The sequence below is a fragment of the Apodemus sylvaticus genome, unplaced genomic scaffold (assembly GCF_947179515.1).
Source record: "Apodemus sylvaticus unplaced genomic scaffold, mApoSyl1.1 scaffold_227, whole genome shotgun sequence".
NCBI classification, from domain to species: Eukaryota; Metazoa; Chordata; class Mammalia; order Rodentia; family Muridae; genus Apodemus; species Apodemus sylvaticus.
This window is the reverse complement of record NW_026263341.1, coordinates 124,258-267,617: the sequence shown is the minus strand read 5'-3', so window position 1 is coordinate 267,617 and position 143,360 is coordinate 124,258. Positions and strand designations below refer to the sequence as shown.

General features: G+C 47.5%; 3 protein-coding genes and 2 pseudogenes across 11 annotated transcripts; 3 read left to right on the top strand and 2 right to left on the bottom strand.

Moving 5' to 3' along the window:
* The first annotated feature begins 24,115 nt into the window (after window positions 1–24,115).
* Window positions 24,116–25,012, top strand: LOC127676175 (vomeronasal type-1 receptor 4-like). Its single transcript, XM_052172129.1, has one exon. It carries the CDS (start codon window positions 24,116–24,118, stop codon window positions 25,010–25,012), a length of 897 nt encoding a protein of 298 aa, XP_052028089.1.
* Window positions 25,013–60,850: 35,838 nt separating this feature from the next.
* Window positions 60,851–86,104, bottom strand: LOC127676173 (zinc finger protein 787). 3 transcript variants are annotated; one of them, XM_052172119.1, is made up of 3 exons: window positions 85,685–86,104; window positions 73,823–73,911; window positions 60,851–62,532 (listed from the first exon to the last, which is right to left on the bottom strand). In XM_052172119.1, the coding sequence occupies exons 2-3, from the start codon at window positions 73,899–73,901 to the stop codon at window positions 61,466–61,468; spliced, it is 1,146 nt and encodes a 381-aa protein (XP_052028079.1). In that variant the 5' UTR covers window positions 73,902–73,911; window positions 85,685–86,104; the 3' UTR covers window positions 60,851–61,465. The 3 variants fall into 3 exon arrangements, with proteins under 3 accessions (XP_052028079.1, XP_052028080.1, XP_052028081.1); XM_052172120.1 differs by lacking the exon at window positions 85,685–86,104 and adding an exon at window positions 85,157–85,234; XM_052172121.1 differs by lacking the exon at window positions 85,685–86,104 and adding an exon at window positions 85,068–85,150.
* Window positions 86,105–99,159: 13,055 nt separating this feature from the next.
* On the top strand, window positions 99,160–116,218 carry LOC127676174 (zinc finger protein 444-like). Of its 7 annotated transcripts, none has more exons than XM_052172126.1 (5): window positions 99,160–99,399; window positions 99,524–99,722; window positions 110,240–110,580; window positions 113,795–113,903; window positions 115,213–116,218. In XM_052172126.1, exons 3-5 carry the CDS (start codon window positions 110,269–110,271, stop codon window positions 115,791–115,793), a joined length of 1,002 nt encoding a protein of 333 aa, XP_052028086.1. In that variant the 5' UTR covers window positions 99,160–99,399; window positions 99,524–99,722; window positions 110,240–110,268; the 3' UTR covers window positions 115,794–116,218. The 7 variants fall into 7 exon arrangements, with proteins under 7 accessions (XP_052028086.1, XP_052028085.1, XP_052028083.1 ...); XM_052172124.1 differs by lacking the exons at window positions 99,160–99,399; window positions 99,524–99,722 and adding exons at window positions 100,083–100,153; window positions 103,427–103,525; XM_052172125.1 differs by lacking the exon at window positions 99,524–99,722.
* Window positions 116,219–117,847: 1,629 nt separating this feature from the next.
* On the top strand, window positions 117,848–125,935 carry LOC127676172 (zinc finger and SCAN domain-containing protein 5B-like; annotated as a pseudogene).
* A 7,655-nt stretch (window positions 125,936–133,590) lies between these two features.
* Window positions 133,591–135,789, bottom strand: LOC127676171 (sentrin-specific protease 5-like; annotated as a pseudogene).
* Between the last annotated feature and the right edge of the window lie 7,571 nt (window positions 135,790–143,360).

Genomic DNA, 143,360 nt, shown 5'->3' with positions numbered 1-143,360 from the left:
ACTTCAATAATAACAAAAACAATAGAAAACACACATCCCCATGGTAACTGAACAACTCTCTACTCCGTGATAACTTGGTCAGGGAAGAAATAAAGAAAAAATTAAAGACTTTCTAAAATTCAGAGAACACAAAGATACCACATGCTCAAAACTATGGGACACACACAAAGCAGTGCTAAGAGGAAATTTCATAGCACTAAAGTGCCCTTGTAAGGAAACTAGACAGATCCTACACTAGCAACTTAACAGCACACCTAAAAACCCTAGAACAAAGAGAAGCCAACACACCCAAGAGGAGTACACTTTTGAAAGTAATCAAACTCAGGGCAGAAATCAACAAGTTAGAAGCAAAGAGAATGATACAAGTAGTCAACAAAAGTAAAAGCTGGTTTGATAAGAAAATCAACAAAGTAGATAAACTCTTAGCCAAACTAAACTTCGCAGAGATAGTATCCAAATTAACACAACCAGAAATGAAAACTGAGAAATAACAACAGAAACTAAGGAAATTCAAAAAATCACCAGAATTTACTTCAAAAGCCCTTGCTCAACCAAAGTGAAAAAATCTAGATGAAATGGATGACTTTTTAGGCACTCAGTAAATAAAATAGTAAGATTTGAGAAGTGTGTAATGAGACAGTCTAAAGAACATCTGTTTAGGTGAAGAGAGTGGTTGATGCTAATTATGGTAAAAATTAATTTATAGGATAAAATCACCAGAGAGTCTAAGATGGTAAATGTCAGGCTGTTTGACTCCTAGCATCTCCAGTGAATGTGTGAGGATCCTTGACCAACCAGACCCCCTAGGGCTCCCAGGGACCCAATGTTTGTTAGATCTTAATGAGTGGCTGAGCAGAAGTTGAAATAAGTCTTCCACTTTGAGAGATGATCGGTTCTGAATTGGTGTTGTCATCCGGCATGGAGAGGTGTACTCCAGGAGAGATCAAGTGATATATTAGATGTATTTCAAGGGGGTGCATTATACCATATGGGTTAACTCTTACAAAATCATGATGACATGAAGTTCTTCCAGAGACCATAATCTTTTAATGTGGAGTCTTGTATTTTCCTATGTGTGGATGAAAACATCTTAGTCTGACAAATCAAACAGCTAAAGCCTGCATTTCCCACACACCCCCATGAGTCCTTTGGTTATTTCTGTTCTTTTCTTTTAACATTAATTCTTTTTTGTTTTTTTGTATGTTTTGTTTCATTTTCTTTTTTTAATTTTTAAAGTTATATCAAGAACAGCTATATAAACATAGGCCCATATCCTCTAAGGAAATAGAAGATACAATTAAAAGTCTGCCAACCAAGAAAAGCCCAGATGGCTTTAGTGAAGATTTCTACCAGACCTTCAAAGAACTAGTATCAGCACTCCTCAACTATTGCATATAATAGACATAGAAGGAAGACTACTGAATCCATTATATGAAACCATAATTACTCTGATACTTGAACCAACAAGGATCCAACAAATAAAACTTTAGACCAATTTCACTTATGAATATGGATGTAAAAATACTCAATAAACTTCTAGCAAACCAAATCCAAGAACACATTTGAATCATTCATTCACCATGATCAAGTAGACTTCATTCCAGGAATGCAGGGATGGTTCGATATGCTTTAAATTTAATCAGGAATCTCTGTCAAAGTGCTGAAAGTCCTTGTCCCCACTTGGTTTTTGATCGATCAATAAAGATATCAGAGGCAACGGCTGGGTAAAAGGGTCAAGGTGCAATCTTTAGATTTGCAAAAACTAAGAACTGTGGAAAAGAAGGCAGAGAATCTCCATGAGGAGAAAGATGGACCACAGAAGCTGCAGGAGATAAAGCCATCCAGCCATATAAGAATGTGGGTGCTTGGCCACTGGCCACTTCCCTGATAGGGCCTGGAATAGCAGGGGGATCGGTTTAGGAGTGCCCAGCCTTTGAGTTAGCCAAGGCATTTTAACATTAATGTGTGTGTGTGTGTGTGTGTGCGTGTGCGTGTGCGTGTGCGTGTGCATGTGCGTGTGTGTGTGTGTGTGTGTGTGTGTGTGTGTGTGTGTGTCTTCCATTAGAAAAATCCAGATAGCTCCTGGGCAAGTGAGAGCCTGGGACCTGCTGGGACCACAAAGTCAGGTAGTTAACAACTACACACTATAGATGGTACACAACATGATGGGCAAGAACTCACTGTTAAAAATAATTTAGAGATTCCCAAACAAAAGAGACAGTACACTAGCACTATGAGATAAGTTTAGGAGGAGGGGAGATTTGGTTTCTCAGTTCTCAGAGCTGAGTCATGAGTCACATGGTTCCCATGAGTGCTGCAAAACTAGAACAAATGAACATAGCCAATTGTGGGGATTTACCTTTGAAAAAGGATCCTAGATGCCTCAAAGAGCCTTGGCTGAGATGCTGAGAGTTCCTGCTTTGCAGAGGTTGGTGGGGTCCCTGACTGGGTACCAGGAGGAAGACAGTGAGTAGCAGGCAATAAAAGCTGTCTCCAGCCACCAGATAAGTAGAGGATAAAGGTTTACAAATGTGACTTAATTGTTTTTAAGGAGAGAAGGGAATATGCAGATTTTTCCTGAGCCGTGAGGACATTGCTTCCTGCAGTTGGAAACTGATACAAAGAGCTTAAGCTGAGAAGCTGGGAGCCCTGCTGTGCAGTCAGCCAGCTGCTCAGAGGAAGAAGATGAGAGGCAGAAAATGATTGTAGAAGGAGCCTGATTCCTACAATCAAACAGTCAAGGGATAGGGACAAATAAACTTGATTTGTTCTTAAAGACAGAAGGGAGATTGCCAGGTATGACACAAATCCAGTAAGTAGACATAGATAATAAATATTGAGGTATTTGATTGTAAAAGGATTAGGTTGAAAAGCAGGGGAAAGGTTATCTAAACTATCTCAGAGAGTAGAAACTTAGGCCTTGAGAATGTACTGCCTTAGTCAGGGTTTCTATTCCTGCACAAACATCACGACCAAGAAGCAAGTTGGGGAGGAAAGGGTTTATTGAGCTTACACTTCCACGATGCAGTTCATCACTAAAGGAAGTCACGACTGGAACTCAAGCAGGTCAGGAAGCAGGGGCTGATGCAGAGGCCAGGGAAGGATGTTTCTTACTGGCTTGCTTCCCCTGGCTTGCTCAGCCTGCTCTCTTGTAGAACCCAGGAGCACCAGCCCAAAGGTGGTACCACCCACAAGGGGCCCTCCCCCCTTGATCACTAATTGAGAAAATGCCCCACAGCTGGATCTCATGGAGGCACTTCCCCAACTGAAGCTCCATTCTCTGTGATGACTCCAGCCTGTGTCAAGTTGACACACAAAACTAGCCAGTACATGTACCTACAGAGATATTTATCTCCATAGAAGGGGGGATTTAAGGATATAAAATATTGAGGCTTTTGATCTTAATTTATAGGTTGAAAGCAGGACATGGTGAAGAAGCACTGTCTCAATGGCTAATACTTGTTTAATTGCTTTAATTGCTCATAATTGTTTTAATTATCAAAATACATGTGTCTATGAGTTATTAAAATTCTTCTGGGAGAGAGGTCAAGCTATACCTTTAATGATTTCCAGTTGCTGAACCAAGCACATGTTATTTTGGGAGACACTCTGTATTGGGCTTGACAGGAAAGGAGAAAAGACTCTGGACCCCTTCCAGTGATATGGATCAGATATAACAGGGGACGCCCCCTTGAAGATCTGGAAAAATTCGAGAAGATCAAACAAGACAGGTAACTTTATCTGCTAATTCCTCAGCATGGGAACAGCCCAGTAACACTCTTAGGCATAAAAATGTCTCTGGCTAAAACTTTAGCTAAAATAAGACAATATTTTTTTTTTAGATTTAGAGCTTTAGATTCAGAGATTTAGATTTATTAACAATAATTATGCCCCTATGTAACCTCAGAACCTTTCTAGTACCTATCTAAAAGCAACAGTGCTTCCTGATAAATATTTCCATATACTCTGTCCTTCCTAATCTCTTGTCCCCAGTATTCTATTCTCGGGCTTCTTTGAGAACAAGCTGAGAGCAGTGCTTTCACTTCTGGGCAAGGAGGTGAGATCTCCACTTTCTCTCCTGAGTGAGACCTTTCAGCACTTGTGTTTAACTTAATGACTATTGATGATAGTCTCCAGCGCTGTTATAGCATCTTAAATGGCAGGTCTTCATTGTACTTTAGGATTGAAAATGGTTCCAAAGTATGTAAGCATCACAATTTCTTTGTGTGGTCAACAGCCGATAAACACAAAACCGGTTCTTTCTTGGGTTCTGTAACAAGGACTGTTGCAGAAAACATAAGAAAACTTATATCTCTTTTACATATTGACTTTTCCCTTGAAATATAACAGTAGAAGGATAGTTGGATCATATGGAAGTTCTATTTTTAACATGTTAAGTAGCCTCCACTCTCAAGACAATAAATCTTGTTGATTATGGAATCCTTAAGAGGCATTGTGCCCTCCTTCATATGACATGAATGAAGGTTTATATATATATTCTTCAAAACCTCAGAAGAGCATAGAATCTGACATTTAATCATTTCTTTTTTTTCTTTTTTTTATTCGATATATTTTTATTTACATTTCAAATAATCTCCCCTTTTCTAGACCCCCATTCCCGAAAGTCCCATCAGCCCCCTTCCCTCCCTCTGTTTTTCCACCCAACCCTTCCCACTTCCCTGTTCTGGTTTTGTCTTATACTGCTTCACTGAGTCTTTCCAGAACAAGGGGCCACTCCTCCATTCTTCTTGTACCTCATTTGATGTGTGGATTATGTTTTGGGTATTCCAGTTTTCTAGGTTAGTATCCACTTATTAGTGAGTGCATACCAAGATTCATCTTTTGAGTCTGGGTTACCTCACTTAGTATGATGTTCTCCAGCTCCATCCATTTGCCTAAGAATTTCACGAATTCATTGTTTCTAATGACTGAATAGTACTCCATTGTGTATATATACCACATTTTTTGCATCCACTATTCTGTTGGGGGATACCTGGGTTCTTTCCAGCTTCTGACAATTATAAATAGGGCTGCTATGAACATAGTAGAGCATGTATCCTTATTACATGCTGGGGAATCCTCTGGGTATATATCCAGGAGTGGAATAGCAGGATCTTCTGGAAGTGAGGTTCCCAGTTTTCTGAGGAACCGCCAGACTGATTTCCTGAGTGGTTGTACCAATTTGCAACCCCACCAGCAGTGGAGGAGTGTTCCTCTTTCTCCATATCCTTGCCAACACCTGCTGTCTCCTGAGTTTGTAATCTTAGCCATTCTGACTGGTGTAAGGGGAAATCTCAGGGTTGTTTTGATTTGCATTTCCCGAATGACTAATGAAGTTGAGCATTTCAAGATGCTTCTCCACCATCCGAAGTTCTTCAGGTGAAAATTCTTTGTTTAACTCGGTACTCCATTTTTTAATAGGGTTATTTGGTTTTCTGGAGTCTAACTTCTTGAGTTCTTTATATATCTTGGATATTAGCCCTCTATCTGATGTAGGGTTGGTGAAGATCTTTTCCCAATTTGTTGGTTGCCGATTTGCCCTTTTGATGGTGTCCTTTGCCTTACAGAAACTTTGTAATTTTATGAGGTCCCATTTGTCAATTCTTGATCTTAGAGCATAAGTTATTAGTGTTCTATTCAGGAACTTTCTCCCTGTACCGATGTCCTCAAGGGTCTTCCCCAGTTTCTTTTCTATTAGCTTCAGAGTGTCTGGCTTTATGTGGAGGTCCTTGATCCATTTGGAGTTGATCTTAGTACAAGGAGACAAGGATGGATCAATTCACAGTCTTCTGCATGCTGACCTCCAGTTGACCCAGCACCATTTGTTGAAAAGGCTATCTTTTTTCCATTGGATGTTTTCTGCCCCTTTGTCGAGGATCAAGTGGCCATAGTTGTGTGGGTTCATTTCTGGATCTTCAATCCTGTTCCATTGATCCACCTGCTTGTCACTGTACCAATACCATGCAGTTTTTAAACTATTGCTCTGTAGTATTGCTTGAGGTCAGGGATACTGATACCCCCAGAATTTCTTTTATTGTTGAGAATAGTTTTAGCTATCCTGGGTGTTTTGTTATTCCAGATGAATTTGAGGATTGCTCTTCCTAACTCTGTGAAGAATTGAGTTGGGATTTTGATGGGTATTGTGTTGAATCTGTATATTGCTTTTGGCAAAATGGCCATTTTAACTATATTAATCCTGCTGATCCTTGAGCATGGGAGGTTTTTCCATTTTTTGAGGTCTTCTTCCACTTCCTTCTTCATAATCTTGAAGTTCTTGTCATACAGATCTTTCACATGTTTGGTAAGAGTCACCCCAAGGTACTTTATACTGTTTGTGGCTATTGTGAAGGGTGTCATTTCTCTAATTTCTTTCTCAGCCTGCTTATCCTTTGAGTATAGGAAGGCTACTGATTTGCTTGAGTTGATTTTATAACCTGCCACTTTGCTGAAGTTGTTTATCAGCTGTAGGAGTTCTCTAGTGGAGTTTTTTGGGTCACTTAGGTAGACTATCAGATCATCTGCAAATAATGATAGTTTGACTTCTTCCTTTCCAATTTGTATCCCTTTGACCTCCTTATGCTGTCTAATTGCCCGAGCTAGTACCGCAAGTACAATATTGAAAAGATAAGGAGAAAGGGGGCAGCCCTGTCTAGTCCCTGATTTTAGTGGGATTGCTTCAAGTTTCTCTCCATTTAGTTTGATGCTGGCTACCGGTTTGCTGTATATTGCTTTTACTATGTTTAGGTATGGGCCTTGAATTCCTGTTCTTTCCAAGACTTTTAGAATGAAAGGATGTTGAATTTGTGTGGACAATAAAAAATTAGGATTATTTTCAGTAGTATAAGAAAGCAAACACATGATAAGTATCTATTCACATATCTCTATTGCTATCTATCGATATCATTTGTGTTAAGTGAGATAATTAGTATATAAATCCAGAACTGTTTCCTCAGGAAACATTATATCATTATTTCCTCAGGATTGAAACACTCTAGGATTCTCTCCTAGAGGGAGGTAAATATGGTCCTAGGAGGGTAATAAAATTTACAATGCTCAGGCCATACCTGAAATTTACAACAGTCACAAGCCTCACTCTTCATGGATATATCAGAAATAATAATTCTAGGAAGAGAACTCTAATATACCTAGCTGCCTAAAATTGTACAGGATAATTTGAGGCTTTCATTTGTTACTTGTCATTCTATTGTGTGTTTTCTGGTGACACAATTGTCTTTCACTCACCTGTTCTCCGTATTCACTAAATTAGATTTACTACACAAGGAAGGCAACATCATGACCAACACTTCCCAAAAGGTTTCATGAAATAATGCCAAGTAAAATACAAAATAAATAAATAATCTTAGTTTTGCAAGTTTTAGGTAAACATTAACATCCAGTGACTTAGTATCAATCTGCAAAGTTTATGAGATTCTCATTATTATAGAAGGATTAATCATTATGACCATATATACAGCTTTAGTCTTTCTAATGAAGATGCTGATAAAAAATTTATATTGAATTATATTGCTTTGGCCTTTTCTGCCATTTGTTACTTTATAATTCTTCATATATATATTCTATGTCTTGATAACTTTCTGATCACAGAATCCACATGCAAAACCAGTACACTTTCAAAACTGAATCTTTGCCACATCATTCTTTTTATTGTTTTTTTTATTCGATATATTTTTTATTTACATTTCAAATGATTTCCCTTTTCTGGTCCTCCACTCTCCGAAAGTCACATAAACCCTTACCTCCCCCTGTTCTCCCACCCACCCCTTCCCACTTGCCTGTTCTGGTTTTGCCCTATACTGCTACACTGAGTCTTTCCAGAACCAGGGGCCACTCCTCCGTTCTTCTTGTACCTCATTTGACGTGTGGATTATGTTTTGGGTATTCCAGTTTTCCAGGCTAATATCCACTTATTAGTGAGTGCATACCATGATTGATCTTTTGAGTCTGGGTTACCTCACTTAGTATGATGTTCTCCAGCTCCATCCATTTGCCTAAGAATTTCATGAATTCATTGTTTCTAATGGCTGAATAGTACTCCATTGTGTATATATACCACATTTTTTGCATCCATTCTTCTTTTGAGGGATACCTGGGTTTTTTCCAGCTTCTGGCTATTAATAAATAGGGCTGCTATGAACATAGTGGAGCATATATCCTTATTACATGGTGGGGAATCCTCTGGGCATATGCCCAGGAGTGGTATAGCAGGATCTTTCAGAAGTGAGGTGCCCAGTTTTCTGAGGAACCACCAGACTGATTTCCAGAGTGGTTGTACCAGTCAGAATGGCTAAGATTAAAAACTCAGGAGACAGCAGGTGTTGGCGAGGATGTGGAGAAAGAGGAACACTCACTGCTGGTGGGGTTGCAAATTCTAATAGGACATTTAAACAACGTAAGGATCTTTTTTCAAGATCCTTAGGTTGTATTCAAATTGGAATGTGACTTTAGAGGAAGGTTTTAGTCTACCAAATATGAGATCTAATCTAAGTTAATATAAGGATTGAACACATTGTCTCTCTGTATATTTGGGGATGGAAAAATATAAAGCAAGGTGACTACTGAGTCAGTCCTGTGATCATTTCTGTATACAGGGAAATCAGGATTTATCGATAATCAGTTTTAGATGAAGAAAGGAATTGATGGAGTTCTATGTTTTTGGTTCATGAAATGAGGTACAATATATCCTTACTTTGAGAGAAACAAATTTAGCACATAAAATAAAAAACACTTTCCAAGGAAAGATGAAGAATAAGAAGCTGAATATATATGTGAAACTCTGGGTAGAAGCAATTAGTAGTTATTTGCATATAAATGATATTTAAATCCAATGAACCGAGGAAAAGAGAAAGTTCCAATAAATGACAAGAAACAATAATGAAATGTGAATAAGGAACTTAGTTCACAGCCTTTCCAAGCCTTAGAAATGAGGAAGAAGAAGAATTTTTAAGGGAAAATATTGACAGATTAATACACAAATATGTAAATTAATTAACTACAAATGAAAGAATCTAAGATAAAACAAGTCTTTTGTAAATATTTATACAAAATATACTTATAAGTATTTGTCTCATAATTATTCAAAGTTATTTATTGGAATATTACTCTTCATTTCAAATGAAGCAAAGAATATGAACAATGTTTTCCATAAGCAGCAGTCATAAAACCCAGGAAAATGTACATTTTGTAAGTTATAAGGGAAATATAAAAACAATAGTGATATTTTTCATTAGTGAGTAAAATGATTTTGCTTAAATAAGAACATTCAAAGCTTGTAAGTTTTTGGTGAAACGAATATAATTGAACACAGCTGTTTGTTCTGAAGCGAACAATGCATAGTGGAAGACAATATGTTCATCGTATTGAACTCAGTAACTCTACCTTTGGGAATATTTAAACTGAAACCATAATTACTCAGAAGAAGGCTATTTATGTAAAGAAACAGATTTTTCATCACGCTATCTTGCTACTTTAAGAAACTGGAGAAAATCAATATAATTACATATAGAAATGTGGTCAAATTAAGTATTGTGTTTGCAAGTGGGTAAATGCTTTTAAATCACACACACACACAAATATTATACATAATCCATGGAAACCCATGGAAATAAGCAAAGTGTAATAGGCTTTTAGGAGATTAAATGAATGGTATCATGCTCTTCTGAATGTCGGGTGGATTTTGGGTTTTGTTTCAGTTATGCTTTGCTTTGTTTTTGGTCTTTTGTCAATGTTAAAAATTCTATAGGATTGATTTTCTACTTCTTTCTGTATGTAGCTCTGCCATTTTAACCAATTACCACTTGAGGCAAATGGCTATGAGTTAAAGTGACATCACCATTGAAAGGTTTTCATTTGTGCCACATCACACTCAAAATCATGACTTGTAATATCCAACAAATCAGGGATAAAGGGGTAGCTACGTGAGACCTGGAGGTGACAAAATAAATGACTAAGCTAACTGATTCCCAAAGTACTGTTTTTATTATTATTAGAGGTTATTCATTAGAATGTTACTCTTCATTTTAAGTACAGCAGGAAAATGTGTGAAGTAGGTAGGTTTGAGACAAAGACATAGGAAATTTGAAAAAGCCTGAGCATATAAGAAAAGACACTTTAACCTTTGTCCCTATGTTTCATAATAAGCTATATATAAGCCTTACTTAGTATAGAAAACCTGGAAAGCTCACTGACCTAGTTTTTTCTTTTGGGGGTGGGCGGTGGGATGATAATGGTTTCAGAAACAGAACTAAGAAATCTCTTTTTGTCCCCACTTAAAATACATTTGAATATTTAAATAAAATCACTCAAATATCTGACACCTCTCTTTTTATTCTCCTTTACATATGTCTCTAACCTATCATTTCAAGGTACTGATATCCATTAATATATGAACAAACTTGTAACACCATGTTACTGGCCGTGAAATTGGACTAATAGACTAGTGTGGTTAGAGTGACATGACTCCTACAGGCTCAGAGATTTGAAAGTTTGGTACGAGTTGGTGGAAGTGCTTGAGAAGGTGTTGGAGGTGTGGCCTTGTCCTAGAGGGTATGTCACTAGGGATAAGCTTATCATGGTCGAAAGACTTGTGTCACTCCCACTGTGCTTTCTACCTCCTTTACTATTTGAATGTGATTTTTCAGCTATTCTTGTTGGCATGCCTTTGCTCTGCTATCATGTATTATATATAACCTTTTGGTAAGCCCTATTAAGCACATTCTTTAAAAAGTAGCCTTGGTCACAGTAAGTTACCACAACAATAGAAAAATCACCAAGACAACTCGTTTTCTGTGAGTCATACATTTATGCTAAAGAAAATGATCATTAATGAAAGGTTTAATACCCACAGTGAACATAGAAAGGAATACTCTATTTTGTAAGATTTCTTTTCAGAACATCACCCCTTAAATCACAGCACAAAAGATAGTACAGCCTCAAAAGTGGCATTATGCTCAGGACTAGAGATATTTCTATGTGGGACATTTCAGCACAAACAAAAGAAGAGTCATATTGAACATTACTTTCCCACTGCAGGTGGAGTTAACTCTTTCTATATGCGCATTTGACAAAGTCGGAGTTAAGTTTCTACAAGGATCTAATGATTGCTGAGATGGCAAGATAAGTATTGTTTTCCACTGTATTGTTTACAAACTAAATAATGGGTAACCAAGGTCATTTAAGACAGCAGCAACAAGTCAGTCACTACCAAATAGGTAAACCAAGTGCCAAAATAAAATAAAATAAAATAAATCCCTTATTCTCAAATACTACACAGAAGCTGTGACTCGGAAGAATCTCAAGATGGTATGTAATGGGTGCCCAGTTTCCTACTGCACTCTAGTTGAACCCTTTCGATTGAAACAGCAGCTGTATAGCTGCATGTTGAATTAGAGGACTATTGGAAAGCGCTAGTATGCACAAGTAGAGAGTGGTCAAATAAATCCTGGATCTAAAAACAGAAGTAGAAACAACTAAGAAATCACAAAGGGAGACAACTTTGGAGATAGAAAATATTGAGAAGAAATCAGGGGCCATAGATGCAAATATAAACAACAGAATACAAGAGATGGAAGAAAGAATCTCAGATGCCGAAGATACCATAGAAACCATTGACTCAACAGTCAAAGAAAATGCAAAATGCAAAAAGCTTGTATCGCAGAACATCCAGGAAATCCAGGATACAATGAGAAGACAAAACCTAAGGATTATAGGTATAGATGAGAGTGAAGATTTACAACTGAAAGGGCCAGCAAATATCTTCAACAAAAGTGTGGAAGAAAACTTTCCCAACTTAAAGAGAGAGTTGCCCATGAATATACAAGGAGCCTACAGGACTCCAAACAGACTGGACCTGAGCAGAAATACCTCTCGCCACATAATAATTAAAACCCCAAATGCACTAAACAAAGAAAGAATATTAAAGGCAGTAAGAGAAAAAGGCCAAGTAACATATAAAGGAAGACCTATCAGAATCACACCAGACTTCTCACCAGAGACCATGAAAGCTATAAGATCCTGGGAAGATCTCATGCAGACTCTAAGAGAACACAAATGTCAGCCCAGACTACTATACCCAGCAAAACTCTCAATCACAATAGATGGAGAAACCAAGACATTCCATGACAAAGCCAAATTTACACAATATCTTTCCACAAACCCAGCTCTGCAAAGAATAATAGGAGGAAAACTCCAATACAAGGAGGGAAACTACACCCTGGAAAAAAGCAAGATAGTAACCTTCCTTCATCAAACCCAAAAGAAGATAACCACTCAAATATAAAAATAACATCAAAAATGACAGGAAGTAATAATCACTATTCCTTAATATCTCTTACCATCAATGGACTCAATTCCCCAATAAAAACACACAGACTAACTGACGGGATAAGGAAACAGGACCCTACATTTTGCTGCATACAGGAAACACACCTAAATGTCAAAGACAAAAACTACCTTAGAGTAAAAGGCTGGAAGACAATTTTACAAACCAATGGTCTCGGGAAACGAGCCAGAGTAGCCATTCTAATATCAGATAAAATTGAATTTCAACCTAAAGTCATCAAAAGAGACACTGAGGGACACTTCTTGCTGGTCAAAGGAAAATCCACCAAGAAGAACTTTCAATTCTGAACATCTATGCGCCAAATGCAAGGGCACCCTCATTCATAAAAGAAACTTTACTAAAGCTCAAAGCACACATTTCACCTAACACAATAATTGTGGGGGGCTTCAACACTCAACTCTCCTCAATGGACCGATCAGGAAAACAGAAACTAAACAGGGACACAGTGAAACTAATTGAAGCTTTGGGCCAATTAGATTTAACAGATATATAGAGAACATTTTATCCTAAAGCAAAAGAATATACCTTTTTCTCAGCACCTCATGGCACCTTCTCCAAAATCGACCATATAATTGGTCACAAGACAGACCTCAACAAATATAAGAAGATCGAACTAATCCCATGCCCCTATTGGATCACTATGGAGTAAAAGTGGTCTTCAATAGCAACAAAAACAACAGAAAACTCACATACACATGGAAACTGAACAATATTCTACTCAATGATACCTTGGTCAAGGAAGAAATAAAGAAAGAAATTAAAGACTTTTTAGAACTTAATGAAAATGAAGGCACAACATACCCAAATCTATGGGACACAATGAAAGCAGTGCTAAGAGGAAAACTCATAGCCCTGAGTGCCTCCAAAAAGAAAATGGAGAGAGCATACACTAGCAGCTTAACAACACACCTGAAAGCCCTGGAACAAAAAGAAGCTAATCATTTCATTATTAGAAATTTTGACTAGAGATATGTCTTCTCCTGACAATACCCCCTTTACTGTTCAACAAAGTCAAAGAAAATCGCATTATCATTTCATTAGATGCTGAAAAAAGGTTTTGACAAAATACAACATCCTTTAATGTTAAAAATATTGGAGCCAGGCAGTGGTGGTGCACACCTTTAACCCTTGCTCATGGGAGGCAGAGGCAGGCAGATTTCTGAGTTCAAGGTCAACCTGGTCTACAAAGTGAGTTCCAGGGCTACACAGAGAAACCCTGTCTCGAAAAACAAAAACAAAAATAACAACAACAAAAAAATATTGGAGAGATGAGCAATTCAAGGCCCTTATCTTAACATAGTAAAAGCAACAAAGAAAACCATCAGCCAATATCAAATTAAATGGAGAGAAACTAGAAGCAATCCCACTAAAATTAGGGACAAGACAAGGCTGCCTGCTGAAGACAGCATCCCATGACATAGATGGTGCTGCTACCCTGTGAAGCAGGAGACCTGACATCAGAAATAAGAAGCTACCCACAGCTCCTTAGATGGAGACATCGCAGAAGCCTGTGGTCAGCTTGTTTGTAAAAATTGTTGTTCTCATTTCTCCTAACCTTAGCTCTGGACAAAGGCTGTGTAGATTTCATTTGTGTGTGACTGGTTCTCAGTTGGTCTTGGTGTACTTAATTATTCTATTGTATCTGACTTTCCTATTTCATTCTCCTTCTCTGGTGAATTCAGTGAAACTAGATATTCATTGATGTAATGATTCTTAATCAAAAATTGAGGCACAGGGGCACAGCACAACACTGTCCTAATGGCCCAGGTGCATGCTGTGAGCTCCATGTTGGAAACAATGTACAATGCACTATGTTGTAAACTGCACAGTGATAGTTTTGAATTATTGTTTGACTTGCAAAATAGTTTGAATAAATTAAGATAATGAAGCAGAGACAATATTGGGACCCCAAGAAAGGAAAAAGCTATTGAAGTTATGAAATGAGTTTTGTATAACATTTGGGAGTGGTTCCTTGGTCTCCTTTGGATATGTATGGTTAAGAAAATATAGAATACATAAAATCATAACTAGTAAAACTAAGTCAAAACTCTGGGACTCTTAAAAGAGTAATTGTGTATAACATGAAAAAGCAGAAAGCTAGTGGAATTGCTGAGTTGAGAAGTCTTTCTGGCCACTGCCTGATTTTCCCATGCTATTTATCATTAGAGCTTCACAGGAAAACGCATGTAGCTGACCTTGGAGCTTGAGCACTGAAGTACAGTGAGTCAAAGGTTAAAGTTTAAACAATGATACATTTGCCCTTATTATTATTTTGGCCATGGCCCTGGGAATAAGGGAAGCTTAAAGTGAGGAACAATTTCCGTTCTTGATTCTTTTTGTGGTGTGGTAATTCTTTTGAATTTGATTTGGCAATGATTACACAATGTCTTTTTTTCTACCTGCTTTTGGAGTAACAGTAAAAGACTAAGGCAAGTTAAAGACAAAGAGAATATGGAGTGTGGAGAGTGTCATGAGAGTGTGTGTGAGTGAAAAGAGAGTGGGTGGTGTATGTGTGTGTGTGTGAGTGTGTGAGTGTGTGAGTGTGTGAGTGTGTGTGTGTGAGTGTATGTGTGTGTGAGTGTGTGAGTGTGTGTGTGTGTGTGTGTGTGTGTTTGTGTGGTGTGTATAAGGTGTGTGTGAGGTGTGTCTGAGTAAGAGCAGAGCTCACAGAGGCGTAGGAATATGGGAGTTCAAGAAGAGAAAAGCAACAGAGAAAAGCAGAGTGCACAGGAATGCACTCAGACTGCGAAAGCGAGAGAGAGAGAGAGAGAGAGAGAGAGAGAGAAAACGCAACTTCAAGCCTTGAAATTTGCCAGTCAGCTTGTACCTGAAAAAGCTCAGTGTGTGTTTATTACGCACCTTCCAGATATATCTACTTCCAGTTAAGAACCCAGATCCTGTGTCCAGGCTGTACCCCAGCATTACGTGGTGTCCAGGTCATGGAAGTCAAAGGGAAGATTGGGTAATTCCCCCCTCTTATTTTCAATCCCCTACATGGGGAGCTGTGGTCCCTTTGGCCAAGGAAGTGTGGAGAAAGAATAGGTAGGAAGTGACAGTGTGACAGTTTCATAGTTTAATCATGGGTCAAGACATTTCTAGTGAAAGATCTACATATAAACAGGTTTTTCATGGGCTATTGCTTAAAACGGGACTCCACTTTGAAAAGCAGCAGTTCTCTGACTTTCTCTGCTTCATCTGTTCCGTGAGCCCTTGGCTTCCTGATGAAGGGAGCGTGGATGAGGCAGCATGGAAAGGGTGAGGAAGGACATGGAGACCGGGATTCTGGAACCGAGGATGAGGAGGATGAAGGACAAGATCCATAATGCAGTTGTTATGTTGTAGTTTGTGGTCAAACACACATTATCCCGTGCTGAAACAATGGACCGCACAGTTCCTCAGTTAGTTATGTTGTGGTTTGTGGTCAAACACGCATTATCCCGTGCTGAAACAATGGACCACGCAGTTCATCAGCAGGTTCTGTTTGCAGTACAGAAAATGTCACCGGAGAAGGTATTCTTCTATTGCGCAAACTGCTAAGAAAGAAACTGCTCAGAAATCAAAAACACCTCCTCCCCTGTGTAATGTAGAGTTGGTGGAGACTTCCGCTACTTTGGATGGTGACAAGGAGGTAGAGCCTTTAGATCCTGGAGATACATCTGAATTAGAAAAGGAGGCAGCTAAATATCATAATCCCTACTGTTCCCCCTTCAACAACCTCCATCTAAGCCTAAGAAAAGGGACAAGAAAAGCAGAAACCCCTCAGTCCTGTATTCTGCTAGTAGTGCAGAAGGCTAGAGAACAAAGTGAAAAGTTGATGCTTTTCCATAGTAAGTGTGAATGACAGAGCTCTAGAATGGAAACCCGTCTCCTTTAAACTTGTTAAGGAATTAAAAGAAAGTACTTCTAAATATGGCCCTACTTCACCTGATGACCTTTGCCTTGTGGAAAGTCTGGCAGGCACTTGGCTCACTCCTGCAGACTGGTTCAGCCTTGCCAGGTCCTGATTCACAGGGGGACAATTTCTCTTGTATAAATCTAATCAGGGAAGTCTTTTGAAGAGGAAATCTAGAGCGTGCAGGAGCCAGAGGGGGGTGGAGAACACTAAGGAAAGAAGACCCTTTAAACATAGCATGACCAACGCAGTCAAACTCTGAGAATGTGAGCCACTGTGCACAAGGTCTGCATTGCTCTACACCCAATGAAGTCAGAGAATTGAAAGAAAAGGACACATACACCGATTCTTAACTCAGAAGCAAATACTAAACCTCACAAAATAGTAGTAGGAGACTTTACACCCCACTCTCACAAATGGACAGGTCATGAAAGCAGAAACTAAACAGGGAGACAGTAAAACTAGCAAAAGTTATGAACTTAATAGATTTAACAGATATATACAGAACATTTCACCCTAAAACAAAAGAATATACCTTCCTCACAGCACCTCATGGTACCTTCTCCAAAACTGACAATATAATTTGGCACCCAAAAGATCTCAACAAATACAAGATCATTGAATTAATCCAACATATTGTATTGGAGCATGATGGATTAAGTCTGGTCTTCAACAATAGTGAAAACATCAGAAAGCCCCAACAGAGGTGGAAGCTGAACAACTCTCTACTCAATGACAAACTGGTAAGGGAAGAAATAAAGAAATATAAAAAAAATTCAAGACTTTTAGAATTTAACTAAAGTGAAGGCACAACATACCCGAACTTATGGGATGCAGTAAAAGCATGCTAAGAGGGAAACTCATTGCTTGCAGTGCCTCCATAAAGAAATTGGAGAGATCATACATTAGCAGTTTTAAAGCACATCTGAAAGATCTAGAAAAAAAAAGAAGCAAATAGACCCAAGAGGAGTGGATGGCAGACATAATGAAACCCAGGGCTGAAATCAACCAAGTAGTCACAAAGAGCGCTAGAAAAAGGATCAACAAAACCAGGAGCTGGTTCTCTGAGAAAATCAAAAAGATAGAGAGAACTATAGACAGACTAACCAGAGGCCAGAGACAGTGTTCACTTTAACAAAATCAGAAATGAGAAGGAGACATAACAGCAGAAACTGAGGAAATCCAAAAGATGATCATATTCTACTACAAAAGCCTATACTGAAAATAAACCTGGAAAACTTAGATAAAATGGTGAATTTTCTAGAAAGATACCAGGTACCAAAGTTAAATCAGGATCAGATAAACCATCTAAGCAATTCCATAACTCCTAAGGAAATAGAAGCAATCATTAACAGTATTGCAACTTAAAAAAAAAAAAAACCTGCTCAGAGTCAGATGGTATTAGTGTAGAATTCTATCAGACCTTCAAAGAAGACCTAATATCAATTATTCTCAAACTCTTCCACAAACTAGAAACAGAGGGAACATTACTCAATTCTTTTATGGTTCCACAGTTATGCTGATACCCAAACCACACAAAAACTTAAGGAGAACTTCAGACCAATTTCCCTTATGAAAATAAATGCAAAAATCTTCATAAAATTCTCAGAAACCGAACCCAAGAAAACATCAAAATAATCATTCACCATCATCAAGTAGGCTTCATCCCAGAGACACAGGGATGGTTCAGTATATGGAAACCCATCAATGTAATCCACTATATAAACAAACTAAAAGAAAATCACATTAGATACTGAAAAAATGCCTTTAACAAAATAGAACTCCGTTCATGTTAAAACTATCGAAGACCCTGTGTACTTCTCCCCTTTCTCCTCCCACACCTGATCCTGCCTGCTCTTTTATCTTCCTCTAACCCTCCCACATCGCTCCCTACCATAATTATTTTGTTCCCCCTTCTGATTAGGACTGAATCATTCACACTTTGGTCTTTATTCTTCTTGAGCTTCACATGGTCTGTAAGTTATATCATGGATATTCTAAGCTTTGGGGCTAATGTACACTTATCAGTGAGCACATAACATGTGTGTTCTTTCCTGACTAGGTTACCTCACTTAGAATGATATTTTCTAGTTGCATACATTTACCCGGGAATTTCATGAAATCGTCAATGTTTTTTCAACGCAAATCTTATTTTTATTAGATAACATCTTTATTTCCATTTCAAAAGTTATCCCCTATCCTGGTTTCTCCTCCGCAAACACCCTATCCCATGCCTCCTCCCCCTGCTCACCAACCCACCCACTCCCAGTTCCCTGTCCTGGAATTCCCCAATAATGGAGCATGAACCTTCTCAGGACCAAGGGCCTCTCCTCCCTCTGATGTCCCACATGATCATCGACTGCTACATATGCAGCTGAATTTATGGGTCCTTTCATGTTGGTGGTGGTTTAGTCCCTGGGAGCTCTGAGGGTACTGGTTGGTATATATTGTTGTTCCTCCAATGGGGCTGCAAGCTCCTTCAGCACCTTGGGTTCTTTCTCTAGCTCCTCCATTTGGGATCTTGTGCCCAGTCCAATGGTTGGTTGAGAGCATCCACCCCTGTATTTGTCAAGTACTGGCAGAGCCTCTCAGGAGACAGCTATATCAGGCTCCTATCAGCACGTGCTTGTTGGCATCCACTATAGTATCTGGTTTTGTGATTGTATATGGGATGGATCCCCAGGTGGGCAGTCCCTAGGTGATCATTCCGTCAGTCTCTGCTCCACATTTTGCCTCTGTATGTCCTCCCATGGGTATTTTGTTCCCCTTTCTAAGGATGAAAGTATCCACACTTTGGTCTTCCTTCCTCCTGAGCTTTATTTTGTCTGTGAATTGTATCTTGGGTATTCCGAGTTTCTGAGCTAATATCCACTTATCAGTGAGCACATACCATGTGTGTTCTTTTATGATTGGGTTACCTCACTCAGGATGATATTTTCTAGTTCCATTCCTTTGCTTAAAATTTTCATGAATTTGTTGTTTTTAATAGCCAAGTAGTACTCCATTGTGTAAATGTACCATATTTTTCTGTATTCATTTCTGTTGAGGGACATCTGGGTTCTCTCCAGCTTCTGGCTATTATGAATGAGGCTACTATGAACATAGTGAAACATGTGTCCTTGTTACATGTTGGAGCATCTTCTGGGTTTATGCCCAGGAGTAGTATAGCTGGGTCCTCAGGAAGTACTATATCCAGTTTTCTGAGGAACTGCCAAACTGATTTCCAGAGTGGTTTTACCAGCTAGCAAGCCCACCAATAATGGAGGAGTTTTCCCATTTCTCCACATCCTTGCTAGCATCTGCTGTCACCTGAGCTTATGATCTTAGCCATTGTATTCTGGCTGGTGTGAGGTAGAATCTCAGGGTTGTTTTGATATGCATTTCCCTGATTACTTAAGGATGTTGAACATTTCTTAAGGTGCTTCTCAGTAATTTGGTATTCCTCAGTTGAGAATTCTTTGTTTATCTTTGTATCCCACTTTTTAATAGGGTTATTTGGCTCTTTGGAGTCTACCTTCTTGAGTTCTTTGTATATCTTGGATATTAACCCTCTGTCGGATGTAGGGTTGGTAAAGATCTTTTCCCAATTTGTTGGTTGCCATTTTGTCTTTTTGACAGTGTCCTTTGCCTTACAGAAGCTTTGCAATTTTAGGAGGTCCCATTTGTCAATTCTTATCTTAGAACATAAGCTATTAGTGCTCTGTTCCGGAAAATTCCCCTGTGCCCATGTACTGGAGGCTTTTCCTCACTTCATTTTCTACTAGTTTCAATGTATCTGGTTTTATGTGTAGGTCCTTGATCCACTTGGACTTGAGCTTAGTACAAGGAGATTAGAATGGATTGATTTGCATCCTTCTACATGCAAACTGCCTGTTGAAACAGCACCATTCATTGAAAATGCTGTCTTTTTCTACTGAATGGTTTTACCTCCTTTGTGAAATATCAAGTGACCAAAGGTGTGTGGATTCATTTCTGGGTCTTCAATTCTAATCCACTGATCTACCTGGCTGTCATTGTACCAATTCCATGCAGTTTTTGTCACTATTGCTTTGTGGCACAGCTTGAAGTGATTGCCCCAGAAATGCGTTTATTGTTGAGAATAATTTTCGCTATTCTGGGTTTTTTGCTATGCCAGATGAATTTGCAAATTGTTCTAACTCTATGAAGAATTAATTTGGAATTTTGATGGGGATTGCATTGAATCTGTAGATTGCTTTTGGCAAGATAGCTAGTTTTACTATATTAATCCTGCCAATTCATGAGCATGGGAGCTCTTTCCATCTTCTGAGATCTTCTTTGATTTCTTTCTTCAGAGACTTGAAATTGTCATACAGATGTTTCGCTTGCTTTGTTAGAGTCGCACTAAGGTATTTTAAATTATTCGTGACTATTGTGAAGGGTATCATTTCCCTAATTTCTTATTCAGCCTGTTTATCCTTTGTGTACAGGAAGGCCACTGATTTGTTTGACTTAATTTTATATCCAACCAATTTGCTGAAGTTGTTCATCAACTTTAGTTCTCTGGTGGAATTTTTGGGGTCACTTAAGTATACTATCATATCATCTGCAAATAGTGATACTTTGGCTTCTTCCTTTCCAAATTGTATCCATTTGACCGCCTTTTGTTGACTAATTGCTCTGGCTAGGATTTCAAGTACTATATTAAATAGGTATGGAGAGAGCAGCCTTGTCTAGACCCCGATTTTAGTGGGATTGCTTCAGGTTTCTCTTCATTTAGTTTGATGTTTGCTACTGGTTTGCTGTATGTTGTTCTTCCTATGTTTAGGAATGAACCTTACATTCCTGATCTTTCCAAGACTTTTATCATGAAGAGGTGTTGGATTTTGTCAAATGCTTTCTCAGCATCTAGTGAAATGATCATGTGTTTTTTTTTTTCCTTTGAGCAGTGGATTATGCTGATGGATTTCCCTATATTAAACCATCCCTGCATCCCTAGAATGAAGCCTATTTGATCATGATAGATAATTGTTTTGATGTGTTTGTGGTTTCAGTTTGCAAGAATTCAGTGAGCATTTTGCATCTATAATCATAAGGAAATTTTGTGTGAAGTTCTCTTTCTTTTTTGGGGTCTTTGTGCAGTTTAGGTGTCAGAGTAATTGTGGCTACATAAAATGAATTGGGTAGTGTTCCTTCCATTTCTAATTAGGGGATAATTTGCAAAGTATTGGTATTAGGTTTTCTTTAAAGGTCTGATACAATTCTGCATTAAACCTGTCTGGTCCTGGGAGACTATTAATGACTGCTTCTATTTCTTTTGGGGTTATGAGACTGATTAGATCATTTATCTGATCCTTATTTAACTTTGGTATTTGATATCTGACTAGAAAATTGTCCATTTCATCCAGATATTCCAGTTTTGTTGAGTATGGGCTTTTTTAGTTGGATAGGATGATGTTTTAAATTTCCTCAGTTTCTGCTGTTTTGTCTCCTATTTCATTTCTGATTTTGTTGATTTGGATACTGTCTCAGTTGCCTCTGGTTAGTTTGGCTAGGGGTTTATCTATATTTTCAGAAGTGATTAGGCAAGTATCCTCAGGATATACCCTGGGGATTGTAGGAGATAAACTGACATGTACCATCTTAGACTCTCTGGTGACTTTATCCATTAATTTTCTTACCATTAGCCTCAACCACTCTCTTCACCTAAACAGAAGAGTTTTAGACTGTCACCATCACATAGTTTTCAAGTCTTACTTCATGGTGTATTAGAAAATGAGTCATGATCTACCTCAAAGCAAATGGACATTGGAATAACCCAAGGACATATGAGTTAACACAGGCTTCTGCTGCTTGATTTGTCAAACTAAAATGTCCTTGTCCAAGAATAGGAAAATGCAGGACTTGAGATAACATGCTGATTGGCTTTCTGATGTCAGCACAAGTTTGCAACAGTGAATGTATATAGTGTAATGCAGCTCCAAATGTATATAGTGTAATGCAGCTCCTGGAAATACACCTAACAAATCTCTTGATCTCCCTGGTAGTACACTTCTCCACAACACCAATTCTGAACTTAGATTTCCCCAAAGAAAGCAAGGAAACTTGTTCTAACTTCTGCTGTACTCGCTCTGCTCTGACAAACTCTTGGGACTTGGGATTACCAGAAGGAAAGCATATTGATTTGCACTGGGGATACATGTGTTTTCTTTTAGAGGTATTCTAGAATCTGTATAAAGATATGCCCAATAACAACACAGATGACACAGCAATGGACTCTCTGAGGGATGGCAGGACCAGTCATTGTCCCTTTATGGGCTCTGATATCTCGCCTCATTCAGCCATCTGCACAGCACTTTCTGGAAAATATGGGACTTCACCATTCCTTTGGATCTGTCTTAGGGAACAGATACACTGAAAAGATCTTCAACAGGAAAGGAAATCAGAGCTGTTTCTCCAGTACCTGACTAGGAGCGGGCCTTCATCCCTGTGAGTAAACCCCATCCTTGTGGTAGGTAAGATTCCTGCAGCTTTATGTTTCTGCTTAAAGTTCCCTTCTCCTTCCTACAGTCCAGTATATTCTGAAACCAACATTAATCATTAGAAGGAATGTTTTTGTCTCCACAGTTTACCTAATTTTGTCAATGATTTCTCTAGGCAAAAGAAATGTCTATGTCATGGTGCAGCACTCATCTGAAAATGTCTTTTAATGTGACTTCCATATGTGATATGACAGATTTTTAGTTGTTGGATAAAAGCTTATTGTTTTTATAAAAATCAACATAAACCATGTAAGTTGGAGACTAAACAGGAGCATTCAAAATCTGAGTTTTAAAAAAATGTCTGTATGCAAAGACTTTAACAGAGGTGACAGTAATTTTTTTTTATTGTTATTGATAAAAGCTAGACATTTATCCAGTATAATTCCAGCACCAGATTCATAAGAAATACAGTTAAAATGTGAACATTTGTGAATCAGTGATATGCCTGGGTCTCTCAGTTTTCTCCACATAGGGAGATCCACATAGATGTTACATGTGTATATCAATAATGTTCTTTATAAACAGAAAGCTATTGACTTTTTCACAAGTATTTTGTATTCTAAACAATTATGAGTACTATAAAATTATTTCAACACAGGTTGGATTGTTGTAAGGAAACATTTTTATAACATTCTATATAAAGATCTTGATTCAAGTTCTTATATAAAGTAACAATATTATTTTTTATTATCATTTGTTAAAATTATTTATATATTTTTAGTTTATATGCACTGGTATTTTGACAGCATGTATGAATGTGAAGGTGCCAGGTCCCTGGAATTGGAGTTACATACAGTTATAAGGGTCACATGGATGCTGGCGATGGAGTGCGGGTCCTCTGCAAGAGGAGCCAGTGTTCTTCACCACTGACCCATGTCCCCATCTCTCAATTATATTTTGGAATATTTAATCATCTTGTGAATATGATTGTTCTGCCTGTTTGTTTGATCAAAAATACATAAATACAGTTCCTCAAATATGAGCAGACTAGAGCCATCTCTCCAACAACAAATTAGTATATTTTATCACATTGTTATGAAAGATAATATTGAATTCCAATGGAGCAAAAATGCACTCATGTCTACAGATGTTCATGTATACACATACAGAGCCCATGATGTGTAGACTTATATGTTTATGTTGTTGACCAATATAGATAGAGTTGCATCCCATGCAAAATTTCATCATGATGGAAAGGAAGCAAAATAAGTGTAAATTAAATATTCTTTTTTTTCAGAGAAAACTCCTGTAGTGACAAAGCAGGGCTACATTCTTGAGATAAAAGACTCCAAAATGAAAACCTCAAATAATTGGGAAGACTCTTGAAGACAACAGTGTCCTGCCTGATCCAGTGAAGCCATCTCCATGTTGTCTCAAAATAAAACCCTGAAAACTACAGAAGAAGTGGCTCTTCAGATACCTTTGCTTTGCCAGGCTGGGGTTGGGACTGTGGGCGACATTCTTGTGTTTCTTCATAATTTCTCTCCAATTTCGGCTGACTCTCATCTGAGGCCCATTCATGTCATTCTATCAAACTTAGCTGTGGCCAATGTTTTCATTCTCCTCTTGACATTTCCAAACCATATTACAGTTTTGGCTCCAAGGAAGCCTCCAACTGACCTCACATGTAAACTTTCATACTTCTTTCACATGGTGGCTCGAAGCACAAACATGTGTTCTACCTGTGCCCTGAGCACATACCGGTTTGTCACTCTTGTTCCTGGTAATTGGGCTAGGGTCATGCTCAGAGAAATATCCCCCAAGGTCATGAGATATTCTTGTTACAGTTGCTGGTTTTTCAGTGTCTTAAATAATGCGTACATTCCAATGAATGCCAGTGGTCCACAGAAGACACACAATGGCACTGATTCTAAAGGTAAGTGGGTCTGCTCCCTCTCTGATGTCAGTGTTGGCATGAGCTTCTTGCGGTTTGCCCAGGACATTTTATTCATCAGCATCATGATCTGGACCAGTTTCTCTATGGTGATTCACCTGAACAGACACCACCAGAGAATGCACTATATACACAACCACAATCAGAAGCTCAGAGCCTGTGCTGAGACCAGAGCATCCCACACTACAGTCATGCTGGTGGTCACATTTGTGACCTTTTATCTTCTAGACTGTATTTGTCCTTTCTTTCACATTTCTTTTGTGAACACTCGTTTCTGTTTGAGGCATGTTAAAGAAGTTCTGACTGTAAGCTTCCCCACCATTTCTCCCTTGCTGTTGATCTTTAGGGATCATAAGAGTCCTTGTTGAAGACCCTTCATGGTGGGGCTGCAAAGCCATGTGACCAGGGTAGCAAGTCTGGAGCAAGAGTGAGGTCAAGATGTGTCCAACCCATGAGAATCTAAGCCTGAGACTGGAATGAGTAGGACTGTTCCCTCCTCTCCAGAGATGGACCCTTGTATGTAGCCTATACAACATCCACGTCTGTCACACAATATAGTCGTGGATCCTGGTGGCCAGGTTTTGCATTAAACTTCCTATCTCCTTATTAAGACAAGCCCAGCTACCAGTTGGAGTTCTTCTTCACATAACCGAAGAATTTCAAGCACCTCAGCCTCTGGCAGTGATGTATACTCAACCCCAAACACTCCCCACACACCAGTGTTTAACAGCCGTTCTTCACCCCTAATAAAGAGAGCTAATTCACTATAAATTGTCTCCAGAGAAGGTTGTTTATCCTGAAGTCACATTGGCTGAGATCCTGTTAAACCACCTACCAGGCTAAGCTTCAGTGCTTCAGGTAAAGCAGGTGGGCTGTGGTACCATCATATCCCAAGGGCAGAGCAGACTTGGGACAGAAACTGGCTCACAATGAGGATCCAACAGGATCTCTGGTTCAAGCAGGACTAGATGAGTTCATCCCAACCTTTGATATCATCCCAAAGGCCCAAGGCCCCCATAATCTGAGGTCCCACAGGCTGATTTTTCTATTTTGTTTTGATTTATGCGATCAAGTCTGGTTGGAAAGGACATGGAAAGGACAACTGAGATCATCCAGCCATGGTGCTCCCCAAACCTCTGCCTGAACCCCAAAGTCCACGTGGGTATTGGCAAAAACCTTCTAACTTTTTCTCCTCAAAAGGGGGGAAAAAACAGTTACACAGCAGCCAACAAGCACTGCTAGGGTAGTTACCTGAACTCTTAAACCTGCAGTCAGGTGATGTTTTGGTACACTATGGAATCCCCTCATAGCTGCAAGACTTCTGAAATATTCTCTGGATCAGGTGTTTCTTTTCCTTTTCTATCATGGGAAATATCTCATCATAAAAAAAAAATCATGCAGATTATGAAATCAAACTCCTGTATAATAAAACTAACTTCAAAGAAAACTCCCCTCTTTTGTGGATGGAATTCATGAAACAGCACCATTTATTGTCATGGGGAACTCTTACAACTGATTCACAGATCCAGTTCGTTTACCTGACTTGGCACAGTGATAGCTAAGAAGGGATCCATCCTTCCACCTTTTGCTTTTCATAGCTATTAGGGATGTCTTTGAACACTGTGTGATGATGTGTCTCTGTCCTTCTATGCCTAAGAATACATTAATATTTTTTTAAATAAATAGCCCATGACCTCTATCTATCAAAGAGCAGATTTGTAAGGTGGGACTTCTGCACAGAGGGAGGAAGTCTGAGAAAGAGTCTGGTGTAGGGAGATTTGCTTCTAAGACACTCAGGAAGTCTTACAGCAAAATAGAGGAGAGGAAACTAGCCATGTGTCAGATTAGTATAAATGTGATAACTGAATTATGAGCTAGCAGAAACAAGCCAACTTAAGGAAGGATTCTCTTCCCCTACTTGAACACAGGCTTTCCTGAGGTCATGGACAAAGAGCTAATGCAGAGTGGCCACAAGGGGGCAGTACACCATCACTTTCTAACTGGCTGCAAGGCCAGCAAAATTCTTGACTTCCTTATTGGCAAAGTTTGGGGACCCCATGCCCTCAAAACTTCCTCCCCACCTCCTGCTAAGGGACTATCAGGGAACAGGGAACACTCAACTACACAGTGCCTCCAAAAGGGCCAGCAGGGAGTGCTGGCTGCACAGCTCTTCAGCGCCTCCCACAGGGCAGGCGGGAAGTGCTTACTTCACAGCTCCTCAGTGCTGTGCACCAGGGACAAACTCAATCCTCAGGCCGACCCCAGATATGAGCCACAGGAAATAATTACTGCACATATAGATGCCCATTTTCTTCTCTGTCACAGAGGGGACTTCTGATTCACGGGGAATATGTGGTTGTTATGAGCTGCCAAGTCACTTTTCTCAGAGTTGAGTATTAAGATTTGGGGGGCGGGGGGATGGTGTATGTTTTTAAAGAGTGTCAGTCATTCTACACTGGCCTCAAACTCTGTGCAGAGGATGATGTTGAGTGTCTGGTCCTCTTGTTTCTACCCTTCAATCCTGGGTTTCTGGCCATAAGCCACCTCATTTGATTTGATGCTGGCCTAGAACCCATGGCCTCCTGCATGCTACTGACACTGAGCTATATCACTAATCCTGGTGTTATTGTATGGCTAAATGTGAGTCAGGTTAAATCACCCAAGGAGTGAGGGCACTAAACCTTGATACATCAGGAATGAAGCCCCATCTCGCCACTCTCCTCTGCTGCGTGTGTGGGCTCAGGCTTGCAGTGGCTTGTGCCTTCTCTTCCGTCCATCGTGATGCATAGAGAAGTTAGATGAGGTTAGCTCCACAGCTGCTAGTCAGAACACACCTTCTTACCTGGGCAAGAACAAGCAGTGTGCACACACTCAAAGGAATGGAAGCAACCTTCAGATGTGTCCAGCTGAGTGCAGGCTCCAGGTAGAGACCTGAAGCTGACGCGAGGCTGGACCCCAGCAGCACAGCAGGTTGCTGCCCATCAGAAGGGTCTCTAGTTTGACCCTGGTCACAACACCCATCATCCTCACACAGTGTGGAACTTGGTGCAGAGTCTGAGGTCCTGGTGACAAGGGGAATGGTAGCCTAGAAGGAAGAAGCATAAAGAGGCAGGAGGTGAGGAACTAGAGGGTAGAATTGGTGGAGAGAGAGGGCACAGCTGCCCCTGGAGTCACCCCACAGCTGTGGATTTCATAAGCTTTGCTCTGAGTTAGGTCTGAGGACTCAAGTCATGTGACCTATGATGGCTTTGGCAGGGGAATGGGTGTGGGTGGGGGATTGTAAAAGGTTGGCAGTAGGCTGCTCTGTAGAGGACTCCCTCAGAGACACTGCAGGCCTCATTCTCAACCTGGGAACCCATTTTAGGGAAGGTGGGACAGGCTGGCTAGGGAGGCTTCTCTAAGGAGAGATCATAAAGAATACCATATTCACTGCGAGAAACAGAGAGCAAAGGGCAGATAGATGCACCCTGTAGATGCACTCTGATGTTTACCCAGGCTGGAGGAGAGGACACAGGGCTACTGTTCTGCAGACAGCTCTGGGGCACTTTTGCACCTCAGCCCACTCCACTGAGCATGACCCTGTGAAAAGCCCAACCTGCCTGCCTGGGATTTTACCTGGACAGATCTGTGCTGCTGTGCACATGACTTCCTGTGCAGGATGCGCCTGTGACCACACTGGCTCCTGGACATCTGGCCTGGCTTCCCTGAGGCGCTATCTGATTCTCAGCCAGACTGACCCCACCCATGACTCACAAGCCATGGAGCTGGGGCTTGTCCTCTTCCAGACTTAAAAGCAGAACAAAACAGGAGGGAGGCTCTTAGTGACTTGAAAACGCACAGGACATACTGGGCTGCTGCAGGCCACCACACCCATCTGGCTTGCCAATGACTCTCTGCTTCCTTTGGCCACGCCCCACCCTCCCGTCTCCCTGCTCTCATCAGCATCTCTGCTCTCCACTTCTGGCTCAGAAAGCATGAGGATGTCTTTCAGGGGTTTCTATTGAATTGGTCTTTCTGAAGTGACAGAATATTAAGTTCTTAAATGTGCCACAAGGGGGCGCACTCATCATTTCTCACAAAGGACAAGACAGAGTAAGGAATAAATGAATGAGGATCTGCACCCACCTGATCCTGGGAAGGACTTCAGGATCCAGCCCCTGTCCTCACAGCAAGGTTCTTGTGGGAGAATGGCAGCAGCAGCAGGAGAGATTTTGGGGGGCCATTCATGATTGTCTTCCTCCTGCCCTTGCAGTGGTATCGCCAGGTTTGAGGGGAAACTCCGCCTGCATCCTGAGGCTGGCCATCAGAAATGGGCTTTTCCTGAATGACAACAACTTTCCGATGGACAGCCTCTTCCTGTTTGATGGCCTCTTCCTAGGTGAGGTTCTTTTTCTCCACGAGGGTCTCTTTCTGAAAGGTATCCCCAGAGGAGGAGCCTGTGAGGGTTACATTCTTGGGAGACTGCAGGGATCCAGAGAGCTGCTCTTGGGGATTGCAGGAAGACATATTCCTGTCAGGCTTGTATGTAATGACTCTCATGGTCCTGACAATGCTGGGGATCGGGGTGCCTGGGAAAGTCTGTGTGGAAGTGGTAAACATACCTCACTGTTCCTGATCATGGGGCGCCTCGTGATTTGGTGGATGGTGGGGCTCCTGGTAGAACTGACCATCAGCAGTTAGATGATAACATTGAAAATATCAACGGAAACACAAGGAGGAATGCTGCAAAGTTTGCTGCAAAGATCTGCCACTTCAAGTCTGCAGAAGACCTGCCTCAAAAGGGCAAGTTCGCAGACACCATGAGGAACAGGGGGACCCTAAACTCTGGGTATCCACAGGGAGACCCTCATAGTCATCTGCCTCCAAGAGTTCTGGGGCACAGAAGGACAGTGTGCCACAGAAACCGGCCAGCTTCTGCCTAGGAATCAGTATAGTAGCCAGGCCAAAATCACACAGCTTGGCATTCCCCTGAAGTCAATCAAAATGTTGCTGGTCTTTATGTCTCTCTGAACAGTGTGATGGTCACGGTAGCACTGCACTGCATGTACTATCTGGGCAAAGTTCTTCAAGCCTCACTGTCCTCTGAAGACCCCCTTCTATGATGCAGTCTAGTAGCTCTCCCTCTGAGGCACACTCCATTATGAGGTAGGTGGTCTGGTCTCTGTTCTCTGGACCACATGACACAGCTTGATAATGTTAGGATGGCTAAGTGATTTCATTATCCTGGCTTTCCTGAAAATGACTAAGGCATACTTCTTAGTGTTTTGGAAAATGTTTACAGCCACAGGTTAATGTGCAGATATGGAAGGCCAGTTTCACCACTGAAAAGATTCCTTTGCCCAGGGTGGTCAGCATATCACAGTTAGTGAAGAAATTCTCCTCAGTAGAGTGGCAGGCCTTCAGATCCTGCTCCGTCATCAGGGCCTGCATGACTCAGCTAGAACCAAACTGGCAATGAGAAATTAAAATAAAATTAAAATCAGACCCAAGGGAATGTTTATAACTAAAAATTATTACCTCAAAAAGACAAAAAAAAGTCAGAAATATGTCAGACAGCCTAGTCAGGAACTTTGAATGCTTGGGAAGAGAAGATCGAAGCACCTTCTAAAGCAGTAGACACACATTGTGACGTAAATCACGCTGACAGGGGCCAGCTGCAAACTGAAAGAACAAAGGCCCACAGACAGGAAGAGCTGCTCATTGGAAAGAACAACCGCCCTCACCCCTGGTCTCAGCACACACTGAGCCAAGGCACCAAGAAGATCAGGTTCCGGAGGAGAGGACAGGACAACAGACACTCCACGCCCCACAGTGTCCTGGCCGGGGAGCTGAATGTCCGCTAGTCCTGCAGAGGACCTGCATTTGGTTCTCAGGACCCAGGTCAGGAGGCCCACAACTGCCTTAACTTCAGCATTAGGAGATCCTACAGCTCTGGCCTCTAAGGGCACAGCGCACTCACAGGCACTGTATGTCATTTGAAATACTGATACAAATCTTTCTATATAATGTTATTTATGACCTTTGAAGGTCAGAAGAGGGCATCAGATTCTCTGGAAGTGGAACTGTAAGCATTTGTAGTAAGATTTTTGGTTTGCTTAAAACCCAGATATGAGCTGGGCAGTGGTGGTGCATGCCTTTAATCTTAGCACTTGAGAGGCAGAGGCAGGTGGATTTCTGAGTTCGAGGCCAGTCTGGTCTACAGAGTGAGTTCCAGGACAGCCAGGGCTACACAGAGAAACCCTGTCTCAAAAAATAAAAATAAAAATAAAGCAGATATGGTATGAGAATATGTTGTTGCTTTTATTCCAGGTGTGTGTCAAGCTGCTCTTAACCAGCTGTAACTCCAGTTCTGGAAAATCTGACTCCTTCTTCTGACTTCCTCAGCAGGGACCAAGAGGTGGTGCTCAGACACACATGGAGACAAAATACTCACACACATAAACGAAAACAGGAAATATTCTAACTTATCAAATGTAACTTAAAATAATAAAAAGTAAAATGGAAGATAATAAAGAACAGGGAAAAGTAAATGCATACATCAAGCAAATAAATACACAAACCATAACCAAAAAAAGGGAAATCATAGAGTCCCCAAAGTACAGAGAAACTCACTATTTCAGGTCCAAAGCTCCCGAAGTTCAAGTATAATCTCTAAGCAGCATCAAATTCCAGTTGCTTTCCAACCAACCTACAGCTTCTGTCCTGTGACAACAGGAGGCAGCCTCAGCCAGAGCTGTAAGGGGACAGGGGTCCATCATTCCCTACAATGGGTCCTTGAGAAGTCAGAGAAAGAAATGGGCCAGTGAACATCAAAAATGACAGGAAGTAACAATCACTATTCCTTAATATCGCTTAACATCAATGGACTCAATGCCCCAATAAAAAGACATAGACTAACTGACTGGATACGTAAACAGGACCCTACATTTTGCTGTATACAGGACACACACCTCAGGGTCAAAGACAAACACTACCTTGGAGTAAAAGGCTGGATGACAATTTTATAAGCAAATGGTCTCAGGAAACAAGCTGGAGTAGCCATTCTAATATCAGATAAAATTGACTTTCAACCCAAAGTCATCAAAAGAGACTCTGAGGGACACTCTGAGTCCTTTGCTGGTCAAAGGAAAAATACAACAAGAAGAACTCTCAACCCTGAACATCTATGTTCCAAATGCAAGGGCACCCTCATTCATAAAAGAAACTTTATTAAAGCTCAAAGCACACATTGCACCTAACACAATAATTGTGGGGGACTTCAACACAGCACTTTCCTCAATGGACCGATCAGGAAAACAGAAACTGAACAGGGACACAATGAAACTAACTGAAGCTTTGGACCAATTAGATTTAACAGATATATATAGAACATTCTATCCTAAAGCAAAAGAATATACCTTTTTCTTAGCACCTCATGGTACCTTCTCCAAAACCGACCATATAATTGGTCACAAGACAGACCTCAACAAATATAAGAAGATCTAATCCCATGCCTCCTATCAGATCACTATGGAGTAAAAGTGGTCTTCAATAGCAACAAAAACAAGAGAAAACCCACATATACGTGGAAACTGAACAATATTCTACTCAATGATACCTTGGTCAAGGAAGAAATAAAGAAAGAAATTAAAGACTTTTTAGAACTTAATAAAAATGAAGACACAACATACCCAAATCTATGGGACACAATGAAAGCAGTGCTAAGAGGAAAACTCATAGCCCTGAGTGCCTCCAAAAAGAAAATGGAGAGAGCATACACTAACAGCTTAATGACACACCTGAAAGCCCTGGAACAAAAAGAAGCTATTTCACCAACTAGGAGTAGAAGGCAGGAAATCATCAAACTCAGGGCCGAAATCAATCAAGTAGAAACAAAGAGAACCATACAAAGAATCAACAAAACCAGGAGCTGGTTCTTTGAGAAAATCAACAAGATAGATAAACCCTTAGCCAGACTGACCAAAGGGCACAGAGACGGACGGTGTCCAGATTAACAAACTTAGAAATGAAAAGGGAGATATAACAACAGAAACAGGAAATTCAAAAAATCATCAGATCCTACTACAAAAGCCTATACTCAACACAACTGGAGAATCTGGAGGAAATGGACAGTTTCCTAGATAGATATCCGACACCAAAACTAAATCAGGATCAAATAGATCAACTAAACAGTTCCATAACACCTGAAGAAATAAAAAGGGTCATAGAAAGTCTCCCAACCAAAAAAAGCACAGGACCAGATGGCTTCAGTGCAGAATTCTATCAGACCTTCATAGAAGACCTAACACCAATTCTCTTCAAACTATTCCACAAAATAGAAACAGAAGGAACTCTACCCAACTCGTTCTATGAAGCCACAATTACGCTGATACCAAAACCACACAAAGATCCAACAAAGAAAGAGAACTTCAGGCCAATTTCCCTTATGAATATTGATGCAAAAATACATAATAAAATCCTTGCCAACCGAATCCAAGAACACATCAAAATGATCATCCACCATGATCAAGTAGGCTTCATCCCAGGGTTGCAGGGATAGTTCAATATAAGGAAATCCATCAATGCTATCCACTACATAAAGAAAAAAACCATATGATCATCTCATTAGATGCAGAAAAAGCATTTGACAAAATTCAGCATCCTTTCATGCTAAAAGTCTTGGAAAGAACAGGAATTCAAGGCCCATACCTAAACATCGTTAAAGCAATATATAACAAACCGGTAGCCAACATCAAATTAAACGGAGAGAAACTTGAAGCAATTCCACTAAAATCAGGGACTAGACAAGGCTGTCCTCTCTCTCCATATCTTTTCAATATAGTACTTGAAGTTCTAACTAGAGCAATTAGACAACATAAGGAGGTCAAGGGGATACAAATTGGAAAGGAAGAAGTCAAATTATCACTATTTGCAGATGACATGATAGTCTACTTAAGTGACCCAAAAACCTCCACCAGAGAACTCCTACAGCTGATAACCAACTTCAGCAAAGTGGCTGATTATAAAATTAACTCAAGCAAATCAGTAGCCTTCCTATACTCATAGGATAAGCAGGCTGAGAAAGAAGTTAGGGAAATGACACCCTTCACAATAGCCACAAACAATATAAAGTATCTTGGTGTGACTCTAACCGAACAAGTGAAAGATCTATATGACAAGAACTTCAGGTCTCTAAAGAAGGAAATTGAAGAACACCTCAGAAAATGGAAAAATCTGCCATGCTCATGGATCTGCAGGATTAATATAGTTAAAAGCGATCTACAGATTCAAGGCAATCCCCATCAAAATCCCAACTCAGTTCTTCACAGAGTTAGAAAAAGCAATTCTCAAATTCATCTGGAATAACAAATAACCCAGGATAGCTAAAACTATTCTCAACAACAAAAGAAATTCTGGGGGAATCAGTATCCCTGACTTCAAGCAATACTACAGAACAATAGTGTTAAAAACTGCATGGTACTGGCACAGTGACAGACAAGTGAACCAATGGAGTAGAATTGAAGACCCAGAAATGAATCCACACACCTATGATCACTTGATCTTCGACAAAGGAGCCAAAAACATCCAGTGGAAAAAAGATAGCCTTTTCAACAAATGATGCTGGTTCAATTGGAGGTCAGTATGCAGAAGAATTCGAATTGATCCATTCTTATCTCCATGTACTAAACTTCACTCCAAGTGGATCAAGGACCTCCATGTAAAACCAGACACACTGAAACTAATAGAAAAGAAACTGGGGAAGACCCTTGAGGACATGGGCACGGGGGAAAAGTTCCTGAACAGAACACCAATAGCTTATGCTCTAAGATCAAGAATTGACAAATGGGACCTCATAAAATTACAAAGTTTCTGTAAGGCAAAGGACACTGTTAAAAGGATAAAACGGCAACCATCAAATTGGGAAAGGATATTCACCAACCCTACATATGATAGAGGGCTAATATATACAAAGAACTCAAGAAGTTAGACCCCAGGGAACCAAATGACCCTATTAAAAAATGGGGTACAGATATAAACAAAGAATTTTCACCTGAAGAAATTTGGATGGCCGAGGGGCACCTTAAGAAGTGCTCAACATCATTAGTCATTAGGGAAATGCAGATCAAAACAACCCTGAGATTTCACCTTACACCAGTCAGAATGGCTAGGGTCAAAAACTCAGGAGACAGCAGGTGTTGGCGAGGATGTGGAGAAAGAGGAACACTCCTCCACTGCTGGTGGGGCTGTAAGATGGTACAACCACTTTGGAAATCAGTCTGGCAGTTCCTCAGAAAACTGGACATGACACTTTCAGAGGACCCTGCTATACCTCTCCTGGGCATATACCCAAAGGATTCCCCGGCATGCAATAAAGACACATGCTCCATTATGTTCATAGCAGCCTTATTTATAATAGCCAGAAGCTGGAAAGAACCCAGATGCCCCTCAAAGGAGGAATGGATACAGAAAATGTGGTATATTTATACAATGGAATACTACTCAGCAATTAGAAACAATGAATTCACAAAATTTTTAGGCAAATGGTTTGATCTGGAAAATATCATTCTAAGTGAGGTAACCCAATCACAAAAGAATACACATGGAATGCAATCTCTGATAAGTAGATATCAATTAGCCCAGAAGCCCTGAATACCCAAGGCACAAATCGCATAACAAATGACTCCCATGAGGAAGTATGGAGAGGGTCCAGATCCTGGAAAGGATTGATCTAGCATTGGAGGGGAATATAAGGACAGAGAAAAAGGAGGGAGGTGATTGGAGAATGGATGGAGGGAAGGTATATAGAAGGTTTATGGGACATATGGGGAGGGGGGATCCAGGAAAGGGGAAATCATTTGGAATGTAAACAAAGAATATAGAAAAAATATATATATATAAAAGAAATGGACCAGTGATGTCTAGGCACAACCCACTGGTTTCCTCACATTCTGTCTTGAAGGACAGAGAGTCTGATCTTGGTCAATGGGGCAGTAGGGACTGGTTACCTCAAATGTCTGTCCCCATGGTTGCCGAGTGACATACTTCTTCCTGCTAGGCCCACTGCTCAAGGCCCATAATTTGCCCCAAACCACACAATTAGAAACATTGTTCAAACACTTGAAACTCTGGGGAACTTCTGATACCCTAATTTTAATGAGGATACATTCCTTGTAAACAAGAAATCCTGAGAATGATGATGGGCTCCAGAGCTTCAGTCTTCCTCAATTATGGACTCTGGTGTTCGTCGACTACTATTTGAACAGTGTTCAGCTTTTCACTTAGACCCCAGCCTTTATGACAACTTTGTAATAACTCAGGTCTACACTGAAAGGATTCAATTATTATTTTTGTAAACACACATTGATGGTTGCTAAAAGATGGTAGTCATTCACTACATTGGTAAATGGGACAAAATACTGTTTTCCGTGGTGCCCAGGGTTTGAGTCAATCACCTGCGGGGCTTAGGGGAAGATGACACCTTTCATCCCATGTTCCCCATTATGCCTGAGACTTCTCACCAAATCCCAGGATCCAGAGACACTAACAATTCCCCTCTGTTTTCCCAAAAGGACAGGAGTTTGTAAGGGAGTTCTGTGAAGCACTAGGCAGACCATTCCAGCACTAGACACTCTTTGTTCCTCAACATGTTCTTTGAGTTCTTGGGCCAGCAGAACTCCACAGGATCCTTTGCTTCAATATCACTATTGCCCCACTCCTGTGCCTGATCAAACACTAACTCTTCTACCACATTTGCCCTCCTTAAGACTGAAGATCCCCCATGCAATGACAGCTGCAGACAGAGGACCTAAGTAGGTGGTGTGTCCCAGCACAGAAAGTTCTTCAAGGAAGTACAAATCTGGCTGTTCGTAGACTTACATTTATTCTGGTCTTGAATTCATTTCAGCTGCCTACTTCCATAATTAGAATCACCAGAATGGGATCTGAGCATGGCCTTTGGCCCTTGCATGGAGTCATGACATTTGAAATGCCAGGAAGACCCTCAGATAACCAGTTAGGAGGCAGCTTTCTGCTAAAGCACAGACACATTGGTGACCTTCCTTAAGAGACTGTCCAATACTGCCTGTCAGTCCTTTAAACAGAAGGACTTGATGTGACTTGGCCTCTACTTGGAAAGGGAAACACTGAGGGACTTGGAAGGGGCAGGCATGAGGAGGTGTGATCAGGGAGAGGAAAGTGACCAAAGTTCTTCATGTACATACATAAAAATATCCCTGTGAGAAGGAGCATGTTGTGTAGTTAATACAAACCAATGTTCCACAATGGTGAAAGTAATACTGCCATGTAAAATAGAACATTTTTTTAAAAAGTCAAAAAACTAATGAACAAAGACAATAAAAATTCTCCCAATCCCATTTCAAACCAAGGAAGGATAGGAAGGGAGAGATTAAAACCAGAACACTGAAAGCTCTTAAATGAAACATAGGGATGTAGAAGAAACTCTATTCATATTCAACAATTCATGAAGATCCACGTGCAGTGGCTCACCAGTCTGGAAATCCAAATGCTCGCCAACCAGCTGATAGCAACTGCACCCACTGTAAGGACAGGAGGAGCCTCAGCAATGCTCCAAGTTGGCAGGTCAGTGACCTCACAATGGTTCCTTTTGAGGTCAGAGCTGAAATGGACCAATGCTAGTAGGGCACAACCCATGGGTTTCCTTTGTATTCTGTCCTCATGACAGGACGGTCAGTGGGGCCCTGCAGTCCTGAGGAAGATGGTTAAACCCAGTTAGCAGTCCCTAGATCCCCTATGATGAACTTCTATCTGCCTAGCTATATTTCCCAGCCTGAGGATGCTGAGCTATGCCCAGGAGGTGGGTGGTACTGACATTGCTGTGCCCAGACCTAGCTGGTACCTTTCAGGATGCTGAGGAAGGAGGTGAGTCTGATCTATGTTTTCCTTAAAGAATCTAAAAGCTATAGTGCCCCCTCCCATCATGGCTCCTCACTTTGCAAGAAAATTACAAACTCCCAAGAAGTAGGAGCAGTCAGGGGCAGAAGTACTCAGCCTTGGGAGTTGCCTGATTAGCAGATGGCCTAAAACACACATACACATGAAAATGAACTAAAATTTAAAATAAAAAACAAAATACCTTTATATGTTTAGCTGTTGGCTTTTCTCCCTCAAAGGACACATACTATTCCTCCATGTATCCCCAGTACCCAGCTAAGCTGTATAAAGGGCAGACACAATAAATGTTCAAAGCCAAGCAACAACATTGTTGAGTTGTAAACATCACAGGCTGAGATGTTCTGGAATGCAGAAAGGGTACTGGGATGGATAAGAGAGGGGCCTGTTCTTATGGGAACTAATGGGTATTTGATTTTCTGAAAACTTGTCTTATCTGACCAACCTAATACAATAACACCCTGCCCTTCTTCTAAACTTCAGATTTCAGTGATCAGAAGGTAGCAACATGAGATAGACTATGTGAGCAACTAAGGGGTGAGATCTAGTTGTCTGTACCTCTTTGGACTAGGACAGGATCCTGGAGACAGAGGCAAAATGGCATAATGCCCAAGAGAGGCATGACCAGGGCTTACTTCTACCTTCTCAATCTATGTTGGGTCTCCTCATGTTATCTACAACATGCTCTATACACACATCCATGATAATTTTTGTTCCACCATTCAGCTCACCTGCTATGAAATTGTTGTGCCAGGGAAATGTTAGTGGTCCCCTAAAACATACACAAGAACCAATCTGATGCAACTCACAGCAGGGTCTTTATTGTATTTGAACTAGCTAGGACCCTCCCCTGCAATGCACCACTATCACACAGGATGACTTTGGTAGTGGAGAGCCCCGAATGTCTATGGGACCAGGCTTTATAGTAAGCAGCAAGCAGGGAGTACGCGTGCAAGCATCTAATTAGGAAGCTGCTGTGGCCTTTAACATAATTGGCTGGTGCTAAGTCACATCATAGACTTAATTTCTGCTCCCCTCTGCATTGGTGGTCATTAGGCAAGGGGTGGATAAAGGGTGCAGGTTTGTTGGGGGGATAACCTGAAGACACTGGTCTTGTTGAGGGTGTAACCTGGAAACTCTGGCCTTGTTGGGGATTAGCCTAGAAATTGGGGGGTGGCAACTTAAAAACTAATGCCAGGTACCAGCCTGTTAGTTTACCTGAATTCAAACTTAGGTCAGGTGCTCTAAAATAGAGTCTGAACTTAAAAGATTAGGCCTCTCAAGATCAGTCTAGGCTCCTTCAGATAGCAAGAATCACATGTAAACCACAGCCAGGAGGGGAGCCAGTTCCAGAAGGGCCCAGAGCTAAGTCAGCACTCTGGAGGATGCCCAGGTAACAAGGAAGAAAGGAGAAGCTCCCTGGAGCCAGAAGGCAAGCATGGGCCAGCCTAGTTTGCATTTCAGTCTCTGGCAAAATGTTCTAATGGGTTTCCAATGATAGAGAAGTCTGTTTGTACAGATAGCAAGCCTCTCCCCAGAGGTCCTCAAGGAGATAAAACTGGGCATGGTAGAACACTTGAGTGCTGAAACAGGAGTTCAAAGACAGCTCTGTCTACACAGCAAGTTAGAGACCAGCATGGGCTATAAGAGACTATCTAAAGAAGCAGCATGGGCTACAAGAGACTGTCTAAAGAGGGCAGCATGGGCTACAAGAGACTATCTAAAGAGGCAGCATGGGCTACAAGAGACTATCTAAAGAGGCAGCATGGGCTACAAGAGACTGTCTAAAGAGGGCAGCATGGGCTACAAGAGACTGTCTAAAGAGGGCAGCATGGGCTACAAGAGACTATCTAAAGAGGGCAGCATGGGCTACAAGAGACTATCTAAAGAGGGCAGCATGGGCTACAAGAGACTGTCTAAAGAGGGCAGCATGGGCTACAAGAGACTGTCTAAAGAGGGCAGCATGGGCTACAAGAGACTATCTAAAGAGGGCAGCATGGGCTACAAGAGACTGTCTAAAGAGGGCAGCATGGGCTACAAGAGACTGTCTAAAGAGGCAGCATGGGCTACAAGAGACTGTCTAAAGAGGGCAGCATGGGCTACAAGAGACTATCTAAAGAGGGCAGCATGGGCTACAAGAGACTATCTAAAGAGGGCAGCATGGGCTACAAGAGACTATCTAAAGAGGGCAGCATGGGCTACAAGAGACTGTCTAAAGAGGGCAGCATGGGCTACAAGAGACTGTCTAAAGAGGGCAGCATGGGCTACAAGAGACTGTCTAAAGAGGGCAGCATGGGCTACAAGAGACTATCTAAAGAGGGCAGCATGGGCTACAAGAGATTATCTAAAGAGGCAGCATGGGCTACAAGAGACTGTCTCAAAATAAACGAGAAAGCAAGAGAAGTGGGGGAGGAGTCAGGCTACAGGACATTCAAATGTTAGCAAAGTGTTGTTGAGTTCCATGGTTTTGCCTTCCTCTGGCCAGGTGGAGAGAGGGGTTAAAAGAAGTTGAAGAGAGGAAGGGGAGTCATGCTTGCCCTGTTTCTGGAGTTTGGAGGCTGGGGCAGGTACTGGGCAACTCTCAGACATCTTAGAGCATACACTAGGAGGTCTGAGTCATCTTCCTCCCCAGATATTCTAACCCCTGTCTCTTTTGCCCCTTAGGAAACAGCACCTCCAAACCTAATAGGCCTAGCTGAAATTAGGGGGCCTGGAATTAATTTTTTGTGAATTTTAATTTTTGTGAAGAACTGAGAAGAAAAAGTCCTCTCTTGTTTGGGGGGTATCCACCTTGATAGAACTTCCTGCATATGACCTAGAGACTCCCATAAAGAAAAGCAAAAGATAGGGTCCAACCTCCTCCCAGACCTGAGGCGTGCTCTCAAGACCTTCAGAAGTCTTGGCCCACACTCCAGCCCCTAAGGACTGCCTGCTCAGGCAGTACAGCACCTAGGATTGGTATTTACTGAACACTGCCTGAAGAAGCGATATCCCATGACCTTTAACTAGATCCAGGCCACCACAGCCATTTGCTGAGGTTTGCTGAAAAGTGAGTGAGTGAATGGCTACCAGAGTGAACCCCATGCAAATAACAGGACAGAAGCATTATTTTTTATTGTTATATTGAATATACTCTTCATTTACATTTCAAATGTTATATCCCTTCTTGGTATCCCCCCTCCCTGAAACCCCCCAATCCATCCTCCCCCACCCTGCCTCCAAGAATATACTCCTCCACCCAACCCACTCCCGTGACCCCCACTCGATTTCCCCACACTGGGGCCTTCACAGGACCAAGGACCCTTCATACCACTGATGCCCGACAAGGCATTCCTCTCACTCTTTTGGCTGAAACCATGTGTACCCCTTGGTTGATGACTTAGTCCCTGGGAACTCCAGGAGCGTCTGGTTGACCAACATCATCATAGGACAGAAGCATTATGTTCTAGAATAAAATTGGCTGGTTCTTCAGTGTGTGCATGTATTGTGTGTGTGGTTTATGTTACATATATTTACATATATGCACATTCATACACATAAACATACATATAGACAGACATATATAATTATATAAATATGTACATATATACAAATACACACACCTACACATATGTGTGTATATTCATATACAGATAAACACACCTACACATATATATGTACACATACAAGTATACATATATACACATATACAGATAGACACACACACATATATATGTATATATATGTATATATATAAATAAATAAAACAGGGTTAGGGTAAGGTGTGTGTGTGTGTGTGTGTGTGTGTGTGTGTGTGTGTGTGTGTGTGTGTTAAGGCCAGAGGTCAAAGTCAGGTATCTTCCTCTTTCTATCTTTTTTAGATAGGGTCTTTCATTGAACCTAAAGCTCACCAAATTCAGCTATACTGGCTGACCAGAGAATTCAAGGGATCCTCCTGTCTTTACCTCCCCAGCACTGGAATTACCGACTTTAACACTGCACCCAGCTTCTTACAAGACAGCTAGAGACCTGAACTCGGGTCTTAATGTTTGAGCAGCAGGTGTTTTACCAATGCAGCTGTGTTCCCAAGATTTTCATGAGACCCAAAAGAGACCAGGGGCAAAATTAGAAAGAGGAAATTACCTCTTTTTTTCTGGAGTATTCAGACACTGAAACCAAACTAGACCCAGTAAAAATCAAAGACTGGGACAGGTAAGAAAAACAATGATGGAAAAGGAGGGGAAAAGAGAGAAACAGGGAACCCAGGGAAGAATGCAGTAAGATCCTGGGATACAGAAAGACAGATATTGATGATGGAAGAAGCCACACACTCATGCTTTTACATGTATAGGTACACACTTGCATATGCACACACACACACACACACACCATGAGACTTGCTGGAAATAACTGCTTTTCATTTGAAAAGCTGGGTCTCAGATGCACAGGTGGCACCAAGCTGCTACCTTGCACATCTGTCAGTTTCAAACATTGAAGCTCGAAGAGATATTTGTGTGAGTGAGTGTGGGAGTGTGGGAGTGTGGGAGTAGGAGTGTGGGAGTATGGGAGTGGGAGGCAGGGGCTTTGAGGGACAGGAGGCAGGAACTCCATTAAATTGAGAGGCCTCAGCAGGTAGAGTAAGATCCCGAGATCTCAGGATGCCACCCAGAAATCCATGCCTTGGGATGCAGCTCCAGTCCCTCCCAGGCAGAAGCCCAGATTTAGAAACCATCTCACCTAGTCTGGTTAGTTCCCTGTCAGCCCGGTGACCCTGGGAAGTTACCTGTTGTTCTCACTCAGGGGGTGTGTGTGAAGAGGTTGTCGAGAGTCTGTTAGACCTCAGACTCCTAGCCTTCTTTCCTGTACTTTTAATATTTACTATTATTGTATACGGTGTTATGCCCAGATTGAAAGGTCCCCACAGACCACCAGAAACCACCAGGTGTCCAACTTCTATGCAAAGTCAAAGAGTCTTTCTTTATTCAAGTTTGAGCTCACACCCCTCAATCTTTCAGCACACTGAAAAGTATGAAGGTCCTGCGCTGGTGCAAACCTTGTCTATTTATCATGATAGCAGGGTGAGCGACTTTCCAACGTGTTACAGACTGTGGGTCTGCTGTGGGATAACCAGGGTCCTCTTGGTCCAGGAAGGCACAGGTCCGGCTGAGATGACAGACAGAACAAACCACACACACACACACACACAGAGAGAGAGAGAGAGAGAGAGAAAGAGAGAGAGAGAGAGAGAGAGAGAGAGAGAGAGAGAGAGAGGTGGTTTGAACTGAATGTATTTTGGAGCTCTAAGGCAAGGATTTTTATACAGGAAGAGTTGGTATTACCATTTCAAAAGATGTAGCCAGTGAGGCAGGCACAATTATCATAGCCATTTGGTACAAGGAAATGCAACATCATCAGGAACAAAGTTTCTCAAGTAACAGATACAGAAGATCAATTTACAGATGCCATCAAACTTCCTGATTAGAATACAGAGTCACTCATAGTTTACAGCAAACCTTCAAAGAGTTTGAAGTTTCTTATACCACCTGGGTCTTAACAAGTTCTTGTGAGAAATCCTTATCTAACATTTAGCCTTTTACCTTGTAAAACAAAAAACTTTCTGACTAAATTAATGCTTTCAGTACCAGAGTGCCAGAGTCATCCTCATATACATACGCACAGCCATAAAAACCTGCATGTGGTTGGAAGGTAGTAATTATGTAAACAACTATGAGGCAAGGCACTGAAATTCTAAAACGGGGGGGGGGGGGGGGGGGGTGTTGGCAGTCAGTGAGTCGACTTCAAAGACCGGATTATCAGCCAGGCCTTAGGAATCCTGGTAAAGAGAGAAAAGGAGGAAGTCAGGGCAAACTGCTACTTGAGAACTAGGGGCCCATCTTAAATAGCCAGAAAGTAAGAGAGTACAGTAAATTGCCAGGTGAGATAATCAGCTTCCACAGCTTCCAGAGAGTTCCGTTATTCCCCAGGAGGCATTTCTTTTCCGCCTCTGTTTGTAAAATATCATTTTTACAGACATCACTGGGCCACCGCAGCACCAACGTGGCAGTTACATGGGCAGTTGACATTTGCTTGGTTCTCATCTATTAGCTAGTGATGATTTCAGCTTGGCATGAACAATGGTTGCTAGCTAAATCAATCTACTTTAGACATTATGTACTTAACTGATTAGTTGTTGCTAGGAAGGAAGTGACTATTTGCCCAGGGGGACTGGGATTGTTACCAGGCTGACATGGCTCTTCAAACAAGTTGGGGTTTTTCCAGTAGCTGAGTTATTTCAGATGGCAAGTTAAACATACAATGGAATCTGAAAGCAAAATGGAGTTTGTAGTGTTAAGCTGGGCCCTTCATCATATGTAAACAAAAATCACAGGGAAGCTAAAACAATCCTGGATTATAAAGAACTACTGGAAGTATCACTCTCCCTGGTCTCAAGTCGTACTTCAGAACTGTAGTAATAAAAACCGCATGGCACTGCAACAAAAACAGACACATTGATCAATAGAATCAAATTAAAGAGCCAGATATAAATCCACACACCTATGGACACCTGGTTTTTTTTTTTTCATTAAAAAAAAAACAGAAATACACACTGGGAAAAGGGCAGCATCTATAACAAAGTGTGCTGGTCATGCTTGATGGCTACATGTAGAAGAATGAAAACAGACGCCCACTTATCACTGTGCACAAAGTGCTGCCCCAGATGGATGCAGGAGTTTGAATCTGAACCTGACAGAAGAGAAAGAAGGGAATAGCCTTGAATGCATCAGCCCAGGGAAAGATTTTCTAAACAAAAGGCAGTTGGCACAGATAGTGAGATATACAGTTGATAAATGGGACCTCATGAAACTGAAAAGCTTATGTAGAGCAAAAAATGCAGTCATTTGGACAAAGTAGCAGTCCACAAACTGAAAATGATTGTTATGAGCTACACATCCAAAATAAGGCTAATATCCAAAATATACAAAGAACTCAAATATCAATAAAACAATGCCATTAAAAAAAATAAGGTATAGATTTAAACAGTTTCATCAAAAAGGAATCTCAAATGGCTTAGAAACACTTAGAGAAATGTTCGACATCCTTAGTACATCAGGGAAAAGCAAATCAAAACTACTTTAAGATTTAATCTTACACTTGTCAGACTGGCTAGGATCAATAAAACTAGTGACAAGTTATCCTGGCAAGAATATGGAGAAAGAGAAACATTCATCCATTGCTGGAGGGAATATGAACTTGTACAGTCACTATGGATGTAAGTATGGCAGTTCCTTAGTAAGATAAGACTAGGTCTCCCTCAAGATCCTGCTACAACACCCTTAAACCTCCAGTAGACCCAAACACAACAGGCACAAAAATTAATGAAATGGTTCCTAATTGTATTCTAGTATAGTCACAGATCAGTGCCTTGTCCAGTCATCTTCAGAAAGACTTCTTCCGGCAGCAGATGGGAAAAATAATTGTTTAAAAAAGTGTCATCGTGAAGCTCACAGGTAAATGGGTGGAATTAAAAGGAAAACAAAATAGAGAAAAACCTCCTGCATGGAATAACCCACCCAGATAAATATTACATGTTCCAGTATATGCAGATACTACCTGCTGAGTCAATGTTAAACTAGCTACCAGTAGAACCACAGAAATTAGGTATAGATTTAGAGACAGTGGGGGTCTAGCTAGATTATGTTAGGAAAGAGAAGTAGAATAGATAGTTACCATTGAGGGGGACTGGAATGGGAAGAGCAAGTGGGGAACTGGAGAGGAGAGATGTCTAATATGAGGGCCATTTGAGGGGTAGTATGGAAACCTGTACAGTAGAATCTTCCTAAAATGTATACATATATAAGTGTGATCTAAATGAAATCATCAAATAATGGGAGAGACAGCCCCAATGGCCATCTCTTCTCACCAAATGAAGTTTCCAGTCCTGGGGTTAGGTTATATCGAATTGACTTGTTCGGAGATGTCCTGTGAGAATCCCCAAGCAGCCCAGGTTATTTTCAGGACTATAGCTTGCTGACAGCAGAGACCATTTCTGAAAAGAACTAAGCAACTCAATGAACATGGAGAATCCAAGCTGATACATGGAGCCTTTAACCCTATGTTCTATTGTCTTTGGTACAGGAAGGTACTCTGCATGCTACCAAAAGAAAACAAACACCAAGTCATCCACAATTGTGCCCTGCTTGCAAAATATGCTGGCGCAATACAGTCAGAAAGTTTGTAGGAGTAACTAGTCAGTGTCTGATTTGACCTAAGGCCCGCTCCACAGAAGGAACCCACACCCAACTCTGGTTGGGTGGCCAGATACCTGAGTCTGGGTAACAAAGGAACAAAATCAAATGATACTCGTCCAAAAGAAAAAAGTGGCCATCAAACTCATCCTAATGGCATTTTGTCATACTCACAGATCAGCACTTTGCTCAGCCATCACCAAAGAAAATTCCTCCTGCAGGAGCTGGAGACAAATACAGAGACCCACAGCCAGACATGAGGAGACTGAGAGAGCTAGAAACACTCAGCCCTACATTGGTTATGTTTACTAAATCCCTCCCCTGAGGGCTCAGGAAACCCCGTGGAAGTGGAGGCATAAAGAGTGTAACAGCCAGCAGGGGTTGAAGGACACCAAGAAAACAGGCCCCCTCAGTCAACAGGAGCAAAGATCGTATGAACTCAGAGACTGAAGCAGCAAGCTCAGGACCCACACAGGTTTGCACAAGGTCCTCTGCACGCACATTAGGAGTTCCAATTTAGGTTTGTTATGGGACTCCTGAGTCTGTGAATGAGTGTGTCACTGATTCTTACACCTTCTTTTGGGTACTTTTCCTTCTCTTTGTTTATATTGTCCAACTCCAATATAACAGGTTTTTATTGTAATCATTGCATTTCATGTTTTCATAGCTCTTAGAACTATTACTTCTTAGAAGTCCATTTTTTTTTCCTAATGGGAGAAAGGGAGTGGATCCAGGTGGGAGAAGAGGTAGGGAGGGAATGGGAGGAGTAGAGGGAAGGAAGACCTCGATCAGAATGTTATGTGAAGAAAAAACAAAATCCTCTTTTCTATAAAAGAAAAGGAAAGAAAGTAGAAGTCATTATTTAGATGAAGCGAAAAGGCCGCATGCTGCAAGAAGGAGGGCGGTGGGAGGAGGGTGGTGGGAGGAACAGGTGGAGGGAGGAGGGTGGTGGGAGGAACAGGTAGAGGGAGGAGTGTGGTGGGAGGAGGGTGGTGGGAGAAGGGTGGTGGGAGGAACAGGTGGAGGGAGGAGGGTGGTGGGAAGATGAGGGAGGAGGAGGGTGGTGGGAGGAAGACCAACAAAACAAAGTGTTATAACATTTGTGTATAAAATGTAATCATGAATCCTGTTATTTGAATGCTAAAATTTTACTTTAAATGGCTGGAAGGAAGGCTCAGAAGTTAAGAGTACTTGTTGCTCTTGCAGAGGACTGGGGTTCAGCTCCCAAAATCCATCTCAGATCCCTCACAAACATCTGTAACAGCAGCTCCACAGGCTGTAATGTTGTCTTCTAGCCTCTGCGGCACCCACAGGAGAGTGTTCAAACACCTACACACTCTTACATGCATACATACATGCATACATACATACATACACACACACACAAATACATACATACACATACATACATACACACATACATACATACATGCACATACATACATACACACACATACAGACAGACACACACATAAATACATACATACACACATACATACATACACACATACATATATACACACATACATACAAACATACATACACATACACACATACATACACACGCATACATACATACACACGCATACATACATGCAAACATACATACATACACATGCATACATACATACATACATACATACATACATACATGCATACATACATACATACATACATACACAGACACAATTTTTAAAACTCTGGGAGACTTCAGTGAGTAGACACATGAGTCTGTCCTTGAGAGTATTCTATAGTGAACTGTGAGTTGGTAGTTGATGGATGTGGATCCCAGCTGTGTCTACATGATGCCCCATGAGTCAGGATTCTCTTGGGGATCACTTCTGTGACTGTGCACCTAGACTTCTTGGAGACCATTGGGAACTCAACTTTGATGAATGTGCCAGTCAGCCACATCTCCATGGAGATCTGCGTGTGGATGGAGGAAACCAGTACTACTGTGTGCATGGACAGTGGATTCACAGGGCCACATTGTGAGGCTTTGATACCTCATTGTTGGTCAAAGCCTTGTCACAATGATAGAACATGTGAAGACACTGTTGACAGCTAAATTTGTCACTGCTGGCCTTGATAAATAGGTGCCCTGTGTGAGACAGACATAAATGTGCTGATCTGTCCTCAGAGGATCAATAGAACATCATAGGCCTGCCTTCCTACTTTGGAGCCTCAGGTTGTGTTAGTATCTGTCAGCCTGGATTCACAATAATTGTCTTCTGAGAGGCTCCACACAGCAGCTACTGAAACAGATGCAAAGACCCACGGCTAAATGTGAGACCAAGCTCAGGAAGTCATGGAAGAGTTGTGGGGAGGATTGGGGAACCTTTAGGGGATAGGGACTCCACAGAAGACCATCAGAGTCAACTGTCCTCTACCCTTGGGAGTTCCAAGAAACAAACCATCAGCCAAGGAACATAGGAGTGCTGGACCTAGGCCCCTGCACTTATGTAGCAGATGTGCAGCTTTGTCTTCATGTAGGACCCCCAACAACTGGATTGGGGGCTGTCCCTGACTCAGATGCCTGACTGTGGATCCTGTTCCCCTAACTGGGCTGCTTTGTCTGGCCTCAGTGGGAGAGGCTGTGCCAAGTGTCACAGTAACTTGAGGTGCCTGGGTGGGTTGGTACCCAGGAGGGACTTCCCTTTTCTCTGATGTGAGAGGGAGGGGTGAGGGAGACTGGGAGGAAAAGGGGCAGTGGAGGGGTGCAATCAGGTTGTAAAGTGAATATGTAAGTAAGTAAATAAAAAAGATGGAAAAATTAAAAGTTCAGGAGAGACGGCTCTGTAGTTAAGAGCACTTGCTGTTCTAGCAGAGAAACAAGATTTGATTCCTAGTACTCACATAGCAGCTCACAACCATATGTATCCTCAATACCAGGGTATAAGTCACCCTTTACTGATCTCCACAGACCCTGAATTCATGTAGTACATAGACATATAGGCAGGCATGAAATCTATTCACATAAAAATTTTAAAACTGAAACATTTTTAAGAGGAACTAGAAAAAGTTAGGGGAGAAGCAATAAAAGAGAAGGTAAGGCAGCAATGGGAGAAATATGTTTCATGCACTATACATGTGCGTACTGTACTAGTCAGGGTTCTCTAGAGTCACAGAATGTATGCAATGTCTCTCTATATTAAGGGAATTTATTGTAATGACTTACACTCTGTAGTCCAACTAACCCACCAATGGGCAGCTGTGAATGGGAAGGCCAAGAGTCTAGTAGGTGCTCAGTCCCACGAGGCTACTTGTTTCCGCTGGTCTTCTGTAGAAATAGAGTCAACAGATGTGCTGGCAAGTAAGTGCAAGTGGCAAAAAAGACTGAATCCTCCTTCTTCCAATGTCCTTGTGTCGGTCTCCATCAGAAAGTATGGCCAAGATTAGAGGTGTGTACCACTAAGCCTGGATCTGGTACTTGTCTCAGGCTTACCTTGAACTCAGATCTCCCTGTTCAGTCTCCTGTGGTTAAAAGCATGCACTACCTTGCCTGGGCCTAAGCTTTTCATAGCCACTATGCCTCAAGATCTCCATGTCAAGATCCAGGTCAGAAACTTGTGTCTTCCAATCTCAAGAGCTGGATCACAGGTGAGCCCTCCAATTCTGGATTGTAGTTCATTCTAGATGTAGTCAAGTTGACAACCAGGAATATCCATTGCACATACAAATGTCCCTTTATAACACAGTCATGTACAATGGATGTACACAATGAAAATTATTTTAATAATCAAAGAACATAAGTGAGTAAATAAACAAATACAAATATTAATAGTGAGTAATTGAAATAAAAACTGAGGAGTCGGGGTGCAGCTCAGTAAAGTGCTTACCCAGTATGCAAGAGGTTCTGAGTTCAAGTTCCAAGTGTTTCATAACCCAGGGTCAGTGGTGTACAGCGTCTGCAATCCCAGGGGCGGTGCTGCACACCTGCAATCCCAGAACTTAATGAGAGGAAGAAGAAGAGTTCAAAGACATCTTCAGCTATGGAGAGAGCTCAAGACCAACCTGAGCCACAGGAGAGACGTCCTTGAAACATTTTTTAAGTAAATAAAATTGGAAATGAACAATCATAAACCCAAAATATTTAAAAGATCAATATAATACATTTATCTAAACTGAAATAAAGGAAGATATGGAAATGGACAGTAAAAAGTAAAGAAATGAAGATGGAGATTGCATGGACTCCAGGACATAACCAAAGGAGCATGGCTAGAAATCATATGTACATCAAGAATTAGGGGGCTGGAGAGAAGGGTTAGGAGTTAAGAGCACTGTTACTCTTCCAGAAAGCCTGGGTTCAATTCCCAGCACCCCCAGGGCAGCTCACATCTGTCTGTAACTCAAGTTCTGGGTGACCAGATGCCCTCACAGATGTCCATGGAAGCAAAATACCAATGCAGGTAAAAGAAAACAAAGAAATCATTTTTAAGCATTAAAGAATTAGAAAGTTAAAGCGTGGAGTTCAGTTTCTTTTGAAGACACAGGGTCATCCTTCCACAGCCATGATCCCTTTAGCCAGTGTCATTTGATTTTAAGAGTTCGGACACCTGGGCTTCGGAGGGGGGGCTCCTACTTCTCAGATGAGAAGGGGAGGGGAAAGGGGGTAGAGGCCGTATGAGGGCGGGGCCCTGGGAGGAGGGAGGGGCTGATACTGGGATGTAAGAGAATAAATTTTAGGAAAAATATTCTGATATTTTGTAATCATTATGTTTACAAAATGACATTCTAGAGTTTCTCCTTTCCCTTTGGACTCTATTAGCCCTAATATGAAAGTATTATCTTCATTTTTTTCCTACCCAGGGTTCCTAGTTTGATAATCATTTGGATGAAATTTTCATAATATCAGGAAGTTTCCAGACTGTACTGCTTTAGTTAATGTTTCTATTTTCCTCTGCATTCATTATTTTTTTTCTAATTTTAATTTTGTGTGTTTGTGCACATACCAGTGCACATGAGTGTGTGTATGTGTGTGTGTGTGTGTATGTGTGAAGTGTGTTGAATTCACATTCATAGCTATCCCTTAACTCAAGTGGTCTTCAGGCCACAGGCTAGACACACCTCCATGGCCACAGTCACTCCTCACAGAGAACAGAATAAAAAGAGCACTACTGTGCATGTCTGAGCTAGACTGGGCACCTCAGAAGTCTTGCTCACTGCAGGTTTTCACAACATCTCCTGATTGAAAAATGGTCCACACCAGCTGATAATGTCAGAACTCCTGGGGCATCAGGCAAGAACCTCACAGCAAGAGATCTGGAGGGCACAAGGAACGTCCACACACAATCTCAATTTCATATAGCTAGAGATGCCATAAACTACACTAGGGAAAAAGCTATGACATCACCCGATGAGGTTCCATGTAAATCTGAGATGTCCCCAATGCTTGTGCAGGGCCAGCGCGATGGCTCCTTTGACAAAGGTGCTTGCCGTCAAGTCTGATGACCTGAGCTCAATTCCTGGGACCAACACATGGAAGGAGAGGACTGACTCCTGAAAATTACTCCCTCTTACACACTGAATAAAGAAATAAAAGTTTTCTTAAAGTAAATAAGTATGTGTGGAATGTGTGGGATCATAGCGGTGGAGAAGGTGTAGTCATACTTCCTAGACCTGTGTTAACCTGTGGGTCTGACCACTTTGGGAAGTGGGGTCAAATATCAAAGATCCAGCCCATCAGATATTTACATGATAATAACAGTAGTAAAAGTGGAGTTACAAAGCAGGGAGGAAAATCACCTTATGGTTGGGGTCACCACAGCATGAAGAACTGCATGAGAGGACAGCAGCAGTAAGGCTGAGAACACTGATCTAGATCCTTAACCCAGGAGTCAGCATTCTAGAATCCCCTGACATCTGTCACCATCACTGAGGACCTGTCCCCACCTGCAGCTGTCTGCTGAGATCAGCCAAGTGTTCTGAGAACCCTCGGTGACTGTGGCCCCTCACATCCTGCAACAGAGAGGAAAAATGGTGGTCCTCTCAGTAGACTCAAAGGAGAAAAATACCAAAGATATAACATCTCTCTGTACTCCCAGGTTTTTGTACACCTAAGTCTTTGTAAACTAGTAAATATCCCAATAAAGAGGTCCAGAAGCAAAGCACCAAAAACCTCATGCTGAGGGGCTGGAGAGATGGCTCAGTGGTTAAGAGCACTGACTGCTCTTCTGGAGGTCCTGAGCCCAAATCTCAGCAACCACACGGTGGCTCACAACCATCTGTAATGAGATCTGTCACCCCCTTCTGGTGTGTCTGAAGACAGCTACAGTGTACTCACAAATAATAAATAAATAAATCTTAAAAAGCAAATCTCATGCTGAAAGAAGAGATCATTTAAAATGATGCCCTTTCTGTTTTGTGTGCGTGCATGCATGCGTGTGTCTCCGTCTCTATGTGTGGCAGTCAGAGGACAACTTAGGAGAGTCAGTTCTCTGCTTCCATCAAGCAAGACCCCAGGATCAGACTCAGGCTCTCAGGCATTACAGCAACTTTATTTTGGGTGGTGGGAGTGGGGAGGCGTGCCACAGCAATGACAGCACTGGACCAGACTGGACAGGGGACAGGGAGGAGGTCTAGCTCCATGATGGAGCAGTTGTGGGACACACTCAAGGACCACGCTTGTGTTCCACACCCAGCCAGCCATGCTTTAAAACTATTTTAGCCGGGCAGTGGTGGCGCACACCTGTAATCCCAGCACTTGGGAGGCAGAGGCAGGCGGATTCCTGAGTTCGAGGCCAGCCTGGTCTACAGAGTGAGTTCCAGGACAGCCAGGGCTACACAGGGAAACACTGTCTCGAGAAAACCAAAATCAAAAAAACCAAAAAAACTATTTTAATATATATCAATACAAAGTTGATATAAGAACCTGGCAGTCTTCCCATAATATATAAATATTAATTATGTATATATATATATATATATATGTATATATATATATACATATATATATATATATATACTTACATTGATCTTCCATGTCCATTTGAAACTGCTCAAAGGGCTTATCATGCAAGAAGCTTGGGGGTCTAAATTTGATACACACAACCATGTAAAAAGCCAGGTATGGGGGCATATGCTTGAAATCCCAGTGCTGGGAGATGGAGAAAGAAAATATTCTCACAGCACCAAGTGAAGGGAGAAATGGTTCCATGTGCACATTCACACAGAAGCATGGAGACCCACATACATGTGTACACATGTCCAAAAATATGCATATACATACATAGACACCATCTCCTTGCTGTGCTCCTGTGATGCGTGCGTATACTGTATATAGCTACAGACCCTCACGGCACCAAAGACATGAGTAGCTTCTGCCCATCTTACAAGGATTCAGAGTCATGGGGTGCCGCGCATTCCCGTAGAGTAGATGGTAGAGCCACCCCTCAAAGCCAGGACGTCTGCTCTGGATGCCGTCCTTGTGCCTGGAGCACCAGGGAAGTGTGGGCCCACTTCCGTGTGCCTCACACAGCTTCTTTTAATTTTTTGGGAGCCTCATAATGCAAAAAAAAAAAAAAGCATTTCTGAAGCCTGAGAACGTTGTCGGCCCACCCCTGCTGAAAGCATGCAAGTTTTCACAGACCTTGGATCCCAGCACGTAGGTGGCAGGACAGCATGGTGGTCCACAGGGCGATTTCCAGGACAGCAGAGCCTACATAATGAGACCCTGTTTTGAAAAGAAGAAAGCCTTAAAGTCAGGTGTCTGGCCTGACCCCCTACCAAGTCTTGTAACGAGAATGAAAAGCGTATTTCTGGGAGCAGAGGCAAGCTAACTCAGTGAGCACAGGCACCTGTTACCGAGACTGCTCGCCTTAGTTAGATCCCTAAGACTTACATGAGGGAAAGGGAGAACTGAGTTCCCAAGTTATCCTCCGGCCTCTCTACACACACCCTGGCTTCCCTTCTTCCAGTCACACAAATGATTGAACTTTTACCAGGAGTAGAAGTATGTAGCTATTCTATGTTGATATCATTAGCATTGTCCCTGCTTGGGGCTGCTTTGCAAGAATGCCTCCTCTTAGGAGAGTTCACATTATGCAGCACCAAGACATTTGGCTAATGTGACATGATCTGTGAGGAGAATGGGGGATGGGAGGGGCCACGGTAGTCTTCCAAAGTCTAGGGAAGTGTCGATCCTTCGGAACACTGTGGCCACCCTCATCATTTGACAGACAGATCCCGTGTACACGGATGCTTGGGTTGGCTATTGATACTTATTAGCCAGGGATGATGGTAGCATAGTCTTGTAATCTCAGCATGCAACTGGGAAGGCAGGAGAGCCAGATCAAGTCACCCTCAGCTATTTAACTTTCAAGGCCAACACACACACACACACACACACACACACACACACACACACACGAGACTGTGTTTGGATCAATGCATATGATCCCCAGAAGCTGTGTGTTCTATGGACAACTAGATGCCTGCACCCTTTCAACCTTACAGTTCATTTCATCTACCAGGACAGATGGCAAAAATAACCTGTGAGGGCTAGAAAAGATGGCTCAGTGGTTATGAGCACTGGCTGCTCTCCCAGTGGACCTGAGTTTGATTCCCAGTTGTGAGTAGTGGCTCAATATTATCTATAGCTCCTGTTTCAGGGGATCTGCTAGCCTTCTCTGGCCTCCAAGAGCACCAGGTGTGCATGTGGTGCACAGACACACGTGCAGGCAAGATGCCCGTATACATAAATATTAAATCTAAAGAATGCGACTTTGTCTCAAAAACACAACAAAAATCTGTATGAACTAAGCCTGACAGTCAAGGGCCAAGGGCTCCAGCACTCAAGCTGCTCCCCCACTGTCTGTGGAGAGCCCCAAAGCTCAGGCTGCTTGGCCTCTGGCTCCTGCTGAGGCCTGGAAACCAAAACTACCCTCACAAGGGCTCCACCTCCAGTCAGCCAAGAACAAACTCCAAAATGTTTGTGGTTCTCAGACAAATGATAGTCATACTCAGACTACCCTCCCGAATGCTGACCTCCTGGTTCTTATTTACATTTGTTCTTTGCAATGGGAGCACCATGGCAGACAGGACACAGTCACCTTAGGGAATGTGGTAACGTTACCACAGGTTGCCAGGGTGCCAGGGTATGAGGCGAGGCTGGGAGGTGCCAGTTCTCTGTATTTTTAAGGGCTTTGGTTTTCTATGTGTGGATCGGTGGACATGAGTGTCCTCAGAGGGCAGTGTTTGATCCCCTGAAGCTGGAGTTATAGGAGGGTGCAAGTTCCTGATGTGGGGACCAGGATATGCGGTCCTCTGCAAGAGCAAGACGTGCTCCTAACCACTGAGCCATCTCTCCTGCCCCCATTCTTTGTATTTGACTGTAAATCTCAGTTTAGCTTACTTATCTCTGCCATCATTGCAACGTCCTGCAGATTGGGTATGTGCGGGTTCCCTCTAATCCTGTATACTCTTGAGCGCTTGAAGTTCCCTAAGTGCACACCAGGTGGCAGTAGAGCGCCATGTCTGAGGAACGGAGCTGGCGAGGAGGAAGGTTCCTTTCACTTGTTCCTGGTCACCGGCCATTTATTTGTTACCTGACACTGCGGCTGCCTTCTTCTCTTTCAGGGGCTTTCCTGTGCACTGTGGGATGCAGGAAAACATGCCGCATGCCAGAAAGACTCACCTGCCCCAGATGCAGCAGCCAAAAATGTCACTAGGTGTTTCTTGCATGGGCCACAACCTCCCTGTCCCGGGACTGAGTGCTACTTATTTATGTTAGTCTTGGAAATATCAGTATAACATCCAATGGCTTTCCCTTTATTCTTGCAAAGTTGCTGATTCAGACACAGTCAGAGTCGCGAGCTGCCTGCTAATTTCTGATTCTGTCATGGGAGGTAACAGGCCTTTGGGATTGTCTCTTCTGCAAGTCTGGTCCATGCTGTGCGATGTCTCCAGTGAAAAACAGAGGCAGCCAGGACTTTTTTCAACTATTTTTGTTTGGTTTGGTTTTCGATTGCTTGGGTGGGGTGCACGTGTGAAAAATGTGCCAGGACTGGCCAGGTAATAGTAGTGGTGCATGCCTTTAATTCCAGCACTCAGGAGGCAGAGGCAGGTGGATCTCTGAGTTCCAGGCCAGCCTGGTCTACCTAGTCAGTGCCAGGACAGCCAGGGCTACACAGAGAAACCCTGCCTCGAAATATCAAGGGTTGGGGGAGACTAATAATGTGCAAGTGTCTCTCCTCCCACCATGCAGGTCCTAGAGATAGAACTTGGACTGTGGCCATCTCTCTGGCGACTGAGCAGGCAGGTGCAGCCAGGAGGGCAGGAACACAGGAGTGGCAGAGCAGCTGAGACAGGGTCAGTCCTGGCTCCATCTGCACCCAGGAACTGAGCAGAACCACAGCACTCTGTGCCAGGGGAGAGCCAGTCACCCAGGGGTGTTGAGAAAGGCTTGCAGGCACACAGGAGGCACAAGCTCCAGCCAGAGACAGCAGGACCAGCTAACAACAGAGATAACCAACAGAAATCAAGGCAGCATGACACCATCCGAACCCAATTCTGCCACAACAGCAAGTCCTGGATACCCCAACACACTTGGAAAAGCAAGATTTGTATTTAAAATCACAGGTCATGATGCTGATAGAGGGCTTCAAGAAGGACATAAATAACTCTCTTAAAGAAATACAGGAAAACACAAGGGGTTTGTAGCTCTATAGGTGAAACCTACCAACCAGTACCCCCAGAACTCCCTGGGACTAAACCACCAACCAAAGAGTAAACATGGAGGGACCCATGGCTACATATGTAGCAGCAGATGACCATTTCAGACGTTAATGAGAGGAAAGGTTATTGGTCCTGAGAAGGCTCGATGCCTCAGTATAAGGGAATGCAAGTCAGGAAATTGGGGGGTGGGTGGAGTAAATGGGGGGGGGAGATGGGATAGGGGGTTTTTAGAGGGGTAGCTCAGAAAGGGTTACATTTGAAATGTAAACAAAGCAATATCTAATAAGAAGAAGAAATGAAAAGAGAAAAGAAAAAAGAAAAGAAAAGAACTCGGACTGTCAGGTTTGGAGACTTAAGTCCCTCAAGTCTCTGGGGTCAGTTTCTACATCTGACACCTTCAGTGTTTCAAGCACATAGCTAGTGTCCATTAAATTTTCCCCGCCTAGAATCAGTCCACCTAAAATCCACCATAACGACGCCCTCACTGGAGAAGGTGGAGTGAGGAGCCACCCTGTGCACTGCCAACGGGCGTGGTAAATTAGTCCCATCTCTCACGAGTGAGACAGCTTTACCTGCCAGAAGCAAATGCACACGCACACGCGCGCGCACACACACACACACACGCACATGTATGCACACACACACACACGCACACACATGCGCGTGCTTGCATATGTTCCTTTCGTGGGCATGGGTTCCTGCAGTGGCATTGGTAAGAAGCAGGGAGTCAGAAACAAAGCAAACAATAACTAAACCCCTTAAATCCGCACCGATGTTTGGGCACTACTAACCTGATGGGAGGTTATATAACCTGATAGTGGCTTAGTTTGTAGAGAACATGCCCGGAATGTGTAAAGATCTGGATTGTGTCCCCAACATCACTTAAAACCCAGCATAGTCGAAAACTCTGTGATGCCAGCACTCAGGAGGGTGAGGCGGGAAAATCAGAAGGTCAAGATTACCAAAATCAGAAGGAAGCAAGTTTGAGATCAGGCTGGAACGGGAAAGAGGAAAGGAGGGGGAGAAGGGAGAGAGAGGAAGAGATGGGGGAGGGAGAGAGAGTGGGAGAGAAATTAAGACATGTACCCTCTAGTCCACCACAGGTAAGTGCACTTGACGGAAACCCAGGTGATGATGGTAAAGAGAAGGTAAACTGAGGCGGGGTGCGGCTCAGCGGCCGGGCGCCTGCAAAAGCGGGGTAAACCGGCGGTAGGCAGGTAACAGATGGCGGGTGCTAGCAAAGGACAGGTATGGAAAGGATGGTCTGCAGAGCATGCTCACATCCAGAGAGTAACATCACTACTGTAGGAGAGTGTAGGCGTGAGCACAGTCACGGGGTGCACACAATGTGCAGGTCCCAGGACACCTATTAGGAGGCAGCTGTCTCCGTCCACCAGGTGAATCCCAGGGAGTAAACTCGAGTTTCCAGGCTTCCTAGCAAGGACCTTCACCCACTGGATCATCTTGCTGGCGTAGAGAAGGCAGTTTTTTTAAAGATTTATGTGTTATATGTAAGTACACTGTAGCTGTTTCCAGACACCAGAAGAGGGCGTCAGATCTCTTTACAGATGGTTGTGAGCCACCATGTGGTTGCTGGGATTTGAACTTATGACCTTTGGAAGAACAGTCTTTACCTGCTGAGCCGTCTCTCCAGCCCCAGAAGGCAGTTCTTTAAACCCTCTAGTGTGCCATTTTCCCCTGTGCAGAAAGCAGATCTGTTTCTGAGTGTATGGTGTGAAAGCAGAAGGGGGAACTATTTGTAGACGCAGAGGGACTAAGGAGAGGTGGAGCGGAAAGGGGAAGGACAGTATGAACGGAAGAGCAAATGTATTTGTCATAGTGAAACATTCTAAAGGGTGTGTGTGTGTGTGTGTGTGTGTGCATGCGTGTGTGTGTATGCGTGCATGCGTGTGCATGTCTGTGCGTGCGTGTGGGTGTGTGCGTGCGTGTATGTGTGCGTGCATGTGTGTGTGCATGTGTGTATGCATGCATGCGTATGCGTGTGTGTGTGCGTGTGTGCACGCGCGTGCGTGTATGTGTCTGTGTGTGTGCGTGTGTGCATGCGTGCATGTGTATGTGCATGTGCATGTGTGTGTATGAGTGTGTGCATGTGTGTGCGCACGCGTGTGTGTGTGTGTGTGTGCGTGTGCGTGTGCGTGTGTGTGTGTGTGTGTGTGTGTGTTCCTGCAGAGACCGTATAGGGGACACACTGGAGTTGGAGTTACAAGCAATTCATGTGGGTGCTGGGAACTGAATCCAGGTTCTTTGCAAGAGTAGGATGTGATTTTAACCACAGAACCCTCTGGCCCCAGGAGCACAGTTCTCCTCTGAGTGAGGCAGTTCACATATTCAGTCACAGCACTGAGAAGGGAGGCAGGAGGGTCAGACGAAGGACATCTTCATCCACACAGGACTATGTGATACCATGTCTCAAAAAAATACATATTTTAATTCTGTGTGCTAACTTTACAAAAACTAAGCCTTGTTTTTGTACTAAGTATGTCAAAGGATGATGACTTAAGGACTGTAGAAGCTACTATGAGAGAGTTGGTAGGCTTTCCCCCATACCTGAAAAACAAAACAAAACAAAAAAAACCCTACTGTGATCAAATACCAATTCTTTGACCAAATTCCCCCAGCACAGCTCCCATCAGCCCAAATCACCGTATCAAAGAATACATTCTATATGAGTTGATGAGGTGGCGTAGCAGGGACAGGCGCCTGCCTTCAAGACTCATGGCCAGAGGTTGATCCCAGAATCCACAGAGTGGAAGTAGAGAAGTAATTCCTACAGGTTGTCCTCTGACTACCACATGCAAATTCACACACATAATCAATGAATCGATGTTTAAAAAAAAAAGTCAACTATGTGGGCTGTTTTCAATGAAGCACAGTCTATAGACTTATAGTCTAGTGGTTAATATCTGCTATTTCTCAACTGAGAGAACCTGGGCACAACACTTGACCTCTGTTGACCTGGTTCCTTAGCTGGAAAATGGGACAGTTCCTCCTAGTAGGGCATACTTGGGTCAGAAACTAGGATGCCCGTGGACTGAGTGGGAGAGGGGCTCCATTGGAAGAGACCTCGGCTGCACTCTCTGTCCATGGTGCTGACAGGCACCATATGGTGGCAGAAATTAGCATGCCAGCACCAAGATGCTTTATGAATGATTGGAAGGTTTGATGACCGAACAAGTTCAGTGTATGTCAGCTGTTCCTGCTCCTGCTCGTCTCCTCCTCCCATCGTCCACTTCATCGCTGGACAGCAGCACCCCACCCTGTTCAGCCTGCTCTATGGAGAATATGGCTGCATGACTAGCTGGGAACTGGTTTTGGCAGGGAAGCTGTGTGCCATTTTCAAGTCTACCAAGATGGACGAGGAGGAGGAGGGGAGAGCTGGCATCATTAAACATGTCAGACACTGTTCTATATATTAAAAAAGATCCGTGCATCTGGCATGTTCCCAAATTACTTGAGCTGGGAACTGCGCCCAAGAAACTGCACCTAACAATGAGGTCCCGTCTGATCCTGCAGCTGCAGGAGGTCTGGGAATGCACTGGACTGGCACTGAGCAGGATCTGGAGCAAAGCATGCCAGGGTAACTGCCAACATCCTGTCCTCACTTGGGTATTGGGTCCAGAAACAACCTGCCCCAAGTTCCTCCTCCTCCTCTAATCCCCTTCACTGAACAGCAGCAGCCATCAAGATACAGCCTGCTCTGCAGAGAACGCAGACCCGCTCTGCAGAGAACGCAGACCCGCTCTGCAGAGAACGCAGACCCGCTCTGTAGAGAATGCAGACCCGCTCTGTAAAGAACGCAGACCCGCTCTGCAGAGAACGCAGACCCGCTCTGCAGAGAACGCAGACCCGCTCTGTAGAGAACGCAGACCCGCTCTGTAGAGAACGCAGACCCGCTCTGTAGAGAACGCAGACCCGCTCTGCAGAGAACGCAGACCCGCGCTGCAGAGAACGCAGACCCGCTCTGTAGAGAACGCAGACCCGCTCTGTAGAGAACGCAGACCCGCTCTGCAGACAACGCAGACCCGCTCTGCAGACAACGCAGACCCGCTCTGCAGACAACGCAGACCCGCTCTGTAGAGAATGCAGATATGGCTGACCAGTGACTAAAACTTGGACCAGGGAGGGGTGTGCTATTTCTATGTCCTCCATAAGCCATCCCTTACCCAACAGGAACAGGCCACCATCTCAACAGTGACCTTGTACCAGGTCAGCAAGGGGCTCCTCGGCAAGCACGTGTCTTTTCCAGAACAGGTTTGGGACACTCTGGGTCCAACATGGTCACCCTCCATCTGCTTGTCACTTGTGCACACCAAAGTGAGGACAGCTCCATTTAATCTCTCTCCCTTCTCCATCCCAAACTCAAGAAACAGGCAGTGCTGGGACAATTGAATAATGCCATTTATTGCCCCCATATCCCTTCTTCCACCGCCAGGACGGGAAACACACAGGACCCCATTCTCTCAATAAGACCGTGCTACGAACAGGAGGCCACTTCACACCTCTGCTCCTGCAAATCCAGGAGAAAGAGGAACGACTTGGGGCAGAAAATCGATGAGAACCCATGGGGCAGAAAACATAATGGATTGGGGGGGGGGGGTCAAACGGTATGATTAAAAGAAAATTCTAGAAGGAAGACCCTCTCGATGCATACACCAGGATTCCCTCCATTCACCTGCAGTGGAGGGGATGGTCTTTCCCTTGGGGGTCTAGTGCCAACTGATCCTTGCAGTTCTCTAAGACTGGCTCCCAGACTGGGAACCTACAAAGGTCAGGTCCGCCAGGAGGCAGGGCGGGTCAGCAGAGAGGCTGCGGGCAGTCCTGAGAACGGATAGCTGCGGGTCCCCTCACTCCCAGAACAGCACGGAGTAGGGAAGAGAGACAAGGCCGCTGCTCCTTTCGGTCTGGTTCTCTCTGGGCCTCCTTCGTGGTCTTGCTCACTGATCGTCCCCACCGAGCCCGAGGGGCCCTGTCCACCCCCCGGGCGTCCCGTCCCTACCGGGCTTCCCCACCCCGACACTCCGCACACCGCGCCACAGCCGACTGGTCCTCGCCATCGTCCTCTCCACCCGCCCGATAGAAACTCTGTCCGCAGCTGCTGCAGACCGAAGGCGCCCCAACTGCATGGATCTTCTTGTGTCTCCGCAGGGCGGCACCCTGCACGAAGCCCTCGCCACACTCCACGCAGATGTGTGCAGGCTCCTCCCCACCCGCCACCCCCAGCCCGTCCCCGTGTTGAGCACGCTGGTGGGCCAGCAGCCCAGCCCCGTGCCCAAAGCCCTTCCCACACTCCATGCACACGTATGGCTTGGGCGCCGGCGCCCTGCGTGACCGTGTCCCCGTAGCCCGCGTCCCCACCCCGGCCAGAGCCGCGGCTGCAGCAGCGCCATCCCCTGGCGGGCCCACCACGATGATGCCCTCGCCGTCGCCCACTGGGATGGCGAGTTCGCCGTCCGCTGCTGTGGCCTCCTCGGGCGCCTTGGCACGCCGCACGCTGGCTGCTAGCACCTTGGCCGCCACACCTGGCCCTGACAACTCTGGGTGCAACCGCAGGTGGCGTGCCAGGCTCTTGGGCTGGCTGAAGCCACGGCCGCAGCGCGGGCACACGAAGGGCTTTAGACCGCTGTGGGAGCGCCGGTGCTTGGCCAGGCTCTTGCTCTGGGTGAAGCTGCGGCCGCAGTCGGGGCAAGTGTAGGGCTTCTCGCCCGTGTGGATGCGCTGGTGCTGCATGAGGTTGGAGCTCCAGCTGAAGCGCTTGCCGCACTCTGAGCAGGCGTAGGGCTTCTCGCCCGTGTGGATGCGCCGGTGCTGCACCAGGTGCGAGCTCTGTGAGAAGGTCTTGCCGCAGTCGGTACAGGCGTTGGGCCGCTCGCCTGTGTGCGTGCGTTGGTGCCGCGTCAGCTTCGACCAATGGCTGAAGCTTTTGCCACACTCAGTGCAGATGTAGGGTGCTGGCGGCCGGGGCCGGGGCGGGGGCCCAGGAGGAGGTGCAGACTGGGGTGGGGACAGCTTGGTCGGGGGCCAGCTGGGGACGTCATCGTCATCCATGATGAGGATGCCCACTGCAAAGCAAGAGGGAGGAGGAGGCAAGTCAGAGGTGGTGGACCCACAGGGAACGCCCATGGGCGGGCTACCAATGGATTCCAGCTGACTGAGTGGCCCAGGGCAGCTCGTGCTTTCCGGGTTCCTCCAACGTGAGGACTGCTGTGTTGTACCCATGCGTATCCAGCACACCTTATCCCATAGGACACCAACCACTTGAGGCACTTCAAGTATTTTTGTGTTCGTAACCCATCTCCCTAATACTTGTTTTTCTTCTGCAAGCATGGCCTCTCTGCTAGTCTTTCTCTGGACCTGCAGACCTAAGGCGACCAGGCCCCCACAAAGGTCTACTGACCAAAGCTGCAGTGGGCAAAGGGAAGGGTGCAAGGGGAAGCACAAGACAAGTCGCCTCTGAACCCCAGTCAGGATGGGAGGGCCAGGCCTGCAGGCTAGGAAGTAATGGTGTCACATCTGGACATTTGCGACTGCTGGGTAGGCAACAGAAAAGGAGAAACAAGTTAGACAAAGAAGGTGGGACCTGAGCTTGGGAGGTATGCTCACCCCTCTGCCTGGGCATGCGAGGCCCAACCACATAGTTAGCCTCTATTACAAACTAAGTTGGACTGTCCCCACCCCTCACCCCCCACACACACACACCATGGACAACTACAGAAGAGGAGCCTTGGTCTGGACAACTGGAAACAACACCCACCTCCCAAGGCAGCCCAGCCTTTCTACACGCGTCTCCCGTCCCAGGCTGACCGGTCCTGCCCAGGCCTGGAGCACCCTGCCTGCTATCTCCCCAGGGGCCTGCCCACCCCTCAAACTTCCTCTGCCTCCCCATTTCCCAGCAGAACCAAGGCCCGCAGTCATAGGCCGGGGCCTCACCAGGTGTTCCCTGCCAACCCACCCAGACAGCGTCTCTGTCAGGCTCTCACGGCCCCTGGGGTGCTCTCTCTCACCAGCTCCACAGCTCAAGTGCTACCCCAGAGCTAATCTTGCAAATGAGTGACTATAGCTCACTCCGAGGCTGTGCCAAGCCCGCATCTGCTTCCTTAGAATGGGATCCTAGGGAGGGGGAACTCTGCAATGGAGACACGACCATCAGAGTCAGCTTTCTGAGACAAAGGATGTGAACGGCCCATAGCTCTCCTCCAAGCCCACAGAGGTCTGGAAGGCCATCTTTCTCCCTCCCTGTCAGGGCTGGGTGACAGTGAGCTCGAGGCAAGGTCCCTCCTACACTGAGAAGGAGAAGTCCAGGTTTATAGTCTGAGGAGGCCTGCCTGAAGCCAGACAGATAACAACAGGCATGGAGACGAGGGAAGGAGGCAGGGTCCAATGCCCCGCAGCTCCACTGGGAAAGGCTGCCTGCAGACCACCACAGCTGGGCCTCATTGGGAGGTGGAGGAGCTGTAGAAAACTCAACAGGAGGCTGCCTTCAAAGGTTAAGATGGGAACTCTCGGAGCCTTCAGGGGCTACTTCAAAATCAGTTCAGCAGAGGGTATACAGACCGTGACAACTGACTGGACGGCTAAGGCTGAAGTGACAGGGCTTGACCAGCCCCACAAGCAAGGAGAAGACAGGCAAGCGTCCACTGTTGCTATACCCATCCTAGACGTCCTGAGTTCTGGGCCACACAGCAACTCTTAGCTGACTGCAGGTCAGAACTGCAAAGATTAAACATTCCCTCTTTGTTTGGTCCTACTGTGAAGAGCTGCTCCCACTTAATTCCCATACCATCAGAACCTGTGTGAACAAGACCCTGCTGGGCCTGGGGCCCTGGGGCCCAGTCTCTACTCTGTCAAGCTCTATTGAAAAGAAACTATTATGGCTGGAGAGATGGCTCAGCGGTTAAGAGCACTGGCTGTTCTTATGAAGGTCCTGAGTTCAAATCCCAGCAACCACATGGTGGCTCACAACCATCTGTGATGAGACCTGATGCCCTCTTCTGGTGTGTCTGAAGATGCCTACAGTGTACTTATTTATAATAATAAATAATTTTTTTTAAAAAAAGAAACTATTAAAACTGTGACTTTCTGTCTCCCTTCTCCTGAATACCCTGAGCCTTATGAATCTCTCTCTCCCTCTAAGTCCGATCAACTGTCTTCAAATCCTCTTTGGTATCTGTAAATTCCTGGATCAAAACCAAGGTCCTTGTGGGGGGCTGTGCCCTGGTTGCCCTTCTTTCCTCGGAAGAAATATCCAGGTTCCAGGGCTCGGTGCGTGGTGATGGAACCAGGAAGCCAAGATGTGCAGTGCTCAACCGGACCTACTGAGCAGCCACACCAGGTCACTGGCTTCACACATCTGCAGCAGTTCCAACCTCAAAGTCGGGGGAGGGGGCTCCCCGTGAAGCCCTAGGACCTTCAGCCCCCCCCCCTGCTTTAACCCCCAACGTCAGATGGACTGTCACAAGCCAACCTGGGTGGCTCCACATACTCAAGGCTGAGATTTACTAACTAGTCTAAGGCAAAACGGATGAGCATGGTTCACGTGGGAAACAATGTAGGCCCAAGGTGGGCAGAGCAGAGATACCTGCCCAACTGTGCTCACTGCTGCTGTTAATCACAAGTGCCCAGAAATGAGGCGAGCTTAGAAGCCCTTCCCCAAAACAATAGTTACATACAACACCATTTTATTCAGAGAAATAATGAAAGAATGAAATCTTAAGAAAAATAGCTGAAACTATAATGTATATGGTTGGGGGCGGGGGGAGATGGAGTTCACTTGCTGTGAAAGCAAAAGGTTCCAAGTTCAAATCCCCAACACCCGTGTATGGCCGTGCAGACCTGAACCTCCAGTGCTGCCTGGTGGGTAGAGACAAATGGATTCCGGGATCCCCCTGGCAAGGCAGCCTCAGTGACAGTGACACACACACACACTTAAATGCACATATGGGAGAATGAAGTAGACAGTAGAAGGGGGCTGAGCTGGGCCAGGCCTGACGGCAGGGCGAGGAGAGAGCAGGAGGACTATGGGGGGAAGGGACCAGTGCGTGCATGGGGAGGGTGGTGGAGATGAGGGTAAAACAAATACAGTGATGCGTGTGTTCAGTGTCATGGCGGGGCCTGGAAGTCAGCTGAGCGAGCGAGCAGGTCAGGGTGTGCTGAGCCCCACAGTCTCAACGCAGTCACAGTACGCACATGGCAGAAGGCCACATACACCTCAGGCTGTGCCCTGGCCTCCACGTGCTCGGTGACATGCTTGCCGCACAACCTCCCATGCACACAGAGTAGAACTGAAAACATTGTAAAGCTCAGAAATTCAGAGTGCCAGTGTGCTGTGTGCATCTCCACACAGCATTTGCAGTCAGACATGGACTCTGAATGCTGAATACAGGCTCAGGTGACAACCTAGGGAGGGAGGGGCCGTCCGAGAACCGGGAAGGCTGGTAAGGAGCTCAGTGATGGAGCAGGCAGGCTCCTCCCCCAGGCTCTGACCTTCCTCCACTGTCTGGTTGGTCTGCTTAGTGCGCCTGCTTTGTAGATAAGCAGATATTAAGTCCCCGGGAGCTAATCACATAAAAGGTGGAGTTCCTGTTTAGCTGATGCCTGGAATTCAAGTGGGCCAGAACGTGTGCTCCACAGAACAGCAGGTTCTAAAGAGCAATGGAGTCGGAAAGAGGTGCTGTGGGCACGTAGCGAGGGACAGACGGCCAGCTCAGGAGGGCGGCTGCTCTCGACCGCACTGTCTCAGGGAAGACAGGGCTGGCAACGTCTTTTTTTCCCCTCAGTGCGGTCTTCAGAGACGGCTCAGTGATCAAGGGCCCTTGCTGCCCTTGCAGAGGACTCAGGTTTGATTCCCAGCACCCATATGGCGACTCACAACCCTATGTAGCTCCGACACCCTCTCTGACCTCCCCAGGCACCAGGGAAATATGTGGTCTACATACACACACACACACACACACACACACACACACTGGCAAAACATTTATACATAAAATAAAATTTCAAAACGTTAGAACCAGGCATCTATGTCTCTGCCAGCCACACAGTACATCTGCGGGGCAGCGGGCTACACCAGGGAACCGAGCAAGGTCGAGTGGGGTCAGAAACCCCGCACCCACCTGACGACAGTGGGTATCTCACCTACTCCCGACCAGATCCACCCACATCCCTGGCCCGGAACAGGAGACCACAACTCCCCACATAAAGAACATGACCGCGGCTCTGGTGACACAGACACAGAGGACACAGAGGTCTCCAAGCTAATGTGGGAGCTGGCGGGGCTCCAAGGTTTAGCCAATAAGCTTCCCTTCTGGGACATTCCTTCCTGACCCACCCTGGGGAATGTGTACGCACCTGTTCTCAGGATGAACAACCAATAAACAGTTTAGAATCAAGGTCTGTCTGTCTGTCTGTCTGCCTGCCTGCCTCTCTCTCTCTCTCTCTCTCTCTCTCTCTCTCTCTCTCTCTCTCTCTCTCTCTCTCTCTCTGTCTCAGCAAGAACCGTCATGGGGGCGTTGTGGGTTCGTCCTGCAGAGCCTGCACCGCCCGAGTCTCCTGCAGAAGGCCCCTCTAGGCTCCCGGACATTCGCTCCTTAGCAGCCCTGGCCCCCCAGGACCCCTCCATCCCACACTCCACCTAGCCTCCAGTGGCAGCAGGACACCAAGGAGTTAGGAGCCCCAGCTCTGGCCTCAGCCCGCACCGTTTCTCACGCAGGCTGAGATGCCCATCTTCGGCTGCATTTTCCCACCAGAGCGGTGCCTGCCCCCCCACCCCTTCGCCCCACCCCCCACCCCGGCATACCCAGCACCTTGATGTTGGCACAGGGTAAAATGCAGCCTAGCATTCTGTGTTTTGTCTGCCTGAGCCGAGTTCACATACCCCAGCAGCGAGATGGAACTTGCAACCTCACCTCTGGACCATTAGACTGGCAGCTCACCCTTGCCAAAGGCAGCCTTGAGATGCTGCCTGGTTCTTTCTCAAGTTTCTGGTACCGCTTGGGACCATGCTCAGATCACAGACTAACTGGACACAGAAGGGGCAGCTATTTTGTTTTGTGAGATAGCAGTTATACTGATTTCACGACACCCCATCAGGGTCTTGGTACTTGGTCACTTCAGGAGGCTGTAGGCGGACCATCTGTGCCCAGTATTCAAGGTTCTCTATTCTTCAGCAAATCAATCTCCCCCCTTCCTGGCATCATATGAAACTCACGCTACAGGCTGGTTCTGGTGACACAGACCTGCAATCCCAGCTACGCGGGAGGCTGAGGCAGGTTTGAAAGTTCAAGGCCTGCTTGGGCTAGGAGCTCAAAGCCAACTTCGCAAGCCTCTGTCTCAAAATAAAAATAGAAACAGGACTGGGGATGTAGCTCTGTGGTAGCGTAGCACCCTTGTCTAGAACGTCTAGCCAAGACTCCAGGTTGGATCCTCAGTACCACAGCAAAAACGAATGTTATGTTAAATTCACTTTGGCTAAACTGCCAACTCTGAGTGGGGACCTCTGCAAGGCCCGTGGTCTACCCTGGGCTCTGGTGCCCTCAACAAGTCCGTTTAGCTTATCTGCTTCTTGCCCTAGAGCCTCCAGGTCAGCCTGCCAACGCAGTCTTCAGGGAGCAGAATCAGGAGGTGCCTGTTTTGTGTCTTGTTTTCAAATAAAACTCCACACTGGTGCTTGCCATATGAATCCTCAGAAAGCAAAGGTTTTTATTTAAGCTATGCAGTCCTCCTTTTCTCCACAGAGACACTGCCTATCCTCACCTCGCCACGGCTCTGTGGGTGACGACAGAATCAGAACACTGCGGCCGCTTACAGGACTGACCCCTGCTGCCTTCCTTGTCCTATGGAGGCTCTGTCCTTCCCTCAGTCGTCTTCGTGGGCAGGCATCTGGGTGGCCTCTAGTTCTTTGTCCCAATGAAGCCCACGCCCGCGGCCCACATTTTGTCTCTTCCTGGTCACTGGGGTTGTACAAAGCTCAGTCAGCATAGCTTTTCCGGGAAAGGCACCCAGGTGAGGACTTAACTGGCTCTTGCTCTTTGTCAACGCCCTTTGAACTCTTGGCTGACCTCTCACCCGCATACTGTCACAGATTTAGACTTTTGTCAGGAAGTGTAGCAGCGGCCTTTCCTCTCCTTCTAAGTCATTCTGCCGGGAAGCTGGAGTTTGGTTTTACAGCAGGCAGGATTACACGCAGGGCCCTGGGCACATGCTACGGTGTGCTGCGACTGAGCCCTACCTACCGACGCCCTGCTCTTTACAGTAGAGTGCTGCGACTGAGCCCTACCAGCACCCTGCTCTTTACAGTAGAGTGCTGCGACTGAGCCCTACCCAGCACCCTGCTCTTTACAGTAGAGTGCTGCGACTGAGCCCTACCAGCGCCCTGCTCTTTACAGTAGAGTGCTGCGACTGAGCCCTACCGGCGCCCTGCTCTTTACAGTAGAGTGCTGCGACTGAGCCCTACCGGCGCCCTGCTCTTTACAGTAGAGTGCTGCGACTGAGCCCTACCCAGCGCCCTGCTCTTTACAGTAGAGTGCTGCGACTGAGCCCTACCGGCGCCCTGCTCTTTACAGTAGAGTGCTGCGACTGAGCCCTACCTACCGGCACCCTGCTCTTTACAGTAGAGTGCTGCGACTGAGCCCTACCCAGCGCCCTGCTCTTTACAGTAGAGTGCTGCGACTGATCCCTACCTACCGGCACCCTGCTCTTTATAGTAGAGTGCTGCGACTGAGCCCTACCGGCACCTGCTCTTTACAGTAGAGTGCTGCGACTGAGCCCTACCCAGCGCCCTGCTCTTTACAGTAGAGTGCTGCGACTGAGCCCTACCAGCGCCCTGCTCTTCACAGTCCCTCTCACTGTTGCTGCCTGGTTCTCGCAACAGCCCCAGTGCAGGGCAGGGCTCCTCACATGAATTAGGTTTTAGGATGTATCTATATTTGCATGTGCACGTGTCTGTGCATATGAATGCCACAAGTGTATAGATCACCTGGAGGCCAGAGAGGCGCTAGATTCCTGGAGCAGGAGCCGGAGTTCCACACAGCCGTGAGACACGGGTGCTGATAATGGAGCCTGGGTCCTGGGTAGGAGCAGCACTCTGTTCCTTGCTTCCAATGTGTCAGGGCCTCAGTCTAACCTACGTCACACTTTCTCTGCCTAAACCCCACTCTTTACTCCATTTGCATCTCTTAAATTTTTCATGTTTCCTGGGCAGTGCTGTTCTCCTGGTCTACAGAGTGAGTTCCAGGACAGCCAGGGCTACACAGAGAAACCCTGTCTCAAAAAGCAAAAACTTAACAAAAATAGGCAAAAAATCATTTTCATCTTACAATTATCCCACTTTCACATTTTAAAAATAAATTTGACTTATATGTATTATGGGGTGGGGTGCAGGGCGTTGTGGGTGTGGGTACAGATGCCCAGAGCTGTCGGACTGTGGAGCTGCAGTCACAGTCGGCTCTTCTGGAAGGTCAATGTCCGTGCTCTTGGACGCTCGCTCACCTTTAGTATTTGAGGAACAATGTGCCTATTCCCTTGACTTGCTGTTAGTCTTTTTACTCTGAGATGATTTGGGTTTTGACTCTGAATCTTTCCTAAGTTTGCTCCATTGAAAAGTTCTCTGATCGTGGTTCTCCTGCATGCCATGGTCTCTTTCAGCACATCTAAGCAATCCAGAGCTCTGGAGGAACGTACCCTGGTTACCTGTCTATAAAGCGATAGGATGGGCTTGGTCGTTTCTACTGTGGTCACACCAATGGCCTTCTGCCACCCTACTACTATCAGACACTCTCCCCCTCCCCCTCCCCACTCACGACAGGGACCAGCTGGGCTGTGTCCTGCAGGGCTGGACCTAGCTGGCTGAAGAACCCAGGCTGCTCCAGGCACTGGCCTCCCTGTCCTCTCATGTCCCACAAGGTTCTGCACAAAACACCTACTTTTTCTGAGCGTGTCCCTACCCCTGTCCCCAAGATTCCCAGATGAATACCTGAGGGTCATCTCTTCTGCCACCTTCCTCTTAGCCACCCCAACATACCCAGGCTGAGGTGATTATCCCATCTGCTGTCTGCTAGAGCTAGCAAGGATGCTCAAGGCCTGACAACTGTCAGTGTGCTCTAAGGACTCTGGATTTGGGGTTTGGCTATGTGCTGCTGTATTCCTACAGAGAGACCTGGGAAGATTCAAGGCCTGTTCTACAGTTTTGAAGTAAGCTCTCCCTGGTGACCAAGGTGCATAGCAGGGTGGGTGCAATGTTGTACCCGGAGGACAGAGCCTCCTCATCACCCAGGAGGACACTACCAAACAGCAGCTGAAAGCCCTTTTCTGTTTTTCTTTCCGAGCATCCTGTCCCTGAGCTAAGGACCAAGCCAGTGTGGAGGGGTCTCCCTGGCCACGGCCACTGCCCATTTCACATGGCAGCTGGAGCAGCCAGGAGAAAAGCAGCCTAAGAGATCAACTACGAAACTACGGCTGCCTAGGGAGACCCAGATCTTCTTTCACCCCATCCCGACGACAGCTGCTCAGCCTCGGCCCCAAATCCACATTCAACAGTAAGGCCGGGCAGCAGGCAGCCTGACCTCCAAGGGTCTGCGCACTGAGAGGACACACTGAAGTGCCGTTCGGGCAGCGCCTGCGGCAGCAGCCCCTCTGGTTGAACAGGCTTCCCAGAAATGTGTAAGTTCAAGACGGACGGACGGGAGGGAGGGAGGGAGGGAGGGAGGGAGGGAGGGAGGGAGGGAGGGAGGGAGGGAGGGAGAGAGAGAAAGAAAGAGAAAGAAAGAAAGAAAGAAAGAAAGAAAGAAAGAAAGAAAGAAAGAAAGAAAGAAAGAAAGAAAGAAAGAAAGAAAGAAAGAAAGAAAGAAAGAAAGGAAGGAAGGAAGGAAGGAAGAAAGAAAGAAAAGAAAAGAAAAGAAAGGAGGGAGGGAGGGAGGGAGAGAGAGAGAGAGAGAGAGAGGAAGGAAGGAAGGAAGGAAGGAAGGAAGGAAGGAAGGAAGGAAGGAAGGAAGGAAGGAAGGAAGGAAGGAGAGAAAGAAGAAAGGAATCCTAGAACCCCGGAATCCTAGAACCCCACAATCCAGCCCTCTGCCAATCTGACAACATGGCACCCACTGTGCAGAGCCAGTGCGTGCTGAGAGCCATCATTGGTGCCCAGTCAGATGCGATGACCAGACCAGCACGTGAGTGAGGCAGAGCCTAGGGAAAGCAACATCAGTGTGCTAGACAGCTCTGTCAACCTCACACAACCTACATTAACCTGGCTGTCTACACCGAGATGTCCTGTGGGTATGTCTATGGGAACTGTCATCAGTTAACTGATGTGGAAAGAGCCAGCCCATTGTGAGGGTATCATTCCCCTAATCAGGGAAAATTAAACTATTAAAAATGGAAAGAAATCGTGCTGGAGAGATGGCTCAGCGATTAAGAGCACTGACTGCTCTTCCGGATGTCCTGAGTTCAAATTCCAGCAACCATGTGGTGGCTCACAACGGTCTGCAATGAGACCTGATGCTCTCTTCCTGGTGTGTCTGAAGACAGCTACAGTGTACTCACAATAAATAAATAAATAAATAAATAAATAAATAAATAAATAAATAAATAAGAGAAGGAAAGGTATTTAAAAAAAAAAATAAAGGTAATGGAAAGAAATCCAACTGGGCCCAAGCTAGCAGACACGCATTCATCCCCTGTGCTCTCGGCTGTGATGCACTGTTTCAAGTCCCTGCCACTGTGACTTCATGACATGAGGAACCTGGAATTAAAAGCCCTTCTCCCCTAAGTAATGTTCTGTTGTTATTTTAGCATAGCAACAGACAGGAAACTAGGCCAGTCAGTACGGGGCAGCGGGCCACACCAGGGAACCGAGCAAGGTGGAGTGGGGTCAGAAACCCCGCACCCACCTGACGACAGTGGGTATCTCACCTACTCCCGACCAGATCCACCCACATCCCTGGCCCGGAACAGGAGACCACAACTCCCCACATAAAGAACATGACCGCGGCTCTGGTGACACAGACACAGAGGACACAGAGGTCTCCATGCTAATGCGGGAGCTGGGGGGGGGGCTCCAAGGTTTAGCCAATAAGCTTCCCTTCTGGGACATTCCTTCCTGACCCACCCTGGGGAATGTGTACGCACCTGTTCTCCAGGATGAACAACCAATAAACAGTTTAGAATCAAGGTCGGTCTGTCTGTCTGTCTGTCTGCCTGCCCCCCCCCTCTCTCTCTCTCTCTCTCTCTCTCTCTCAGCAAGAACTGTGGTGGGGCTGTGGGGAGACCTTCGTCCCAGTCTCTGGCAGAAGGCCCCTCAGCGCTCCTGGACACTCGGCTAAGCCAGAGTTACCATCCCCCACACCCTAGTCCCTGCTGTCCTTGCAGGCCTGGGGCAGGGGGAGCACTTTGTTCTGATTCCACCAGGTGCCCGTCTCGCCTGTTTTGTTTCTTATCCGGGCTGGCCCCACCTTAGGCTGCACTCTCTCAGCCCGAGTGTGAAGCCCAGCACTTGAAGGTGCTGGGGTCCGTCTGCCCAAGCAGAGCAGTGGCACCTCAGGTCGGCGGGCGTGAACGGAGTTGTCAGGATTGTGCCAAACTTTTATTGCAATCCCACACAGGTGGGTGCGTGGCAGTGTACAGGTGGAGGTGACAACAGCCTTGGGCCATGACAGTAAAGTCTAAGGAACACTGAAGCAATGTGTTGTAAGCACCAATTTATTAACGTGGAGGAAACCAATGCCGTGTGCTCCAGGTGTCAGACACACCCGGGCCCACTCACAGTGCCTTCTCAGGAGCTTTCTTGTCCTCAGGCTGGAATCAGCAGGGGAGGGAGGAGCGTGGCGGTGGGCCAGGACGGGTCTTACCCGACAACCTAGCTCCACATAACCCACAGGAGAGTTTCTCAACCCAATAATGCTTTATTAAACAAACAGAACACATGTTGCCAACACTTAAAAGGGAATCATTTCATATTTAGGCCAGCCCACCCTTCCCAAATCTTCCCATGTGACCTCAGAGTCCCCTTCCTGGTCCTTCCCGCATTCATTCCGCCTTCCAGACCCTGGGTTTGGGGGCCCACCCATGTGAGGGCAACCGCAAAGCAGACAGGGTACTCTTGGAGCCAGAACAGGATATGGGGCACAAAGGGGCACCCAACAGCAGCTAGCTGCAGACATGAGACAAAAGGCGGCTCCACGGCCCTGGGTGGTCCTGCTGAGAGGACCCTTGGGGACCTGATCACAGCCTCTCCTTCTAAGCTGGGAGTGTGGGGCTCGTGGAGGGCAAGGGGCAGGAGTCCAGGCAACCAGAGTTACAAGGATGGTTCCCTGGCCTGGCGGGAGAGTAGTGGGGTTGGCTGAGGGACCACCGAGGCCACCTCACCTGGGTTCTCGTGACTGGCCATCTGCTGGTCCTCGGAGTCCAGTGGCCCCGGAGACCACGCTTCTTCCCGAAGCTCCATGCCTGGCTCCCTGTGGAAAAGGTAAAAGACAGGGGACAGGGGTTACAGCGCAAGGGAACAAAGACTGCACAGCAGGCAGGAGCCTGCACCAGACGGTGGTGGCTCAAGCCACGGCACCCTGACTCCAGACACTGTTCAGCCCCCATTTGCTAAACAGGCCACAGTCACCCTCCCAGACCCCTGCTCAGCTCCCCAAAGCTGGAAACAGGCAGGACAGTGCCATGACTCAGTTTCCTCATGGACGATGTGGAGGACAGAGGTGCATGGGTTCCGACCCGACCATGCAGATCTGATCCATACTGGCAGAGGCCCGCATGCCATACAGCACCCAACTAAAGGACTCCTTAAACCGAGGATGCTCAAGGACAACTGGGACAGCAGTGTCAGAAGGCTGTCCATTTCTACATAAATATGAGCAACACAAGGAAATTTCAAGGGCCAGACATGGTGGCCTTTAAATCCCAGCACTTGGGAAGCAGAGGCAGGGTGATCTCTGAGTTCAAGGCCAGCCTGCTTTACAAAATGAGTCCAGGACAGCCAAGGGCTCTGTTACAGAGAATCCCTGTCTCGAACCTGCTACCCCTATACCCCAGAAAAAGAATTTCAGACACAGAAAGTCTATACCTCCTGCAGCAGACATGTGGACTGACTTGCTTCCTAAATTTATACCCCAAGCCAACCGCAGGCAGCAGGGCTGGGCAAGCCTGAGCCACAAGGCAACGGTAACTAACATACAGGTCTTCTAGGCCAGCCCTCGGGAAGTCCCTGAACCACAGGTTCCCCACCAGCCCGCCCACCTGGGCCCCCTCAGCTGTGTTCCTCCCGGCCCCTGAGAGCCTTTAAGCATGTGATGACAACCGTCTCTGCCAGACTATGTTTGAGATGAGAGTCACCTCCTCAAAAGGCCTGTCTACCCACCCTTTACGCGCCTCAATTCCAGTGCCACTTCACGTTGTACCAAGTTAGTCAGTCCTCGGACATCTCTTCCTAGGCCAGCACTACCCATGGGACCTTCAGCACCCACAGCAGCGCCAGGCAGCCCAAGTGCCCGTACCAGACAGCAGTGGTGTGAATGAAAACACAGGCAAATGGTACTGGGCAAAGCAGAAGCTTAAAAGACAAAACTCGATGAATCCCAGTACGTGGTCCTGCCCCAGAAGGCAGGACCACAAAAAAAGATCAGACAGACCCAGTGGTCGCCAGGCGCTGCAGCCAGGTCTCAACAGCTCTGGGAATGTGCACAGGTGTTGCGCGGGCACTACCGCATGATTACCTCTCCAGAAGCTCCTGGGGGAGAAACCGGCAAGGGTTAAAGGGGAAACTAGGAGGCGTGACAAATGTCAGCAAGCCTCAGGAGCCTATGCCACAACCACCATGTGAATGTGTAGGAGTTGGGACAGGAACGGGGATGGGTGGGGGGACAGGGGACAGGGGGGTAGGGGGGTGGTGGTAGTGGGGCAGCAGAAAAGGCAGTCACGGGCCATCAGGGTATGACACCAATAGGTGTCATCGAGTCTAAGTCTCTTCCATTCTATCCATTTTCCTCATCTGACAACCTTAAAGACTATAAAACAGAACGGGCAGTTGTGTGGGCAAAAGCTGACAAAACAGCAGAACCTCACCAGAACATACCACCAGGCAAGGAATGATTTCAGCTCAACGTCTGTGGAGACAGGAATGACTCCCTTTATTCCTGAAAGCCAAAGCACAGCTTCCTCTTGAGACACAGCCCCGCTGTTCCAGGGGAATAAACTATCTTGTCAGAGACAAGAGCCAAGGGCAAGGAAGGGACATCTGCACGGACAGTCCTCCATCCACGCCAGCCGCAGCCCAGTCACCCACAGGGCCTGGCTTTCACATGTAAGGAGGTAGCCAAGCTTCCTTCTAGTCAATCTGCTTTATGTCAGCTCATTTCTCAGACACAGCCCTCAACTCTAGGAAAGAGAAAGGTCTGCCTCCCCTACACAAGACCCAACCCTTCCAGGCCCCAGGTGGCACACCATGAACACCAAACTCCAAAGGAAGCTCGATGTCGTGGTGCACACCTGTTAATACCAGCGCCTGAGACGCAGAGGCAGGAGGCACACCTCTGCTACATGATGCATGAAAAAGCACTGGGTTACATGAGCTCTTGTCTTAAAAGTGAAACAAACAAGAGAACTCCACAAAGAGAACTTGAAGTACACTGGGAAAATGTCAGATGGCACTGTCGCTCGGAAAAACAGTACATTTCTCAAGCGGTAAGCAGTTACCGAGAAACCTTACAGTTCCATTCTTGGCATACGCCAGAGAAAACACCCATCTGTGCAACATCATGAGTGGGTAGGCATGCAGCGCTGTGTGGCAGCTAAAAACAGACAGCAAATGCTAGAGAAGGAACGAGAACTAAGCCCGTTAATCCATATGCGTGGACTTCCCAAGCTCACTAAGTCCAGGGCAATATGGTTGCATGAAATGACAAAGGTCACTAAGGCAGAAGTCACGTGGTATAAGGCTCCAGGTGCATAAACTGCCTAACACGGAGCCCGAGGTCACCAGGACTAGGTTTCTGGTATGAACTGCCCAAGACCCCTAAGCTCAGGATCGGGTGAGTGAACTACTTAAGGTCCCTAAGCCCAGGGTCACAGGGTGCAGGAGTCCATGGGTGTGGATGCTCCGGACAAGTCCACAGACAGGAAGCAGACTAGTGAGTGGCTGCCGTGCGAGGACAGAAGTGGCAGTGACCATGAAGAGGTATGGGCTTCCTGACAGGTAATGGAAACATTCAGGACTAGACAGCAGAGATTGCTATGCAATCTCTGAATATATTAATATACCACCCAACTATGGACTTGCTTTAAAGCAACATATGTTCAGGTGTTGCAGTAGTGGCACATGCCTTTAATTAGAGAGGCAGAGGCAGGCAAATCTGAGTTTGAGGCCAGTCTGGTCTATGGAGTGGGTTCCAGGACAGCCCGGGCTATTGACTCAGAGAACTCTGTCTCAGGAGAAAAAATAATAAAACAGCAGCACATTTTCAGCACACAAATACCTTTAATGGAAAGTAACCTTTTTTAAAAGTATACAAGTACCTAAGGGGGAAGGAAGAACGGGACTTGAGCGGCAGGTACTGCCAGGAGCTCCCGGAGCTGGAGAGACCTGGCCTGTGAAGGCGGTTGCCAAGTGTGATGCTGTGCTCTCACTTTAAACAGCTCGAGCTGCTGGGAATTCCCAGCTCCATCCAACTTCCTGCAGGAAGGAGGGTGGGGGTGGGGGAGCCTGCAATTCTTCACCTCAGCCCCGCAGAATGTCTTCAGTGGTCAGAGGAGAACAGCCTCTTTCCCAAAAACCAGAACGCCACACTATACTGACCAGGCAGTGAAGCAACCCCCAGGCAACGCTGGCCACAGAGAACTGGCGGCGTCACAGGCACAGATGCGGAGCCTAACCTGTGCTGGCTGGAAAAGGTCTGCCAGCCTGGCCAAACCCTTCCTAACACATGATGTCTCCCTTCAAATAGTCAGATTTCAAAAGTTCCAAGTCACCTATATGAATGACAATTTAGGTTTGCACTATCTGGCCAATTATAAGAAAAGTTTAGTTGACTTCTAATGTCAAGGAGCATGGAATGCAAAACTAAGGGCAGCTTTCAAAGCTGAGGCCTGGGAGTCATGAGGAAAAGCCCTGGTAGGAAGCACAGCCTGTTAACAGGGCAGCCTAGCGTGTATCTCTACAGGCCATATGCTGCTGCTGCTGCTGCTGCTGCTGACTACTGTGTGAGTCCCTCTCAACCAAGGCAGCACACAATTCCAAGGCACTGCTGGGCCCAGGATATAGGAGCGTGGATTCCTATCCCATGGCTTGTACACCATATAAAATTTCCTGGAAGGGGCTGGGGAGATGAACAACTCAAGCCTGAAAAGGCCTGTGACGCAGCAGACAGACTGACGTCAGTCCCCAACACCCTTGTAAAGGCTGGCTAGGGCAGCATACCCACACCCACTGCTGGGGAGTGGGGACACAGGGTTCCCTGGGGCCTGCTGACCAGGCAGTGGGGCAAAATGGTGAGCCTCAGGCACAGTCAATGACGGTTTTAGAAATGAATAACTGGGAAAGACTTGCCATCCATGTATGTTCTCCACAACACACGCCAAGTGCCCTGCAGATTCTAACCTCAGAAAGGGCAGGCACTTTGTTCCTCCTGCCTTGTTGCATAATCTTTTGCTTTGCTCCAGGCCCCTGCCGGCAAACTGGCAAAGAGGAGCAGCAGGCCACACAACACAGGAACCTGGGTTTACCTGTGAGGTAGAGGCAGATCTCTACCAAGCCTCAGAGGTGCCCTCTTGTGTGTGTCCTCTAGGTAGCAGGGCTGTAAGGCCATCTAGGTGGCTGCCTAGAGCAGGACAGAGTGTTCTGCAGGAGCTCACAACACCTGACTGACTTGAGCAAACAAGCGGAGAGCAGGCCAGATACCAGACAGAGGCACCGCCTCTCTTCACCTGGACAACCCCAACCGGGAAGCTCAGCCGTGTTACCACAGCTGCACACCGTGACCCTGAGCAAGGCAAAGCTCTTAAGGCCTCCGCTGTATCCGAACACGACAGATGTTTCACAGGGCTGTGTGAAGCCGCCAGTGGAAGCAAGCTTATGGAGATGAATCGGGATTCATATTCTTGAAAAGGGTTCAAAAAGAAAACCCAGTCCTCCCATGTGTTCATCCACCCATTCTTATGTGTTTTTTAAGATTATTTATTTATTATATGTGAATACACTGTAACTGTCTTCAGATACTCCAGAAGAGGGAATTCAATCTCATTACAGATGGTTGTGAGCCACCATGTGGTTCCTAGGATTTGAACTCAGGACCTCCAGAAGAGCAGTCAGTGCTTTTAACCGCTGAGCCATCTCTCCAATCCCACCCATTCTTCAACTACTGGCCCTCTTGTTCAAAGTTCTTGAAGTGTGGGACCCACCCAATATCTCACAGCGTGGGGATGCCATATCTGCAGGGAGGCATAGAGGAACCAGGGGACTCTTAGGAGCCACAACCCAACTCCCTAGTCTCTAAGAGTTCCCACAGAGAAGGCCCCACCCTGAGCACAAGAAAACTCCACAATGTGCATGGATGCCCGGTGCAGAGCTCGTGCCTGCCTGTGACAGGCTTTGTCCTCTAGCTTCAGTCTCTAGAATCTCTGCAGACATCCAACAGCCCAGGCAGCAAGCTGCTAGGCACCTTCCGAACAAACAGGACCCTGGAGGTCCATCCCCCCCTCGTCGTCCTCCTCCTCTCCCAGCTCAGCCAGCACCTCCAGCCTCTACAGAGCTCAGCCTGCTCTGACCTCCACCTTGCAGAGGTAAAAGAAAGGGCACCCTCCCTCAGCCCCACCCCTCCCAGCAGGGCCCTTAAGCAATCCAATTAGCACATGGATCTGACAGAGCTATTAACCCAGACAAATTATTGTTATTATTGTTGTTATTAGGTCCCACCCACCCCCCCTCTGGATGCCTGCCCACCAATTATCCCCTTGCTTTCTTCTGCTGCCAATCCTACTTCCGCGCCCCCCCCCTGCCCCCATCGGCTGGGCCCGGTTGCAAAGCCCCTCCTGGCCCTCAGCTCCCTCACTGGCTTCCAGGCAGGAATGCCTCCCTCCCCTCCTCCTCCCAGCAGGCAGGAGTGCTGCTCTGCCTGCCAGGGCCTCTCCTTCCTTACCACCTCCAGGCGGCCTGCTCTCTACCAGTTCTCATTCACAAACACCCTCTCGGACTTCACTGTCACCAAGTGCCCCCATCCACTTCTGCGTCTCAAGCACCCTCTCTATACCCACACCCACCCCCCTGGTTCACCAGCAAGGACTTCATCTCCCCCTTTCTCAAAGGCCCCAACCAAGCCAGTGTCTCCTCTGTTCTCTCTCCTCCCTCACTGGCACCCCAGTTCTGGATCTAGACTAAACCTCTCAAGACCTCTCTCCACTCCATGACCTTAATCTTTCACTCAGTTCAAATAGCGTGAAATAAAACCCTGGGCAGACGAGCTGAGGCAGACGGCTCAGTGGCTGCAGAGCTTGAGGACCAGTGCAGAGCTGCAACCGCAGGGCCAGGAGGGGCAGCCAGGCCTGGGGGAGGAGAGCTGAGACCCCGACCCCACAAACAGGGTAAAGGGGCTGGAGAGCCTGTGGCCTGAGTGCGGAGAGGGCAAAGTGCTGACCTGCTTCGGAAAGCACCAGGCCAGCCTTCCAGGTTACACAAGCAGTCACCATCAATGCAGCCATTTACTAGTCTACACTCTAGAGTAAAATCCTGTCACATGGAACTCTAGATGTAAACGGTCAGGGAAGCCGTAAACCCAGAAGCCCAAACGAGCCCATGCACACAAACAGCCAACATGACACACCACACACACATGGCCACAAAGACACAGAGAGCAAAGGTGACCCTCCAAGGCTTTCTGCTTGTAAAGCAAGCCAAATTCAGGACAACATAGACTGCTCAACTCTATGTAAGACACCTAAAATACGCAAACCCACGGAGCAACCTGTCCACTGAGACCCCAGCTGGGGTCACACATCAGATGTCCTGCATAGCAGATATTTACCTAAACAATTAGCAGCAAAATCAGTTAATGTTATGGTTGGGGGTCAGCACTACATGAGGAACTGCACTAAAGGGTCCCAGCATTAGAAGGCTGGGAAGCACTGCCATAGAGGAGATACAATGGCTCCTAGGGCTGAGGCGAGTAGACATTTTCTAAAATCTCTTGTGTCAAATCCAAAATGCAGTGACCATGGCAAAAGCCATCAGATTGTGCTTTTAGTGGGTGAATTTATATTATGGAAGGGATCTCCCTAATTTAGTAAAACTGCCATGAGCAGGAAACACTATCCCGCCTAAACCAACCCCATCACATACCCACCCCACTAGCCACAAAAGCCACATTCACCCCCAGATCTCAAAGGACCCCGTGTGGCCTCAGCTTGCCATCCTCCCGCCTTCCAGACCCCCAATCTCACTGCCTACCCCGACTCCCTCTGGAGACTCCGGCTCCTCCTCTCCTCAAGGGCTGACTTCCTCTTCCTGTCCAGGACCCACTCCCAACCCACGGCAGCTTTGTACTCACTCTCTGGCATCATTTCTGTTTCCTTCTGGGATCTGAGGGCGAGTACTAAGGTACTTATCACTTGAGAACGCAGAACATTGATGGCATTGGCTGGCCTCACCCTCCCACTGTCCTGCCGTGCTCCACTAGGGTGCTCCACAGAGCAACCACTCTGCTTTCCCAGCAGATCCCTTCTGCCTTCCCTTGTCTGTGTGAGGCCTTTCCCCTCACACCAGGCTCTTAGGCTCCCTCTTTTTTTTTTTTTAAATAATTGTTCTTTTCTTTTTTTTTAAGATTGATTTATTATCATATGCAAGTACACTGTTGCTGTCTTCAGACATCCCAGCAGAGGATGTCAGATCTCTTATGGATGGTTGTGAACCACCATGTGTTTGCCGGGATGTGAACTCAGGACCTTTGGAAGAGCAGTCAGTGCTCTTACCCACTGAGCCATCTCTCCAGCCCTCAGCTCCCTCTTTAACCAAGGCCTACATCCAGCACCAGACCAAAGCGGAGCCTCCATCTCCTCAGTCCTCAGGCAGTCCTCACCATGCAGCAGATGCATCCCAGTGTCCGCCATCGCTGGGCTCAGACTTGTCCCACAAGGTGAGCTTGTAGGGACTGCTCCATCTCATCCAGCTTTGGTAGTCACACTCTGAGAACATCGTCACTTATCCATATCTGAGGCTGTATTTAGACATGGCACGGAGTCACTTCCTGGTCCTCCTGGTCCCCCCTCCAGTGTTTCAGTGGATGAGATCCTCTGGCTCCTAACTGATCTAGCACACCCACTTCCTGTGGACTCTAGTCCCTTCAGGAAAGTATGGTCACTGCCAACCAAGGCTAGCAAGGCCTGTTTGGCAAGGAAATGAAGTAAACATAGTCAGGATAGAGAAAAGCCTTGGCCCCGCCCACCCCAGGAGAGCCTTCTAGACTCTTACTCCACTGTAAAGCTGTGGTAAACGTGGCCCTCAGCTAGAGCAGTTCCTGAGGAGCACTTCCTGGCCAATCACAGCCAGGAAGCAGAAGCCAAGCCAAACCTGGATTTGAGCACTAGCTCTGAGCCTCAAATGTGTCTGCAGATCTTCAGACTCACTCCTGAGCACCTGAATTCTTAACCAATGGAAAGTAACTGAAAACTGCCACAAGCCAAACCCTGTTCCAGAGTCCACTGTGCTTGCTGGATGACTACAGTGCCCGTCAGGATTTACTGAGAACAGCAAGCCACCTCAGGATGAGGTGGAATGGACACCAACAACATCCAGCCCGGAGCCTGGGGTTAGTGGACGGGCATAAGGGAACAGTGCTCCTGCTCAACTTTCTGTAAACCTAAAACCCTCTAAAAACACTACATTACATTTGCAGTACAGGGCCACCTCAGACCCACCCTCTGGGCTGGGCTGTTTTCTGGGTGTGTAGATATCACCTGGCCTTACACCTCTCTAGATCTGCTGAGGTGACATGCACATGTGCCAGGGCCCAGTATCTAAAGTTCCTCCCTTGGGAAGCCTTCCCAACTCCTCCCTTCCCACGGCTGCAGCTGTCTTCCTTAGCCAACAGAACAGATCACATTCACCAAGCACAGATTAGACACCAAGCTGTGGGGTACAGGGTGCTATAAGTGCATAAGCTTGGATTCTGAGCCCCTCAAGTGCCAGGGAGAACATCGTGACACCTGCCCAGGAGTGAATAAGAAGCCTGCCGGCAGGCACCTCTACCAACCACCATTGGAGGAAACACTTCTTACACACTGTCACTGCTGTACCTGTTTCAAGGGCTAGACAGCTGAGTGGCCAACACTTCACACAGCTACCGAGCACACGCCCAGTCACACCTGTGTAGGCCAGACTCCCGCTTGGGACAGCAGCATGGCTCCTGATTAACATCTGCTCCCGTTGGCTGGGTCTAAGCTCCTGTAGGCTTCCCTCCCCCAAACCTCACAAGGAGTCCTCGAAGGTGGGCAGGAACTATACTCCGCCCTGACCAACTGATCTGCACACAAACCCAAAACTATGCTCTGAGCAGCCCTGCCCTTAGCTCTGAGGCAGCATTATCTATCCGTAAGCCAGGCACCCTCCACCAGGCACAGGAGAGAAGGCACTGTCCTGGGAGCCCAAAGGGAGAGGCCAAGGCAGAGACAGAACAGGAGACGCACAGTGGCGGCAGGTCCCCCAGCCCACCTGGACAAGGCTCGGAGGTCTCTCCACAGCTCTGTGCACTCCGGAGGCCTCAAGGTCACGACAGCTCCGCTTCCACTCGCCCTGCAGGCCAGTGAGGCCTCCACTACAGCTGGCACAGATCTCAATTCTCACTACCCACTGCAGCCACCAGCATTAGTCCCGTCCACCTATCCTGTCTGCTTATGCTACTGCAATCATCCTACCATAGGTCTAGAATGCAGCCAAGTCTCAAGAGCCTTCCAGCCAGCAGCCCCGTATGCAGTCTCCTAACAGCTTACCCATACAATAAGGAACCAGGAACCCAACCCAGGGGCCAGCACTTAAGAACAGGGCTGTAACCCCAGATCCAGCCAAGCCCAAAAAGAACCGTTCCAACAGTGGCACTACAATCACAAACATGTACTGTATCCTGAAGCTACTTTAGGGCCTAGGGCACAGAGGCACCAGTAAGCATCTGTCCTATCTTGCCAAAACTAAGGTGGCCACTTCTGTCCCAGGGCCTCAAGAGAACTCAGCATCAGGTGCCTGCCATCCTCTCAAAATAAGGCATCAAATGTTCAGTCTCTCCTACATATGGAGGCCCAACACCTGGCACATCCCTGGTTAGTCAGACAGAGAATGACGATATGGTTTTGGAAAGCCTGTGAAGTGTGTCTGGGCACGCACAGGAGCTATGGGTGCCCACCAGTGACTACATGGTCACTGATAGCCTTGAGCTATGCATCCTGCCATCTCCCCTAAGTCCAGGGTCCCCCTGTCCAAGACTCAGCACCCATGCCCTGTTGGGCCTAGAACTCTCATGGACACTGGCATATCGCCCTACTGTCCTGAGCTACTGCAAAAAGAAGAACTACAAGATCCCTGTCAAGCTGGCCAGTGTCACCCACCCTGTGTGCAGGGCTGGCCCTGAGAGCAGCCCTCCAACCCACATCCCCACCAGTGCAATTCAATGTCCTGGGGTTAGCTGAGTTTGTAGTCTTGATGGACTGGGCATATTCGGGGAACTGTGACAATGTGACAATTAAGTAGACTGCAGATGGAAACAGCCTGGGAAAGGGGAAGTGACACATCCAAGGTCATAGAACTGTAAAGGAGCCAAGACTGGGAATCGCTGGCTCCTGAAACTTTTTGAACTTTTGCCTGAACACAAAGTATGAAAACCCTTGCCCTGGGTTATCACTGTTAACACTTGTTGTGTCCTCATGGGGAACGGCATGAAATTTCTTTATCTATGGCTGAAGAACTTAGGAAGCAGAAGCAAGGAATTGGGCTTTCAGAGCTCGTGGGGAATAATCCCAGTGGCTGCAAGTCATTCTTGAATTTCACCCCGAGCCCAGCATTCCCATCCCATCCCGGTCAGATGGAGAATGTAGGAGAGAAGAAATGTATGAGAACATATGTGCTGGGCCATGGCAGCACAGCACTCAGTGACTCCGGAGAAGCAGAAGAGAAGGTTAGCTGTGCTTGACCCAAGAGGCTTAAAGCCCATTTGTGCTTCCCCCAGAGCAGAGGCCAGACCTTAGCTCGATCCTCAACAATGCCCAACATGGAGGGTTGCGGGAAGCCATCAAGTCGCTGCCCTCTTAATAACGCCCTGAGCGATTCTCCAAGGCTGTACTGGGTCAGGGTCTGCTATCCACCCCTACTTGTTCACTTTCCTAGCCTGCTGTTAACACAGGCGTCGGTTCCCTCGCCATTCACTTTCCGACTGACCTTTTGCAAGTGCCGGAGCACCCATGCCCGGGATTTGGGGGTCAGCCTATGACCTACTCTTGTACAGACTGGGGGGGTGGGAGGGGGTGGAGGCGGGAGGGCTGCTGAGGGGCGGGGCTCCGCGCTGGGCCCAGTCCTGAGTCCGCCCTGGGGGAAAAGGCAACAGTCCAGGCGGCCCATCACGATCCAGTCGGTGCTGACCTTGGCCCGGCGCTTCCCCTCGCAGGACGTGCTTCCTGCCGCCGGTCAGCACGCGAATGGGCCTCCCGCCACCTGCATCCCGTAATTACCCGCTGGATCAAAGGCCAGCGCATGGCGCTCGAGGCAGCAACGGGCCAGGCGACTCGATGTGAGGCAGAAGAGGACAAGGGAGAACTAGAGCCTAGACTGACCAAGGGCCGCCGTTTCCGGTCAGACCCATCCAGGCGGCGGGGTCCCTCCCCCATCAAGCCTCGCCCCCGCAACAAGTCCCCGGCACTTCCGGCCATGACCCGCTGCAAGTACAGTCCGGAAGGCCAGGGCTCCACCGGCCGGATAACTCAGGTGCCTGCCGGCCCCGCACAAGCGCCCGAGGAGCGCACGCGCATTGCCCCAGGCCGCGGCGCCGACATCTCCGGCGCGTGCGCGAACTCCCGGGCCGCGCGCCCGCTCACGCCCACCCACCCCCCACCCCTAACACGACACGCACGCGCACTCGTCCGCTCTGCCGCGCTCGCCCTCCCGCCTCCCCACCCACCCCCGTCCGAAGCGCGGCTTCCCGACGCGCTCTCATGCCAGCCACTCGGCGCACGCTCCCCTGAGCCCGCGGCCTTCCTCACCTCCTCGGCCCCGGGGCCGTCACACCGCACTCTTCCTCTCGCCTGCCTCGCGGATGGTGGCAGCGGCAGCAGCGGCGACTCAGACCCTGGGGTCAGGGGGACGGGCGCCCAGGCCGGAAGTGACCTTCCCGGCCGCTTCCGCTCGCGCCTCTCCCTCTCCTCCCCCTCCCAGGCCGCCACCGCTACCTCGCCGCTCTAGGCAGAGGAGCTCCGGGACCCCCTGACCGCCACCCTCTCCGGCTCTATGGTACGGAGAGGCGCCTCGGGACGCCACTTCCGGAATTATCTAGGACCCAGGTCCTCCGTTCTGCTCTATGGCGCCTCGCTCCGAGGGGCTCGGGCCCCGCCCCCTCCCAGGACAGAAGGCTGGGCTCGACCCGTTAGGCGCACACTTCCGGGTGTCGGGGCGGCCCCCAACCCAGACTCGCCCCTCGCGCCTGCGCGGCGATCTGCCCGCGGCGAGGCTCCCACTACTCCAGTCCTCCGGTCGTCTCTATCATCGTAACCCCTTCCGCCCCGGGGCGCTTCTAGGCCAACGCCGGTCTCCAGCAAGAATTTGGTTCCCGAGATCTGTGGTTTTTCCCCAAAATGCAACCTTGCGCCGCTTCCGTTCGCGCCTCCGGTGCGGGTTGCATTTTGGGACGACCTCATCTTGAGATCAGCCTCAGTTTTGCAGAGAACCAGAGGTCACATTACCTTATTAAGTGACATAGCAAGAATGACCTCGAACTTTCAGAGTCGGCCTCCTAATTGAGTGTGTCTCTAAGACTTATTATTGACTCCCAGAAGAAAGGTCCATCACAGTTCGGAGGGTGCTGATGGAGAAACGGAATGAGAGGACCCTCTACAGCTCTCTGCTTCCAATTTGAAACTTGAAAATCAGTGTCAGCTTCTGAGACAAATGTGCATCACATGTAACTACCTTTACACAAGCAAGCAGACGTCAGGTGCTGCGATTATTTGGACTAAGTAAGGGATAGACTTTTTAAAGAAACACCTCCTGCACCAGAGAAAATCCTGTGCAGCCTAAAGAAGCCAAGCCCAGAAGCAAAAAGATAGGTGACACCTGAGGACAAAGTCAGAAACTGGAAAGCAGAACCCAGTCCATAGCAAGAAACACCACCCAGGCTTGGTTGCCGGTCTGTCAGGATGTGTAGACAGGCAGAAAACTCAAGAAGAGGCCCATGCTAAGCCCTGTAATGGAAAACGTCCAAACTGCCTGTAATTCATGTTCAAGGGCTGGACTTTCATGGTTAGATTAAAGATAAACCAGCCAGGACCTTTCCACGGGTGATAAAGATCACGGGCTGCTTGTAACTGATCAAAAGGCTAAAGGCGAACCCACTGCACGGGCATTAAAATGGCCCCAAAGCTAAAGAGTAAACGGAGGACAGTAAAAAATAATTAACTATTCCTTCCTGGCTTAAAGCTAACAAAACTGAAAGGCAAACTGGCAGCAGTAAACACGGTTAAGTTAGTTACTGTCCCATCCCGAGTCCTGGGCCACACAGAATTCTTAGACTATTAAACCGAGTAATCTGAAGATTAAATATTTCCTCCATGGTGAGCCTCAAAGGGTCAGGGGATGCACACTCACCCATGAAACCCTGAGTGGAACAGCTTTGTGCCACTTTCAGTAACAACTACAAGGAACAAAGGCGCTGGGACTCCTACACTTTCTCTTGTCTCTCCAACCTTTATCTTTAAAAAACCAAAACAACGCTGGGCGGTGGTGGCGCACGCCAGTAATCCCTGCACTCTGGGAGGCCGAGGCAGGTGGATTTCTGAGTTCGAGGCCAGCCTGGTCTACAGAGTGAGCTCCAGGACAGCCAGGGCTACACAGAGAAACCCTGTCTCAAAAAAAAAACAAAAACAAAAACAAAAAACAAAAAAACAAAAAAGAAAATACAAAACAAAACAACACTCTAGTAAATGTGCAATTATGTTTTGCCCTCCAGTCTCCTTATCTCCTCATCTCCGCTATGACTCCACCCTGGTGCTCAGGTGTCCTTGTCCGTCCCCTGGCTCCTCCCCTGACTCCAGCCAGCTATTCTCAAGTCACTTTTTGTATCTGATTTGTGTGGGATTATTTTTTCCATTTCTGGGGTGTGCACGCACTGTGCGTGTGTCTGTGTGTGTGTGTGTGTCTGTGTGTGTGTGTGTGTGTATGCGTGTCTGTGTCTGTGTGTGTGTCTGTGTGTCTGTGTGTGTGCGCGCGCGCGCGCGCGTGTCTGTGTGTCTGTGTGTGTGCGCGCGCCGCGCGCGCGCGTGTCTGTGTGTCTGTGTGTGTGTCGCATGCATATAAGGTCAGAGAACAGCGGTCAGGAGTTGGTTGGTTCTCGGCTATCCTGCGGGTCCTGGGAGTCTAGCCTCAGTTGTGAAGCTTGGCAGCTAGGGCACTCCACTACCCTATTTTCCTGGCCATAGCTATTGAATCTTTTAACTCTCTGAGTTCTATGGTCCATATGGGTTTTTATGAGCTTGCTGACAATTCCCGATTTCAATTTAAAGCAAAGTTAAACAGCATTACCCAGCCAGCCAATTCTAGGCCGTTTGTGTAATAAGTTACTTCCCTCTTTGCTGCAGCAGAATACCTGACCAGAGCCACTTAAGGGAGAAAGGGTTTGCTTGACCTCACAGTTTGAAGACCCCGTCCGCCATGGCATTGCACCCACAGTCAGGAAGCAGACAGGAGTGAATGCTAGTGCTCAGCTCCCCAGAGACCCCAGCGCAGGGGACAGTGCCAGCCATCGGTAATGCGGGTCTTTCCATCTCAGTTAACCTAATCTAGATAACTTCCCACAGGACACTTGGAGGCTCGCCCACATCCATCTAGAGCCTCTCAGATTGGCCATCGATCTTTTTTTTTTTTTTTTTTTTACATTTTTAAAATTTTATTTTAAAAGCTGGGCATGGTGACGCACTCCTGTAATCCCAGCACTTGGGAGGCAGAGGCAGGCAGATTTCTGAGTTCGAGGCCAGCCTGGTCTACAGAGTGAGTTCCAGGACAGCCAGGGCTACACAGAGAAACCCTGTCTTGAAAAACTAATAAATAAATAAATAAATAAATAAATAAATAAATAAATAAATAAATAAATTTATTTTACTGGTATGCATGTATGCCAATATATGCACATGAACACAGTTACCCGAAAAGGCCAGAGACGTTAGATTCCCTTGGAGCTAGAGTTACAGGTGCTTTTAAGGTGCTCAGCGTAGCTGTCAGGATCCAAACTCAGGCCCTGCAAGAGGACCAAGCACTCTTAACTGCTGAGCCAGCGCTCCAGGTTGGTAAGCGATCTCAGCCATAACAGTTTTCCACACACAGCTCAGTCAAGGACTGCCAAGACCGGCTCTCCTATGCAGCTATGTCACATTATTCCTTGGTGTCTCTTCACACCCAAGGATTGCATTTTTTCTCTAGGCATCTAAGTGTGGCCTTGTGTTTGGTTCTGACCAATAAGATAGAGCAGAAATGTCATAGGCTACTTCCAAGCCAATGAGCTAGGAAACAAACATGCCTTCCTGGCCTTCTTTTGCCTTTGCTGGATATAACAAGGGACAGAGAAAACAGATAAAGCCAGAGAAAACCTGGGTTTGTGAAGCGATGTTTGTAGAGACACGCCTCCAGCCCCAACCTGAGATTGTTACATGATCAAGAAATAAACATCTTGGTGTTGGAGAGATGACTCAGAGGTTAAGAGTACGTGCTGCTCTTCCGGAGTTCCCAAATTTGGTTCCTTAGCACCTACACAGTGAAGCTCTCAACCACCTATAACTCCTGCTCCAGGAGATGAAACTGCCCCCTCTCATCTCTGCAGGCCGCTGCACTCACATGCACGAACCCACACATACAAACACACAGACACATAATTAAAAATCAAATCTTTCAAATAATGTAAAGCCATGAGACAGATGTGAGTAAGATCGCAGGTGAGGGGAAAGAGTTTCCGTAGAAACAGAACGGCAGACTGGCGGACATGGGACTATATCAGAACATGGCAGACTGGAGGGCATGAAACTGTATCTGACCCAGACTGGCCAATCGTGCCCTTCCCTGCCATGCTCTGGAACTGTGCTAAGAGTCTGAGTCCTGAGGCGGCGGAGGCTGGTAAGCTCTGTAGCTGGAAATAACCTTGTCTTTCAGCATGTGGGATGCACCTGTCTGTAGAAGAAACACGTGAGATTGTGCAGAGAAGAAACAGATGTTTCTTCCCTGTCCTTCCGGGAACGAAAGCCTCAGGTGCCCCTAAGGCTCTGTGGTGTTCCAGTTGACTTGTTTTGACTCTTCTTCCAAGAGCCTTGTCTCCAAACTCCCATGAAACTTCATCCTGGCCTTTAGCTACTTTCGCCTGCCTGAGTTTCTATCAGCAAACATCTCAAACCTGGTTCAGTGTTAAGTGACAGTTTACCTCAGCCCCTAGAGTCACTATGCTCACAGGAATTCCCAGGTACAGATTTCTGAGGGGCAGCCCACACCACAGAGCCCTTCACAAACCTTCATCCTCCAGGGATGCCCTCTCCCATAGAGTGGTGGGAGCAGCCTCCAGTAGCAGTGGGGCTGCAGCTGCTGAAGTAGAATTGCCTTAAAGGGTCTCCTGGTTACACAAACACACACATGCACACACATGCATTTATCCTTTGCAAACTATCATTACTAAATTAGCAAACATTTTTTTTTGAGTTTTCATCAGGAGATGCAGATATTTTGGGTTTTTTTTTTAACTTTCCTTCTCTTCCTATGAGGAAGTGTGGGTCCTTATCTCAAGGCGGGGGTGGGGTGGGGGGTGTCTCAGGCATGCAGTATTGACATCATTCACAAGAAATGTGGAATCCCAGATTTCTTTTTTTAAAGATTTATTCCACTGTTTTTTATTTATGTGTCCGTGTGAGTGCCCACTGGCATTTTGATTGAATACCGTGTGCATGCCCACAGATTCATGAAGGACATTAGATCCTTTAGCTAGAGCTGTCAGGTGGTTGTGAGCCTCCTAACACGGGTGCTGGAAACTGAATGTGGGTCCTCTGGGAAAGCAGCAAACGCCTCTGAGCCTTCTCTTCAGCCCCCAGAATCCGCACTTTAACACTGACCCTGAGGGATCCTCCCACCCCAAATACTGAAACACAGTATGAGATCCCATTCAGGCTCAACATGGATAACAAGAAAGACTGGGTAAGATTACATCGTCTGTAGCCTTGGCTTTCTCGTCTCTGAATCTCGCATTGGTGACTCAGAAGATAGCTCACCGAGTAGAGGTGCCCACCATCATGCCGGATGACCCGTTTTCAGTCTCCAGGACCGACACGATAAAAGGAGAGAGCTGACTCCCACAGTGTCCTCCGACATACACACCAGTGGCATGCATGACCTTCGCCTAAAAAGTAGACATTTAAATGTAAATAAATAGATAAAAGATCGTACCAGGGAATGGCAAGATCGCTGAGTGGATACAGGCATTTGCTACCAATCTTGACAACCTGAGTATCACCCTCAGGCTGCCCAAATATAGAACCCCAAAACCCTGAGGACTCATTTGCACTTCTCAGACCAAGCCTTGTTAACCAGAGAGCTCATTTTCCCTCGGTAAGGAAATGGCAAACCCTTAGATTTCCACTGAGGAGAACATGCTTCAGCAACGATAAAATGTCCAGACAAAGACAAAGCGATATAAAGAAACAAACTGGAGAAGTTGGTAAACGTTCCCACTTTGGGAACAGACTATTCTCGGAATGTAGGAAGAATTCGTCAGTAGATCCTAAATGGTTCTGGAAAATACATCCATCCCTTTCTGCTCTTGTGGTGGCAGGTGTTATTTTTCAAAGGTGTGTGTTCTGGACAATTCTTGTCGTGCAACATAAACTGTCCCTGTTGTGGCTTCAATCTGACCTGGTACCTGCTTGTCTGTGTCTGGTGAGGTGGTGCAGGTCTTTATAAAAGTGAGACAGGCGGTCCAGTCCTTACTCTCAGATCCTTCTAGATGTGAAGGTGGGTGGGAGAGGAGGGGCAGAGACAAGGAATATACACTTGGAGTTCCTCAGGGGGATGGAAGACCGGGGGCCCTTGCCACTGCACTGTCTCTGACACAGAGAAAAGCCACTTGAAGAGCTCAGGAATGTCATGTTGCTCAGGTGAAAGAACACAGGGGCCTGGTGTGTACAGAGTCACACAGTGCACAGAGGTCAGACACCCAGCACTCATACACCAGGTGTAGTGCACGTGTGCAGGTGATCCCAGAGCTCTGCAGGTAGAGGGAGAGGACTAAAAATTCAAGGACATCCTTGGCTACGTATTGAGTCCAAGGACACATGTTTCATAAGCCCATGAGATATTACTTTAATGTTTGGTTAGAATTCTTTTAAAATTGCGCCAGGTGGTGGTGGCACACGCCTGTAATCCCAGCATTCTGGGAGGCAGAGGCAGGCAGATTTCTGAGTTCAAGGCCAGCCTGGTCTACAGAGTGAGTTCCAGGACCGCCTGACTGGAGAGGCCAGAAGAGGCTGTCAGAGCCCTTGGAACTGGAGTGGCAGGTGGCTGTGAGCAACCACGTGGTTGCAGCGAACTGAACCTGGGTCCTCTGCAAGAGCAGCCAGGACTCTCAACTGCTGAGCCATATCTCCAGCCTCAGTTTTTTTGTTTTTGTTTTGTATTTTGAAAGAGGGTTTTAGGAGACCAGGTTGAAGATGACCTTAAGCTGTTAATCCTCCTGTCTCTGCCTCCTCGCTGCTAGGATTACACATGTGTCACCTCATCCAGTTTATGTTATAATGGAGGTTCAGGGTATTGCATGCCTCCTGCTATAGTCACAGTGCTACATTCGGAAGAGAGAGAGAGAGAGAGAGAGAGAGAGAGAGAGAGAGAGAGAGAGAGAGAGAGAGAGAGACTAGAAGGTCAAGGTTAAGGCTGGAAAGATTCTGGCAGAGCAGTCAAGAGTGTAAACTGCCCTTCCAGAGGACTTGAGGTCCCAAGCAGGCACACTGGGCAAGTCCTAGGAGCCTTTAAGTCCAGCTCCAGTAATTTGAAACGTTCCCCGCAAGCTCATGTCTTGCATGTCTCTTCCCCAACTGCTCATGCTACAGAAGCATGAGTTCATGTTAAATCTTATAGAAATAGGCCAATTAGAGTGGGGACCTTCAAGAATTACATCCACCAGGGGCTGGAGAGATGGCTCACTGACTGCTCTTCCAGAGGTCCTGAGTTCAAATCCCAGCAACCACATGGTGGCTCACAAGCATCCATAATGGAATCTAATGCCCTCTTCTGGGGTGTCTGAAGACAGCTACAGTATATACATATAAATTAAATAAATAAATCTTTAAGAAAAAAAAGAATTAAATCCACCTCTGGTTTCTCTCTGGGTATCTCTCTCTGTCTGTCTCTCTGCGTGTTTCTCTCTTTTACTCTTTCTCATCCTCTGTCTGTCTGCCTCCATCTCTGTCTCTCTCTGCTTCTGGTCTACCATGATATGAACATCCTCCACCACACACTCTGCCATGAGGGACTGAAACCATGGCCCAAAACATACCTTTCCTCCCTTTCATGCTTCACATCAGATATTTTGGTCACAGCATCCTGAAGCAATGCATGGGTGAGAGTGATCAAAACACCTCTTCTATCCTACACATGAGCACCATCTTCGTGTGTGTGTGTGTGTGTGTGTGTGTGTGTGTGTGTGTGTGAGAGAGAGAGAGAGAGAGAGAGAGAGAGAGAGAGAGACAGAGACAGAGAGAGACAGAGACAGAGAGACAGAGAGACAGAGAGAGACAGAGTGTGTGCATGTGTAGGTACACATGTATGGAGGCCAGAGGTCCATTTCAATTGTTGTTCCTCAGGTATCCGTGTTCATGTGGGTGCACATAAAGAGAGTTGTCCAAGGAGACAGAAGAGGTGTCAGAGTCCCCGGATCTGGAGTCACAGGCAGTTGTGAGTCCTCTGATGTGGGTGCTGGGAACTGGAGTCCAGGATCTGCAAGATCGACAGGCACTTTCAACCCCTGAGCTGCACCCTGCCCCAGCTTTTAAAGCTATTTTGTATTGTATTGTATTTGTGTGTGCATATGTCTGCTAGTGTCTACGCGTCTGTTTTTGTGCAGGTGCCCACAGAGGCCAGGAGGTTGTGTCAGATCTCTTGGGGCTGAAGTCACAGCATTTGTGAGCTGTCCAATGTGTATTCTCAGATCCACACTCTGGTCCCTGGCAAAGCTGGAAAGTGCTCTTAACCACTGAGCCTCCTCCACCACCACTATCTTGCTTGTTAGTTTGTCTGTCTGTCTGTCTTTTACAGTAGCCCCTGCTGGCCTGGAACTCACCATGTATCCACGCTGCCCTTGATCTCACAGAGATCCCCCGCCACTGGCTCAGACACACGGGGTTACAGGCTTTCACCACCACACCCAGTTCATATGGTGCTGCAGACTGAACCCATGCTAGGCAAGCATTCTATGCAAGCCCACCGGAGCTACACCCAACCCCTCATTTAACTGGCTTTTCTCAAATGTATGCAGATCAAAAGATAGCACACACTCCCTACGCCTTTTCCTCCCAAGCTCACCTGCTCAGTTCATCCATCATCATCTGTCCAATAAACATAATCTGAGCCTCCCGGTGCCAGGGGCCAGAGACCCAGAGATGAACCAAACCACATCCCAGCCCTGAAGGATCTCACCGCTTCAAAGCACCGCAAAGAGAAAACGGTAATTATTATTTTGAGGAGTAATTATAGTGGTGCTATGAAGAAGCTGGGGAGTTTTAAGAAGGGATGACCCCGCACTTTCTGCCAAAGGAATTCTCACCCTGGGGCCCAGAGAAGTCAGAAAGGAGTCTTTACTCCTTCGAAGGCCAGCCCCACCCCCAAAGTCATCAGCAGTGGTGTCCCTGATGGAACAGCTTGCCCGGGACTGTGCAGGGCAGCGACGCGCGTACTTTACATTGGTAAATGGTTGTGTGCTGTTTGAGTTCACTGAGAGGCTGTCCCAGGAAAATGGCGCTGCCCCCCCCCCATTTCAGACCCACGTATGCTTGTCTCCAAGTGGGCTCCAAAGTCTGAGGTAACAGTACTGAAGACAGTGCTATTGTTTATCTCACAGTGTAAACCTGTCTGCTGCAGTGGGATAGCCTTCACAGGGAGGTTTCACTGTGGGAAGTAAGCCATGTACAGGAGAAAACTCTCCTTCATGTGCTAAAGAGATGGGCTCAGGGGTTAAAGAAATGTAACTTAAAGTGTGGGTGGGTGGGTGGGGAGGGACGGTGAGATGGCTCAGTGGTTAAGAGCACTGACTGCTCTTCCAGAGGTCCTGAGTTCAAATCCCAGCAACCACATGGTGGCTCACAACCATTTGTAATGGGATCCGATGCCCTCTTCTGGTGTGTCTGAAGACAGCTATAGTGTACTTACATATAATAAATAAATAAATCTTTAAAAACAAAACAAAACAGAATAATTTGGCTAAAGTGGCTGAGGTAGACAGGCTGGTGGCACACATCTGTAACGCTCACACATCTGTAACGCGCACACATCTGTAATGCGCACACATCTGTAACGCTCTGGAGGAAAAAGCAAGAGAACTGAGCTCAAGGCTAACCTGGGCTACACAGCAGCATCAAGGACAAACTAGATTTCAAAGCAAGAATTTACCCTGCCTCTGCCTCCCAGAGAGCTGGGATTACAGGCGAGCACTGCCGCCCGCCCCGCCCAATGCTGCCACCCCCCACTCCAGGCTTTTATTTTACATATCAATTCAGTCATTACCCCAGGCTTCCTTTGATTATCCCAAGAGTCAGGACTCCAGCCTCTTGATTCTTAGAGACAGCAAGCAATAGCACAAACAGTAAGATAACAGTATTACCATTCCTACCATATCTACATGTCTGGGTTGGGACCTAAACTCCCTCTCTCCCAGGCTGACCTTGAACTCTACCAGCCTTTGTAAGCACAAACAAAAAACAAACAAACAAAACAATACAAAAAAAAAAAAAACTTGGCTGGGTGGGATCTTTCTATCAGCTCTTCCCAAATCTCTTTATCTCCTTCCCTAGTCTCCGGGTGCAGCCTTCTCTGTTCCTTTTAGATCGGTGAAGCTCCTTATATGGTGGTTCTTAAGACATCCTCTTATTTTGCATAGTTGAGAAGTTATAATTTATGAACGTGGGTATTCGGTCCCACATCCTTAAGGGATGTCCCGAAGGTTCTGACTTTGCAGAGACACAGACACACCCTGACCTCCCAGACTCGTGCGTCTCTGATTATCAGGGAGTTAGTAACCTTAGCAGAGGGTCTTTCCTTGAAGGAGGAATGTGAGAACTATTATATAAACAAGCCTTATGCCCACAGCAGCCATAAACACTGGTGGAGGCTCATACCCCCTGGCTCTGTTCCAGGGGTAGGAACCATGCCATCCTGTCCCTTACGCGGCCGGGAGACTGAAGGGAAGTTTTACCCACTGCAAGGAAAGCCTTATTTAAGCTTCAGAAGCCACGAACCATCAGCTCAGTGGTGGTTCTTGGCCTGTGCAGGCTCTGTCAGGAGCCAGACATGGTGTATATTCTTGTGCTGGTCACCTGTAGCTGAGTACCTTTCTCATCCCTGGGTTTTCATTCACAGTACCACTTCAGGCAAATTTCTTTTTAAACACCCTCATGATTTTCTTTTCTTTTTTCTTTTTAAAATTTATTTTATGTGTATGAGTGCTCTATCTGCAGTTAGTTAAGGTTTCACTGCTGTGACCAGACACCATGACCAATGCAAGTTTTATTTTGACAACATTTAATTGGTGCTGGCTTACAGGCTCAGAGGTTCAGTCCATTGTCATCAAGGCAGAAGCATGGCAGCATCCAGGCAGGCCTGATGCAGGAGGAGCTGAGAGTCCTACATCTTCATCTGAAGGTTGCTAGCGGAAGACTGACTTCCAGGCAACTAGGGTGAGGGCCTTAAGCCCACTCCCACAGTGACACACCTACTCCACCAAGGCCACACCTATTAATAGGGTCACTCCCTGGGCCAATCATATCCAAACCATCACGCTGCATGTACACTTGCATTCCAGAAGAGGGCAGCAGATCCCATTACAGATGGTTGTGAGCCACCATGTAGTTGCTGGGAATTGAACTCAGGACCTCTAGAAGAACAGTCAGTGCTTTTAAGTGCTAAACCATCTCTCCAGCCCTGCTCCTGGCTTTCTTTCAAGGAAGACGTAGGGTCCTCCTGTGCTATGCCTGCCTAGATGCTGCCGTGCTTCTGCCTTGAGGATAATGAACTCAACCTCCGAACCTGTAAGCCAGCCCAAAGTACACATAAATGTCCTTTATTAGGGTTGCCTTGGTCAGGTGTCTCTTCACAGCAGTGGGAACCCTCACTAAGCTAGGTGCTTTCTGCTAGGTGTGACTATCTAGGGTCCAGCCCCACGACTCACATGGCAGAAGGAAAGAATGTTCGTGATCAACCAGGGCTACCCGATGAGTGTCAGGCCAACCTCGGCTACCCGATGAGTGCCAGGTCAGCCTGGGCTACCCGATGAGTATCAGGTCAACCTGGGCTACCTGATGAGTGTCAGGCCAACCTGGGCTACACGTGAGCCTGTTTTAAAAAACAATCCCTTCAAATCAAATTGCTGCATGAACCAGTGGTTTGTGAGTCTGTGGGTTTGAGAACGGGCCAAGTTTTACATGTCTGATAAACTTCCAGATGATGCTCTGCTGTCCTCTTGAACACACGGGTGGCGCTCAGAGAAGCCTGTACTCATGTTTTTGCATCTTCTGAGAATTTGTTTTTCTCTTAACTGATATGCTTAAGCCTATATATATTTTTAAAAGTTTAAATTTTATTTTATTTGCGCACTAGTGGGAGGGTGTCAGATCCCCTGGAACTGGAGTTACAGACAGTTGTGAGCCACCATGTGTGTGCTGGGAACTGAATTCAGGACCTCTTGGAAGAGCAGTCAGTGCTCTTAACCGCTGAGCCATCTCGCCAGCCCCCTGCCCAATCTGTGTGCTCTGTCCCCATGCCTGGCCCAGGCCTGCGGCTTCTGAGGATTGCTCGTTTCTGCTGATGTGAACAAAGACACTGTATTTGGAACAAGAACTTGGATCTGAGAGAGTCAGACATGCGGGTGGCTGTACAGGAGAAACTCAAAGTGTATACTGGAAGGTTTTAAACAAGAGACAAAATCCTTCCTGTGTCTAAAGGAACCGTCTCATGCATGGAGGAGCAAACTGGCCCATATTCATACAATCTTATTTAGTTCTGTTCTTTGCAGTGCTGGGAATGAATTCAGGGCCTTAAACATGTTAGGCAAACTTTTTATACTGAGCCATGTCCCAGACTTTGTTGCTGGTTTTGGTTTTTGTTTTAAGTTTGGTAGCTGGAGATACGGTTGAACATATATATATATATATATATATATATATATATATATATATATGACGCACATGCATGTACGTCAGTTCCTTCCCTCTACCACGTGGGTGCCAGAATCAAAGCTCGTCTGGCTTGGCAGCAAGCACTTTTACTAGCTGAGCCTTCTCTGGTTTTTGAGAAAGAGTCTTATGTAGCCCAAGCTGGCTTTAAACTCCCTGTATAGTCAAGGGCAAGATCGCAACCTCCTGATCTTCCTGTGTCCACCTCCCACGCGCTGAGATCACAATTTTCAGTTTTACAAAGGAAGGAAATTGGGTCATTGAGATAGCTCAGTGCGTAAAGGCACCTGCGGTCAAGCCTGGTGTCCTGTTTTCAATCCCCGGTCTCTGCTTGGGGAAAGAGAACCAAGTGCTAAAAGCAGTCCTCTGTCCTCCACATAACAAACTGTGATTGATACTCAAACACCACCCCACACACGAAACCACAGTAAATACATGTAGCAACAACAACAACTATATAAATGTGAAAATAAAACTGGGCATGGTAGTTCACACTTCATATTCTGGCATTCTGGAAGCGGAGGCAGAGGGTCACCCTTAGTTACACAGTGAGTTTGAGACTAACCTGGGCTACAAGAGACTACGAGTCAAAAATGTTTACAAAGTATATGAAACGAACCCAAGCAGAATGTGAAAAGCACCACTAGGAAAGGAATGTGGTGTTGCCGGCTCTAGAAATATAAAAGCAGCTTGTGTGGTTAAGCACACTTTCCAAGATGAGGGACAAAGCGGGCAGAGAGGTGGCACAGGGTTACGTTTAAGTGCTGTGGGGATAGACGCTCAGTCCCTAAGTTGTAAACTAGCTAGTGAATAGAAACTAGGGCTATCGACGGCGCTGTCCGTCCACGGATTGGTTTAGGGACATCTGCAGCTTCTGCTCCCATGCTCCCTTTGTCTGCGATGGTACCTTTTTGAAGTCCAGCGAGGAGGGGAGAGTCTGTCTGGCCCACTAGCTTGTTGGAGCCATCGGTCACGTGAACAGAAGCTACGCCTCGTAACCTTTTTGGGGTGTGCGGTGCGTTGGGGTGGGAGGTGGGGGTGGGGCTGGAGAGGCGGCGAAGAGGTTAAAGACGAAGCGCAAGCTATTCTAGACGGCCTGGGCTCGACTTCTAGCACCTGCATGTGGCTCGCCACCGCCTGTAACACGGCTCTAAGGGAATCCCGGTCTCCGTGCGTACTGCGAGCACCGATTCCACAAAACACCCATGCACATCACAAAGCGCAGACCCAAAACCTTCATGCCTTTTCTGAGGCAGGGAAACTGAGGCTCTAGTGTCCGAAGGGGCTACTCAAGCGCCGTTGGACAGGTAACATTTCCCTCCCTATTCACAAGAGGGGAAACTGAGGCTAGAGAGTGGACGGTACGGGACGAGAGAACTAATACTCAGAGGTCGGTTCTCGCTGACCAGCCTCAACCTTCCTTTGACCTAGTCCTGGCGAGGGAGTGCGACACTGCAACTGTCGTCAGGGAGGCGGATCTCCCACTGCTGATTTGAGGAGGACTCCGGCATAGCCTCCACGACCCGGAGGCCGATCTCCCAAGCGTGCTGCCTCCACCGGTTTCCACAGGTTCCTGCTGTCCCTCCCCGACACGTCTGCGCGCGCCAGAGGTCCGCCGGCTGGGCACCTGGTGAGGGACAGAAGGGGGAGGAAAGACCACGTGCAATCTGGGAAATGTAGTCCAAAATCAGAAGCGCTCCGTTTGCGCCAGTGTGAACCAATAGGAAGCGGGTTTTTCCGCTTTACACTTTAAGAAACGTAGTTTTAGGACTGGACGAGATGACAAGCTCGGGACGCAGGAGAGTACAAGTTTCATCGGGGTAGGGCTAATGCAAAGCTGCTCTGTCGCCATGCTTCTTGGGAGATGTAGTTTCCAGCTGGGAGAGGCGGAAAGTGTTGGGCAGCGTTAAGGATTCCGAGCGTAGCGAGTGAGGGGACGTGGGGGCGGGGAGGTGCGGGTGAATTTGGCGCAAAGCCTGCTGGGGCATGGAGTCCTGATGAGCTTTGTGCGCATGTGCGGGAAGGTGAGGGTGTTTGGGGGGCCTCGCCCAGGAGAGTGAGGTGAGCTAGAGGGAAAAGGAAGGACTGGAAAGTCCGGTGTACGGGGAACGGGCGGGCCACGGGGACGGGTACCCAGGTCTGGAGGAGGGAGAGGAAGGGAGGGATGGGCGGCTTGGGGGCGGGGGGTGAGGAGGAGGCTGGATCGGGGTTCTAGGGGCGAGCCGGGGAGCGGGAGGGACGCGAGATGCAGACGCGGGAGAGCCGGAGGCCTGGGCAGGCTGGGCAGCGGGAGGGGACTGGGATGCTCGAGGTGGAGCCCAGGGGCGATTGGAGACGGAGCGTGGAGTGGAAGTTGAGAATGCCTGGGTGGCCGCGACCTCTAACCTCTTCGAAGAGGATTGCGGGAAGGGGGCTATTCAGTGGCACCGTGCCGTGCCATAGCAGCGTAGACGGGGGCAGGTGGCTAGCCCTGTGTGCTGTTACAAGTTCACATGCACTTCTGTGGAGCTGAGATTCTGGAGGACAAGTATTTCTTTATTAAAAGCGTATCCGCCTCATTAGCTTGTCGCGAGAGGCGAAATTCGTTGCTGTGCAGAGGGGCTTGGAGACAGATTTTAGGATAAGAGGGACTTAATCTCTCGGTTCTGATCCTCCCTGCTCAGCCGCTCACGTGCCCAGATTCCAAGCGTTGGCCTAGTTTTTTTTTTTTTTTTTTTTTTTTCAGGTTTTTGTTGTTGTTGATGATGTTTTAGATAGGGTCTCCTGTAGCTCAGGCTGGCCTTCACCACACTCGCGAGCCATGCTAAGCCTTAAACCCGAGAAAGGAATTGAATTAAAAAAATTTTTCACGGTACCTGTCTTCACCCCTCTTTATATGCTATTCTGACACCTGTTCCGATTTATAACTTAGTCTCGGGCGCTTGTTTCGCAGTGGCTTTAAACGACTCACAAGGAGTTTGAGAATAAACCTGTGTTGACAATAAATGCAATAGGTGGGGTTCGTTTATTGTCAGGTGCTGTTCTGGGTACTTTTTTTTTTCTTTTGACGATTTAGTTTTATTTTAACGTGTATGCGTATTTTGCCTGCATGTGTGTTGGTTGAATCCTTTGGTTATGGAGTTTCGGTCTTGAGCTGCCGTGTGGGTGCTAGGAATTGAACCCAGGGCTTCTGGAAAAGCAGCAAACCTTAACTGCTGAGTCTCCCCTCCCCCCCAGACAGGGTTTCTCTGTGTAGCCCTGGCTGTCCTGGAACTCACTCTGTAGCCCAAGCTGGCCTCGAACTCAGAAATCCGCCTGCCTTTGCCTCCCAGAGTGCTGGGATTACAGGCGTGCGCCACCACCGCCCGTCCTCTCTGGGGTATTTTTTTTCTCTTTAATTTTACTTAACTTTCCAGCCTTGATGGTTGCTCCCGTTTTACAGCCATGGAAACGGAGATCAGTGTTTGAGAGGAGCAGTTGTTCTTTGACCAAGGACACATTACTGGTAGGCAGCGGGGACGCTCCAGTTCCGAGGCCCTTGTGCTCTGAGTCAGTGTTTGGTGAGCTGTTGAGCTGAGTGCGCAGAGCGCCCAGTGCAGACTCCTGGCCCTTTGAGGGACCATTCATGGAGTTAGAATGAACATCAGGTAGGGGAGAGGGGTAGGAGAAGGAGATACTGAAAAGTACGCATTTAATAGAATAAAAGTAAAAAGGAAACAAACCAAAAACAGATGCTTGGGGAGGTGGCTCTGGGGGTAACGTGCAAGCTGAGGGTGACCTGTCCATCCGTTGGTAACGGCTGAGTGCCAGGGCACCTCAGTGCGTGTTCTCTGACTTCCAGTCCCAGCTGGACCGGCAGCCTTCAGGTTCCGGAAGAGACCTTTTCCAGGACAGCCTGGAACTCACTCTGTAGACCAGGCTGGCCTCGAACTCAGAAATCCACCTGCCTCTGCCTCCCAAGTGCTGGGATTAAAGGTGTGCGCCACCACTGCCTGGCTCAGTAAGAGACTTAAGAAAAGAAGGTAAGGGGCTGGAGAGATGGCTCAGTGGTTAAGAGCACTGACTGCTCTTCCGAAGTTCCCAGGAACCACACGGTGGCTCACAACCATCTGTGATGGGATCTGATGCCCTCTCCTGGTGTCTCTGAAAACAGCTACAGTGTACTTAGATACTTAAATAAATAAATCTTTAAAAAAAAGGGTGGGGGGAGGTAAAGGCACCCTAACCTTAACCTCAGGCCTCCACAAGCCGGGGTACCCACCCATCCTCTCCAACAATCCACAGCTCGGAGAAGTAGAAAAGCAGAAAAAATGGTCAGAGATTTTTGAAGTGGGACACTGTACTGGCTGGTTTCGTGTGTCAACTTGACACAGGCTGGAGTTATCACAGAGAAAGGAGCTTCAGTTGGGGAAGTGCCTCCATGAGATCGAACTGTGGGGCATTTTTCTCAATTAGTGATCAAGGGGGGAGGCCCCCTTGTGGGTGGTACCATCCCTGGGGTGGTGTTCTTGGGTTCTATAAGAGAGCAGGCTGAGCAAGCCAGGGGAAGCAAGCCAGTAAGAAACATCCCTCCATGGCCTCTGCATCAGCTCCTGCTTCCTGACCTGCCTGAGTTCCAGTCCTGACTTCCTTTAGTGATGAACTGCAATGTGGAAGTGTAAGCTCAATAAACCCTTTCCTCCTCAACTTGCATCTTGGTCACGATGTTGTGCAGGAACAGAAACCCTGACTAAGACAGACAGACAGAACTCTCCTCCTCCCATGGTAGCTTGGACCTTGGGCAAGAAATCAACTGCCGGTCCTTTGGGACCAAGCAAGGAAGAAACAGGTTTAACTTTTGTAGCATTTAATTTATCTGGTTTATCAGCTAAGAGTTACTTTACTCTCTGTGGCTTGGAACTTGGGATATGTAGCATAGAAAGACTGGTAACTATTGTCAGTAACTAGTTACTAAAGTAACTAGGAACTTTTTAGCCAGTGCTGTAGTTGACTGAGTTTTGTAGGTTGTGAATGCGTGGGGAAGAAATAGCTGTTTATCTCACCAACAGCTTCTTCTCTGCCCAGCCACTTTGAAGCCCCTGCCACCGCTTCAGCCTCAGCCTCCCTGTAGGTTCCAGGCAGCTTGTGATCTTCGTCGCCTGTTTCTGGGCCAGCGCTGAGTTCTTTTTGACCTAGCCCCGAAGCCTAAACTTTTTGGAGGCTTTCTGTCTTCCCCTTTGACAGGCGTGCTTCTGAGTTCTCTGCACCCTTCACTCACAGGCTAGGCCCAGGGCCGAGGTCTGCAGGCCGCTGTAGGTAGGGTCTGGCTCTAGGCTGACCACTTCAGGTCATAAAACTAAATTCTCTGTATTGCAGGAGTTTGGTCTTGCTTCAGAGGAATACCCCCCTTTCACTTAATCCAGACATGAAAGACCTCTGCTGTGGACTTTGACAAGGGTTGAGGTGTGGTGGTAGGTGAGTTACTGACTGCTCAGACCATTTGTGATTGAAAACTAATTCCACCTTAGAGACAGGCGTGCCAAGGGGCCGGGGACATGACATGACACAGCTCTGAAGAGCACTGCTGCTCTTCTAGGTGACCAGGGGACCTTTTTTATGTAAAATATATCATTTATCATAAGTGCATTGGTGTTTTCCTGGCATGTCAGTCTTTGTTAAGGTGTCAGAAACTCTGGAGTTACAGGTAGGTGTGAGCCGCCATGTGGGTTCTGGGACTTGGATCCAGGTCCTGTGGAAGAGCAGCTAGTGCTCTGAACGGCTTCCCCATCTCTCCAGCCCTGATGATTACGGCTCTAATCCCATCACCCATATAGTGGCAAAAAAGCAGTCTATAACTCCAGTTTAAAAATCAAAAGCCTGGGAGGTGGCGGGGCACGCCTTTGATCCCAGCACTGGGAAGCAGAGGCAGGCGGATTTCTGAGTTCAAGGTTAGTCGGGTCTACAGAGTGAGTTCCAGGACTGCCAGGGCTACACAGAGAAATCCTGTCTTGGAAAAACAAACAAACAAAACAAGATAAGCATGTTGAGAAAGACTTGCTTTTCTGTAATTGTCATTTATTTTCTGTGTGGGGTGAGGAGGAGCTGACATGAACATGGCGCATGACATGAACACATTATATACATATTTATAGCGAAAGGACAGCTTGAAGGAGGCAGTTCTTTGCTGTTACAGTGGGAGTCCTGGAACCCAGACTCAGGCCCCCAGGCATGGAGGTGATCGCCTTTGCCCACTGAAGCACCCCTCTGGCTCCGGGCGTGGTTCTGTTCTTTCTAGGAGTCCCTTCTTTACGATGTCAGGTCCCTGCTCTGCCTTCTGGAGTGATTTCAGCAGCCAGATCACCAACAGTGGCGTGGAGTAGTGTTTCTTTTTCCTTTAATTCCTTCTTTACTGTGTCGTCAACTGATCCTCTCGCTGTGTTCAATTAATTTAGCTCCCAGCAACTTTATTAAAAATTAAAAGCCAGGTGATGGTGGCGCATGCCTGTAATCCCTGGACGTGGAGGCCGGCAGATGTCTTAAGTTCAAGGCCGTGCTGTTCTACAGATGGAGCTGTATGACAGGGCTACACAGAGAAACCTGCTCTCCAAACAACCCCAAACTGAGCTGTAATTGTAACTATAATATAAACATTTATATATAATGTATAATTATATATAAGTATAATTTAATTTTAATCCAAACATTCCCCCATCCCAATCCCGTGTATATTCATTCCCCCATCATGCCTCCCAATTTGATGAGTTCTTTTATTTTTTGCCCCCCAGCCCCCAGCAGGGTTTCTCTGTGTAGCCCTGGCTGTCCTGGAATTCACTCTGTAGACCAGGCTGGCCTCAAACTCAGAAATCTGCCTGCCTCTGCCTCCCGAGTGCTGGGATTACAACCACCTCCCAGCTTGATGAGCTCTTTATCTTTGAAAAAAGAAAATATACACACGTAATGCATAAGTACAACATGCTCGGTCCACTTAGTGTTCCTTGGATGTATATGAACTCAGGGCTGCCTGTTCGGTATTGAAAAGCCAATTAAGGGGCTCGTCACTGAGAGAGGCTAATATTTTCTCCTCCCCCTCCCCTCTGCAGTCATTACTTGCCTGTAGTGGTTTTGTCGAGGGGTGGGATTCCTTCTCGGTTAGTCTATTGATTTTTGTCACTGTTCTGCCTTGTTTAGGCAGCTGTATGGTTGCGGTATCGTGGGCTGTAGGTTCCCTGTTATTTCTCGGAGATGTAACCTCACCCCACACACACTTCCTGGACCTCTGGATCTTGCAGTCTTTGTGCCGCTTCTGCAGTGTTCCCTGAGCCTTGTGTGTAAGTGTTGTGTTGTAAATGTATCTTTGGGGGTTGAACTCCCCACAGTCCATTGATCTCTCTATTACACCAATTATGCTTTGCTGGTCCGGCAGACTGGAGGTGGTGAGTTTCCCTCTAAGATCCATGACCTCAGTAGCCCCGGGGAGTTCCTCTAAGTCTCTAGTACCAGAGGTAGAATGTAGCTACAATGTAAAGACCCCAGGCGAGATTGGAAGAGCTAGAAGCTAAGACCATGTCAGGCTAGCGAGCTCATTTGTTGATGGAGTGGACGAAATGGTAAACTAACTTTAGTTTCCCGATCCCAAGTTACAGTGAAGACACAGGTGACCGAGGTCATGTGTGGTGGCGTGCCTTCCTATGTATGTGTGGTGACTGAAGTCGTGTGGGGTGGCGTGCCTTCCTGTGCGTTAGTTAGCAAGCTCAGAGTGCCACATCTGTAGGAGGTGCTTTGCTGTGACTTAGTGTTCTTGACAGGACCTCCTGAGTCAGTCTTCAGGCTCTCTGAGGACTGTGGGTCCAGGCCAGTATTTCTCATCCTTAGTGCAGCTGACACGTGATGCCTGGTCACTGTGTGGAGAATGTCCCAGAGTGTTCGGGTGTGTCTCTGGCCTGTACCCTTCAGCCACAAGCAGCATTGTTCATTTTACCTCCTGTCTGGCAATCATAACGTCTCCGGGACTTCCCAGACATTGCCTGGGAGTCAAGCCACCGTCCAGATTCAGAGCCTTCTCCTCATCCATCATCTGTCCTCGGGCTGGGGAAGAGGAAGGGCCGCTGGCTTTCTTGTGACTTGGCGGTTTTATGAGAGAACCCGTGCAGATAGTTACTGGAGTCCTTGGTGGCTGGCCGCATTTGCCAGCTTCCAAGCAATTCAGTAGCTGCTCCTGCAGAGCTTGTGCCCTCCCCCACCCCACCCCCACTCCCAAATTCTCTGACTGCAACCCTAGCCCCAAAGTGTCTGTAGGAGGAAGTTAGGGCGTCATGGAGCACAGCCCTCTCTCTTAGGATTAGTGCCCTCTTAAAAAAAATGGAGGTCTGTCATGGTGATGCTTACCTGTGCTGTGAGCATTTGAGAGACTGAAGCAGGAAGGTCAGAAGTTCAAGGTTATCCCAGGCTGCTTGGTGAGTGAGAGGCCAGCCCGGGCCATTTGAGACAAGAAAAGAGTCAGATACTGAGTGGAATCCTGCAGTCATTGTAAGTGTTCCTGCTGGGGTGGGAGGGCGTCCTGGGGCTGGAAGACCCAGGGAGGCACTGCAGCTCCCAGAGGAGGCCTCCTCTCCCCCCCCTCCCCATGAGCCGAGGAGCTCAGGGGGCTGGCCTGCTCCGTCTCCCTCCATCTTAGTAATCAGTAGGCAGAGCAGATAGTCCCCACATCCGAGTCCTTACTCCAGGCCAGGGTCCACTGAGAGTCCTTCTGTGGAAGTGCACTGAGTGCTTGTAACAGCTAAGCATCTCTCAAAGCCCCCTCCCCCGGTTAAAAATGTTTTTATTAGCATACATTAACTATGTTGATCATGGGTCCCAGGATGCACGCATCTCGATCACACTTACGCGACCTTCATAGCCCTCTCAGCCTCCTGTCACTCCCCTGGTCCTCTTTCTGTCTCGATTTGTCTCTCTTGTGCTCCCCCACATACACATACACCACAGCCCTATGAGTTTAATGAGGTTCTTTACCTCAGCATGGGTGAGGGGTTATTTATAGGAGTGTAGACTGAAAAAAATATTAGCTGCCTGTGGATCCACAGGGAGGGGTGGACCTTGTGAGCCCCTCCCCTGTAGCTACTGTTAACCCGCCACTCCTAGTGGCTGGGGTCTATTGACCTGACCTCCCAGAGAATGTTGATAGCCCAGATTTGAGGGGAATCGTAGCTGTTGAGACGTCAAGAGTGCGACTGGCAGGTGTTCCACAGTGTGCCCTCTCTCACACTCACACACACACACACACACAATCTTCCCTCCAATTCCCTCTACACTGAGTTTGGAGGGAATGATAGAGATGTCCCATTTAGGGCTGACCATTCAAACACCACTTTCCTTAGCATGTTAACCGGCTGGGAGTGTTTGTAGTGATGGCTCACTGCATGCAAAAAAGAAGCTTCTCTGAGCCAAGCTGACAGCAGTGCCAAGCGGTGTGACAGGCACGGCATGCCTGGGCACAGCAGCTGGGGCTTACCCCTGAGGGCCTGTGACATTTCCAGCCACGGGCTTCGATTAGGTTTTTACTAAAGGGTGGGAATTCCCTGCTGAGGGGTCCCCCCCCTGAAACTGTCAGGCCACTATTGCACCAGTGGGGGTATCTTATGGCTCGTTGTAAGTGAGGCGCCTTCTTGTGTTTCCTTAGTTTAATAGCCACAAGGAAACTAGGAAGAAGACGACTCCGCCCAACCGCGTTAGCACCTGGGAGGGAAAAGCCACAATTTAGGCCTGGTCTGCCAGAACAGAGAGAGGATTTGTTTTGTTTGTTTGTTTTTTTAATTTTGTTTTGTTTTTAATTTGGATTTTAATAAAATTTCTTTTTTTTCTATTTTTCTTTTATTGAAAATAGATTTTTTTCTATGCAATGTATTTTGACTATGGTTTCCCTTCCAGAAGTGTCACAGCTCTGAGGGAAATGGTTTTCCCAAGTACAAGTGTCGCAGCTCAAGCCAAAGGTAGCCTTGAAGTCAGCAGGCAGGGAACACCACAGGGTCACAGCACATAACTGTCCCCACACAAGACATTTATCAGGGCAGACACAGGCTGGCTTCCACTGCCTCTGCTCAGACAGGCCAGAGACAGCGAAGAAATCAGTGGGAGGCAGACTTTATATCCAGTTTTTGGGGTGTGCAGCGCTTTCTAGGGTGGGCTCAGGGATTAGGTGGAGTTTCAGAACCCTGAAGTGAGTTTGGACTTTTTACCCTACACCTCCCCAGCGTACCCCCGGGGCCTCCCCAACTGCCTCCCACCCGTCCATGCTCTTTCTGTCTCAGAAAACAAGCAGGCACCTGAAGAACAGCAACAAGATAAAACCAAAACAAATCAGAACAGGACAAAACAAGCACAAGACAAAGAAAGAACCAAAGAAAAAGCACAGGAAACAGATACACAAGAATCTCAGAAACACCGAATTGGAAGCCATAATATATGCAAAGGACCTGAAAGGTTAAAAAAAAAAAAAGAATAATGAATTCCAAAGATGTCCTGATTAAACATTATGAGACGACCTCCAAAGTTCCAGTGAGTTTGTTTTCCGTTGTTGGACATGGGGCCTGCCTTTAAGATTGGTTTGTATACCCAGAGAGTCTGTTGGAGAAAACTAATTTTTAATTTCCAAGTGGTTATCGATTGGAGATAGATAGCGTCCGGGCTAGGAATGGAGGCGTGGTGTGACCACTCTTAGTTCCGGGACCTCATCTGGCACACACCCATGCCCCTTTCACTTACCGCCAGTCTCAGAGTGTGTCTGTCGGCCCTGTTGTGTATGGGAGGCACTGTTTCCTCCTATGGTGGCTTCCGTCCTCTCTGCCTCCTACAGGCTTTCTGCCACTCTTCTATGAAATTCCCAGAGCCCTGAGGGGAGGGATTTGATAGGGACCCTCGTCAGGACGGAGCTGCAGGGCTTCTCACCATGCTGTTGTTCACTGTGGGAAGCTTCTCTGGTGGCTGAGCATAGCGCTGGTGAATGGCTGGAACAGCGCCCTTAGCACTGAAGTGTGCTTGGAACAGAGCGTTTTATTGCTGGGGTCTTTAGCAGAACAGTAGTATTTATTTGGTTTTCCCTAGGTCCCTGGGGTCTAATCTCAACTTCTTGGTCACCTGAGCTATGTCAGGAATAGATTTCATCTCATGGAGTAGACCTTAAATCCAGTCAGATTGTGGTAGGTTCCTCCCACAACGCTTGCTTCACTATTGCAGGCATGCATCTTCTGGCTTGTCACCGAAGCAGACGCGATGCAGGCGGCGGGTTTGTAGCTGCGCCGTTCACCTTCCTCCTCCTGCATTGTGCGGCCTATCTCCCAGCGCGCGAGCACTGGGCAGGGTGTCCCAGCGCGCGAGCACTGGGCAGGGTGAAGGCTCGAGGTGGGGCACCGCTCAGCCTCTTGGTCGGTGTTGAGTGACTCATGGAGGTCTTAGACTTCAGCAGTAGGGCTTAAGACTTAGCAGCTTGTGGAGAGCAGCAGATAACCTTGGCAGTAACCTAGATTGTCTGGGGTCCCGTGGGGCTCCCTGGACCACAGCTTGGTTAGATATAAGCCATTCCTGGGACTAGACTCTTCATTTGGTCAGGAGAGAGATGCAGTTGAGGCTCCACTCCCCCATTACTCGGGTGATTTAATTTAGATCTCTCTCTCTCTCTCTCTCTCTCACACACACACACACACACGTGCGTACGCGCGCATGCATGTATTTAAACCCTTCTGCTATATAGGTTTCCATATGACACATAGAAGACAAAATTCTCTTTTTGTTTTTTAAGATTTATTTATTATTATGTGTAAGTACCCTGTAGTTGGCCTCCACACACCCCAGAAGAGGGCGTCAGATCTCATTACAGATGGTTGTGAGCCACCATGTGGTTGCTGGAATTTTCTGAGCCATCTCTCCAGCCCCAGAAGAGGTAATTCTAATTACCCTTTCTAAAGCACTGATCACAGGAACCTTGCCAGTGGCCTGTCTTGTCTTCTCTTTGGTCAGAGAGGCAAGCGGGCATGCTTTCATTTGGCAGAATAGTGAATCAAAGCCCAAAAGACTGCTAAGACGTGGACCAGCCAGGAATGGTCACTAGCCATTGGCTTTGGATAGTTCCTTGGCCTACATAGGAGGCTGTGGCCCGCTGAGTTGGGCTCTCCCGTTGCTGACTCTTCCTCTCCGCAGGTGCTGGTAACTCAAACCTGGGCGGTGCCATGGAGGCCCCGGCGCCCCAGCCAGTGAAGCAGGAGAACCTCGCCGTGGAGGCTCTGACGCTTGACTCCCCGTGGCACCGCTTCCGCCACTTCCACCTGGGCGATGCAGCGGGGCCACGCGAGGCCCTGGGGCTGCTCCGTGCCCTGTGCCGGGACTGGCTGCAGCCGGAAGTGCACACGAAGGAGCAGATGCTGGAGTTGCTGGTGCTGGAGCAATTCCTGAGCGCCCTCCCTGCAGACACCCAGGCGTGGGTATGCAGCCGCCGGCCCCAGAGCGGAGAAGAGGCTGTGGCGCTGCTGGAGGAGCTCTGGGTGAGCAGGAGGCCTGGGGTGTGGTGTGGGCGGGGCTTCGCTGGAGGAGCTCTGGGTGAGCAGGAGGCCTGGGGTGTGGTGTGGGCGGGGCTTCGCTATAGGAGCTCTGGGTGAGCAGGAGGCCTGGGGTGTGGTGTGGGCGGGGCTTCGCTGGAAGATCTCTGGGTGAGCAGGAGGCCTGCCTGGGGTATGGTGTGGGCGGGGCTTCGCTAGACTCTGCTGCTCAGTCTGGCTGCCCTGGTACTTGAAACCAGAAGCACCCAGAAATGAAGGTGCAGTCTACAACTGGTGCCAGGGTGACAGTTGCTCTTCCTAAGATGCAAAGGTGCCTTTCCAGTGTCAGCAGGCCCCAGTTCCTCCCTCAAGTCATACACAGTTGGCTGGAAGATCTAGGTGAAACGGCCACTGGCTAAAGAAGTCTCGGGAGACAGCACAGGTTGTCCTCTGCTGATGATGAGCACAGCGCCAACTGGTCTTAGCTACAAAGTGGGGAGCAGCGGGCAGGGAGCCCTTAGTCCAGTGTGGCAGTGCAGACTATAAGAGACTGAGGGTTATGGAGAGTGCAAGAGCAGCCTGTAACTAGACGAGACCCTTTTCTTTATAGAGAAACCAACCCTAAAACAGAACACAAAAGCGGGGCTCCACCGTCAAGGCCTTGCTGTGCAGACTTCTTACTAGTTCTGCAGCTCAGCAACATGGCAGACCACCCTGGCAGGCTGGTAATCTCGCGTGGCTCGGACTCCCACCTCAGACCAGTTACAAGCTGCTTCTGTCTAGATCAGGGTCTAAGCAGAGGCCCCCCCCTCTTCCCAAGTATGGCATTTGAAGGCTTAGATACGGCTTCCCAGAAGCCAGGACGACAGCCAGCTCTCTGTTGGGCAGTTAAGTTCTTGTCTTTGATGTTGTGTGGAGTTAGTGGTGAGGGTCGTGCATACACCACCGCGCACGTGTGGAAATCAGCAGTCAGAAGGTAACTGCAGGGGTCGGCTCTCCTTCCACCATGTGACCCTCAGGATCTCAGGCTTGGTAACAAGCACCTTTCCCTGGTAGGCCATCTCCACGGCCCACAAGTCCCTTTGAAGATGTATGTGGTGATTATCCACCTATAATCTCATTATTGGGAATTAAGTTAGGAGGACTTTGAATTTGAGCCAACCTGGTCTACAGAGTAACCATGCCTGAAAATACCAACCATAAGAAAAATGTATTTTAACAGCTAGGGGATGCGGTCCTCATGAGTCAGAGATTCTCAAAGCAAAGTCATTGGGCTCTGTGGCTCTAATGACTGCTCATTTCCACAAGTCTTTGGGGTTTGGAGGGTGTCAGGAACGCCTTCTGGAGATGGTCTTGATGTCTGTCTTACCTGTCATTGCTGTGATAAAGTAACCTATCAAAAGTAACTAAAGGAACGTTTCTTTTCTTTCTTTTCTTTTCTTTTCTTTTTTTTTTTTGCTTTTTTGGAGACAGGGTTTCTCTGTGTAGCCCTGGCTGTCCTGGAACTCACTCTGTAGACCAGGCTGGCCTCGAACTCAGAGATCCACCTGCCTCTGCCTCCCGAGTGCTGGGATTGAAGGTGTGCGCCATCCTGCCTGGTTGCAAGCTTGTTGCTAGAATCAGTCAGAGAAGCTGCCCGTGGACTGGCCACAGTTAGGGTGAGTCCCCTACAGAAGCGCAGGGCCTCTTTCCTAGGTGATGCTGTCGTGCCGAGGTGCCGGGTCAACCATCACAGTGCGTGCAGTCTCTCTTTGGTGATGTGTGCTCTGGGCTGCATTGTAGATTCAGCCCCACTTGCTTAGGAGTCTCGTCCTGGTTTCATGTATCTCTGGTTGGAACAGTCCCTGGCGTTCGTGAGCGCTACCTACATAAATGGTGGTTTTGGCAGTACTGAGGCGTACTGTCCTGCCCTGAAGCTTCACGCCAGAAGGCCAAGGCGTATTTTGCTTGCTCACGTCTCTTGAGACAGAACGACTGAGGAGAGATCGACCTGCCTATAGACATCCAGCCTCTGGTCCGCGTACACCAGCAGCCGCGGGACTGTGTGAGACCCGGGAGCAGAATGTCTGCCAGCCCACGAAACCTCAGGACATGCCGGTGGCCGGCCTGGGGTGCCGTGAAGAGTCAGCCCTGGCCTGTGCTTGTGGTTGTTAGCACAGGAAATGCCAAACCAGTTTGTCTCGGAATTGAGGGAAGTCTTAGAGCCCCAGAGGCAGCTGGGAACATGGAAACTTGGCACAAAATACTGAGGGTATGATGTGTGAGCAGAGGAAAAATTGGTTTAAAAAAAAAGAAGAAGAAGAAGAAGAAGAAGAAAGAAGAAAGAAGTAAAACCCATGGCAGCTGGTCCTCAGAGCTCTCAGCCGCGAAAAGCATCCGAGGCGCCACAGACCTCTGTAGCGAGCGGCCCGGGAGCGAAAGGAGAAACAGCAGCTACAGGCACCAGAGGCAAAGGAGGGCAGCAGTGTGGCGAGTGAGCAGACCACAGCTGCTGAAGCCGGAAGCACGTCTGAAACCTCGAGGGAAAGGACGTTTGCAGAGTGAAATCCAGATGGCAATGCAGTCTCATAAAGAAGCACCACATCTGGGCTGGAGAGATGGCTCAGTGGTTAAGAGCGCTGCCTGCTGTTCCAGAGGTCCTGAGTTCAAATCCCCACATGGTGACTCACAACCATCTGTGATGGGGTCTGATGCCCTCTGCTGGTGTGTCCGAAGTCAGCTACATACATTAAATAATAATTAATAATAATAATAGGCAAATCCGAACTCTGAAAGCCAGAGTACTCACATACAATAAGCAAACAAATAGAAGAAAATAAACAAACAGACAGAAGCAACAGCTCTTGCTGTCCCTGCAGAGGACTGCAGTTTGGTCTCTAACCACCCACATTAGCAGCTCACAGCTTCCTGTTCAGCTCCAGAGGATCGATGCCCCTCACATGTATGCCAACCCCCAGCCACAGAAATGAACACAACAGGCCGGGGTGTCGATCACCTCCTCTCCCAGCACGCGGGAGGCACAGGGTGGCAGATCTCCGAGTTCGAGGCCAGCCTGGACTACAGAGCTCCGGGACAGCCAGGGCTACGCAGAGAAATGCTTGCAATGGTGTGAAAAAAACAAAACAACAAAACAGGCCACAGGATGTTGGAAGTGTGTGGAGGGAGGAAGGCAATGCGGGCTATGATGGTGTCTCACTCAGGATATGCTGTCTCATTTCAGGGCCCGGCAGCCTCCCCAGAGCGCTCATCAGCAATGAGGGCACCTCGGGATCTGACAGAAGGCCCGGGGCTCAGTGTTGGAAAGGAAGAAAGTGGGGTAATTCCCTTAGGTGAGCAGCCGGCCCTTTCTCCACGTCGATCTTGATGAAGAAAGAAGCCCTTGTCTCCCAGGCTGTCAGGGACTAGCAGCCTCCCGGTCTCTTTTTTTTTTTTTTTTTTTTTTTTTTTTTTTTTTTTTGGCTTTTTCAAGACAGGGTTTCTCTGTGTAGCCCTGGCTGTCCAGGAACTCACTCTGTAGACCAGGCTGGCCTCGAACTCAGAGATCCGCCTGCCTCTGCCTCCCAAGTGCTGGGATCACAGGCGTGCGCCACCACCACCCAGCCTGGCCTGGCAGTCTTAACCCAGTGAATTAATTGTACAGGGACGGCTCACACATGCCCCTGCCCTCGGGGAGCCAGCCCATGAGAGGTGGGCTCACGTGCTTACTGCCTGCCCGATGCTTCCGTGCCAGCCCGTGGAAACTCCATCGCATACCCAGAGCGATGTGATCTTTGGAGCTAAGGTCGTGCTGATTCAGTCTCCTGCCTCAGCCTGCCAAGTGCTGAGGCTTGAGGCATACAGCTGTGCCCGTCTGGCTGTAGTGCACTTGGGTGCAGGGTTCTAGCGGGACTCACACAAGGGTGCATGCTGCTAAATCAGGATTGGGCCCAGGCAGTCTGCCTCGGGGCCTCTGCACCCCAATTGGCTCTTCCTACCCCAGGAGCTATGGTGGTGGTCTGTGGTCTGTACCAAGCCCTCAGCTGGGCATGGAGTCTGTTACATCACCTTAGGGTGAGGGGCAGTTGCCAGACATCCAGAAAGAAACCACATAGCCACTGAGGGTAAGAATAGGGCAGCCACAGGAGACAAGTGGGCATTTCAGACAACAAAGGATGCCAGGTTCATGCTGTAGAACTACCTGACCCAAGGCCGTTGGCATTCCCAGAGCAGATGGGAAACCTAGACAGGGGTCCTGTGGTTCGCCTGTCCCTGTCTCCCTGCCTCAGTCCGTTAGTTCGTTCTACTCGGACACCTCAGCCTTACAGTGCAGTTGGCCCACCCATTGTGTCCCTCTGTAATGTCCCTCAGTCCCTGCCACCTGGTTCTTCCCTCCGTCACTGTTGCTCTCTGTCAGTATGCGCCCTCACCCATGTGTCCGTCTGTCCATCCCTGGTACCCAGCCCCTATACGGACTCCCACTTTTTTGTCTCATTATTCCCTGCCCCGTGTCCAGCTAGCTACGCATTGGCGTTAGGCTTTGTGAAGCTCCTTGCTTAGAGGCGCAGAGGTGGGAAACCTGCCCTCCAGGTCAGCTCCCTGCCCCAAACTACTGCCCGTCAGCTCAGCCTGGCCCTGACTACAGTGTACCTTCTCCCGCAGGAACCGATGCCGCCTCCGGGACAGAGGTGCCTGCCACGGGGAACGGCGAGGCCACGCGCCCGTACAAGCAGGAGCCGGGCAGCCCTCCGCCAGCTCCGCTGGTACCCGTCCTCCCTGCCTTCCTGGTGGCCCCAGGCACCGTGTCGTGCCCAGAATGTGGCAAGTCTCCCCTGAAGCCAGCGCATCTGCTGCGCCACCGGCAGAGCCACTCAGCCGAGAAGCCGCACGCGTGCCCGGAGTGCGGCAAGGCTTTCCGGCGCAAGGAGCACCTGCGGCGCCACCGCGGCACGCACCCTGGCAGCCCGGGGCCCGCGCTGCGCCCCCTGCCTGCGCGCGAGAAGCCGCATGCGTGCTGCGAGTGTGGCAAGACCTTCTACTGGCGGGAGCACCTGGTGCGCCACCGCAAGACGCACTCTGGCGCGCGGCCTTTCGCCTGCTGGGAGTGTGGCAAGGGCTTTGGGAGGCGTGAGCATGTGCTCCGCCACCAGCGCATCCATGGCCGGGCGGCTGCCGTAGCGCAAGGGACTTCTGCACCGGGGCCAGAGGGTGGCGGTGCCTTTCCGCCCTGGGCTCTGGGGTAGCTGCGGTTCTAATCACCTGCTGCAGGGCGTCATCCCCTTAGAGTCCTCCCAACTGCTTCCCTTTCTAGCCCCGTATCCGCTCCTTCCTCCCCTCTGGAATTCTCAGCTTGCACCCGCCCCTGTGAAATACCCTTCTCTCCCTCCCTCATTCCGTCCTCTTTTTCATGGAGAAGAGACTTGTCCCAGGACATCCTTCACATGGGAAAAGGGGCTCAGGGGAGGAGCAGAGCCCCCACCCCTCCCAAGGAAGGTGATCTTGACTTCGAACCCCAGAAGAGAGTTGGGGCCAACGGAGAGAGGAGGCCCAGACCCGGATCTGGTTCTCTCCATGGCCCAAAGGAACGAGGTGGGGAGAGGTACCGAGAGCTTGTCCCAGACGGCAGGTCACCAGCATCTGAGAGAGTAATAAAGTGACTGACTCAGTGCGTACTGGAGTCCGTCCGTGACCCTCCGCTGTGGTGGGGGCTGGGCTCCACCTCACACTGCAGGGAGAAAGACCGGCACCACGTGGTATGCACTCCCATCCTGGTTGTCCTAGCTGTATATAGCTTCAGGAAGGGGGACCACCCCATCCCTCCTTTTCTTAGCAAATAGTTCCAGTTTCGTAAGTCATGGTGCCCACAACCATTGCCGAGTCATTAAGTTAGGTGACTCCAGGCCACTCCTAAATAATCAAGTGCCAGCCAGCAGGTCTGGGAAGCACATTTGCTGAGAAGGCTCCGATCTGGACTTGGGAGGGCAAGGGCTGCCCCTTGACATCACTTCTTCACAGCGACAGTCTCGGAGTCTAGACCTAAAGTTCTCTTCAGGAAGCATAGTGTCTCGGTCTGCTGGAGCAGGCTCTGTGGCCGGGAGCGCCCGTGGCCTGGCCCTGCCGGGTTCTCTGGGGACCCGCATAGAGCCCCTCGGCTTGGCTTCCTTACCGGACCTCTGCGTGATGGCGTCACGGGGGGGGGGGGGCGCCAGTGCTCGCTCGGTTTTTTGTCTCAAGATGGGAACTTGCTGAGTCAGTCTAAGCTGACCTTGATCTCATTGTGTAACTGAAGGCGACCACGGATTTCTGATTCTCCGGTCTCCATCTTCCCAGTGTGAGGGTCATGTGCACTATGTCACCTGGGATCTTAAAAGGTATGTGTCAACATGCCCAAGTTTTCTGGTTTTGTGGGGTTTTTTTGTTGTTGTTGTTGTTGTTGTTTTGTTTTTGTTTCTTTGGGTTTTTGTTTTTGTTTTTTTGTTTTGTTTTGTTTTGTTTTGTTTTTTGAGACAGGGATGTCACGTAGTCCTATATAGATCAGGCTGTCCCCAGTCCCATAGAGATCTGCTTGCCTACCTCTGCCTCCTGAGTGCTGGGATTAAAGGTGTGGGCCACCATACCGGGTCAGTCGTTGTTCTTAATGCATACATGACACCGTCCTGGAATATATAAACAGAGTAGTGGTGGAAGCTGGGTACAGCTATACTTTTAGGGGAGAATAGTAAGTGTGTGAATAAGTGACAGAGTGGGTGGGGCGAGGCTCTGGCAGAAATGGGAGGTTCACTAGGAAATACAGTTCGCATTACATGACGCTGTCTTCATGCGAGTGTGCATTTCTTTGAAGCAGTGGCGCCCTCTGGTGGTAAGGACTGTTTCCAGAAGGAAGGAGAAGGCGTCATCTCACTTCTCGGGTAGGAAAGAGCAGGTAGACAGGCCTTTCTGCAAAGAGAATTTTCACAGGCATTTCAGGGGACTGGATAAGCAGGTTGGCTCTTCCTTTGCACCTTCAGTAGTCTTGACTGTGGCACACCCACCCAGCCTGGTACTCTTGCCGCTGCCGCCGCCTTTGGCTTCCCGTTCTTACGGCAGATGACTGGGAAACGTATCTAGTTGGCTTTTCCAAAATTTTACAGCTACTCTGTTTCAGAGCCTCGTAAAGGTGTAGATGCACATAACACCAGCCACCTCTGACAAAGCAGCCAGGCTCAGTGCCCATCCTAACGTGGCTAACGAACCCTAGTTCTGAAAACCACACCAGGACATCGGTGCAAAGTGTAGGTGTAGCTCGGGGTCCACGCCCATGCCGTACTTTGCATGGCAGCACTTGGTGTTCAGATGTCAGTCTTGTGCAGTGGGGACAGACTGGAGAAGTCGCATTGTCAGCTGCAGGCTTTCGAGTTACTGGGAGGGGCATGGAGGAATGGGAAGGTCATTTGACAATAACCTGAAGTACACAGTGAAAACGCTGTACTTGTCTGAGACAAACCCATGGGTAACGCAGCAGCCAAGTTCAGTTCATCAGTATCTGTAACGTCGCATTGGCACAAACACAGACTCCCTGCTGCTGACATAGAACTGAGAACCCGTAAAGGCCAGCGATACATACTGGGGGGAAGACAGCATCTTCAACAGGTGGTGCTGGTCACACTGGACAACCACAAATAGAACGAACATAGACCCATATCCAACACCCAGCATAAAACTCACCTCCAGAAGGGCTGGGACATCAACGTAGGACCAGATACCTTGAATCTGATAAGAGAGAAGATGGGGAACCGGCCTGAGCTCACTGGCCCAGGAAAGGACTCTCTGAACCGAGCACTGATAGCTCTAGGCACTAAGTCCCCGGAATATGTAAGGAGCTAAAGAGCAAGCATTGTGAAAACAAGCCAGTTTAAAAAGTGAGGCCAGACACAGAGTTCTCCAAAGGTTAAACACAGTGGCCGAGAGACATCTTTAAAATGTTCAGCATCTTTGCCCAACAGTGAAAATGCAAGTTAAAGTGACTTTGAGGTTATTTTAGCCTAGTTGTAATGGTTGTGATTTAAAGGGCGGGGGAGGGGAAGGCGTTGGTGACAGACACCTTCAATCCCAGCACTCAGGAGGCAAAGGTGGGTGGATTTCTGAGTTCGAGGCCAGCCTGGTCTACAGAGTAAGTTCCAGGACAGCCAGGGCTACACAGAGAACAGATGCCAAGTGCTGGTGTTTGTGTTTAATAATGAGCACACACTCATTGTGGTGGAAATACGGACTAGTGCGACCACTGTGGAAGTAGCCAGCAAGATCCGAAAATAGCTGCACACTCGTGGGCACACACCCAGAAGACTATACCGCCTTAACTATAGACTATAGACGCTTGCTGCCCGTGGTCATTGTTGCTCTGTTTATAGCCAGAAGGTGTCTGTGATGGTTTGTATATGCTTGGCCCAGGGAGTGGCACTGTTAGGAAGTGTAACCTTGTTAGAGTAGGCGTGTCACTGTGGGCACACCTTATCCTGGCAGTCTCCAGATGAAGATGTAGAACTCTCAGCTCCTCCTGCACCATGCCTGCCTGGGTGCTGCCCTGCTCCCGCCTCGGTGGACAGAACCTCTGAACCTGTAAGCCAGCCCCAATTAAACGTTGTCCTTATAAGAGCTGCCTTGGTCTTGGTGTCTGTTCACAGAAGTAAAACCCTAGGACAATGTCCATTAACCAATGATGTCCATCAAACAACGAAAATATACATGTACACAATGGCTAGTCAACTGTTAGAGACACAAAGCTGTGAAATTCACAGGTCAATGGATGGAGCTGGAATCAAATCATTGCCAGTGAGGCAATCCAGACCGAGAAAGGCAAACATCGCACGTTTCCCCTCATTTGTGGACATTAGCTTTACGTCTTCACATTTCTATGTCTCGTTTGGAATACCCATGAGCTCAGGAAAGGGTGTACGGGTGGGCTGGGGTAGGGGCTTTCGAGGGAGGGGAGGTAGAAGTAATAATATAAACACTTCCTTTTAGAAGCAGAGGCGAAGCTCGAGTTGACTTTATCAGTAGTAAATCATGTGCAACTTAAAGAACAGAGACAGAGGGACTGTGAGATGAAATTCAGTTAGGCAGCGTCACCCCAGGGGCCTGCTCTCGGCACACGACAGTGGTACAGCCATGGCCTGAGTTTGGCTCCCCCTCCTGGTGACAGAGAGAAACAGCAGCTCCCAGACCTGGGACATTCTTTGAGATGAAGAGACATGTGAGAGGGTGTGGAAGAGTAGAGGATATTGGGAAGAAATGTGGAAATGAGGCGACTGGAGAACTGGCTCGAGGCCTAAGATTGCCTGCTGCCCTTGCAGGGCACCCTAATTCAGTTCCCCGGCACCCCTGTCTGGTGGCGCGCCACTTCCCTGTGACTCTGGTTCCAGGGGATCTGGCACCCCGTTCTGGCTTCTGCAGGCACCTGCATAGTCCCGACACATACGTGTACAGACACGTATTCACATAAACAAAATGAAAAAAATATTCTGGACGAGAGAGAATGACTAATGGGGGTGTCTTTGGGCCTCCTTCCTCTTGGCTGTTCCCCTCCCTGTGGTCTCTAGGTAACCACACCTGCTCTAGGTGTCCATCCCATAGCCCTCTGTCCTTTGGCCTGACGGCATCACCTCCCATCCTCCCTTCTCGGTCCCAGGAAAGCCATTTACACGTTCTCGTCATTTTATCCTTCTTGAGAGTCGTCTTCCTCCTGCTCCCCCAGATCTGAGGTCACACAACGGAAGCGGCAGCCTCTCATCCACGCCATTCCTTCACTCGAACAAGAAGGAACAGGGGCTGCGTCCAAAAGGTGCAAGTGAGGCTCGTGGGGTGGAGGGGAAGTGCCGTGAAGACGGAGAGACTCGAGTGCTCGGTGGTCCGTGGGATGCAGGAGGGAAAGGAGGCCCTTTGGCAGAGAGGAAGGACAAACGGCAGTGCCAGGAGTCACACCCCGCCCCACCCCACCCCACCCCATCCCAACTCCCTCTTGAAATTGGCTGCTGCCCAGGGCAAAGGGAGAGAGAGAAAATAGCAAACGCAGGGAGAGCGCGGAAGCACACACAGTGGCCAGAAGTTGCTCGTCCTACAGCAGTGTGTTGAGATCCAGGAGCTATCTGTTCTAAGAAATTAGCGGTCCGTGAGATAGCTCAGGCTAGCCATCTAGGCAGAGGGTTGGCTGTGAGGAATGAAGCCGCGGGGAATGGAAGGAGGGCGGTTCCTCCTCCAGCAGTCTTTCAGGGCTGAAGCCACGAGGAAAGCTCACTTTTGCACTCTCCATGCTCCCGCTTAACCTCTCCAGATCCGTGCCGTCACCTCGCCCCGCAGCTTCCTGCCCCTCTCTGAAAACTAACCTCCCTCCCCTGAATCTAGTTTGTGCTTCCCACACAGCCCGGTGTGAGGTAGATCAGGGATCACAAAAACCCAACTCCCAGGCCCGCGAAGCCGTCGAGCTCCGCCTCCAGGGGCGGGGACTCCCGCGCCCCGCCCACTCCTTGCTGGAATGTGATTGGCTGAGTGTTGTAAAGGTCACCGTCACTGCTAAGTTCGTGAGTTCGGCTGTCCAGCCCTGTCCAGAAGACTTGGCTTTATTCCTGTCACCAACGCCTCCACCCCCTATCCCGGACCTTTCACCCTCCCCTCCCTACCCCCATCTCCACCCCACGTCTGCCTCTTAGAATCTTTCTGCTTTGTTTTTCAAAACAGGGTTTCTCTGTAGCGCCGGCTGTCCTGGAACTTGCTCTGTAGACTAGGTTGGCCTCTAACTGGAGAGCTGCTTGCTTCTGCCTCCTGACTGCTAGGATTAAAGGCGTGGGACACTACCACTGGCTAAGAGATTTTACTAACGGTGCCTATCACTGTCATTTCAAAGTCCACAATGTGAATCAAAGGAGACCTTCCCTCCCCCCCCCCCCCGTCAAAACCATTCAATTATATTGTCCTATTATATGTGGGGGTATTTTTCTTACATGTGTATCTGCACATCATGTGTGTGCCTGGTGCCTTCAGGGGTGAGTAGAGGGTGTTAGACCCCTTAGAACTGGAGTTACAGGTGTCTCTGAGCCTTCTTTTGTGGGTGCAAACCCAGATCATTCTCAGGAGCAGTCAGTGATCTTAATCTCTGAGCCATATCGTCTCCAGTCCCTAATGGCTAATGCCCTAAATCTTAGTATCGCCAAGGTTGAAAGGCATTTTGCTTATAGAGTCAAGGGCAGGGAAGAATGTTTTTAGAAAAGTAAAGTAACAACCAGTTTGAGATTAGAGGTATGGTAGTTACACATTAATGACAGATGTATGTAGAGACTGTATTGTATGGATGTATCACCTGTCAATCAACAAACCCTGTGGGCTATTGGAAAGGGTAGAATTGAAGGCAGGACACCCAGGAAGCAGAAGGAGTCTGGGGGTGGGAGAGCTTCCCAGGAAGGAAGGTGCGAGAGAGGCGTGGTACCAAGCACAGGTAGCCAGCCACATGGCCAAATGTAGAGGAAAATAAATGAAATAATTCAAGTTATTATTTGGTCAAAGAATCACTTAGCTATATGGCCAAGGTACATTTACTTTTGGGGACAAGGGGCTGGAAGGAAGAACCCAGACATGACTTCTACAGATGTACAAATAAGAGAATATTCGTTTATGTGGGATGAAGAGGTGGACTCTAGAAGTATGAATATCCCCACAACTCTGGAAAGGAGTTAGTGTAGTGCCCCAGATTCAGACAGATTTCAGTGCTCCATCTCTCCACTGAACAAAAACACACCAATAACTGTTCTTAATCGTCCTCTGTTGAGGAAGAGGACATTTTGCTGGGAATAATTCCTGAGTGGAGACAGCCAGGCTACCTGAGACCTGAGGAGAGCCTGGGAAGTGACTGAGTTCCTGACTGGGAAGAGGCAGAGGCGTCTCTGTTTTTTGGTCAGGACGTTCATCCGATACTGGATCCTGGTGAGTGCAAGGTGGAACTTACCGGGTACTTATTAATTACCCTTGTCCAACACTCTTGAGAAGTTGGTGGCATGTTCCTAGGCAACACCAGAGTTGAGTTTGGACAGGTCTGCTACAGTTGGAATGGTCTTTTTATTATTTTGCATACAATATTTTTCCATTAACTTATTTGTTCACTTTACATCCCAAATTACAGCCCTTTCCTCTCCTCCCAGTTCCCCCTCACACAACCCTTTACCCATCCCCATCATCTCTGAGAAGCGGGAGGTCCGGGCTGGGTACCAACCTATCCTGGTACTTCAAGTAAATTCTCTCCCACTGAGGCCAGACGAGACAGCCAGTTAGGGGAACAGGATCCACAAGTGTGGGGGTCCAGGTCCAGCCCTTGTGTGTTCTTTGGTTGGTGGTTCAGTCTCTGGGAGCCCCCAAGGGTCCAGTTTAGTCGACTCTGTTGATCTTGGGGTCCCTACCCCTTTTGGGTTCCTCAATCCTTCCCCGAATCTTCTACAAGACTCCCCCAGCTCCCCCTAGTGTTTGACTGGGTCTCTGCATCTGTTTCAGTCAGCCCCTGAGTAGAGCCTCTCAGGCAGTTAATGGTGTCAGGGCGTGGTTCTTGCCCATGGGCTGGGTCTCCAGTTGGGCCAGTCATGGGCTGCCTGTTCCCTTCGTCTCTGTTCCATTTTTGTTCCTGCACTCCTTGTCGGTAGGACAGATTTTGGGTTGAAGATTGTGTCTGTGTGTGTGTGTGGGGGGGTTGGAGTCCTCCTCCCTCCACTGGGAGTCCTGCCTGGCTACAGGAGGAGGCCACTTCAGGATCCCTGTCCTCCTCTGCTAGGAGTCTCAGCTGGAGCCACACCCACAGGCTCTCCAGAGCCTGCCCTCTCTCAGGCCTCTGGCGTGTCCTAGGGATTCCTCCTTCCCCTGCTGATTTCTGGTCACTCTCCTGGCCCTCTCTCCTCAGTTCTCTCTACGCCTGATTCCCACTCCCTTCCCCTCCTTGTGCCCTCCCCATCTAGTAACCTCTGTCCACCCACCTCTGAAGTATTTTTCCGCCTTCTGGGTGAGATGCACGCAAGCATCCTCCCTCAGGCCCTCCTTGTTACGTAGCTTCTTTAAGTCTGTGGATTGCAGCCTGGGAATCCTGCACTTCATGGCTAAGAGCCACTTCTCAGTGAGTGCAGAACATGCATGTGCTTGGGTCTGGGTTACCTCAGTCAGGATGATATTTTCTAGCTCCATCCATCTGCCTGAAAAGGTATTGATGTCCTTGTTTGTTTTTAATAGCTGAATGGTATTGCACTGTGTAAAGGAACCACATTTTCTCTACCCAGTCTTCAGTTCAGGGACATCTGGATTGCTTCCCGTTTCTGGCTATTGTAAATAAAGCTGCCACGAACATGGCACTGTTCTTGTGGTACGGTGGAACATCTTTTTTCGCCCAGGCATGGAATAGCTGGGTCTTGAGGTAGATCTACTCCCAAATTTACAAACTGATTTCCAAAGTGTTTGCACTGGTTTGCAGTCTCACCAGCAATGGAGGGCGATTCCCCTTGCTCCACATCCTCGCCAGTGCTCCTGCTGGAGGTTTTGATCTTAGCCATTCTAATGGATGCAAGGTGGACTCTCAGGGTTGTTTCCTCGATGACCAACGATGTTGAACGTTTCTTTAGGTGTTTCTAGGCCATTAGAGATTCTTATGAGAATTCTGTTTAGCTCTGTACCGCCTCTCTCTCTCTCTCTCTCTGTCTCTCTCAATCTCTCTCTCTCAGTCTCTCTCTCTCAGTCTTTCTCTCTCAGTCTCTCTCAGTCTCTCTCTCTCTCAGATTTATTTATTTTATGTATAGAGTACACCATTGCTCTCCTCAGACACACCAGAAGAGGGCGTTAGATCCCGTTCCAGATGTTTATGAGTCACCATGTGGTTGCTGGGAATTGACCTCAGGACCTCTGAAAAAAGCAGTCAGTGCTCTTAACCACTGAGTCACCTCTCCAGCCCTTTTTTAAAGATTTGTTTATTTATTTTATGTATATGAGTACACTATAGCTGTCTTCAGACACACCAGTTTGTTTATATGGTGGGTTATGGTGTGTGTGTGTGTGTGTGTGTATGTATGTGTGTGTGTCTGAATCACCTCTGCCAAATGTGTCCCAGGTAGACCTGACTGGCAAGGGATTGGTGGTGGTTGTGTGTTCCAAGCTGGTTGTTCCTGGTGACCCCTGCCCTGCCCTGCAGGCCAGCACGGCAAACCCAGAGCCAGATAATAGAAGCCAGGGGACTAAGAGCATCTTACCTCTGCGAGCTGTGCCCGGACAGACCCACTGGCAAGGGATTGTGGGACGGTTTCAAGCCGGTTGCTCCTGAGGCCCCTGTAGGCATCCACAGGGAAGCATGACACTCCTGGAGTCCCACAAAGCTCCTCCTGACAGCTGGGCGAGCCGACAGCTGGGCGAGCCGACAGCAGGGCGACCCGAAAGCTGGGCGAGCCCAGAGCCAGCAATGGCGGTCAGCGTACTGTGCGCCGGCTCACCTCAGCTGCTTCTTCTCTGGCGGGTCAGACTGGCAAGCAGAATAGCACCGCGTGTCTCAGTAGGTAAGGTGGGCAGGAAAGAAGGACCCAAAAATTGTCATCTGACCTCCACATTCTTAGGCTAGCACATCCTTCCATAATCAAATAATGTAATACTTTTTCTTTGAGACAGCATTTCATATTTTAAATGTTGTATGAGGAATCTCTTCCCTCTGATTCTCTCAGAGTGAAGGGCGCCGCGCTGCCCCAAGAAGACACTGTTGGGGATGCTGTGCCATCTTTCACCCATATTCTGGAAAGAGATTACGCCTTGAATAGGGATCCTTGGAGTCTTTGTGGTTTTAACTTACCCGCTTCCCAAGGAGTGACCTCCTAAAATGGGCGATACGGAATATGGGCTAGAGGCTGCTAATGCAGGGGCTGCTAGCCCGCAGCCTGCTGCCCCGCAGCCTGTAGAGCAGGTTAACAGCCCTGCTGGCCAGGCTCAGTTTCAGTGCACCAAATGCAAGAAGAGGTTTCATTACGGGTCTCCCTTTGACCTCCACCAAGGGTCACACAGGAGAGAGACCCTGCAAGAGCAACTTGTGCAAGCACGCCTTTCTACAGTTCTCCGACCAGAGAGACCACCAGTGCGTCCACTCCGGGGAGAAGCCTTACACGTGTGCAGTCTGCGGGATGGAGTCTGCCCACGGGTCCACCCTGCAGGGCCACGGTCAGGTCCACACGAAGGAGAAGGATGTGTGTAAGGATTGTGGGAGACGCTTCCGCTACAAGGACAACCTCACTGTCCATTTCCACATCCATTGCGACTCTACATCTGTGGGAAGTGTAACGCTGCTTTCCGACAGTAGCGGACTTGGCGGCGAAACATGAAGACCCCCTTGAGAAAGAGAAAGGCGTCTGCGTAATTCTGGATCCAGTGCCCCACCCCCACCCCACGCCAAAGCCTGAGATTGAAGTCTTTTCCCGGGGAAAGGAGGCTGGGTTGCCTCTACTCCATGAGCGTCATCCCTTCATGGTCATTGTATAGTGCTCCCTGGTGGACAGTTTCACCGCGCCCCGTGGGTTTTCATTTGTTTGAGATAGGGTTAGAACATACAGACAAGTTAAATGTTTTAAATTTTCATTTAAGTTACCCATCTATTCATTAACTTACTTATTTACTTTGAGACAGGGTCTCTCTCTCTCTCTCTCTCTCTCTCTCTCTCTCTCTCTCTCTCGTTCTCTGTCTCTTTGTCTTTCTCTTTCTCTTTCTGAGACAGGGTTTCTCTGTGTAGCCCTGGCTGTTCTGGAACTCACTCTGTAGACCAGACTGGCCTCGAACTCAGAAATCCGCCTGCCTCTGCCTCCCAAGAACTGGGATTAAAGGCGTGCGCCACCACCGCCCAGCTGAGACGGGGTCTCTCTATGTAGCCTGGCCATCCTGACACTCATTATGTAGACCAGTCTGGTGTCTAGATCAGAGATCCTCCTGTCTGCCTCTGGAGCGCTGGCATGAAAGGTATCAGGACGCATTTTCTGTGTGTATGCGTTGCCTGTAATTTTAAAGCATGCTCTGTCTCAGTGGTCAAGAGCACTGACTTCTTTCTAGAGGTCCTGAGTTCTGGTGTGTCTGAAGAGAGTGAAAGTGTACTCATACACACAATAGATAAAAGTCTTAAAAAACAAACCAAAACGAAACAAACCTATTTTCTTGCCCAAGTGCTGCAGCCCGTGCTGTGACCTCTCCCTTTTCCCTAGCTCCAACTCTGTCACGATTATCCCGCAACTGGGGGGGGGGGGGATCCAGGAGCTGCTGGCTGCCCCGCGCTTCCCTTACCCTCACCCTGCCCCCGCCCCCGCCCCCGCCCCCGCCCCGCCCCCGCCCTCACCTTCACCCTCACCTTCACCCTCGCAGCCAGCTTTGCCAAGCGGCCAATAACCGCCCGCACTGCCTGCTCTCTTCCGCCCACTTGCTCGCCAGTCCCACTCCTTTCCAGTCCTTCTTAAATTCCCTGGGACCTGAAAGTCCCACCTTTCCTCCTTCTTCCAGCAATTGGCTTCCACCTTTTTTTAATTGACACAATCAAGAGCCAATTAGGCAAACACCTCTCTCTACGCCTTTGTATGGGTCTGTGTGGCACGGTGTGTACCAGCAGGTCGGAGGGAAATTTGTGAGAGTTGGTTTTCTTCCTGCTCGTTGTGGGTCCCTGGGATTGAATTCAGGTTGTCATGCTTGGTGCAGGTCGATGGCCTATAAAGTTAATTTAGGGACATGGGCACAGTCTTTTAGCTCAGGATGCTCCTGCTTCCCATCTCCCAAATTGGGGGGTGGGGGGAGGACACTGCAGGTGTGAAGCCCTATACCCAGTTTTTTGTGGTGCTGGAGACTGAACTCAGGTTTTCTGTGTTCTAGCTAAGCACGATCGCACGATCGATCAATATCCTTTCTTTTTTTAAAAATGTTTTTATTTTATGCATACAAGTAAACCATATTAGAGTACACCATTATTCTATTCAGACACACCAGAAGAGAGCACCAGACCCCATTACAGGTGGTTGTGAGCCACCATGTGGTTGTTGGGAATTGAACTCAGGACCTCTGGAAGAGCAGTCGGTGCTCTTTACCGCTGAGCCATCTCTCCAGCCCCTCTTTCTTTTTGTAAGATTAAAGATCTTGATGTGCATCATTGCCTGGTCCTGGGACTATTTAGCCCAGGCTGGTCACGAGCTAGCTTCCTGCCTCTGTCTTTTTTTTTTTTTTTTTTTTTTTTTTTTTAACTATTTCTATTTTATGTGCATTGGTGTTTTGGCTACATATTTCTGTGTGATTTGTGCAGATCATCTGGAAGGGGAGTTACCCATATGGGTGCCGAGGATTGAACCTGGGTCCTCGGAAGAGCAGTCGCTGCTCCTCACCACCCCAGCATCTTCCAGCCCCTTCTGCCTCTGTCTTGGGATCACAGGCTCGAGCCGCCACCCCCCACCCCCACCCCAGCCCCCACCCCACCCCCACCCCCACTCCGGGAGACAGGGTTTCTCTGTGTAGCCCTGGCTGTTCTGGAACTCACTCTGTAGACCAGGCTGGCCTCGAACTCAGAAATCCACCGCCTGCCTCTGCCTCCCAAGTGCGGGGATTAAAGGCGTGCACCACTACTGCCCGGCTTAAAAAAAAATTTTTTTTGAGCAGAATCTCATCTTGTTTCCCAGGCTAGTCTTGAACTTGCCACCATCTTCCTGGCTTAGCCTCGGGAGCTCTGGGATTTGAGATTTGACCTAAGACATCCAGCTTTAAGTTTCATCTTGTTTTTATTTTTTTTATTTTGTATTTTTTTTTTTTTTTTTTTGGTGACCCCGTGTGGCTATTTTGTAAAATGTTCAGCAGGTGGCAGCAAAGGCTCCGTTCTGACCTGTGGGGCAGGAGGGTTCTGCTTTAACTAGATAGTGCTAGACCAGATCGCGTTTCCTTTCAATGCTTTTACATTTATTTTATGTGTATTGCGCACCATGGAAGCACCAGGTGCCTGTGCTGGTCGGATGAGAGCATCAGATCTCCGGAATCTGCAGTCATAGATAATTGTTAGCCACCATGTGGGCGCTGGAAACCTGGATTCTCCACAAGATCTACAAGCGCTAGTAAACGCTGAGTCAACTCCCTAGCCCAAGGCTTTTCTAGCTGGTAAACCAGTAAAGCGAAATCTTATTGAAATCAGGTTGAATTTTGTGAGAAGAGTGTGAAGCTAGATTTAACCGCCCTTTTCTCCCCCATTTTTTAAAAGATTTGTTATTTATTAAATGTAAGTACACTGTAGCTGCCTTCAGACAGGTTTTCTTCTCACTCAGGCCCTGCTCTCTCTGGCCCAAAGACTTATTTATTGTTATATTTACATATACAGTACAGTGTAGCTGTTCAGCGCACCAGAAGAGGGCGTCAGATCTCACTATGGATGGTTGTGAGCCACCATGTGGTTCCTGGGATTTGAACTCAGAGCCTTCGGAAGAGTAGCCAGTGCTCTTAACCACTGAGCCATCTCTCCAATCCCCCTCCCCAATTTTTTTTAAACATTTATTTAACAAAACATCCACAAAACAAAACACCCAGTCTCATTTTCTGGTAGTTGATGGTGAAGAAAACCTTTAATCCTAGCACTTAGTAGGCAAAGGCAGGCGGGCCAGCCTGGTCTGTAGACGGAGTTCTTTGTGGGAGGGGCATTGGGTATCCCTTTTTTAATATCTAAGTACACTGTAACTGTCTTCAGACACTCCAGAAGAGGGCATCAGATCCCATTACAGATGGTTGTGAGCCACCACATGGTTGCTGGGATTTGAACTCAGGACCTCTGGAAGAGCAGTCGGTGCTCTTAACCACTGAGCCATCTCTCCAGCCCCCTAGAGGGAGTTCTTAAGGACAGCCAGAGCTATTTGGAGAAACCCTCTCTTGAAGGAAAAAAAAAGATTTTAAATTGTGTGTCTGTGTGTGAGTGTGTGTGTATGTGTGTGTGGGGGTGGGTGTATGTGTATAAGTGTGTGTGTGTGAGTGTGTGTGTGTGTGAGTGTGTGTGGGGTGTGTGTATGTGCGTGTGGGTGTGTGTGTGAGTGTGTGTATGTATGTGTGTGTGGGTGGGTGTATGCGTATAAGTGTGTGTGTGTGAGTGTGTGTGTGTATATGTGTGAGGTGTGTGTATGTGTGTGTGAGTGTGTGTGTGAGTGTAGTAAGAGTGTGTGTGTGTTAGTGTGTGTGCACACGAGTGTGTGTGTGTGTGTGTGTGTGTGCGCGTGTATGCCTGCAGAAGCCAGAAGAGGACAGGAAATCACTCCACTGCCCCGGGAGTTAGAAGTGGCTGGAGTTGCCCAGTGTGCGTGCTGGGAAGGACTCTGTCCTTGTGAGATCCATCGTAGGCTGAGCCATCCCCCCAGTTCCTAATGCTCTCATTTATTTACTTTGTATTTGGAGGTGGTTCTGTGCCACCAGTGTCCTTGTAGAGGAAGCCGTTCTCTTTCCACCTTGTGACATCCAGAACCTAATTCAGGTCACCCGACTTAGTGGTGGCTTTACTGGTTGCACAGTTTCCCTGCCTCTGATATTTCATGAGTTAAAAATCTTACAAGGAGCCGGGCGGTGGTGGCGCATGCCTGTAATCCCAGCACTCTGGGAGGCAGAGGCAGGCAGATTTCTGAGTTCGAGGCCAGCCTGGTCTACAGAGTGAGTTCCAGGACAGCCAGGACTACACAGAGAAACCCTGTCTTGAAAAAACCAAAAAAAAAAAAAAAAAAAAAAAAAAAAAAAAAAACCAAAAAAAACAAAAACAAAAACAAAAAAAAACTTACAAGGAATTTTGTTATTACAACCCTGAAATAAATGAAGTTGTTCTTAATGTGAGATGATCTCTTTTTGTTTGTTTGTTTGTTTGTTTGTTTTTCAAAATAAGGTTCTCTGTGTAACAGTCCTGGCTGTCCTGGAACTGGCCGGGCTGGCCACTAACTCAGAGATCAGCCTGCTTCTACCTCCTAAATGCTGGGATTAAAGATGGCGCCCACTACCGCCTGGCAAAATTTCTTTTTTTAATATGATTTTTAAAAAATTTTAAACACATTGGTGTTTTGCTTGCGTGTGTGTCTGTATGAGGGTGTGAGACCTCCTGGAACTTGATTCACAGTTGTGAGCTGTCATGTGGGTGCTGGGAATTGATCCTGGGTCCTCTGGAAGAGCAGCCAGTGCTCTTAACTGTTGAGCCATCTCTTCAGTCCCTGTAATAGTCTCTTCGTTGCAACTTGTTTTTGCTATATCAGCTTTTTGGATTTATTTGTTTGCTTCTTAGGTCATTTGTTTGTTTGCCTGTCTATCTACCTACCTAGCTATTTATTTATTTTCCGTACTAGAGATTGGTCCTAGGGCCTCCAGCCCCTCAAAAGAATGTTTCTACTGAGTCAGTTACATTCTCAGCCCTGTTTTCAGTTTTGTTTTGTTTTTTAACTTTGGGACAGGGTCTCAGAACTCATTCTAGCCCATGATGGTCTTGAACTTGGGATCCTCGTGCCTCAGTCTTCTTGGTAGCTAGGATTACAGACCTGTGACATCAGACACAATAATAAATAATTATTAATAATTACTTATACAATGTTTTATGTCTTACTATATACTATATAATATACTGTTGTATATTATTTAACAGCATAATTATTCACATGATAATAACAACATTAGTAGTAGTAGTAGTAGTAGTAGTATTGGGACAGGATTTCTCTGTGTAGCACTGGCTTTTCTGGACCTCACTCTGTAGACCAGGCCAAACTCAAACTCACAGATCCACCCGCCTCTGCCTCCTGAGTGCTAGTTTTAAAGGTGTGCGCCACCACCGCCCATTTTCATAGCTCATTTTTTTTAATAAAGGCATTTAGTTTATTTTTCAAAAAATATTTTTCTAGAAGCTTTGAGTACTGACTGCAATTTTACATGATCATAATCTTTTAACAAAATCTTTCTGGCCGACAGGTATCACTCAAGCGAACAGCTTGTCCAGGTCTGCTTTTGCAACCCCTGGCTGAGGGGAAGAGTGCGGTGAGGCTGCCTGTGTACCTGCTGCTGACCAAGGTGGTGATGCAGCCCTGACTGAGGCAGTAAGGTCACTCAGCCATCTATCTGCCTTTTGTTTTCAAACACCTCATGCCCAACTCTGTCCTGTACTTGGTAGTTTTCTATACACCTTTCTTTCTTTTCTTTCTTTTCTTTCTTTCTTTCTTTCTTTCTTTCTTTCTTTCTTTCTTTCTTTCTTTCTTTCTTTCTTTCTTTCTTTCTTTCTTTCTTTCTTTTTTGGATTTGGTTTTTTCGAGACAGGGTTTCTCTGTGTAGCCCTGGCTGTCCTGGAACTCAGAAATCCGCCTGCCTCTGCCTCCCAGAGTGCTGGGATTACAGGCCTGCCCCCACCACCACCTGGACAATTTGGTAGTTTTCTATACAAGTTTCTTTACACTCCCTCCAATTCAGGGAGAGAAAAAGGAAAAACTGGTTTGGCTTAATAGGAATCTTACATTCCTTTCAAAGACATCACAAAAGGCCAGATTAAAGATGCAAGCTCCAGCCTGTGGTGGCAGAGGTGGGGGGCGGGGGCTGCGGTGGTGGCCATGCACGCCTTTAATCCCAGCCCTGGGGAGGCAGAGGCAGGTGGATTTCTGAGTTCGAGGCCAGTCTGGTCTACAGAGTGAGTTCCAGGACAGCCAGGGCTACACAGAGAAACCCTGTCTCGAAAAAAACAAAACACAAAAACAAAAACAAACAAACAAACACTTTCATCCTAATCCACAGAACAGGACTACTGCACAACCTGTTTGATAAACAAGACAGTTCTTGAGTACAGGATTCAGACTGTCCTTGTGGAAGCCGAAAGAGCCTTTTGGGATGCTGAACCGCCAGAGAAGTCTGGAGAGAACATCGGTGGCCACTGCTCTCCCAGGGGCCTCCGTGCTGACTCCCTCCCCCCTGTCCCCCCTTCCCCTCCCCCCCTGCAAATGAACATACACAGTCTTCTAGTTTTTGATGTTTCTAGTCTTCTAGTATTTTATATGCTTTGAAGTAGGAACATTTTTTGGTAAATCTTAAATGCCTTGGAGTACATGGGCAGCAACACAGAGAGGTGGTAACTAGCAAATTACTTCTATGAAAAGCCAAATTCTCATTTATTTATCTATGAATTTGATGGATGCTAAGGGTTTTTTTTTTCACAAGTCAAACCCAGAAAAAAAAAAAATCCAAGAGAATGCAATGTCTCAGGAAAAGCCTTTATGAGATTTAATCTACATATTATAATTCTTGAAACCAAAAGGGAATCTTACTGTAGAGTGTGTTGGTATGTCCCTATATTATCAGCACTGGGGAGACTGAGACAGATTTAGCTTGGTTTGAGGCCAGCCTAGCTGCTGTGAGCTCCAGGACAGCTTGGGCTACATAGTGAGACTTTGTCTCAAAACAAAACAAAATAACCCCTCCACCTGGCCTGCCTTTTTCAAGATAAGATAACTGACACCCAAGGACACTGCCTTTTTCTCTCATACATTAACTGTTCTCAAATCCGCACTGTGCTTGCCAGCACCGTATCCCTAAGGGGATCGCCATCTCACCTTCAGAAGGAGCGCGTCTCCTGCTGGAGACTCACGTGACATACAGGATAGCAACAAAAGGTGCTGCTGCTGGCAGAAGTGCACCTTGACTGGCTTCTCCACAGCACGCCCAGCTACCCTTTATGCCACAGGGAACATCTGCTCTGAGCTACACTATAGCAAAAACAGCTTGCATTTTTAGGTTCTGGGCTTAACCTGTATTGAGTTCACATCTAACTATGTTTCAAAGCTGCACCAAATCTACTAGACTTTTTTTAAAAATGCTCTTTACTGCATGCTTTGTCTATATGTATGCAGTTGGATAATAAATATTAAATATGGGAGGGCCGTATGGAATTCATAAAGTTACAAATGAAATTAAATTGAACATTAAAAAAAGGACATGATAGCAGGAGAAATGAAGGGCAAAAACAAATCTGAGGTAACAACAAGTGGCCCTGTACCACCAATCTAAACTATCCGTAAGGATTCAGGAAGTGTCTAGAGATTCAAGTAACAATCCTCTGGAGCCTCCTGGAGCCCCTGCTGAGTGAGTCTCAGTCCAGGAGCCCGCACTCCCACAGCTCCTTAGAGGCGTGTCTTCTTGAGAAAACTGGAAAGGCTGCTCTAGGACGAGGCACTTGCGGCACTGGAGCACAAAGACTCCACAGTCGCTGTCACTTTTCTGTTGTGGAATACACTTTGTAACAGCCATCTGCCAGCCCTGAAGAAACGCAGGTCTATTTTTTTGTCTGGCTTCAGTCAGCAGAAACTTTCTTACATTCTTCTTAGTCCGTCTCTTACCTCCATTTATAGCCTTTGGCTACCAGCTGCCTATGGACAAAGCTGTTGAAGAAGTGGACTTTGTCTGCATCCATTATCAATTCATCATACATATTAATAACCTGATCATTCAGCCAGTTCTGACCATCCAAATTTGCCAGGCCATCCATATCCAGCATGTGCTTATTGTGGAAGATTCGGAAGTTACACTTTTGGTGTCTGGCCAGGTAGTTTGTTATTTCCCTATTGATAAATGGTTTTCTATTAGAAAAGTCTACATTAAAGGCATCCTTTAATCTCCCAAGGACATCTTTTTCACTGAGTGGGACCAGGCTTCCATACTTTTTCATAACCTCATCTAGGAATCCAGAAGGCAGGTTGGGAGCTGCTCCTCACCCACTGGAGACGCTGTGTGGCCGCTCTCGCCACCTTCAGTTTGGTTTTCCACTTTGAGGTCACCGCACACCAAGGGAGCGTCCAGTGGACTTTTACAGTAAGGGCGGTCCGGCAGCTTAGAACTAAGGATGCTCTGGTTGAGAGACCCATCCTCCTCCATCTGGAAGTTCTCGTTCTGAGCAGGCTCCTCAGACCCAGGCCCAAGCACACTCCTCACAGATCTGTCTGCTCCACGCTGACACTTTCACTCTGTCGTCGGTCGCTGACAGCACTTGTCCCGCTTTCCCGACCCAGCGTCATAAGTGCTCTTTCCGTCTCCGGAGTGAACTTGTCACTAGGAGGATGCTCCATCAAAGGGACTTCATGAATCTGCTCTGTACGTTCGCACTTAGGAGAGGAGGGGGACTGGCCCCGAGTGTGTGTGGCACTGCCATTCTGCTGGCCAAACCATGCTCCTTGTCCAAGACAGGGCTTTCTTTAGTGTGGCCATCAGGCATGTGACAGTTTTTCCCCGTCACCGCTGCACTGTTGTCCATGTCTGGAGAGTATGACTGACTCTGACAAGGGTCTTTAGGCTCCAGGAAAGGGACGGGGCTGCAGTTGCCACCCTCAGTGTTATTATCCCTAAGGATCTCCTGATGGTCCCCAGCGACCTTCCGTACTCAGCTTCACTGGGCCTTTCTTAGCTTGCAAACTCTGCTTTTCGTTCGGAAGTGCTGGGGTCTGAAAATCCTATACCGAAATCTAATCATGGATAATTTCTCATACATCATAAGAGACACTTTGACTCTTCGGTGTTGGTTAAGTTGGAACTTTTGTGGGATCAGGGGTCTCCTGTTCTTGTGGTGCTCCAGCCCTTGGTAGCAGCCATAACAAACTTGCTTTCTGTGTTTGTTCAAGACCAGAGTCTTGCCACTGTCAGCTGGACTTTGGCTCTCCCCACTGAACTCCATGGGAAAGTCTGAAGCTTGCGGGTCTGTGGTAGGTTTGTGACTATTGGCCTTACCTAAAACAGTGTGTGCCGACAGGCCAGGCACACTTCCGGAGGCTTTTCTCTCTGCAGTATTTATGGTCCAAGTTCTTTGCTGCAGACAGTAACTTGTCTGCTTGGAGTTTCAGGAGACTCCTTGAGGAGGAAATGAAGTGCTTAGTGTCCTTTCTTTTCACTTTGGTGTACAAAGCGCTAACATTTCGAGTAGCCAGCCCAGACTTTGTCTTTGAACAAAGTGGTCCACCCTGGATCCATGTTTTCTGGATGTGAAGCCCCTTATCACACTGGAAATGCTTCAACTGCTGGTGCCAAACAACTGGCCTTCTCAGCTTAGCTTTCAGAAAGCACAAGGTTTTGGGGAAAATAGAATTTCTTAAAGCTTCCAAACCCCGCATTCCATTTCTCAGAAAAGGCTAAGTGAATTCCTTTCTTCCACAGAATTTTCTTCTCTCTTTTTTTTTTTTTTTCATTTTTCGGATGCATAATGAGAACTGGATGTAAGTTCTTTGCTCCCGGCATCTAATCTTCTGCCTGGACGGATGCTGCAGCTGCGGGAACCACTGCCTTGCCCTGCCCACGCCCACGCCCATGCCCAGAGAAGCCAGGCCAGCAACGGGGGCTTCCTCCCTTATTTTTTAATATTCATGTGTTTGAGACAAGTTCACATGTAGCCCAGGCTAGCACGAAGCTCCCTCCCTATACGGCTGAGGCTTGGTTTCAAATTTTAATCCTTCTGCTCTTTCTTCCTGAGTTCTGGCTTTACGGATATGCAGTACCACGCCTGACTTGTGCGTTTTAACAAATATTTATTTTGTGTATGGGGGAGACAGTGGGGTGTGCGCACATGATTATAGTGGCCCCAGGAGGCAGAAAAACCTATTAGATCCGCTGGAGCTGGAATTGCAAGCCCTCACTGTGGGTGCTGGAAATTCAACTTTGGTCTTCTGCAAGTGGAGTACATGCTCTAAACTATTGAGTCATCTCTCCAGCTCCTATTTTTGTCTTTAATTTTTACTTTACGTGTGTGGGTGTTTTACCTGTAGTAGTAGTCCTTACCCTTGGAAGCCAGAAGATGCTATCCGATGCTCTGCAATTAGAGTCACAAATGGTTGTAAGTTGCGAATTGAACCCACTGCTCTTAACCACTGAACCATCTCTCTCTATCCCCTGCCTTTTTAAAAAAGATTTATTTATTTATTTATTTATTTATTTATTATATGTGAGTACACTGTCGCTGTCTTCAGACACACCAGAAGAGGACGTCAGATCCCATTACTGATGGTTGTGAGCCACCATGTGGCTGCTGGGAATTGAACTCAGGACCTCTGGAAGAACAATCAGTACTCTTAACCACTGAGCCATTTCTCCAGCCCTTCCAGCCCATATTTTTAAGTGATATAATTATACTCTCTTTACTGGGCACCATAAGATACTTGGGTGCATATATACGTTGCACACTGATTAAAGCTCTATCTCCTCCAGCATCTGCTTTGGGGGACTTTCAAAGGCCCTTCCTGCTGTTGGGTAGCCAGATATCAGAGCCTTTTCCCCAGTCCAACCACCACACAGTGCTCACTAACCAATAAGATCTTCAGTTACTAATTTGAGGAATTTATCCATGACATATTGATAATTGATTTTTTTTTCAGAAAGCTAGCTAGTTAACCAGCTGCATGATACACTCGCAAAGGTCTACAACACAGTGTCAAGATGAGAGCGAACTATTCAGAATAATCTATAGGGAGACCTGTGCTTTCTTCACAATCTTAGTTTCTGTCATTGGAAACAGGAAAACTTTTTATATGTTTTACATCTATTTGTGTGTGTATACATCTTGTATGCACATATATGTAGAGGGCAACGGAAGACAGGCTGGAGTTGGTCTCTCTTGCCACCATTTGGGTCCCAGGATGGAACTCAGATGATCATGATGCTTGAGGGGCGAATGTCTTCGCCCATTGAGCCATCTGGCAGATCCATTACTTTCATTATAATTACAATGTTTCTTGAGGAATATTAAGCCAGTTGAAACACGCGCGGGCACACACACACACACACACACACACACACACCACTCAAGAGTGTCAAGAGTCAGCTGAGAGCACAGGAGAGAAGTGGAAATAATACTTGTCCGTGGCTGAGGGGACCACAGAAAATTAAACTTCAGCCTGGGCTCCTGTCTTCTAGCAAACAGAAGCGCCCAAACAAGCAAGCGGGCTTCCGTCCCCAGGGCAACACTGTAACACTTTTGTAGCTCTTTCCAAGTTTAACTTTCTTGAATTGGTTCAAATCGATTTATTCCCAATTCTTTCTGCCAAACCATAGGCTATTATTTTCTTCTCTTTGGTGTGTTTTGTTTTTGTGTGTGCCAGGCAGGACAAGATGAGTAACCTGGTCACAGTGACACAGCAGTGAGGAGAGCAGAGCCTGCAGTGTCGCCTGTGTTCAGGGTCCCGTGGGAGGCACTCCCACTACGTTTAATGCGTCCCAGAGCACCACGCTCAGCTCCTGCCAGCTGCAGTTTTAAATTAACATCAGAAAGTTAACTCTAAGAACCTGGAAAACATCATTTGCCAGCTGCTGCCCTCCAGGGTGGCCTGCTTTTACTCAGTGCCCGTTAATTTAAAAAGTGATTATTGCTTATGTCTGATCATAAAGGTGATAACACATATTCACCAATACCCTTGATAACCCCCAGAAGGGACAATAGGAAATATTTAGACTGTCTACAATCCCACCGTTTTCTTCATGGTTATTTACTGTGTGTATGAGTCTGCACCTGTCACCTAGTCCGTGCAAAGATCAGAAGAGAGTTTTCCAGGAGTCAGCTCTCTGTTTTCACTATTATTTTATGCATGTGAATACAATGTTGCTGTCTTCAAACACACCAGAAGGGGGCACCAGATACTATTACAGATGGTTGTGAGCCACTGTGTGGTTGCTGGGAATTGAACTCAGGACCTCTGGAAGAGCAGTCAGTGCTCTTAATCTCTGAGCCATCTCTCCAACCCCCTTCATACTAATTTTAATATTAGACAAATTTAATGCTAAATTGCTTCTAAAGATCTTATGTGCATATATAGATATCTACATATGTATATACAGATACACACAAGCATAAATATATATTTATGCATATACACTTATACATATTTATAAGAGTTGGACTCTTATATCTCATATTATTTATATTTATACATATACAAATATATAACTTATGTATGTAAAGTGAGCATATATATGTATATGATATGAACACACACATTTGAAATTAACTTTCTTAGGCTAGCACACAAAGCAATGAATTTCATTACAGCCTCTTTGCACACATGTGTCCTTTTTTTTGGATTTGTTTTTTTGTTTGTTTGTTTGTTTGTTTGTTTTTGTTTTTGTTTTTTTTCGAGACAGGGTTTCTTTGTGTAGCCCTGGCTGTCCTGGAACTCACTCTGGAGACCAGGCTGGCCTCGAACTCAGAAATTCGCCTGCCTCTGCCTCCCAGAGTGCTGGGATTACAGGCGTGCACCACCACTGCCCGGCTGCACATGTGTGTCCTCACCCTTGGCTCTCCTGTGCATACGTGTGTGTGTGTGTCCGTCCTCACCCTTGGCTCTCCTGTGCACATGTGTGTGTGTGTCCGTCCTTACCCTTGGCTCTCCTGTTGCACACGTGTGTGTGTGTGTGTGTGTGTCCTCACCCTTGGCTCTCCTGTGCATGTGTGTATGTGTGTGTGTGTGTGTGTGTCCGTCCTTACCCTTGGCTCTCCTGTGCACACGTGTGTGTGTGTGTGTCCGTCCTTACCCTTGGCTCTCCTGTGCACACGTGTGTGTGTGTGTGTCTTCACCCTTGGCTCTCCTGTGCACGTGTGTGTGTGTGTCCTTACCCTTGGCTCTCCTGTGCACACGTGTGTGTGTGTGTGTGTGTGTGTGTCCTCACCCTTGGCTCTCCTGTGCACATATGTGTGTGTGTGTGTGTGTGTGTGTCCTTACCCTTGGCTCTCCTTTGTCCCTGTCTCCTCTGCCTGAGGCAGGAAACATGGGAGACAGTTTAGCCCAGTGGCTCCCCACCTTCCTAATGCTGCAATCTTTTAATTCAGTTCTTCATGGTGTTGTGAGCCCAACCATAAAACTATTTTTGTTGCTACTTCATAACTATAATTTTGCTACTGCTGTGAATTGTCCTGTAAATATCTGTGCTTTCTGGTGGTGTTAGACCACCTGGTGCAAGGGTTGTTCAGCTCCCACGGGGGTCTCGAGTAGAGAATCACGACAGAGGATCTGGTTGGTGTTACCACACTCCTGTAGTGGTGGCCTAGGCCTTGCACTTCCTGCGCATGCACATATACTCTTGGCTCTCCTGTGCACGTGTGTGTGTGTGTGTGTGTGTGTGTGTGGGCAGACAAGTGTCTAGTAGCCTCAGAACCCCTCAACCCTAACACACGAGTCAGGCGCATGTACGCACAGCTCTGAATAATGAGTTTCCCTGGCCCTGGTAAGAAAAAACAAATTTAGACAATTTCTACTTACATGTATTCTCAACTGTATCCAGATGAGAAGAATGGAAGGACCAATCTGGCCTGAACTGGTTTTGAGTGCATGAGTGTGAGGAGAAAAACGTCCTCTAGGGACCCTTTAGGGAGAATCCTGTATTTTGCCATCTTATGCTAATGTGTAATTGGGCAGCTACATGATTAAAATCAGACTCATTATGGGAAAGCCTTCGCACAGTAGGACAAAATGACTACATGAATTAATTCATCGATTGAAGCACAGAGCTGCCAAAACTACATTTCCTCAGTAACCAACTCTTTCTGTTGAGACCCATAAAGTGGAGCCCAAAGGTTAGTCAGGGCCTCGAGCCTGCTCATTCATTTGGCTGTCAGTCTCTCCCTCTCTGTCTCCTCTTCTCTCTTTAGAGACAGTTTCATGAACTCCCTGTTGTCTTGAAGAGTGTTTCATTAGCCCAACATTCAGAATATGGCTAGAGCTACATACACCTCGGGTAGGGAGCGCTGGAAGAACTGATCTGTGGAAGGACTAAAGAAAGAGCGGGGAAGGGCCCCCAAGTCTGAGGTCAATAGGAGTAAGAGGCTGGAGGGGGTTGTCAGTTAGAATTCCAGGAACAGTGACTGCCTGCCTGGGGCTGGGAGAACAAAGGACTGGCCAGCCAGCGTGGATCTGAGGGAGGACACAGACCGTTGGCTGGCCAGGACGGGGACTACAGTGTTCTGTCACTGCGTCAGGGATCACTGGCAGCGCAATCTAGAGCCGAAGGGTGGCTTCCCCACCACCGACACCTGCCTCGCGCCTGCCAGCACTGCCTGTTCTGAGACAGAGCCCCAGGGAGGCTCTGCAAGATCGTGGCGTGTTGGCTTCCCGAACTCTCTCCTTGTGTGGCCCTTAGGTCTTTCACTGGTTTTCTCGTCACCTTGACACAAACTAGGATTGCCTGGAAAGAAGGACCCTCAGTTGAAAAAATGCCTCCGTCACATTGGCCGGTAGGCAAGTCTATGGGGCTTTTTCTTGATCAGTGATTGATGAGAGAGAGGCCCGCCCACTGTGGGCGGGGCTGGCCCCAGGCTCAGGGTCTCCAGTGGATGAGAAAGCCGGCTGGGCGAGCCGCGGGCGGGCGCAGTGTTCCCCCACAGTCTCCGCTTCAGTTCCTGCCTCCAGGTTACAGCCACAAGCTGCGCTCTGCCTTCCCTCACATCTTTGTTTTATCACAGAACAGGGAGCAAACAGTCCCATCCCAAGGCAGGAGCAGGAGAAAACCGGAAGGCAGCCCGCCCTGCCTTTCCCACGAGTAACATCTGGGAAGCTGGGGGGGGGGGGGCGAGCTTTCAGTAACTACCGTGATCCTTCAGTGCAGTAGCTGATGTAGTGGTGTCAGGGACGGTGGGCCAAAGCGTCCTTGCCTTTGAAGACCCCACAGGCTGGTGGGGATAACAGACGAGTGTCCCTGCTGTGGTGTCTTTCCTCTCTCCCTTCATCCCATCTTTCCTTTTTCTCTTCTCATCTGACACATTTTGTTGTTGTTGTTTGTTTTGTTTTTTGTTTTTTTGAGGCATGGTTTCTCTGGGTAGCCCTGGCTGTCCTGGAACTCACTCTGTAGACCAGGCTGGCCTCGAACTCAGAAATCTGCCTGCCTCTGCCTCCCAAGTGCTGGGATTACAGGCGTGCGCCACCACCGCCCGGCATCTGACACAATTTTATGTAGCGCAGACTGTAGGCAAGGGTGGCCCTCAGCTTCTCAGCCTTTTGAGTCCTAGGATCCTCTGTTTCTCTCTCTCTCTCTCTCTCTCTCTCTCTCTCTCTCTCTCTCGCTGTGTCCCTGTCTCTGCCTCTCTCACTCTCTGTGTGCATGTGTGTTTCAGTGATTCTCAGTATGTAACTCTGGCTGCCCAGGAACTCACTCTATAGACCAGGTTGGCCTTGAATTCACAGAGATCTGTCTCCCTCCCTCCCCCACCCTCCTCCTCCCAGGGCTCTCACTATGCGGGCCTGGAACTTGGGAACCTGTGATCCTCCTGCCTCAGCCTCCCCAGTGATGAACTGCAGATGTGAACTCCCACACTCAGCTCTGCTGTGGTTTTCAAAGATGCTCAGATCCTCTCCCAGTCTGTCTGACCTAAGCATGTCTGTTCCCATCAAGAGGATTCCCTCCCTCATTATTACAACCCAGCCAGGCACGGCAGTGTCCACACATCATCTCGGAGAATGATCTCCTGAGGATGGAGAATCTTAAGTTCGAGGGGAGTCTGGACTACAAGACAAGAACTTGTTTTAAAAGAAAACACAAACACAGCGCTAGAAGAGAGCAAGGCGGGTGAAGGACAGACAGCTGCTACGCCGCAGCCCGACCCCTGAAGCCCACCTCACCAAGCTGTCCCCTGAGCTGCGTCCATGTGCCTTGCATGCATGTGCACACACCCACGACACCCTGCCAAACAACTGCATGAGTAAGAGCTTGTAAAACAGAAGCAGGGGCCCAGGCGCAGCTTGGTTGAGTGCGTAGCGCCTGCCCGGGTTTGGTCCCCAGAACCACATAAGCTGAGTGTGGTGCTGATGCTTATCTCTTCAGCCTTGGAGAAGCAAAAGTAGAAAGGTCAGAAGCTCTCGGTCATTCTCAGTGACACAGTGAATTTCAGCCTAGGCAGTGCTGTGTGAGAGTTTGCCTCAAAAGAAAAAAAAGGAGATCTTGTTGCGGTTGCACATGACTGTAATTCTAGAATACAAAATCAGATTCTGTCTCAAAACAACAACAACAACAGCGAGCAAAATCCATCATGGGCTGGAGAGGGTAAGACCACCGGCTGCTCTTCCAGAGGACCTGGGTTTGATTTCCGGCCCCCATATGGTTGTTCACAATCATCTGAACTCTGATGCCAGGGAGTCTGACACCCGTTTCCGGCTTCTGAGGGCTATGAATTTGCACGTTGAACAAATGTACGTGTAGGCAAGACAGGCACAGGTATAAAATAAAAATGTAAGAAAAACCAAGCAACATCCATAAGGGTTGGAAAAAAGACTCAGCAGGTCAGAGTGCTCGCTGCTGTTGCCAAGGACTGGAGTTCAGGCCGAGGACCCGGGACGGCGGCCTGTAAATGCCTGGGACATGCTCCTGGGCCTGGACCTGCTCACGCTCTCTCTTGCACATGCATGCATACACACGCACAAATAAACACACATGCACAGAGACACACAGAGAGAGCAAAACAGAGAGACAGAGACATTCACAGAGAGAAAGACACAGAGAGAGACAGACATAAACAAGCACAGAGACCTAGAGAGAGATACACACAGAAAGAGACAGAGATACACATAGGGAAAAAAAATCAGAAAGAGACAGAGACCCAGAGAGATACACACAGAAAGAGACAGAGATACACATAGAGAAAAAATCAGAAAGATACAGAGACCCAGAGAGAGATACACACAGAAAGAGACAGAGATACACATAGAGAAAAAAATCAGAGACACAGACCCAGAGAGAGATACACACAGAAAGAGACAGAGATACACATAGAGAAAAAATCAGAAAGAGACAGAGACCCAGAGAGATACATAAACCCAGAGACACACAATAGAGACTCA

What these genes read in the sequence shown, in the direction of transcription:
- LOC127676175 (XM_052172129.1), top strand. Translation starts at nt 24,116, where the DNA reads ATGTTGTCTCAAAATAAAACCCTGAAAACTACAGAAGAAGTGGCTCTT.
- LOC127676173 (XM_052172119.1), bottom strand. Translation starts at nt 73,901, where the DNA reads ATGGAGCTTCGGGAAGAAGCGTGGTCTCCGGGGCCACTGGACTCCGAG. An exon ending in GGCCAGTCACGAGAACCCAG is followed by an intron (nt 62,533 to 73,822) that starts GTGAGGTGGCCT and finishes CTTGCTTTGCAG; the next exon opens with TGGGCATCCTCATCATGGAT.
- LOC127676174 (XM_052172125.1), top strand. Translation starts at nt 110,269, where the DNA reads ATGGAGGCCCCGGCGCCCCAGCCAGTGAAGCAGGAGAACCTCGCCGTG. An exon ending in CGCTGCTGGAGGAGCTCTGG is followed by an intron (nt 110,581 to 113,794) that starts GTGAGCAGGAGG and finishes GTCTCATTTCAG; the next exon opens with GGCCCGGCAGCCTCCCCAGA. An exon ending in AAGTGGGGTAATTCCCTTAG is followed by an intron (nt 113,904 to 115,212) that starts GTGAGCAGCCGG and finishes CTTCTCCCGCAG; the next exon opens with GAACCGATGCCGCCTCCGGG.